The sequence below is a fragment of the Magnolia sinica genome, chromosome 5, assembly GCF_029962835.1.
Source record: "Magnolia sinica isolate HGM2019 chromosome 5, MsV1, whole genome shotgun sequence".
NCBI classification, from domain to species: domain Eukaryota; kingdom Viridiplantae; phylum Streptophyta; class Magnoliopsida; order Magnoliales; family Magnoliaceae; genus Magnolia; species Magnolia sinica.
In genome coordinates this window covers 72,785,726-72,929,904 of record NC_080577.1, presented here as the reverse complement: position 1 = coordinate 72,929,904, position 144,179 = coordinate 72,785,726, and the positions used below count along the sequence as shown (strand labels likewise).

At 41.7% G+C, this 144,179-nt stretch overlaps 1 non-coding gene across 1 annotated transcript; it reads left to right on the top strand.

Annotated features, from left to right (window-relative positions):
- Nucleotides 1-63,156: 63,156 nt before the first annotated feature.
- On the top strand, nucleotides 63,157-63,262 carry LOC131247652 (small nucleolar RNA R71). Its single transcript, XR_009171928.1, has one exon. It is a non-coding gene; the product is annotated as a small nucleolar RNA R71 (small nucleolar RNA).
- The last annotated feature ends 80,917 nt before the right edge of the window (nucleotides 63,263-144,179 follow it).

Below are 144,179 nucleotides of genomic sequence, written 5' to 3'. Positions count from 1 at the left end.
ACAGTGCCAAATAAAACTTATAACAGCGGAATTTAAAAGAAAATGATAGCCAAAGTAAATTACAATGCAGGAAAGTAAAATAACCTCAAAATTCAGATCTTGAGAGGTTGATACAAATGTTATTCTAAGGACAACCTTACACCAAAAACCAGAGTTTATGGTAGGACAACCTTATTTCTAGAAAGGTCTTTGTATCAAATCTCAAATCGAAGAGGAATACAAAAATAAATACAAACTGAATTGAAATAACTTGTAATCACAAATGTATTATTCTAGGGACAGCCATACACCATAAAAATGGCAGGGCAACCTTGCTGGAACAACTTTTAAAAGAAATAGAATATCAAGCTGATAAAGGAATAACAGAAAATAAATTCTAAACTATTACAACATTCTCACAATGCTTGAATTAAATGATTACAACATTCACCACCATACATACACCCCACAAAAGAATAATTTAAAGATCAGAAAAATAAATCAATCAACCACAACACAAGGGTTTATAGTGGTTCGCCTGTGTGTTCACCAACTGTTAAACAACAGCCACACAAAAAGCTACTCCACTCCTAATATCCTCACACAGGGGATATTAGCGTTTACTAACAAAATAGGTTTTCCCAGGTTCACCCAAAACCTTCACAATTGTGTCTTTGTCTGTGGGCTTACACAATTAAAAAAACCCCCTTCTGAGTTTTCCTGGCTCTCCTCAGATAACCAATACAACAAGATTTTTCTGGCAAATCTTGAAAGAAACCAAAACAAAAAGGAATTTACAATTAAATGTAAAATACCTGATTATCTCCTTCGTTGTAGCAGCCCGGTAGAACCAAATCAGAGTAGATGATTGAATGTCCAAGTTCAATGTCCAGTACTCGATTACAATGGTTCTAATTCTAATAGATTTTAAATTAAACCAAATAGGGCTTGCCTTAATTGATTTTGATTCCAAAGAAAGGGAATAAAAATTCCTCTTATCAAATCAGATTGGAATAGCAGAAACAAAATCAATTAAATAAAGCTAAGGAAAGAGAATATTAAATAAGCACACTTAGCTTAGATGGAGCACAGAATTATCTCTCAGAAGTTCGACGAAGATTGGCTTGAATAGATTAATTAATTCGATGATTTCTTCTGAGATTCGTGCACTATTTATAGGTGAGAAGATCGGGTCTTCGACTGGTCTAGAGTGCTCTTCGACTAGTCGAAGCAATAACAGATATTTGAAAAATCCGGCGGGATATGCTTTGACCGTTCTACGACTGGTCGACGCTATCCTACGACTGGTCGTAGGTCCTGAAAAACTTCGCTGGAATTCGAGTCGAAGATTTTCGACTGGTCGTAGATGCAGTCGACACTGTTCCTACGACTGGTCGAACAGATTCCTGGACTAGTCGAAGCCTAACAGATTTCATCCGGAATTTGTAACAAACTCACGACTGATCGAGGAATTTCTTAGACTGGTCGAAGCAAGTCTAGGACTAGTTGAAGAAGACCTAGGACTAGTCGAAGAACAGACCAATCACATGTAAAATAAACATTCGGTTTATGTATCCGAAATGACCTACTTCTAAGGTCAACCTATGGTCAATCAAACCTCAATCATGAAGTATGGACATTGAAACATTAGGAACAAGTGACCTTGAAGTATCAGTCTTGAAGTCTTGATGTAGATCAACCTTGATGTAGCTTAATCTTGAAAGGGTCTTGAGATCTTTACCAACTGCTTTGTACTATTCTTGAAGTCTTGCAGCTTGAGTCAAAGGGTCTTGTGAGCTTGTTGTGAGCTTAGCTTGTTCATGAATGTTGATCCTTGAGAGAGCTTCACTTATGCAAGTTATATATAACATAACAGTGATTTTGGCACCACAAATTTGACAACAGACAGGGATAAAAACTATAACACTTACAGATTTGGACCACCATTGTTGGGGCCCTTGCCCAGAACATGAATGTGGTTCCGCCTGCACCACCTGTGCACCCTGCTAGGAACCTGAATGCTAGCGGCTTATTTGAACGATTCCAGCGCTTCCAACCTCCCACTTTTGTGGGTACTCACAAACCCGAGGAGGCCGAATATTAGTTTGACTGCATCTCTAAGATACTAAAGCCGCTGCACTGCACTGAGGCAGAGCAGGTTGAGTTGGTCACATATATGTTTGAGAAGGAACTAGTCTCTAGTGGGACAGCATCCTACGGACAGTGGCTACTGAGTATGTATGGACATGGGAATATTTTGAGACCCGTTTTCATGAGAAGTACTTTCCCCTCACCTACCATAATGAGAAGGAGAGTGACTTCCTTCGCCTCCGTAAGGGAGGAATGACTGTGGTCGAGTATGAAAATAGGTTCACGGATCTGACCAGATATGCTTCCTTGATATTAGCAGATGAGCCGATGCAAATGCGGTGATTTTCTGAGGGTCTACGACCTAAGATACGTATGAAGATGTGTTGCGCTAGCATTCTTAACTATGCTGAGCTAGTGAACATGTCTCTGCGAGCTGAGCAGGACGGAGACAGACTATCCCATTCATGCGTACCTGTGGGTCAGAGGCCTCGACCAAATTTTTCGAGCAGACCGTTCCTCAGTAAGAGGCCACGCACAGATTCACCTCCTAGACTTACGGCTCTACCGACTCAGTTGAGGCGAGCAGACTTGTGGTGCACTTACTGCTTCACCAAGATGAGGGACAATGGCTTTGTACCTCCTCAGAAGATTAACTGTTAGTTACCTCAGGCCCTCTCAACTCCACCTCTACGTTCAGCACCACCCGCACCTCGACTTAGGCCACCTCAATGGCCTATGGCACCGCAGCCAAACCATTCTCAATATTGTGAGTACATGCACTTGCAGCTGAAGCGTCTGAGTTAGCAGCTATAGTACCTTTAGCCTTCGAGGTCACTACCCACATCCAAGGTACACCCGTATTTCTGTTAGTGGACACTAGGTCCACTATTTTGATGATATCATGTTCTACAGTCAAGCGCTTAGGGCTAAATACGACCCCTATGGTTGGGGTGAGAGTTATCGCAGCAGCAGGAACTTTTATAGATGCCACTAATTTATGTGAGGGTTGTTTAATAGATTAGGGAGCAGAACAATATTCATTGGGCTGATTGTCACCACGATATACCATTACGACGTCATCGTTAGCATGGATTAGCTTAATGAAATGAGGGCCGAGATCGACTGTGAGACCCGACTGGTGACGGCATATGGACCTAAAAATACGACCTTTACATTCCTCGTTCAAGTCAGTTGCCCCTTCCGGGTTCTTTGTTATTCTACCTTATTGAAAGATCATAATGGTTTGACACTTGGAAACATGCCCGTGGTCCAGGACTTCTGGGAAGTGTTTAAGATGATACTTGGATTACCTTCCCGGCGTGAGATCGACTTTACTATCGACCTTGTGCTTGGTGCGACACCCATTTCCTTGCCTCCATGTAAAATGGAGGAATTGAGGAGATAGATTGATGACCTGTTGGACTCAGGTTTCATTCAACCTAGCGTGTCTCCTTGGGGAGCACCCGTGCTGTCACGCCCCAAACTCAGAAAGCGGGCTCACAAAATTTTCGATCGCCGAATCCGGCGTGACAGCCTCCGTAGTGCCCCATTCTCAGATTCCGGCACTCACATGCCAGATTCCGATCCTGGGATCCTATAAGGAGAATTTTTAGTATGATTTTTTTTTGTAATGGAGCATAACCACAAGCATAACCAAGTCACAAAACAACATCACCACATATCCACTATATCAAAAACTTTAAGTACAGTGCGGAAAGGGAAATACAAGATGATTAAAAGGCTCCAAAATAAACTGATGCGCACTCCTACCTTAGCGCTGCTGCTGTCCAACGTTACCTGCACGTAACTGTCGTGTATAAGCTTACAAAAGCTTAGAGGGTGGTGTAAGTGTGTGCGCAAGACAAGTGCTAAGTATATAATATCAGAGTAATGTAGAAAGATGCGGTAAGTCTATGAATGCTATTAGGTGTACCAAGCTATATGATGCAAGGCATGAATGCTATTGGCCATACCAAGGCCATGCGATGCGAGGCCTATGTAGCAAAATATCATATGCGAGATGCAAATCAAGCATGTCAGTCCTCATCAAGTACACATATCAATACAGTTCCCCTCTGGATATCATCGTGGTCTAGTACACTCACACTGACAGCCTCCTCCCTAGCTGCACAGCCAAGCAAGTGGTAGAGACCACACTATCCACCTGACCAGTAGTCTGCCAATACTTACCCGGCTCGTCGATAGTGGACTCATTTGTGAGCTAGTTAAACTCAACCTAGCTTATAGCCCCCTTCACTCGGGCGGATAAGGCTACACCTCCTTCCAACCAACCACGAAACAGTGGGAGAAGTGGCCTACTGGTATTCGGCACTCGGGCGCTCGTGTATCCACTTGGTCTAGACGTTGGAGCATCTCCTAGTATCAAAAAGGTTTTGAGATTTTCACCCAAGGACATCCTAAGTGCCCACAATGCTAGAACCAATATTTTTGGTATCCGATACGACCATCCACGATGTGTCTATGGAGGTCACGAGCCTGATGTCGCTAGGGCGTGCAGTGATCAAGTCACACATATGCGAGATGCATGAGTCACACTATACAATCATGCAGCAATCCTGCACGTACCACATGATCATGTGGGGCAATCCGTCTCATAAGGAGTCCCGTAGATGTTTCAGCCCAACGGCTTATGCTATGATTAAACATTCCTTATATCAAGCATATATATGATACGTATGGGCATGAATCATGGAGCTATACTAAGCATGTTATAAAGTGATGAATTATCAACAAGTATGGGCCTATCAATGGGCCTTAAGGAGAGTTACAATGCGGACATTTAACCAACATTGCACTTATAATGTGGACATCAAACCATCATTGTTCCCTAGGCACGGCCCACCATAAATATCATTACATAACCATGGGGGAATCACCCATTGCAATGGACCTTAAGGACATCCTGTTGGGCCTCGACCCATGGGCCTTAGATACATCAAATGGGCCACATCATATGGGTCTTATAAAAATTAAGTGTGCCACATCAATGGGCCTTTTATAAATCAAGTGGGCCACATCAATGGGCCTTATGTACATTACAATGGGCCATAACCCTTGGGCCTTGAAATACATCATGATGGGCCTTGTAACATGGGCCTCATATATATATCAAAGTGGGCCTCAACAACGGGCCACAAATACATCGAATTGGCCTATTCACATGGGCCTTATGTATATCAGGTGGGTCACACCAATTGGGCCCATATATATCCAACGGGCCACACCCAAATACAAATGGTGATGATGACTTCCACCATTAAAATTTTCAAGGCCCACCATAGCATTTATTTCCTGTCTAATCTATTCATAAGGTCACCAGGACCTGGATTTAGAGGAACAACAAATATCTTATTTGCCAAACCTTGTAATCCAAAGGTTTTAATGGTGGACATTCAATCCAACATTGTTTCTATAGTGTGTCCACGTGATCCTAGACATGTCTTATTTTTGAACTTAGGCCTTTAAAATGAGCTAGCCAAAAGGTTGGACGGTTTGGATGCAACACATGCATCATGGTGGGTTCCATGAAGGCTCACTAATTAAATGGATGGTTTGGATGCAGCACTGCATCATGGTGGGTCCCACCGTCTAGGTGTGGATGGTGTGGATAAAACACATAAATCATGGTGGGGTTCACCATCCACTGCCGTGGACGGTGTGGAGAGAACACATACACCAGGTGGGTTCCACCGTCCCGTACTGGGGACGGTGTGAATAAAACACATACATCACTGTGGGTCCCACGTGGGGCCCACCATAATGTTTATGAGCTATCCAATCCGTTCACAAGGTCATGCAGACCTGTAGGAAGAGTAAAAATAAATTTCATATTGATTCAAAACTTTTGCAACCCAAAAAAGGGTTTCAAGGGTAGAAGTTCAATCCCACTGTTTCCTTTGATGTGGGCCACCTGAGCTTTGGATGTGGCTGGTTTTTTGAGGGGGCCCACTTCAAGCAGGGGCCCACCTAATGAACGGTTTGGATGACATGCACACATCATGGTGGGGCTCACGGCTGGGACCATGGGTCCCTGCTTGTCCGCCCGTTAGCGGCAGGGGCCGTCTGCACCACTGACAGCAGCAGCAGCAATGCTACTGTTGTACATATATATATATATATATATATATATATATAAATCTCATTTTTTTGAGGTTTTTCGTACATGGGGCCCACATCGGAAGAATCCACCCCACTCACTGGTTCTACAGCCCATATCAAATCCCTCAAGCCCAATATTGGGCATCTTTCAGCGTATAGAAAATTTTGAGTGAATTTAAACAGTGAAAATCACTGTTTGCTAAGGTACGACCCACCAGTTAGTCGGATCAGTTTCATGTTTCAGGTCAACGCCTAATACGGGCTGAGGAATGGAATAAACAGCGTGAATTGAATACATACATCAAGGTGGGGCCTGCATGAGTGGCCCACCCAAAACACTTTACATCAAGCTAATATTTGTGTTTTCCATTCAACGTCCAGTGTCCAGGGACGCTGGATGGTTTGCATTTCAAGTGGGCTGCCCACGTGGGCCACCAAATGATGGGTGGTGTGGATACAACACTTATGAAGTGAGCCCCACCTATAGATGACTTGGATAAAATACATGCCTTATGGTGGGGTCCATACGGGTGGGCCACACGACCACATCATCACATACAATACTAAAAAAAATTGAAAGAGAGAGGGGGAGAGAGAGAGAGAGAGAGAGAGAGAGAGAGAGAGAGAGAGAGAGAGAGACACGCGGTGATGGAGGGACCCCGACACTATGGGCCCTCCTTTTTAAGCATTCAATCATACATCAAGTGGGTCCCATTACATGTGGGCGCACCAAATCAAAGATCAACGGTGGAGATCCTTTCTCCACTAAAATACAAGGTCTAGATGACCCTATTTATGCAAGAAAAATAAACATCATGACGGGGTTCGTGGAGAATGGCCCCATCATGGAATGATGTTAATAATCAAGGTGGGCCATTGGCTACATCAAGGGTCCAAAGTGAGATCCATACCATTAATCGGTAGGCCTCACTTGGCCCATCATCAAAACATGAAAAATCTTTCCTAATAAGCACCCACTGTTTAATCTTCTCGATCCGTTGGAATGCCAATCTCCTTGTGCTTCACTTTAATGGAGAGGATGAGAAATGAAGGGCTAGGAAGATGGATTTTTGGGATGGAAAGTGGGCCATACACAAACTCACTTTTCTCTCTCACATGAAATGGTTGGACGTGTGTTTTTTTTGGTTACTTGGAATGGCTTGGAAAATGTGGAGAGAAAGAGAGAGAAGTGGGATGGTTGAAAGAAAGGTGATAGATGTGAGTGATGGGTGAGGTGATGGTGTACTTAACATGTATGAGTGTGTAAGAGAGAGGGTGAGAGAGAGTTGACTTGGTGGTTGCTTAACTTATGGAGAAAGAAAATATGGGTGTGTGTACTTGACATGAGATGATGAATTGATTGATTGATTGATGAGACATGTTGTAGAGATTCTCTTGGGATCGTAAAAATATGGTGTTTCCTCGAAATAAATGTCAGCTCATACCGTCTGACCTGGGTATCGGATCGGTGCGCGAGATACGCGTTGGAACCGCGATGACGGTGCGGTCGCAATAGTACAAGTGTCGGATTAAGCCAACTTAATTCTACAGGATACGACTTAGGGTCGTGCCCAAACGTCGATTATAGGTCACGGATTGCTGAAATTTGTCAGGAAGGATCGCGGGAGTTGACGGAATAGTATGGGCTAGGATACGGGTCTTAAATGTGCTATTTGTGAAAAAGAAAGATGGATTGCTGCGATTGTGTATTGACTATCGCAGATTGAACTAAGTGACAGTGAAGAATAAGTATCCTTTGCCTAGGATAGATGATCTGTTTGATTAGTTGAAAGGGGCACAGTATTTTTCAAAGATCAACTTACAGTCAGGGTATCATCAGTTGCGCATTAGGGATGAAGACATGTAAAAGACAGTGTTTAGAACTAGCTTTGGGCACTACGAGTTCCTTGTGATGTCATCTAGACTCACAAATGTACCTGCGTGTTCATGGACCTAATGAACTGGGTGTTTCAGCCGTATCTATACCGATTTATCATCATATTTATACATGACATCCTGATATACTTTAAGAGTCGGAAGGATCATAAGGAGCACCTACGAGCAGTCTTTGAGACTCTCAGGAAGAACCAACTATTTGCTCAGTACAAGAAGTGCGACTTTTGGAAAGAAGAGGTCAAGTTCCTGGGATATGTGGTGTCCAAGGAAGGAATGGCTTTGGACCTTGCTAAGGTGGCCGCAGTTCAGGACTGGGAGCAGTCTGGTTCGGTTACTGAAGTGAGGAGTTTCCTTGGCCTGGTAGGTTACTATTGTCGATTCATTAGGGACTTTTCCAAGATAGCCAGACCGTTGTCTCAGCTCACACGGAAAGATCTCAAGTTTTCTTGGAATGAGAAGGCATAAGAAGCCTTTCAGGAACTAAAGGACATGTTAACATCCGCACCTATGCTAGTGTTGTCAGAGCAGGGGTTCAAATATACCATTTACACCGACGCCTCTCGTGTTGGTTTGGGTTGTGTTCTTATGCAGAAGGACAGGGTAATTACTTATGCCTCGCAATAGTTGAAGAAGCACGAGGAAAACTACCCTACATACGATCTAGAGTTAGCGGCCGTCATCTTTGCATTAAAGCTCTAGATACACTACCTCTACAGAGAGGAGTTCGAGCTCTTTTGCGACCACAAGAGCCTTAGATACATATTCACACAGAGAGACCTAAATATGAGGCAACGATGATGGATGGAAACCTTGAAAGACTTCAAGTTTGTGGTCTCCTACCATCCTGGTGAGGCCAACCTTATGGCAGATGCATTGAGCCGCAGGAAAATGATAGAATTTGTAGCTCTGTTGATGATAGAGGAATGGAACATGGTCGAATTTATGCGAGATTTTGAGCAGAAGCTTACGGTAGAGGAGCCATTCGAGAGCGTTGCACATATTCGTATATGACTACTTATCAATGACCGAATCATAGTGGCTCAGGGGGAAGATAAATGGTCAGTAGAGTTGAGAAAGCGAGCTAATGACAATGGAAACTTTGAATGGAGAGTTGGTACGGATGGGGGTTTACGTTATCATGGTCGCCTATGCGTCCCAAATCTTCATGACTTGAGAAGGGAAGTTCTCGAAGCTGCTCACAATTTGAAGATGGTGATGCATCTGGTAGTACGAAGATGTATCGAGATATGAAGCATTCATACTGGTGGGACAACATGACGACCCACATTGTAAACTATGTATCCCATTGTCTCACGTGCTAGCAGGTCAAGGCTGAACATCGTCGACCTCCTAGTTTACCTCAACCCATGCCTATAGCTGAATGGAAATAGGATTTCATCTCTATGGATTTCATTTCAAGGTTATCAAAGACGAGGAAGGGACATGACCCCATTTGGGTGATTGTGGACCGGTTGACGAAATCGGCTCATTTTCTCCCGATTAGAGTCTCAAAGTCGGCAGACGATTTGCCCAGGCTATACATTAAGGAGATAGTACGTCTACATGGAGTTCCTATGGAGATCGTGTCGAACTGAGACGCGCGATTCACATCTATCTTCTGGACTCGTATCTAGGAAGCAATGGGTGTGAAATTGAAGTTCAGTACCGTGTTCCACCCACAGATTGACGGGCAGACGGAACGGGTAAATCAGGTATTGGAAGACATGTTACAAGTATGTGTGCTCGATTTCAAAGATAGTTGGGATGATTGTCTTCCCTACTTTGAGTTCGCTTATAATAACAGCTTCCAAGCGAGCATTGGCATGGCCCCCTACGAAGCATTGTATAGGCGCCCATGTAAAGTACCACATTGTCGGGCAGAGGTTGGCGAGAAGAGTTTAATTGGCCTAGAGTTAGTACAGGCGACCTCAGAGAAGATCGACATTATCAGGCGTCAACTTCTGGCAGAGCAGAGCAGACAGAAGAGCTACGCCGATACGAGACGGTGACCGCTAGAGTTTGAGGTTAGGGACCATGTATTCCTGAAGGTTTTTCCAATGAAGGGAGTCCTCCAGTTTGGAAAGAAAGGGAAACTCACGTCGAGATTCATTGGCCCATTCCATATACTAAATCGAGTGGGTGAGGTAGTGTACCGTCTTGCTCTGCCCACACCACTCACCGGCGTGCACAACGTATTTAATGTATCGATGCTGAAGAAATACGTTCCTGAACCTTCCCACATTATCAAATGGGAGCAGGTATGGTTGAGTGAGGATGCTACTTATGTATTGCGATCGACACGTATTCTAGACAGGAAGGAACAGGTACTGCGCAATAAAGTTATTCTGCTTGTGAAGGTACTGTGGGCACATCACATTGAGGAGGAGGCTACTTGGGAAATAGAAGCCGAGGTCTATAAGAACTACCCTCAGGTTCTTGAGGAGTACGAAAAGGTACTAATTTTGAGGATAAAATTTTTCTTTAAGGGGGGTCGATTGTAACGTCTCAAAAAAATCCGTACGAAGACCCGAGTATCACCTCAGGCAGAAATCGCTAAGGATCAAATTATGTAGAAATTAGATGAAAATTAATTAAGTACTAAACTTAATTAATTAGTAGATTAGCTTAAACCGCTTTCTTTATGAACTACAAGACCTAAAACTAGTAGAATCACTAACTCTACATTACCTAGAAACTTAAGAGAAATCTTAAAACCCAGTTGCTCTCGGGAGCACACTGAAACTCCATATCTAACCTGGACCGCGCGTCGAAAGTCCGATTATCGTGAAACTATACGATTATGACCACCTTACTGGGCTTGAAAACTATCTCGGGAATTAAGTCCAAATAGTATCCAGAAATGCACAACTTGAGCTTGGAGCGAAGTGTGTGAGAAACGTGAATATCTTTAGCAAATAAACTCAAACTTAAGTGAATTAAGCTGTTCGTTTATAGGCCAAATTTAAAGTTTCAGACCGTCAGATTCTGACCCAACTACACCCTTGGATCAGGGAAATTTTTCAATATATGTCAGTGTACTTGTAGCTCTGATCAAGTGACAATGGCCATTGAACTGAAACTAGTCCTCTACGGTCGATCCATAAATCTAATTGGATCAAAATCTTAACCTAACATAGATCCACTGTCTGGGAACTTTCTCCAGACCGTATGCGAGGTATGGACCTCTAGATGAGTTTCATTGGCCCGAAACAGACGAATTTTAGCTATAACCTAAGTATACCATGGCCCTAGGGCCATTGGCATCAGTTCTGGGCCTATATAAGGGCCTTAAACCACCCCTCTCTCATTCCATACGAATTTTCTAAACCCTAAGAGAGAGAAGAGAGAAAAGAGGAGGAAAGAGTAGGAAGAAGAGAGAGAGAGAGAGTTAGAGATAGTTGCTGGGATTCGTTCCCACCTCTCCACGTGCTGAATCCTCTCTCTCGTGTCACTACGTTGTCAAATCCAAATCTATTTTTGGGTAAGAAATCCTAACCCTAATCTATTTTAGGAATCCGAGTAAGAGCAATGGTGAAATAGCTAACCTATTTCATGATTTAGGTAGCGATTGTGATGTAGATAAAGGTGTAGTGTACGAAGCAAGTTCGTAATCGGCGTATCGGTGAAAGGTGCGGACTATAAATGCTTAGGTTATGATTTTCAAGGCTTTCAATATCAGTTAATGATTTATGACCAACTTGATTACTGTCACATGTACTTAGAAGCGGTGTTTTCCTTTTAATACACATATATGTGAACTATGTTATATATAATGCATTCCATGTGTTTGATTGAATTGTTTTAATGAATATGGAATTATGATTGGTGCTTGCCATGATTATTGGTTGGGAATACATGATTGTTGTATATGTGACAACTCCCTTGTGAAAGGATTTGCTATAGTATAGTTATAACTAATTTATTATATGTATGTTGACATGTGTAGTCTAAGTATTTAATAAAATGTCTGAATGAGAAGTTACTTGTTGAGATGTATTTAATGAGGGTGTTGAGATAGGATTCTCAATTACTTTATCTATAGTTATGGTTTCCTTCATGTAACCTATATTGTTATGACATGCTTTATGGATGAAATGCCTATGTATGACAACATGTGCACTATGTGTTTGTTAAAATGCTTAAATGAGATTTATATCTGAATTAGTTGTCACATGCTGTATTGACTATCACATATGGATGCCTATTGTGTTTGAATATGATTGGGACTAATACGTAGTCCAGGCAATCGGTAACGGTTTACGATCCGTGGCTGAACTAGTTTTGCCACAACGGATACGTTCGATGAATCCAAGTCGTACGGTGATTGTCGATAGTGGTTAGGCTAAGAGGAGTGCGTATGCACTCCATGTCAATTAATTTAATGTACGCTCATACCAATCGAGCTTGTCAAGTAACCCGATTGGCCTAATGTATGTTCGCCATGTATGGATGCTACTGCTTGAATCTAAGGTACCACTTACCAGAGAAAAACTCGTTTAACCTTGGTACCATGATCCGCTAAGACTCATGAGTCAGGCATAGTGGTATGGGACATCGTGGTTGAGCTGTCGGCCTATGCTAGGATGACGAGCCTCCATGTAGTGTCCATTGAGCAACCCAAACTCGTGATCCGAATACGGTGGTATGAGACACTATATTCGAGCTGTCGGCCTATGCTAAGGTGACGAGTCTTTTCGTAGTGACCTTGAGTATAAAATGGGCCTACACTGAGGTGACGAGCCTCCCGTAGCGACCTGAACTTTCCTATCCACTACTTTTCAATAGGGGTGATGTTGCCCTACAACTTGCCTATCGTATGTGATTAACTAGATTGACGACCCTAGATGGATCATCGTTTGGGTAAATGATATAAAGGGAGGTACCTTAGCTTCCTGAATCTGCTATATGAATAAACCTAATTAAACATTGGATAACACGACCATGCACCGCATTACATGTGCTTTGGTGAGGAAGTGTACGTGTCCGGAGTGGTGCATGCACGATCGTGAGATGATGTCGCTGAGGGAGTGTAGGGGAAGGGCATACATCATTATCACATACCATTTTTGCATTAACAAGAGTACTTAGGATATGATTGTTGTATTGCTTTATCATTACTCCTTGACTGAATTGATAACATGTTAACCTTTGCCTTATAGCTCCACTGAGTCAATCACTCACTCCCACTCTGAGACGGTGTTTTAAAACACCAACTAGACTCTCTTGTAGCTACAGGTGATGGCGATGCTTATGAAGCAGAGCCTGACTTTTATGGCAACGAAGAGGAGTTCTCCTACATGCAACTCTCCGGCGGGTCTATGTAGACCTAGACTTGTGTTGATGGGGTTATAGGGATACGGATTAGATATCATTACATTGTATCATTTTGTAAATTTTGGAACTATACATGTAATTATTTAACCTGGTGACATGTTCATACTCTAGAAACTTATGGCCACTTATATGCTTTATTTATTTATCACAGTCTTCTGCCTGCGAAATCTAATTGTCTCTGGAGTATGATATGCTGATTTAGTCTAATCCCATTCATGTTTAATGCACTAATACGGATAACATTTAATCATCATTATCTATGTTGCATAAGTTATGCGTTGGAACTCGGAAGCTGATCTTCTGCTTGACCCTCGATTTTCAGGGCATTACATAAGGTGTGCCTGCCCACTCTTGTCTTGACCTAGATTATGAAGGTGTCACAATCTATTCGGGAGGATCAGTCCTTCCCATTCGACTGACTGATTTGCAAAATTGCCTATAATTTTGGGTTCAGACTGCACATGAATGATCTCACCCCTATCCGCTCCATAAACAAAACACCCTCAACAATATGAAGATGGGCCCCAAGCAGCATATGGCCCAACTGGAGGAGCCGGGGGACGAGATAGAGGAAGAGACTGAAGAGGAATAAAAAAGTAAGGATGAAGAACAAGAAGAAGAAGTGGAAGCTTGGGACTTCGATTGGGAGCCTCCTGCCACTCGTAGCGAGTGGGAAACCCTGGCTAAGGTAGTGGAGAACCAGGAATATTTGAAGAAGAAATTCAAGAAGATGTCTCGCACTTTGAAAGCTCTCCTGTGCTGTATGTAGGATAAAGGAGCACCTCCACCTTCGCCAGAGTCTAAGGATAAGGAGGGTGGTATGTGTTTATTTTCTCTTTTTTTAATAGCCTTAGATAGGCTTAGTTTGGTTGTTTGGGTTGTGAATGTTGGGGTTTTTCTGTTTGGTTAGTAATCATGCATCCCATGTCATTGTACATACAATGGCATAACATATGTAACAGTGACAAATTTTGTTTAATGAAATGCATGAAACTACTTTAATTAAGTAATGTGTGGAATGTTTGGAGAACTAATGATGCCTAAATAATATTGCTCTAACTCCATAAATACTGTACAATATGCCCGCGGATGTTTGGTGCTTAAGCGTTAAGAAACTGTCTTTCAGGACAATGAGGCCCTAAGGTGATAGCCATCTTGTTTATCTAGCCTTGGGCGGGAGAGACGACCATGAGCGACTTGGCCCAAATGAACTGCCTCCTAGTCAGGGCGGAGCCAGTCAACTTGATATGGATGATGAGATGCCAAACCAACTTCCTAGAGCGCCACTATGCTAAGGCGAGACCTCTACTCACCGGATTGCCCCAGTTGGGGGAACTATGGAGTAGATGTTGCACCTGATGCAACAACAACAACAATCATTGCATACCTTGGTGGGAGGAATGGCCCATCATATGAATGCACCATCGTCAGGCCAAGTTGGAACGTCAGCCACGCCATACAACCTTTTCAAGCACTTCCAAAGGTTAAGGTCACCTACTTTTGCTGGCACTCACAGACTTGAGGAAGCCGAGAGTTGGTTAAACTGGGTTACAAAAGTAATTTGGCCTCTTTATTGCTTGGAAGCCAAGCAGGTGGAGTTGTGTAAGTGCTATAGTTTATATCCCTATCTGTTATGAAATTTGTGGTGACAAAATCACTGTTATATATAACTTGCATAAGTGAAGTTCTCTCTAGGATCATCATTCATGAACAAGCAACGCTCACAAGTACAAGGATCAATCTTGAATGCAAGAACTGGTCACAAGACAAGACTCAAGCTGCAAGACTTCAAGAAGAGTACAAGGCAGTTTGTAAAGAACTCAAGACCCTTTCAAGATTGAGCTACATCAAGATTTCAAGATTGATCTACATCAAGACTTCAAGGCTCATACTTCAAGGTCACTAGTTCCTAATGTTTCAATGTCCTTACTTCATGGTTGAGGTTTGACTGACCATAGGTTGACCTTAGAAGTAGGTCATTTCGGATACATAAATCGAATGTTTATTTTACATGAGTTTGGTCTGTTCTTCGACTAGTCCTAGGCCTTCTTCGACTAGTCCTAGAGTTGCTTCGACCAGTCTAAGAAATTTCTCGATCAGTCGTGAGTTTGTTACAAATTTCGGATAAAATCTGTTAGGCTTCGACTAGTCCAGGAATCTATTCGACCAGTCGTAGGAACAGTGTCGACTGCATCTTCGACCAGTCGAAAATCTTTGACTCAAAATCCAGCGATATGTTTCAGGTTCTTTGACCAGTCGAAGGAGACCTTCGACCAGTCGTAGAACGGTCAAAGCTTATCCCGCCGGATCTTTCAAATATCTGTTATTGCTTCGACTAGTCAAAGAGCTCCCTAGATCAGTTGAAGACGCGATCTGCTCACCTATAAATAGTGCACGAATCTCAGAAGAAATTATCGAATTAATTAATCCATTCAAGCCAATCTTCGTCGAACTTCTGAGAGATAATTCTGTGCTCCATCTAAGCTAAGTGTGCTTATTTAATATTCTCTTTCCTTAGCTTTATTTAATTGATTTTGTTTCTATTATTCCAATCTGATTTGATAAGAGGAATTGTTATTTCCTTTCTTTGGAATCAAAATCAATTAAGGCAAGCCCTATTTGGTTTAATTTAAAATCTATTAGAATTAGAACCATTGTAATTGAGTACTGGACATTGAACTTGGACATTCAATCATCTACTTTGATTTGGTTCTACCGGGCTGTTACAACGAAGGAGATAATTAGGTATTTTACATTTAATTGTAAATTCCTTTCTGTTTTGGTTTCTTTCAAGATTTGCCAGAAAAATCTTGTTGTATTGGTTATCTGAGGAGAGCCAGGAAAACTCAGAAGTGGGGTTTTTTAATTGTGTAAGCCCACAGACAAAGACACAATTGTAAAGGTTTTGGGTGAACCTGGGAAAACCTATTTTGTTAGTGAACGCTAATATCCCCTGTGTGAGGATTTAGGAGTAGAGTAGCATTTTGTGTGGCTATTGTTTAACAGTTGGTGAACACACAGGCGAACCACTATAATCCCTTGTGTTGTGGTTGAATGATTTATACTTCTAATCTTTAATTATTCTTTTGTGGGATGTATGTATGGTGGTGAATGTTGTAATCATTTAATTTAAGCATTGTGAGAATTTTGTAATAGTTTAGAATTTATTTTCTGCTATTCCTTTATCAGCTTGATTTTCAATTTCCTTTAAAAGTTGTTCCAGCAAGGTTGCCCTGCCATTTTTATGGTGTATGGCTGTCCCTAGAACAATACATTTGTGATTACAATTTATTTCAATTCAGTTTGTATTTATTTCTGTATTCCTCTTCGGTTTGAGATTTGATACAAAGATCTTTCTAGAAATAAGGTTGTCCTACCATAAACTCTGGTTTTTGGTGTAAGGTTGTCCTTAGAACAACATTTGTATCAACCTCTCAAGATCTGAATTTTGAGGCTATTTTACTTTCATGCTTTGTGATTTACTTTGGCTATCATATTCATATTAATTCCGCTGTTATAAGTTTTATTTGGCATTGTCCTATTCACCCCCCCCTCTAGGACATATAGCTAAGCCTTTTCAAGTGGTATCAAAGCCTAATAGCTCTTTTTTATTCTTGGATTTAATTCCTGAGCTAGCGATTTAAGCTATTTAAGATGTCAAATTTTGATAGCCTTTCAGTCACAAGGCATCCACCCTTTGAGGGCTCCAACTATGCCTATTGGAAAGCCAGAATGAGGATCTTCCTCAAATCAATGGATGAAAATGTGTGGCAAGCCACAGTGACTGAATGGAAACCTCCTATCATGGAAATTACTGGGGTTGATGGTTCAAAATCTATGAAAGACACACCATATTACCAATGGACCACTCTTCAGAAAAGTGAGAGTAGTGCAAATGCTAAAGCACTAAATGTAATTACTTGCGCACTATCACCGGATGAGTTCAAAAGATTCATTTCCTGTGATACTGCAAAGCAAGCTTGGGATATATTAGAAATGACACACGAAGGTACTACAATTGTCAAAAAATCTAAAGTCCAACTCCTCACAACCAGATTTGAAGAAATTCATATGGAGGAAAATGAAATGTTTATGGACTTTTACACTAGATTAAATGACATTGTAAACTCAATGTGGGGTCTTGGCGATAAAATCCCAGAAAGTAAAGTGTGTGCAAAAATATTACGCTCACTTCCTGAACGGTTCAATTCTAAAGTAACCGCGATCTAGGAACTTCGTGATACGGATAATATGAGGGTAGAAGAACTAGTTGGTTCTCTACAAACCTACGAGTTAAACTTTAAAGCTCCTAAAGGTAAATCTATCGCACTAAAATCTTCTAAATGTAATTCAGAAGAAAATTCTGATTCAGAAGATGATATGACTCTTTTAGCTAAGAAATTTTACAAGATTTTCAAAAGCAAGAAAAGGGTTGATTTTTAAAAATCAAATGATAAAAAGAAGTTTAGACCCAAATCTCAAAAATCTTTGAAAGATAGTCAATGTTACAACTGTCAAGAATATGGGCACTTAGCAAATAGATGTCCTAAAAGGGACAAACCCAAGAAGAAGGGTATGTTGGCTATATGGGATGAATCATCTGATTCTGAAGGTTCTTCTGAATCAGAAGATTCTGAAACTGAGTCGGGCAATGAGGTTAAAGCTCTTATGACTCTAGCCAAATTCACATTTTCAGATAATGACTCAACAAGTGAAGAAAATCTGAGTAGTGAATGTGAAAATGAAGATGATCTTCAAGACGCTTACAATGCCCTATATAAGGAAAGTTGTAAAATTGCTGTGCAACTTAACTTCAAAAAGAAAAGTTTTCTAAACTCAAAAATTATTTTGAATCACTTGTCTTAGAAAAATCACAAATTTCAGATTGTTTTGAAAAATCAAAATGCAATTTGGAATTCAAAAACTCCCTAATTATTGATTTAAAATCTGAAATTGAGAAACTTAAAACTGAAGTATCTTCTCTTTTGAGCCTAAAGGACACATGAAAATATGCCCAAGGTGATCCAAAGTTAGAAAAATTGTTATCCGGATCAAGAAAATGTTGCGATCGATCCGGGTTGGGCTATGATAAAAATCTACCTCCTAAACAAAAGCATACTCCTCCTATGTTTGTTAAAGGAGAGTCCTCAAACTCAAAAGGGAAAAGTACTTATCAATATTTTTCTAGAAATTCAAAAACTTTTCAAAAACCTAGAAGCAGCCATGTTAACTTTAATCAGAAACGAAATCCACTAGCTGAAAAGATAGTTGATTTACTTAAGGAGCTCTTAAAATCTAACTCTATAGGTCATTCCTACAAATATACACAAAAGAAGACCAACTATGTTCCTAACCCAAAATAGTTATGAAATGGGTTCCTAAAGTTACCTGCTTGGTTGCTCACACTGCTTTCAAAGCAACAAGTCATTCAAAGTGGTACCTAGACAGTGGATGCTCCAGGCATATGACAGGTGACAAAGTTTTATTCACGGATCTAAAAGATATAACTGATGGTTCAGTCACATTTGGTGATGGTAGCAACTGCAAGATTATAGGCCAAGGTACGGTTCAACTTTTTAATCTTCCTGTGTTTAAAAATGTTTTATATGTTGAAGGCTTAAAACATAACTTGCTTAGTATATCTCAAATATGTGATAATAACCATAATGTTCGGTTTTCTAATTAAAGCTGTGAGATACTAAATAATAAGGGTTCTGTAATATTAACTGGACGTAGAACGTCTGAAAATTGCTATATTATTAGCGAATCCAGCTCATCTAATCAAACATGTTACATGGTCCTTACAGACGAGACTGATTTATGGCACAAACGTCTTGGACATGTACATTATCGAAATTTATATAGATTGAGCAAACGAGAACTTGTAAGAGGTTTACCCAAACTTCAGAAATTAGATAAAATATGTGGTGAGTGCCAGATAGGCAAACAAACAAAGAACTCACACAAAAAAGTGAATTCAAATACCACATCAAGACCACTCGAACTTCTCCACATGGATCTGATAGGACCTACTAGAACAGAAAGTCGTGGTGGGAAAAAGTATATCCTGGTAATAGTTGATGACTTTACCAGATTCACTTGGGTAGTCTTCTTAAGGGATAAATCTGAAACCTTTGAAGAAGTAAGAAAAGTTTTCAAAAGGATTCAAACTGAAAAATCTTCTCAAATCAGTAAAATTCGTAGTGATCATGGATCTGAATTTGAGAATAGCAATTTTGAGAAGTTCTGTACTGACCAAGGAATATTACTTGAATTCTCTGCTCCCAAAAATCCACAACAAAATGGAATTATAGAAAGAAAGAATAGGGTGCTTCAAGAAATGGCTAATGTCATGTTGAATAGCATGAAGCTCTCTAAAAATCTTTGGGCTGAAGCAGTCAACACAGCTTGCTATATTACTAACCAAGTCTACACTAGCAAAGATAATAATAAAATGGCTTACGAATTGTGGTTCAATAAAAAGCCTACTGTTAAATACTTTCGAGTTTTTGGCAGTAAGTGCTATATTTTACGTGATCGTGAAAATTTGGGAAAATTCGATACGAAGAGTGATGAAGGTATTTTTCTAGGATATTCTTTAAACAGTCGAGCTTATAGGGTTCTGAACAAAAGGACTGGTGTGATTCAAGAATCCATTAATGTTGTCATTGATGATCACTTAAACATGCCAATTTCTAATTCAGATAATCATGAAGTACTAATCATTGATAAACCTGATACTTCATCAAATCAGACTGATTCTGAGTTGAGGACTATTAAAGATCATCCAACCACACAAATTCTTGGAAACCCTCTCACCGGTGTTCGCACCCGTAGACAACTTGAGGATATATGTAATTATGTATGTTTTACATCCCAAATAGAACCATCTAACGTAAAAGAAGCTCTTGCTGATGAGAACTGGATTGTTGCAATGCAAGAAGAACTCAACCAATTCGTAAGAAATGATGTTTGGTATCTCGTACCAAGACCTAAAGATAAACACATCATTGGAACAAAATGGATTTTTAAAAATAAGTCCGACGAGTGTGGAAATATAATTAGAAACAAGGCTAGACTAGTGGTACAAGGTTATACTCAAATTGAAGGGATTGATTTCGATGAAACTTTTGCACCAGTAGCACGTCTTGAATCTATCAGACTATTTATATCCATTGCATGTTTTAGAAAGATAAAGATCTATCAGATGGATGTGAAAAGTGCTTTTCTAAATGGAGATTTACATGAAGAAGTCTATGTTGAACAGCCAATGGGTTTTGAAGATTCCAAAAATACTGATTATGTATATCGGCTTAAAAAGGCTCTTTATGGATTAAAACAAGCACCTAGGGCATGGTATGAGAAACTAACGAAATTTCTTTTAAGTCATAATTTTCAAATGGGATCTGTTGATAAAACTCTGTTTGTTAAAAAACATAATGATCATATCTTAATGGTGCAGATTTATGTTGATGATATCATTTATGGATCAACTTGTACTGACTTGACTACTGAGTTTGCAGATTTGATGAAATCACAGTTCGAAATGAGCATGGTTGGGGAATTGACTTATTTCCTTGGATTGCAAGTAAAGCAACAACCTGAAGGAATATTCATTTCTCAATCTAAGTATGCTTTGAATCTAATAAAGAGATTTGGATTTGAGAACGGTAAGAATTTCGATACTCCTATGAGTACTACCCTGAAAATCTCAAAAGACTCTAATGGTAAAAATGTTGACTCAAAACTTTATCGGAGTATGATTGGTAGTTTGTTATATTTAACTGCTAGTAGACCTGATATTTCTCTAAGTGTTGGTATTTACGCAAGATATCAATCTGATCCAAAAGAATCTCACTTGATTGCTGTCAAGCAAATTATTAGATATGTCGCAAGTACTGTAAATCTCGGTCTCTGGTATCGTCATGAAACCAATGTTCAATTAGCTGGGTACTCGGACTGGGCCGGTAATCTAGATGATAGAAAATCAACCGGTGGTGGTTGTTTTTACATTGAAAATTGTCTAGTTTCCTGGTTTAGTAAGAAACAAAATTCTATATCACTTTCAACAACTGGAGTTGAGTCGCAGCTGGTAATGCATGTACACAGCTTGTTTGGATGCAACGAATGCTAAGTGATTATGGAATTAAACAGGATTCTATGTTATTACATTGTGATAATTCCAGTGCAATAAATATTTCAAAAAATCCTATTCAGCATTCTCGTACTAAGCACATTGACATTATATTTCATTATATAAGGGAATTAGTAGAAGAAAAAGTTATATCTCTAGAATATATTCCTACCGTAGATCAACGAGCTGACATTTTCACAAAACCTCTCGATAAAAGCAGGTTCAAAAAGATGAAATTTGATCTTGGCATGTGCATTTTAAAATGATTATTTATGCTTACTTGTATTATAGTGTATATATTTGCTAGATTGAATTCCAATTTTTGTATAATTTGCAAGAAATATGAATTTTTGGGCTTTCTTCGACCTGTCGTGAGTATACTCGACCTGTCGACCTACGACCGGTTGTAGATACCCATGACCAGTCGTAGAACTCGGGATTCACTTAAAATTGGAGATTTTTACTTTCTTCCTCATTTCATTTTTCTTCTCCTTGGAGCCGTGTGTCGACTTGTCGAACCCATCTTTCATGTTCTTCAAGGTTAGTGTTCCAAATCCCGTTTTTCTTGCAGATTTGTGTCTAGATTGTTTTCTTTTCAAGCTTTAAGCTTTCTATTTTGAATTTCATTGAGATTTGGGGTTTGGATTTTGAAAATTTTGTTTTGAGTAAACCCACTTCTCAATCCTTTGCAACTTCTTAAATCCTTGATATCCTTGTTGCAAATGGCTTCTAGAGGTAGAAAAACTATTTCCCGTGGTCCTTCTTCTTCCTCCAGATCGACCGTTATCTCTAAACGTCATCTTCTTGTTCCCAATGATGATCCATCATATGTTAGGGACATTAGATTACGTAATGTTATTGTTGAACATCCTGTTGATGTTAATCATATTGCACCTTTTGACATCCTTCCTATGCTTAAAGCTGTAGGTTGGGTTAACTTATTACATTGGGGTGGGCCTGCATACCGGTCCATTGCCCAATTCATGTTTACATGTATTAGTGCTTTCTCACAGGATAATTTAACTTTTAAAATATCTACTAGAGAAGGGCTTTTTGACGTTGATCATCATTTAATTTCATCCCTTATGGACATTCCTGTGAATGATGAGGGTATTCCTATCCATAATTTAACTGATAAACCCTCAATGTCTGAAAAACGCATGCTCACTAGAGACTTGTGCAACATGATGTTCAATGGACACAAAAAGGGAATGCCCTTCCCACAAGATATTTGTTACCCAAATACAGAATTCTCCACAAAATCTTTGTGTCTAATCTGTATCCTCGTTCGGGTAATAAATCTGACTTGACTTCGTTTATGGTTCGTGTTATCCATGCTATTTCCAATGGTACTCAGATTTGTTTACCATCCTTAATCTGTCATTTCATTCTTCGGTTTAGACTCCATCTTGGTCATAGTGACAATCCTTTTGCCTATTTAATGACTGTATTGGCTACACATATGTTAGTCGATATGCCGGTTGATGAGGCACCAATCCATCATCTGATCTTCAACAATACTAATATCAATAAGATGATGTTGGATCTACTTCCTGAACAAGGTGGTGGTGGTGGTGGTGGTCATGAAGAAGCTGGTGATGACATTAATATGGATGACATTTTTGAGGAACTGAATTCTGACTCAACAAATGATCCAGATTTTGTACCATCTGATGTTGATGCTCGTCTGAGTGCATTAGAGGAGAAATTTGAGAATATAAATGTAAAGATGGAAAACATGTCTGTTGCTCATGATTTACAATTCAAGTACATGCGCAAATATCTTAGGCGATTGAACAAAGGCATGCACCAACTTGATCCCTCTATTCCTTCTCCGTCATCAAGTTCTGGTTCTGACTAGTTTATATGAGACTTCTGGTCTGTAATAACTTTATAACTTAGCACTTGGTTGACCGATTTTGAGTTGGATACTATCTATGTTTTATGCTGGATATTTATTCTATGTGAAGCTATGCTGAGTATCTCTTTCACTGTTTTGCTATACTCTCATAACTCCTCATGTTTACTCTCATATATCCCTTTATTTAGTTCTTCTTTATTGTTGTTTCCTTTGTCATATTGTGACAAAAAGGGGGAGAATAGTTTGTTCTTAACGATGTGATTGTGAGAGGAGTAGCATTGATTATGTTACTCAAGGGGAGTGGGGGAGTATGTTTGAATTAGTTGAATGAAACTGGTTTAATGTTGAATATTGAATATTGATTTGCAGGTAAGCCAGTTGATATGACCTGGTTCATAACTCTTTAACCAGTTGTTTTACTTTATGTTTATCTTGGTTATGTGTTTTGTCACTAATTTGACAAAGGGGGAGATTGTAAGTGCTATAGTTTATATCCCTGTCTGTTGTGAAATTTGTGGTGACAAAATCACTGTTATATATAACTTGCATAAGTGAAGTTCTCTCTAGGATCATCATTCATGAACAAGCAAAGCTCACAAGTACAAGGATCAATCTTGAACACAAGAACTGTTCACAAGACAAGACTCAAGCTGCAAGACTTCAAGAAGAGTACAAGGCAGTTTGCAAAGAACTCAAGACCCTTTCAAGATTGAGCTACATCAAGATTTCAAGATTGATCTACATCAAGACTTCAAGGCTCATACTTCAAGGTCACTAGTTCCTAATGTTTCAATGTCCTTACTTCATGGTTGAGGTTTGACTGACCATAGGTTGACCTTAGAAGTAGGTCATTTCGGATACATAAATCGAATGTTTATTTTACATGAGTTTGGTCTGTTCTTCGACTAGTCCTAGGCCTTCTTCGACTAGTCTTAGAGTTGCTTCGACCAGTCTAAGAAATTCCTCGATCAGTCGTGAGTTTGTTAGAAATTTCGGATAAAATCTGTTAAGCTTCGACTAGTCCAGGAATCTGTTCGACCAGTCATAGGAACAGTGTCGACTGCATCTTCGACCAGTCGAAAATCTTTGACTCAAAATCCAGCGATATGTTTTAGGTTCTTTGACCAGTCGAAGGAGACCTTCGACCAGTCGTAGAACGGTTAAAGCTTATCCCGCCGGATCTTTCAAATATCTGTTATTGCTTCGACTAGTCAAAGAGCTCCCTAGACCAGTCGAAGACGCGATCTGCTCACCTATAAATAGTGCACGAATCTCAGAAGAAATTATCGAATTAATTAATCTATTCAAGCCAATCTTCGTCGAACTTCTGAGAGATAATTCTGTGCTCCATCTAAGCTAAGTGTGCTTATTTAATATTCTCTTTCCTTAGCTTTATTTAATTGATTTTGTTTCTGCTATTCCAATTTGATTTGATAAGAGGAATTGTTATTCCCTTTCTTTGGAATCAAAATCAATTAAGGCAAGCCCTATTTGGTTTAATTTAAAATCTATTAGAATTAGAACCATTGTAATTGAGTACTGGACATTGAACTTGGACATTCAATCATCTACTCTGATTTGGTTCTACCGGGCTGCTACAACGAAGGAGATAATCAGGTATTTTACATTTAATTGTAAATTCCTTTCTATTTTGGTTTCTTTCAAGATTTGCCAGAAAAATCTTGTTGTATTGGTTATCTGAGGAGAGCCAGGAAAACTCAGAAGTGGGGTTTTTTAATTGTGTAAGCCCACAGACAAAGACACAATTGTAAAGGTTTTGGGTGAACCTGGGAAAACCTATTTTGTTAGTGAACGCTAATATCCCCTGTGTGAGGATATTAGGAGTGGAGTAGCATTCTGTGTGGCTGTTGTTTAACAGTTGGTGAACACACAGGCGAACCACTATAATCCCTTGTGTTGCGGTTGAATGATTTATACTTCTAATCTTTAATTATTCTTTTGTGGGATGTATGTATGGTGGTGAATGTTGTAATCATTTAATTCAAGCATTGTGAGAATTTTGTAATAGTTTAGAATTTATTTTCTCCTATTCCTTTATCAGTTTGATTTTCAATTTCCTTTAAAAGTTGTTCCAGCAAGGTTGCCCTGCCATTTTTATGGTGTATGGCTGTCCCTAGAACAATACATTTGTGATTACAATTTATTTCAATTCAGTTTGTATTTATTTCTATATTCCTCTTCGGTTTGAGATTTGATACAAAGATCTTTCTAGAAATAAGGTTGTCCTACCATAAACTCTGGTTTTTGGTGTAAGGTTGTCCTTAGAACAACATTTGTATCAACCTCTCAAGATCTGAATTTTGAGGCTGTTTTACTTTCCTGCTTTGTGATTTACTTTGGCTATCATATTCCTATTAATTCCGCTGTTATAAGTTTTATTTGGCATTATCCTATTCACCCCCCCTCTAGGACATATAGCTAGGCCTTTTCAAGTTAATATCCCACCTGTTCGAGAAAGAAGCTGACGTTTGGTGGGACAGCGTATTGAGAACGATCCCCGAGAATTTTGTATAGACTTGGGAGGACTTCGAGACGTAGTTCTTCCAAAAATACTTCCTATGAACCTACCTTATAGAAAAGGAGAATGAATTCTCATGCCTCCAACAAGGAGGTATGTCGATGGCCGAATATGAAAATCGGTTCATCGAATTATCTCGTTATGCTCCGAAGATTGTGGCCGACGAAGAGACAGGCATGAGGCGTTTTGCTGAGGGTTTGAGAGCCATGATTCACATGAAAATGTGCTGTGCAAACGTTAGGACTTATGCAAAATAGGTGGAAATGTCCCTGTGGTTAGAGCAGGATGGCGAAAGAATTCCTCGAGCACGTATACAAGCCGAGTCCAGAGGAAGAACTGGAGGACAATCCTCTTCCTCATTAGGAAGAAGAGTGCCACCTAATCCACCTCCCCAACACATGCCTCTACCACCACGTACGCTTGTCCCGACTGTGTGTGCCGGCATTGTTGGAAGGTGAGCCATTCAAAAGCCTACTGTTTTTCAAGGATGAGAGATCACGGGTATGTACCCCCTCAGCGCATGAGCCGTCTGCCGCAACTAGCATCACCGGTACCTCCTCAACGTGCCGCAGGCCCATCTCAGCAACCACGTAGGCAGTTGGCCCCTTAGATTAGGCTATCGCCTCGACCTATGCACCAACCCAACTGACCACAGTAAGCTCGAGTTCACGCTTTGATAGCTAAGGGCATTGATGCAGCCGCGACTACTCCTACAACATTTGAGGCTACGACCCATGTACAAGGTACTCCCGTATTTCTTCTTGTGGACACTAGGTCCACAACTTCACTTATATCATCTACAACTGTCAAGAGTCTAGGACTACCAACTGCTCCATGTCGAGAGTAAGAATTATAGCAGCAGCTGGAACATTCACCAAAGCTACATCTGTCTATCGAGGTTGTCTCGTAGGCTTTGGGAGAAACAAGATTCACATGGATCTCATAGTCACGAAAGTCTTCCACTATGACATAATCTTGGGAATGAATTGGCTCTCCGCAATGAGAGCCGAGATTAATTGCGAGGACCGAACGGTGACTGTATGTGAAGATGGTAGCTCTCCCTTCCTGTTCATAATATAGGTTAGTTACCCACAACGAGTCCTCTGTTATGCTTTGCTAGAAGAAGGTCGAAAAGATATTTCGTGAACTTGCACCCCCATAGTGAGCGACTTCGTTGATGTATTCAAGAACATTCTGGGACTTCCTCCCTAGCGGGTGATCGACTTCACCATTGATTTGGTGCCGGGCACTGCGCCCATTTCTCTCCCAACTTATCAGATGCCTCCGCATGAAATGGAGGAGTCTTGACTTCAAATTGATGGGTTGTTGGAAGCAGGTTTTATCCGACCCAGTGTGTCTCCATGGGGAACCCTAGATGTATTCATGAGAAAGAAAGATGGCTCCCTGCGTTTGTGTATTGACTACCGAAGGTTGAATCAGGTCACCATAAAGAACAAATACCCCTGCCTCGAATTGATGATCTATTCGACCAATTAAGAGGTGCTCAATACTTCTCAAAGATCGATTTACAATCCAGATACCATCAACTATAAATTAGACCTGAAGATGTGCCAAAGACGGCGTTCAGGACCAGCTTTGGACACTATGATTACTTGGTTATGCCTTTTGGACTCACAAATGCGCCGGCTGTGTTCATAGACCTAATGAATAGAGTCTTCAGGCCATTCTTGTATTATTTTATCATCGTGTTCATAGATGACATTTTAATTTATTCCAAGAGTCGAGCGATCCTAGAAATGCTCAAGCGGAACAAGTTTTACACCCAGTTTCAAAAATGCGACTTCTGGAAAGAAGAAGTGAAATTTTTGGGCCATATGGTGTTTAAAGAAGGCATCTCTGTGGATTTAGCCAAAGTGGCAGCAATACAGGACTGGAAGCAGACGAGCTCAGTTACAGAAGTTAGAAGCTTCTTGGGATTGGCGGGATACAACCGCCGATTCATTAAAGAATTTTCAAAAATTGCCCGACCGTTATCCCAGCTTACCCGAAAGGACCTCAAGTTTGCTTGGAATGAAAAGGCGGAAGCTACCTTCAATGAATTAAAGGAAAGGTTAACTTCGTCCCCAGTCCTCGTTTTGCCTAAACAAGGGGTTTTACTTGGAATGAAAAGGCGAAAGCTGCCTTCAAGGAGTTGAAGGAAAGGTTAACTTCAACCCCAGTCTTCGTTCTGCCTGAACAAGTGGTTAAGTACACCATTTTTACTGATGCATCTCGTGTGGGTCTAAGCTGTGTCCTTATGTAGAAGGACAGAGTTATTGCTTATACTACTCGGCAATTGAGGAAGCATAAAAAAAAATTACCCCACTCATGACCTTGAACTAGCCGCGGTTATATTTGCTTTGAAGATATGGAGACACTATCTGTATGGGGAAAAAATTGAACTCTTTTATGACCACAAGAGCCTCAAGTACATCTTCACCTAGAGAGATTTAAATATGAGGCAACGACGATGGATAGAGACCTTAAAAGACTTCAAATTCGAGGTTTCCTACTATCTTGGTAAAGCCAATCTATTAGCAGATGCCTTGTGCCGAAAGAAGACTGTCGAATTCGTGGCCCCACTTATGGTAGAAGAGTGGAATATGGTAGAATTTGTATGAGACTTCGAGCTGAAATTAAGAATAGAAGAACCATATGAAGTCATTGCACATGTTCACGCCTAACCTATGATTGACAGTCAAATCATTGAGGCCCAAAGGGGTGATGAATTGTTATTAAAAATGAGAGAACTTACAGCTGTTCGAAGTGATTCTGAATGGATCATTAGCATTGATGGAGGCATAGGCTTTCAAGGCCGTCTCTGTGTCCTAGATCATCCTAAGCTGAAGGAAATGTTGCTAGCTAAGGCCCATAACTCCAAGCTAGCCATGCACCCCGAAAGCACCAAGATGTACCAAGACCTCAAGCACAATTACTGGTGGGACAACATGAAGAGAGAGATAGCTAGCTTTGTATCTCGGTGCCTTACATGTCAACAAGTCAAGGCAGAACATAGTCGATCGCCAAGTCTTCTACAGCCCATGCCACTTGCTGAATGGAAATGAGACTACATTTCCATGGATTTCATTTCGGGTTTGCCCAGAACGAAGAAAGGGCATGATTCAATTTGGGTGATTATGGACCGGTTGACTAAATCGGGTCACTTCCTCCCCATTCAGACTTCGTACTCTGCAGATGACTTAGCTAGATTATATATCAAAGAGATAGTTCAACTTTATGGTGTTCCTTTGGAAATTGTGTCAAATCAAGACACACGATTCACTTTAATGCTCTGGACCCTAATGCAAGACGCCATGGGAGTCAAGTTGAAGTTCAGCACCGCTTTGCACTCTTAGACTGATGGACAGATAGAACGAGGGAATCAAATACTAGAGATATGTTGAGGGCGTATACAATGGATTTCTTGGATAGTTGGGATGAGTGTCTCCCTTATGCCAAGATCGTCTACAACAATAGTTTCCAAGCTAGCATCGGCATGGCACCCTACGAAGCCTTATACGGGCACCCATGTCGAGCTTCACAATGTTGGGCTGAAGTTGGAGAGAAAAGTTTGTTGGGACCTGAAATAGTATAGAGGACTACTGAAAAGATAGATTATCAGATGACGAATATCGATAGCCCAGAGCAGGCAAAAAGGTTATGCGGATACAAGGTGAAGAGATTTGGAGTTCAAAGCAAGAGACCTTGTATTTCTGAAGATCTCGCTAATGAAGGGAGTCCTACGTTTTGGTAAGAAGGGGAAACTTACCCCATGAAATATCAGCCCTTTTCAGATCTTGGATCGGATAAGACCGGTTGTGTATCGTCTAGCTTTGCCTACTCCCCTCGCTAGCGTGCTTAATGTATTTCATGTCTCCATGCTCAAGAAGTATGTTCCGGATCCTTCACATATTATTTGGTGGGAACATGTAGAACTCAAGGACAATCTCACATGTCCTTAAGCCCACTAGGATTTTGGATAAGGAGCAAGTTTTGCGAAACAAGGTGATTCTGCTAGTGAAGGTATTATGGACGCACCACGGAGAAGAAAAAGCTACTTGGGAAACAGAAGCTGAAGTTTGCAAACACTACCCCAACCTTCTTAAGCAATATGAGCAGGTACAAATTTTAAGGACAAATTTTTTTATAAGGGGGATAGATTGTAACGGCCCATCCAAAAAGGGAACAGTGTCCTAAGGCGCACGTGCGAACCAACGCAGGATCGAATAATTCAGTTGCACGTGTGGGCCTACTATGGACTAATTAATGTCAAACTTAACCACTAATGAGATTAAATCAAATCGTGCTCGGGCCGAGCATGTGCCGTAGAGCCAGATAGCCCCTTTATATTTGGCGACTGTCCAACGGGCCGTGTATCGCCCGATGAAGATCTAAAAATTCTGAAACTTTGTCAGACCGTTGGGTGCTACTCTTATTGTCCCATGTAGACGCTAGGCCCCGAAAATACCCAGAAACTACCAATCAGCACTTCCTTGCTGGCACTTGCAAACTGCAAGTCGTCTGGCCAAAAGTGACAAAATTCTGAAATTTACCCTAATAACCCTGCTACTTGAGTATGCACATCTGTGCATTCCAGCCGTCGGATCTCTTCTAAATTCACACCAACTGTCAGAAATAAGATCAGCCCTGCACCCACAAAATCTGGTAGTTGATCATGGAATGGTGACTGTTGATCACGAATCAGGCTGCTACGACAAAACTCCGCATCCGTTTGTGATCAAACTTCGCCCGACCCTTCATTGAGTCATGGGACACCTATCTCATGTATCAGATGGGCCATGGGCCATCAGGACAACCCTAACTGCCAGATTTGGGTCCAATAGGGCTATAGGAAGCATTTCTTGAAACTTGGGGTCAATATACATAATTCTGGGCATATATAAAGTTGCCCTCTCTCTCTCTCAAACCCCATTTCTAGCAACAGAGAGAGAGAGAGAAGAGGAGAAATTTTGGGGGCACCTCACTTGCATGTGACCCATGTGGCTGAAATTCGTAAATTTCGACGTCCTCTCCCCTCCTCCGGCAGAAATCCTAATTGTTCTCTACCATTGGAAGAGAAATTCCAACCCATCTAAGGTAATATAGGGATTCTCACACTATTTACATAATTTCTGCAACATGCATGTCATCCTTGTCCATCCAATGCAATGCAAGGCCGCGACACCTCGAGCTTACGGACCCGACGTCACTAGGATCATCTCAGCAATCTCCAGCTAAGTTTAAGTGAGGATCATTACCTTTAGGTAGTCGATTATCGCGCCTAGTATAGGTTTAGTGAATGTGTGTGGTGCATTGTTAGTGCATGTTACTGAATTTTTATTTAGGCTTCATAATTAGAACAATGGACTAGAAATTGCTGAAATTATGGATGGGGATTAGAACCTAATACCCCAAATCTATGACTTCTACATTTGCATGCTCATGTAGGGTACAAATATCTAACTTTCCCTAAATCTATGATAGTTGGTTGTTAATTTCCTGATTTGGTGCTAACTATACTTTAACAATGATATGCATTGCTATAAATTCTTGATTGTCAGTTGATTTGTTTCTACATGTCAATTGTGCGAGGAGTAAAGGCGTAGAATGTTGTCACATTTCTGACTTGTTGAACTACTTGCTTAATTTCCTCGATTTATAGCTGAATTATGTGACTTATGTTAACTCATGGAAGACTAGTTGTTGTATATTGATGCATGGCTGCCCTTATGGTTGTATATGTTGGAACATGGTGAACATGACCCATATGGATTAGCGGAACTTGATATATTATTGTCCATGTACTTAAATTGTTGATTTATGCCTACCATGAGTGTACTATCTCTGAATTTGACAATGCATGTTGTGTAGTATTACATAAACTGTCACGCCTCAACCTAAAAATCGGAGTCATAGGAACCCCGATCGTCGAATCTGGTGCCGACAGCCTCCGTAGTACCCCATTCTCGACTCCCAGCACCCATATGCCAGGTTCCGATTCTGGGATCCTACAAAGAGGATTTTCCAACGTACATTTATCTCATAAGAGGCATAACCACAAGTTTACCCAAATCACAAAAGTAACATCATCATCATATATCCACTAATATAAACTTTGAATACATTGCAAAAAGGGAACTACATATGTCAAAAAAATCAAGGCTCTAGAAGACCACTGCATGCTCCAAGCTCAATACAGCTACAACCTAACATCACCTGCACGCATTTATCATGCATAAGCTTATAGAAAGCTTAGAGGGTGGTGTAAGTGTGCGCACAAAGTAAGTGCCAAGTATTTAAAATAATGCCGTAATTATACAATATCGGAAATATTGGCATGAATCATATGATATCAGAGTAAGCAGAAATACTATAAGTCCATAAAAATATCATTAACCTCATCTAGGATATGTGATAAAAAGACATAGCAAGCTAATGTCATATACAGAGGAAATAATGTAAATTGGCTTTGTAATGCGGAAACATAATGAACCAAATATCAGATATCGAGGATGCAATACAATATGCAATTCGAAAGAGCTACTAAAACCACCAGCCTTATTAAGGTCATATAAATACAGAAAAATAGCAACCTAAAATGCCATATGTCGTGGATGTAATGCAATAAGCGGTGCGAATGGAATGACCATGCTGGAGTGTGAAGTCAGGATGATAGTACATAGTATCGCAGGCTATGGGATCCATCACAAGGGACTTCTATCCAAACTAGTCCCATACCTAATTTGGATAGTCAGACTCAATGTGGTAAACTCCTGATCTCAGGTTAGTCGTGTGCCCCAACTGAAATCCTGGCCATTGTGAAGATACACGTAATAAATAGTTGCGCACTACCAACCCGAGTGGATAGTGAATGAATGAATGAATGAGTATGCAACTCTTGCTCAATAAGTCCACATATCAGTACAGTTCCTCTCTGGGATCATCACCGGGGTTTAGTACACTCCAAATGGCACTGCCTCTCTCCCAGTAACACAGTCCAAGTGAGCGTAAGAAACCTCACTATTCCCTTGACCAATAATCTGTCAATACCTATCCGGCACGTCGATAGCGGACCCATTTACGAGCTGGTCAAACTTAGCCTAGCTATGCCCCCTACCCTTGGGTGAGTAAGGCCACACCCCCTCCCAACCAACCATGACACAGTGGGAGATGTGGCCTCCTGGTATTCGGCACTCGGGCACTCATATATCCACTCAATCTCCACATTGGGGCGTCCTCTGGTACCAAGAGGGTTTAGGGATTTTCACCAAGGGCCATCTATGGAAGCCCGATGCTAAAATAAATTTTTAGTGTCTCGTTTGGCCATCCACGATATGCCTATAGAGGCTACGGCCCTGATATCTCTAGGGCGTACAGTAATCAAAACACATAATGCAAGATGTATGAGTCATACAATCCAGACATGCATCAATCCTGCGCATATCGTGCGCTCATGTGAGACAGTCTTCGCCTATCAGGGAGTCTCATAACAACCTGCCCAATGGCATATGCAATGGTCAACCACATCTCATAACAAACATGCAGATGATGCGTATGGGCATATATCATGATGTTATGTTGTCATGTACTCATAATCGGTATCAATAACCAGCATCGACAATCGACCTTGATAATGTGGACATTTAACCAACATTACCCCCCAAGGAATAACCCACATAGAGCTAACATATAGTGGACCCATTGCCTCACACAAGGGCCAAATATACAACATCATGGGCCTCACTCAAGAGCTTAATACACATCATGATGGGCCTCTCACATGGGCCTCATACAAGGGTTACATATACATTATGACAGGCCTTGCCATACGGGCCACAAATACATCACAATGGGCTTTATCAACTGGGCCACAAATACATCACTATGGGCCTTATCAACTGGGCCACAAATATATCATTATGGGCTGTTCACATGGACCTAATATACATTTCACAGGTGGGCCCTGCACATGGGCCTCATTCACATCAAGTGGGCTGCATCGATGGGCCACACTAATATATCTAAGTGGGCCATAAAAACATCATATTGGGCCTTGACAAAGGCCACAAATACATAATAGGTGGGCCCTGCTCATGGGTCCTCAAATACACCGTATGGGCCATATAAGCATCAAGTGGGCCGCATTACATGGGCCTCATATACAACACGTCAGGCCTTATGGATGGGCTACAAATTTATCGAGGTGGACCTCATGGATGGGCCATAAATAAATCAAGGTGGGCCTCGTCGCATAGACTTCATATTTATCACATTAGGCCTTAAACATGTGCTAAATAAACATCACAATAGGCCTCAAATACGGGTCGCATATATATCACATTAGGCCTCAAACACGAGCCACTTATACATCACACAGGTCGAATACATATCATAATGGGCCTCAACTACGGGCCTCATATACATCATATGGGTCTCGACAATCGGCCTCGACAACTGAAATCGACCTCGACAATCGGAATCGGCCTATATAATCGGCCTCGACAAATCAGAATCGGCCTCGACAAATCAGAATCGACCTCGATACTCGGCCTCGACAATCGAAATCGGCCTATACAATCGGCCTCGACAAATCGGAATTGGCCTCGATACTTGGCCTCGACAATCGAAATCGATCGATAATCAGAATCGGCAATCGGCCACAACAATTGGAATCGATCAATACTCAGTCTCAATGATCAGAATCGGGAATCGGCATCGATGAGAATGGCCTAACAAGGCCAACGGGGATGTCACAATGTGGACATTTACCCATCATTACCTATAATGTGGCCATTTAACCAACATCGTTCCCAAGCAGTGGCCCATATAGAGTTAAACCTAAATTGGGCCCACGGCCTCATACAAAGGCCTGATATACAACACAATGGGCCTTACTCAAGGGCCATATATACACAAAGGTGGGCCCTGCACATGGGCCTCAGATAATCATACGGGCCACAACCCATGGGCCTTAAATACGACAAGTGGGCCACATCAATGAGCCACACCAATGGGCCTCATATACACAATAGGTGGGCCCCAAGCCATCAAAATGGGTAGATAACGCGGATATGAAATACATACATTGGGGTGAGCCCCACCATCCAGTGTAGATATACCATACATTCATCATGGTGGGGCCACGTCAATCATGTGATGGACGATGTGAATATACAACACGTCTTCAAAGTGGGCCCTACCCAACGAATGGACAGTGGGCATGGATGAAAGGCATACATCATGGAGTGGCTCATGCAACACATATATCAAGGAGGGCCCCACCCAGCAAAATGTCCAGATGGATGGCTGGGTGGAATACATACATCAGATGGCCCACGGAACTTGTGGACATCACTACAGGTGGGACCTACGCATCAAGATGGCATGGATGAAATACATATATTAAAGGTGGGTCCAAACATTGCCACGCCAATCGGTGTGGGTAAAACACATGAATTATGGTGGGATTTGCATCCCCTTACTGGATGGACGGAGTGGATAAAACATCATAGTGGGCTCACACCACAAATGGACAGATGGTGTGAATATAGTACATACATCACGGTGGAATCCATAATCTGGACAGCCCATCAAGGCAGGCCTGACACGGCACATACAATATGGGGGTTCCACACGTGTGTGGGGCCACGCTGTAGGGCAGCACGAATGAAACACAAATATCATGGTGGCGTCCCACACCACCTATCCAGATGGACAGTGTGAATACAACACATTATCAAGGTAGGGCCCACCATAACATTATTTTCCACCCAATCTGATCATAAGGTTACAAATACCTGAATTAAGTGGAAAACAAATATCATATTGACCCGAAGCTTCTGTGTGCCCAAGAGAGTTTCAAGGGTAACCGTTCAACCCCCACTGTTTACGATAGTGTGGTCCACCTGATACCAGGATCTGCCTCATTTTTAGTCTCAACCCTTAAGATGGGCTTTCGAAATGGTTAGACGGTTCGGATGCAAGACATGCATCATGGTGGGCCCCACCATCCAAATAGTGGACGGTGGTACGGATAGAGCACATTCATCATTGGTGGTTCCCACCAAATGGATGACGATGTGGGTATACATACATACATCAGTGGGTCCCATGTGGGGCCCACCATAACGTTTATCTACCATCCTAACCGTTGATAAGGTCACACAGACCCAGATGAAGAGGGAAAACATATTTCATAATGATTCAAAACTCCTGTGACAACCAAAAGGGGTTTTAATGGCAGGCATTCAATCAAACTGTTTCTTATTGTGTGGGCCACTTAAGTCCCAAATACAGTTGATTTTTGGGGGGCCCATTGTCCCAAAGGGGACCCAACAATTACATGGTGTTGATGAATAACACGCATCATGGTGGGACCCATGGCTGGGACCCACGGTCCTTACCCGCCCAGCATCCTGTGTTCTCCTCATGAATTTATGTTTTTTCTTAAAATTATGTTTTTCTAAGGAATCTCCTAGGTGGGGCCTGCATCAGGTGAATCCACTCCGTCCACTCACTCCTGTGGCTCAAGACAAGCCAAACAAGCCCAATATCTGAGGTATTTTAGTGTATAGGAATATCAGGTGAATTTTAACGATAAAAACTACCATTTTCCAAGATACGACCCACCTGATACTCGGATTAACTTCATTTTTTGGCTCAACTCCTAAAATGAGTAGGGGAATGGGATGGACGGTGTGGATTTAATTCATACATCAACGTGGGGCCTGAGGTGGGGCCCACTGACCTTGTGCCAATCTGTGCTGCAAACGCTGCCTGCTGCAGCGTCCTCTGGATGCTGACAGGAGCAGCGTCTGCTTAATCAGTATTTTTATTTTTGAAGATTTTGATAAGTGGGGCCCACATCAAGGGAATCCAGTCCATCAGCTGGGTTCCTTAGCTCAAGACAGGTCTAACAAGCCTAATATTGGGTAGGTTTCGGTGTGTAGAAAGGTTAGAGTGGATTTTTAACGATGAAACCCATTGTTTTCTATGCTATGGCCCGACAAGGGATCAGATTGGCTTCATTTTTTAGTTCAACGCCTAAAATGAGCTAGGGAATGAAATGGATAGCGTGGATTATCTCCATACGTCAAGGTGGGCTTTGTATGAGTGGCCCTCCCAAAAGCCAAAAAAAAAAAAAAATTTCAACGTGAGTACACCTCACTGTCCGCTCACTCTTCTCAAAACATGTCCAGCGTCCTTGTACGCTGGAAGGTTGGAATGTTCTTCAAGGTGGGTCCCACATGGACGTGGCCCACTTAATCAATTGATATTTATGTTTTCCCATCACCGTTAAGTAGGGCCCATATGGCTTGGACGGCCATGGGGTCCATTTGATGGACGGCTTAGACATCACATACATCAAGGTGGGTACATCCGGGTGGGCCATAGTGCAACATCATCACACCAAAATATTGAAAGAGAGAGGGGGAGAGGAGAAAGAAGCACCCACAGTTAGATCTTCCCTTCCTTCTTCTGCCAATGTATATTAGAATCCCAATGGACGGACTTCAACGGATGAGATCGATCATGGAGGGTGGGATAGGATGGTAGAAAGGTGGCCCACACCAAGCTTTCTCTCATGGAGGGGTTGAGACGTTAGAGTTGCTTGGAGAAATGAGAGATAGAGATGAGAGTGAGAGAGGTGTAAGAGAGAGAGAGAGAGATGGTTGTGATGGGTGTGAGTGAGTGATGTGTACTTGTGTAAGAGAGAGTTGGCTTTAGGGGAGGGTGGTTGTACTTGGGGATGGGTGAGTGATGGAGTGTGATGTGTACTTTGATTGATGGGATTGATGTGATGCACTCTTTAAATTTGCAACGTGCGGCATTTTTTCTTGAATTAAAAGTGGGCCCACATCTCCTGGCCCGGGTATCACCTTGGCATGTAATACACGGTGTCAGAACAGAACGCGGGTCACAAGGGTATAAGTTTTGAGTTGAGCCGACTCTGGTATATGGGACATGATTCATGATCGCTCGTAAATGCTAATAACAGAACGTGGGTCACCAGAATTCGACCAGGAGGACCGCGGAAGCCTACGGAATGGTACGGGCTAGGATACGGGTCTTACATAAACCCTTATGAATGGGCCTATTACCTAGAACTGCATGGGCTGCCCCTTTTGTTCGATCTGCCCATGAGTAATCTGGCCAGAATAGTTGAACTATACATTGTTGACCATAGTTGGACTACACAAGACTTCATTCTCAGGTTGATTAGTTATGGTTTAGCCCATTGGGGCACATTGACTAATTGTTGACCATCCTTATACGTTAACCTTGTTTGATCACGCCTATATGAACCCGAAGTACCCTAAGACCATTGCGCCCATTGTTAACTATGATTTACGGCCCACGAAGTCTCATGAATCGGAGATGGTGGTATATGACACTATGTCCATGCTGTCGACCTACGCTGGGGTGATGAGCCTCCCCGTAGTGTCCATTAAGCACTTGGACTCATGAGCTGGGAACGGTGGTATGTGACACTATACCCGTGCTGTTAGCCTGTGTTGGGGTGACGACCTCCCTACAGTGACCGCTAGTAGGACATTTTAAGTCCCAATCTGTTTCATTTATGTTTATACTATTTTTCGAGATTGACGACCCCAAGATAGGATTAAAGGTCGCGAGAGCCATATGGGTACGACCCTTGAGCTGCATGATCGGGTTAGGGCAATAACTCCACTTAGGGTATTCTGGTTTCCCCAACCTGCTGGATGAATGAACTTAATTAATTAACCAGGCTAACATATTTCATGACATTGCATTATATTTATGGCGATTATACAGTCAAGGTTGCTTTTGAGAGAGTGTTATTTCATTACGAACGTCGAATGTCGTCACTTGAGGGAGTGCTGGTTTTTGGTGAGAAGCATGCATCATATCATAATCATGCATTTGCATTAATAATAGTGTTTATGATTCTATACTGTTTGCTGTTCATTAAATGTATCCTATGGATGATAATTCGATGCCTATTGTTAATGGTACCACTGAGTTGATCACTCACTCCCACTCTAGGACGGTGTTCTAAAACACCAACTAGAACTCGATATATATGCAGGTACCCTAAAGCAACACGCATTGGACATTGTTGGTGTTGAGACAATGAGGAGCAAGCATACTATCAGGAGTTTGGCGGGGCATATTAGCGAGATGGATGTCAGTGGGACTAGGCCAAAGCCTAGGTCATTTTGGAGATTGATAAGTGTTGAGAGTAAAACTATGTATAACTGTTAAACTAATTTTATTAAGACAATGTGGTGGATACGAACCTTTTATGATACTCTATTAGTTAGTGGCATTTGAATTTTAAACTATCTAATTAGAAGTTGAATATGCTTAGATTAATTCATCATTGTTTATTAACACCTGTTAACTATATGCATTAATGACTCATCATTACACATGTGGCACTCGAGAATTCGGGAGCCGAGTGGCTACTCGGTCCCTGAATTTCAGGGCGCTATAAAAAGCTCCCATCACTCATCCATGTTTTCATCCCAGTCAGAATTTAAGTACTCGGCAATCGTAGTTAAGGTATTAAATGGGTACCCGAGGCCAAAATTCGTGGTCCTAGCCACATATCTAATAATTCTCTTCACAACAGTTATATGCGATTCTTTTGGGTTGACCTGAAATCGAGCACATGCTCCTACACTAAAGGCTATATCAGGCCAACTCACTATGAGATAGAGTAGACTCCCGATTACACTATGATACAAGTGTTGAGCCACACTTTTTCTAGATATGTCTTTAGATAACTTCAGCGTGGTGCTTAAAGGCATGTGATGTTTATGATAGGACTCAAGACGGAACCATTTTACTAATTCTTTCGCATATTTTGTTTAGCTTATAAAAATGCCATTTTTAAGCTGTTTGACTTGTAATCTTAGAAAGAAATTTAGTTCTCCCACCATGTTCATTTCAAATTTGGATTGCATCAAGTGGGTAAACTGATGAGTCATTTCCTCACATGTGGAACCAAACACTATGTCATCCACATAAATCTATGCAATAAGTAAGGAATCTCGGGTCTTTTGAACAAATATTGTTTTATCTACACTCCACCTAGTGAACTTGTGGCCAATCAAAAATTATGTTAACCATTCATACCATGCATGTGTGGCTTGTTAAAGACTGTAAGTACTTTCCTCAATTTGTACACTTGATGAGGATATCTGGGATCAAGAAATCCCTTCGATTGTTCTACGTATACTTCTTCCTCACGTACACCATTTAAGAAGGTACTCTTTACATCCATTTGGAACAATTTAAAATTTAAGGCATAGGCTATGGACATAAGGATTCGAATAAACTCTAGTTATACTATAAGGGTAAATGTTTCATCAAAATCAATCCCCTTAATCTGAGAGTAGCCCTATGCAACCAGTCTAGCTTTGTTTCTTACCACATTGTTGTTCACAACTGTAAGACCTGTATCTTAGACCGTACCATTCTATAGGCTTCCGCAGTCCTCCTGGTCGAATTCCGGTAACCCTCGACCTGTATCCGATGTTTGGGTATAATCCTAAGCCGAGTCCTACATACCGAAGTCGTCTCGACCCGAAACTTCTACCTTAGCGACCACTCCATCGCCGTGGTTCCAACGTCGTGACTCGTGCACTGATCCGTACCCAAGCCAAAAGATGTGGGTCCGCGTTCATTCCGAAGAAACGCCGCATGTTGCAAATTCTAAGAGAATCTCTACAACACTTCACATCAAATCAAGTCAAGTACACCACCCATATCCCATGCCACCTAACCCTGTCACGCCCTAAACTCGGAAACCGGGCTCATATAATTCCCGATCGCCGAATTCGGTGCTGACAGCCTCCGTAGTACCCCATTCTCGGCTCCCAGTGTATATACACCAAATTCCGATCCTGGGATCCTACAAGGAGGATTTTTTAACGTACATTTATCTCGTAATGAGCATAACCACAAGATTACCCAAATCATAAAGGCAACATCATCATCACATATCCACTAATATAATCGTTTGAGTACAATACTGAAAGGGAAATACATATATAAAATAAATTAAAGCTCCAGACGACTATTGCATGCTCCAGGCTCAATGCTGCTGCAACCTAACATCACCTGCACGCATCTATCGTGCACAAGCTTATAGAAAGCTTAGTGGGTGGTGAAAGTGTATACATAAGGTAAGTGCCAAGTAAGCAATATCGGAGTAATCAGAGTAAGCGAAAATACTGATAAACCCATAATCATACAATATCAGAAACACAAGCAAGATCATAAATCATACGAAATCAGAGTAATACGAAAACATACTGATGAAGCAATGTAGATCAACTATGCAATGCGGAGACAACAAGTCAAATATCAGATGCGCTGATGCAATGCAATATACAAATCCTGATGAGTCCACAAATGCCGTCAGTTGTATTTAGGTCATATAAATGCATAAACATAGTAACCCGAAATGCCATACGCGGTGGATGTAATGCGATATGTGGTGCGATGGAATGACCATGCTGGAGTGTGAAGTCAGGATGATAGTACGTAGTATCATAGGTCACAAGGTCCATCACAAGGGACTTCTATCCAAACCAGTCCCATACCTAAATTTGGATAGTCAGACTCAATGTGGTAAACTCCTGATCTTAGGTTAGTCGCGTGCCCAACCGAAATTCTAGTATACGAATGTACACATAATAAATAGTTACGCACCACCAGCCCGAGTGGATAGTGAATGAATGAATGAATGAGTATACAACGCCTGCTCAATAAGTCCACATATCAATACGGTTCCTCTCTGAGAAATCACCGGGGTTTATTACACTCCAAACTAGATTGCTGCTCCATCGCGCGCAACAAGGTGAGTGGAAGAGACCTCACTATCCGCCTGCCAATATCGGGCCCGGCTCGTTGATAGCGGACCTAATCCTAGAGCTGGTTAAACTCAGCCTAGCTTTACTCCCTCCTCTCGGGCAGGTAAGGCCGTACCCCCTTTCAACCGACCACAACACAGTGGGAGACACTGCCTAACGGTATACGGCCCTCATGCGCTCACGCATTCACTCGATCTAGACGTTGGAGCAACCTCTGGAACCAAGAGAGTTTAGGGACTTTCACCCAGGGATATCTATAGCACCCCATGTAGAACAGATTTTTGGTGTCCCATCTGGCCATCCACAATATGCCTGTGGAGGCTACGACCCTTATGTTGCTAGGGCGTACAGTAATCATAATGCAAGATGCATGAGTCATACAATCCAGTCATGCATCAATCTAACGCATATCGTGCGCTCATGTGAGGTAACCTCTGCCTATCAGGGTGTCTCATAACTACATGTTCAATGACATATGTAGTGATCAACCTCATTTCATAACAAACATGCAGATGATGCGTATGGGCATGTATCATGATGCTATGCTGTCACATACTTATAATCGGCATCAATAATCGATCTCAACAATGTGGACATTTAACCAGCATTGCCCTCGAGGAATGACCCATATAAATCCTAATATATAGTAGACTCATGGCCTCTTAAAATGACCTAATACACAACACCATGAGCCTTACTCAAGGGCCACATATATACAATAGGTGAGCCCTGCTAATGGGCTTCAAATACATGACATGTGGGCCCTACACATGGGTCATGAATACATCAAACGCGTCATACATCATGGGACTAATATATATCACAATGGCCTTGCCCGTAGGCCACGAATACACAACAATGGGCCTTGCCCATGGGCCATGAATACATCATAGTAGACCTCAACTATAGTTCGCATATACATCATATAGGTCTCGACAATTGGAATCGACACTCAGAATCGACATCAACAATCGGGGTCGTCCTATACAATTGACCTCGACAATCAGAATCGGCTTCGATACTCGGCCTTGTCAATCGGGATTGATCGATAATCAGAATCAGTAAATCAGTCACGATAATCAACCTCGATCGTTAATCAGAATCGGCAAATTGGTCACGACAATCGAATCGATCGATAATCAGAATCGGTAAATCGGTCACGACAATCGGGATCGATCAATAATTAGGGTTAGCAAATCGGTCATGACAATTGGATCGATCGATAATCAGAATCGTCAAATCGATCACGACAATCGAATCGATCAATAATCAGAATCGATAAATCTGTCACGACAATCGGGTCGATCGATAATCAGAATCGGCAAATCGGTCACGACAATCGGATCGATCGATAATCAGAATCGGCAAATCGTCACGACAATCGGATCGATTGATAATCAGAATCGGCAAATCGGTCACGACAATTGAATCGATCGATAATCAGAATCGACAAATCGATCACGACAATTGAATCGATCGATAACCAAAATTGGTAAATCGGTCATGACAATCGAATCGATCGATAATCAGAATCGGCAAATTGGTCACGACAATCGGATCGATCAATAATCAGAATTGGCAAATCGGTCACGACAATTGGATCGATCAATAATCAGAATCGGCAAATCGGTCACGACAATCGAATCGATCGATAATCAGAATCGACAAATCGGTCACGACAATCGGATCGATCGATAATTAGAATCGGCAAATCGGTCATGACAATCGGATCGATCGATAATCAGAATTGGTAAATCAGTCACGACAATAGAATCGATCGATAATCAGAATCAGCAAATTGGTCACGACAATCGGGATTGATCGATGATCAGAGTCTGCAAATCGATCACGATAATCGGATCGATCGATAATCAGAATCGACAAATCGGTCACGACAATCAAATCGATCGATAATCAGAATCGATAAATCAGTCATGACAATCGGGATCGATTGATAATCAGAGTCGGCAAATCGGTCACGACAATCGGATCGATCAATAATCAGAATTGGCAAATCGGTCATGACAATCAAAATCGATCGATAATCAAAGTTGGCATCAATGGGCCTAATAAGGCCTAAGGGAAGGTCACAATGAGGACTCCTAACCATCATTGCCCATCAATGGGGATGTCTAACCGTCATTGCTCCCAAGGAGTGACCTATATAAGAGATTCATACACAACGTAACGGCCACACATACATCACATTGGGCCCTATTCATGGGCCTCTCATAAGTCGTGTTGGGCTTCATACAAGGGCCTCAAACGAATCACAATGGGCCACGCCCATGGGCCTCGAATACATCACAGCGGGCCTCGCCTATGAGCCTCGAATACATCGCAATGGGCCATATCAAATGGGCCGCAATGACTACACCATTCATCCATCTATAGAGATTATTTTAGAGTATTATCCAACAATGAATCATATCAAAAGATCATCTGGACCATACCACAAATAATAATGGTGATAATAAATTTTCATAGTTAAATTTCTAGTGGGCCCTCTATAGTATTTATTTTCCATCCATGCTGTTCATAAGGTCACAAAGACCTGAACAGGGAGGGAAAACAACTATTATATTGAATCAAAACTTTTGTAACCCAAAGGGGTTTCAAGGGTGGGCGTTGAACACCACTATTTTATGTAGGGTGGTCCACTTGATATTAGATCTGCCTTATTTTTTAGTCTCAAGCCCAAGGACGAGCTCACCAAATGTATAGACGGTTTGGATAAAACACATGCGGCATGGTGGGCCCACGTCCAATCTGATGGACGGCTTGGATATAGAATATATAAATCAAAAGGGGGCCCACCATCCCACCATATGGACGGTGTGGATACAACACACGCATCACGGTGGGGCCGCATACAAATCAAATGGATAGACGACAACAATACATCACTGTGGGCTCCACCCGTAAGATGGATGGATGGCTTGGACATCATGGCTGCTGCACCGTCCAGCAAATGGATGGTGCAGATACAACATACATCATGGTACGGTCCACGTAGTGGCCCACCTTAACATATATAATATAATATAATATAATATATTACATTATATTATAATCTAACATGACACAGAGAAAGCCACCGTCCAGAGAGTCTGATGATCTAGACGGTGCAGATCTGATGCATATGAGGTGGTGGGTCCACACGTGTGGCCCACCAATATGATATTATTAATATATTATATATTATATACATTATATATATATATAAACACGTGTGTGTGAGAGAAAGTGCAAGGGCCAGCGTTGAATGCAAAATATGCATCACATTGGAATCATCCAGATGAAATGAATGAGCGGTTTGGATGAAATACATCCATCAGTGGTGGCCCCATTTGCCATCGTCCAGATGGACAGATGAAGTGGATTTTACATACATCACGGTGACCCCTAACTCCTGTTGTACGTGCAGCAGCTACAGGCCCACGGTCCATTAGACGGACGGTGGGCATCAAAAGTACATATATCGTGGTGGGTCCCATTTAAATGGAAGGACGTCGTAGGGTGGGCTGGCCCATCATCCAAATGATGAACGGTGTAGATCGAACAGATGCATCATGGTGGTCCCTGCACGACAACACAACAGATGGACGGTTGGGATGTACATCACAGACATCAATGGTCGCTACAGAACTTGCTGACGTTCAACTGCAGCAGTAGCTATGGACGGCCAGCAACAAATACATACCTTAAGGTGGGCCCACCTGCCCACACGTGCAGCACGTGTGGGTGGGCCCCACCCGCTGCCAAGTGTATGGGCAGTTGGGATATAATGCATACCTCTATGATCAGGCCCACAAGCTTGCTGCACGTCAAAGCAGCAACTACATGCTGCATGGGAACCCATCGTCCCATGATGTACGGGCGGTTGGATGGAACACATATCATGGTGGGTCCCGCTGCACGGATGGTGCAGATAAAATCCATACAACATGGTGGCCTCCATGACCTCACCACGTCCATACCACTAGACAATCTGGACGAAATAGATGGACAATGGTGATAAAACATATACATCAGTGTGGTCCACACACCGTCCAAACAGTTCCAGTACTGTCCAGATATCCTGGATGGTGTGGATATTCAACACATAAGGTGGGCCACAAAAGGGAAGAGAGAGAGAGGGGGTGGTGGAGATGGGAGGGACCCTGCCACTATGGGTCCCTCAAAATACAACGCATACATCAAATGGGTCCCACATATGTGGGCCCACAAATCACAAAATCAATTATTAAAATCACCCACCTTAGATCTCTTCTTCCTTCTTCCGCCAATGCATGCTAGAGCTCCAAATGAACAATTTCAATGGTTGGGATCAAACTTGGATGGTGGAGATGGGAGATAGAAGTGGGCCACACAAAGCTTCTCCCATGGAGAGCCATGGACGTGGGTTTCTTGGGATGAAAAATGAGAGAGAGAGGGAGATGGGTGTGATGGGTGAAAAGGTGAGTAATGGGTGTACTTTGTGTAAGAGAGTGTTGACTTTAGGGGTTGCTTGGGGATGGGGTGATGTGTACTTGACATGAGGTGTGATTGATGGGATTGATGGGACATGATTTGAAATCTTTCTTGGGTTTACAAATGCGCGATGTTTTCTCGAACTAAACGCGGGCCCACATCTCCTGGCCTGGGTATCGCCTCGACGCGCGAGACGCGGCATTGGAACCGCGGCGACGGCACGGTCGCTAGGGTACAAGTCTCAGGTCAAGCCGACTCAAATCTACGGGATACAATTCAGGGTCATGCGCAACTACCGATAACAGATCGTGGGTCGCCGAAATTCAACCAAGAGGACCGCGGAGAGCTACAGAACGATATGGTTTAGGATACAGGTCTTACAAAACCTATCCCAAGTACAAACACCCACTCCCTCTTTTCCACAAGTCAACTCTCCCTCTCACTACCCATCCCTCTTTTACCAAAATTTCGACCAAACCCATATCTCTCCATCATCTTCCTTACAACACCCATTCCACCTATCCCATATCAATCCATCACCTCTCTTTCTCTTCATTTTCCAAGCAACCTCCCAACTCCCATGAGAGCTTCCAACGTCCAAGCTCTCTCTCCAAAAACATGTGTATCTCACTTTCCCACCCTCTCATCTCAACCATTAAAACTTCATCATCTTCCGTTAAGATCAAAGCTAAGGTGACTACCTTTCCAAGGAGCTAAAGAAGGAGGCCACAAGTGGGTGATCGACCATTAAAACTTGTTCTAGGGCCCACTTGCCGTGGGACCCACTTAATGTATGCATTGTATCGGGAGGGCCCATTAGTGGCGGGGTCCCTCCCCTTTCATGTTGCTCTCTCTCTCTCTCTTCCTCCCTCAGAATGAAGTGGGCCCCACTGATATGTGTTAAATCTACTCCATCCATTAGACGGTGTGGCCCACCACATTTCAGGAGAGATCTACACCGTCCACTATTGGGACGGTGGGAAGTCCCACACGCTGGACCAAATACACACCCCCCTTTTTTGTATTATATATATATATAATATAATATAATATAATATAATATAATATATATATATATGTTAATAAATATCTGGTGAGCCACCACGTGGTCCCACCTTGATAGTCAGGGGATTAACATCCAAACCGTCCAGCATCCCTACTGTTGGACACTGGGGTTAGATGATATATTATATAATATTATATATATATATATATATAACTAATATTATATTAATATATATATATATATATATATATATATATATATAATATGGTAGGCCCTACGTGGGACCCACCGTGATATATGTATTTTATCTAATGCATCAGCAGCCGTGAGACCCACTCACCATCAACCATTGGATGGCTGTGGCATGAGGTGAAATCCACGCCGTTCATCTATTTGGTGGGACCCACCATTATTGTATGTGTTTCATCTGGCTACCTACGTGGGACCCACTTACATGAAGTATGGCAGGTGCATCTCACAACAGCTATTAAGCTGTTGTTTGACGTCACCAGTTCTGTGGACCCCACCGTATTTGTATTTCATTCCACACTGTCCAGTAATTTGGACGGGTGGGACCACACTCTGCTTTGTGTGCATCTAAACCGTCCATCCCTTTTTACTTGATGGGCCACATATGTGGTTCCCACTAATATATGTGAACCGTCCATTCATCTGGCGAGCTTGTCTCAATGCTTGAGACTGAAAATAAGATAGATCCAGTTATCAGGTGGACCACACTACAGAAAATAGTGGATTAAACACCCACCATTGAAACCCCTTTTGGGTTACAGAAGTTTTGAACCAATATGATATTTGCTTTTCCTCACTATTCAGGTCTTTGTGACCTTATGAACAGTCTGGATGGGAAATAAATGCTATGGTGGGCCCTCTAAATTTTTAATAGTGTGAATCATTATCACCATTGCCATTTGTGGTATGGTCCAGTTGATCCTTTGGATATGATTCATATGTTTTTTCTTTAATGATTTCTAATAATGGGTGAATGGTTTTGGAACCGGCCCAACTGATTCGGCCCATTGATTCGGCCTATTTGATTCGGCTCATTTGAATTGGCGCGTTTGATTCGGCCCATTGATTCTGCCCATTTGAATCGGCCCATTTGGATCAGCCCATTGATTCGGCCCATTTGATTCGGCTCATTGATTCGGCCCATTTGATTTAGCCCATTGACTCGACCCAATTGATTCGGCTTATTTGATTCAACCCATTTGATATGGCCCGGTGTTATATATTGGCTAATGAATGAGGCCCAATGTGATGCGTATATGCCCCATAAGCGAGGCCCATGATGATGTATATTAGACCCTTGTATGAGGTCGTGGGCCCATTATATAATTGGCCCTATGAGTGTCATTCCTTGGGAGCAATGTTGGTTAAAGGTCCACATCGTGACTTTCCCTTAAGCCTTGTTAGGCCCTTCCTCATCATTCTCTCGTGGGTTAGCCCAAAAGCTTGGGCCCCATTGATTTTAATTGGTTCATCATCAGTCATCCATCTATGGACCTCACCTTACGTCAAGGTTGATTATCAATGCCGATTGCCGACACCAACTACCGTTGCCGATTATGAGTTTGTGACAGCATAGCATTGTGATACATGCCCATATGCATCATCTGTATGTTTTTTATGAGATGTGATTGGCCATTGCATATATCATAGTATAGGTGGTTTATGGGACTCCCTGATAGGCAGAGTTACCCCACATGAGTGCACGGTATGCATAGGATTGATGCTTGATTGGACTGCTTGATTGGGTGAAATTTTCTAGCATCGAGGCGCCATAGATGTCCCTGAGTGAAAATTTCTAAACCCGATGGTACCAGAGGATGACTGCAACATCGAGATTGAGTGGATACATGAGCGCACGAGGGCCAAATACCAGGAGGCCGCGTCTCCCACTGTGTCATGGTCGGTTTGAAAGGGGTGTGGCCTTACCCGCTTGAGCGTAGGGGGCATTAATAGGCTGAGTTTGACTAGCTCGTGAATAGGTCTGCTATCGACGTGCCGGATAGGTATTGATAGACATTGGCCAGGCGAATAGTGAGGTTTCTTACGCTCACTTGGGTTGCACGCCTGGGAAAGGGGCAGTGCCATTTGGAGTGTACTAAACCCCGATGATTATCCAGAATGAGAACTGTACTGATATTTGGTGCTTTAGTGATGAGTTGCATTGATATGTGGATTTCAATGAGGATTGGCATGCTTGAGTTGCATCTCGCATCGCATGGTCTTGATATGGCCGATAGCATTCATATCTTGCACTGCATAGCCTTGGTACGGCTGATTGCATTCATGTACACATCAACATGATTCCGCATTACTCTGACATTGCATTATGAGCACGTTCTCATTACACACACACTTACACCATCCTCTAAGCTTTCTATAAGCTTATACACGATTGATGGGTGAAGGTGACGTTAGGACGCAGCTGTAACCTCACTGCAGTAGGAGCGTGCAGTCGAGCTTCAGGAGTTTCCATTATTATTATCCTGTATTTTTCTTTATACACATTGTACCTTAAAGTTTTTTATCATAGTGGATTGTGTGAAGGTGTTCTTGTAGTTATTATTCATGGGTTATGCTTATGGTTATGCTTATACTAAATCAAAATCATGTTTGAAATCCTCCTTGTAGGATCCCAGGATCGGAAGTTGATGATGGGTGTCGGGAGCTAAGAATGGGGTACTATGGAGGCTGTCAGTGCTGGATTCGACGATCAAAAATTTTGTGAGCCCGGTTTCAGCATTTGAGGCATGACAACAACCCGAAATGTAGGGTCGTGATGTAGTAATAATCTCGATGAGACTAAGGTCGAATCCATAGGGACTAATCTCGTGTGTATTCTTAAAGTAACTAGAACTAGAACTAGAACTAGAAGAAGATGTGAATCTAAATCTGAATTAATTGAGAGAGTAATTGTGATTAAAGTGATTAAAACTAATAAATTCAAAGGTGGTAACTAAGGTTTCTAGGGATCCACTTGTAGGTTCTCAGGATGCTACTTGGCTTGATTCAAGGACACAATTGGAATCAGAGTCCTATCTTATCCTATTAGTAAGAAGAGATTTATCATATCTCTGAACTTCTCATGGATCTAATCGTCAATAGATGAGAGTTGTGAGGATTTGGAAGTGATTCCATCACCTAACCATGCCTGAGAGACAAAGCAAACAATAGGATGTACTAATCCCACAACCAATCATAAGAGAATTGTAAAGGTTAGGAAGGATTCCATCATCCTACCATGCCTAAGGGACGATGGTGAACAATAGGACTTACTAATTTCACAATCTCAAATCAAAAAAAGAATATATTCAAAGCTATTGCAGATTTATTGTAATTTGTCACAATAAACCATTAAAAACTAAAAATATTCCTTATAATCAAACTAGAATCCAAGAGAGTTCAACATAACATGAATCAAAACAAAGCAAACATCTCAATCATGCTACAAGCTTCAACTCTTAGCCTTAGCTAAGAGGTTTAGCCAACCATAAACATAATTGAACTAATATCTCTTAAGAAAAACATCAAAACGACTAAGGAAGATGAAGAAAAACTCTTGGTGATGGCTTCACCATGCTTTTGCTCCACTCAAAACCCTAGAAGACACCTAGGAATGTCCTAGGGACTCCTATTTATAGTTTTGCAGCACCTTCTTTCGCACTGACTTGGAAATATCCAAAAATTGCCTCAAATTTACGCAGTTCGTACAAAATCTACGTAACCTTAGACTGGCCGAGGGCAACTTTTGACTGGTCGAGGGCACCTTTGACTGGTCAAGGACAACCTTTGACCAGTCGAGGGTTTCCTTTCAATGGTCGAGGATGACGGGAATTTAGAAGATTTTTTCACTGGAGTTTAAGTCGAGGAATCTTCGACTAGTCGAAGGAGGCAGATTTTTAGGGTTCCTTTTCTTCACTTCAAGTCTTCAATGTTCTTCATTCCTCACTTAGTTTTCTTGGATCTTTGGCATGTCAATTCTTCATTCTTAGTCTCATAAGATCCATCCTTGGCTTTGGTGATTCTTGAGCGTTAAATTCATGCTTTTAGCATCCTTTTCAATCCAAGCTCTTAAATTCACCTTGCAACACAAACATGATTAAAATAGAACATTAAGCATTATCATGTTCATAAAACCAAGTAATAAATGGGGGATAATATGAAATATTTGACCCTCAAGACAATCCCTAACCAGCATTTTGCTAGTCCTGAGCAAAGTATGCGAAAAATGAACTTTAATGTACAATGTTCAAACCTTTTTCAGAAAACAATCTTTTGTGCAATCAAGTATGAATAAGTAGACTCAAGATGAGAAAGTGAGATTTTAGAAACCTAGAGTCGAATCATATGAGCAATCAATCAAATAAGTCCACTATCCATTAAGTCAGAGCATAGTTTGTATATCAAGTTTTTCAACGTGCTCAATAAAAATCAACTTACTTCTTATAAAAATACCATCTTTTCATAATGTTAGCCATGCTCGTCACTTTAAGATTGGTTGAAAACTCAAGTACTGATTTCGAACTTATCCCATTTTCCTTCTTCTTCCAGTTTTTAATTTTATATCGACGGTCGGATCTTATTCATTCTTTTTATTTTTGCATTCTTTTCTAGATTTTTCATTCTTTTCATTCTTTTTCATGACCTCTCTATCAATCTTCTGTATTTTAACTAGTTCTTTTCTTCTTTTGAGGTGGATAAAATTCTCCAGACCTGATTCTCGCCATCTATGAATGATTCACATACTAACAATCAGAACTTCTAGTATATCTTACAATAGACAAATTGAATGTTTTTTGTGATTTAACATGATTTTTAAACTTCCTCTTAATCAATTGAGTGCAAGTAATTAGGTGATAAATTACTTAGATGACTACACTTCAATAATTCAAAATTCAATCTCTATCCTATCATACTCAAAGCATTCTTAAGTACATAATTCATCGCTTCTCAAATAGATTTCAGCTTGAAGCATTGAAAATTTTTAAAAAAAATTGATCAAAACTGAGAAAACACTGGTTAGGTTACCTAATCCCCCATCCCCAACCGAAAACTCTACATTGTCCTCAATGTAAAAGAAATAAGCATATAATGCAAAAGAGGCAATGAAAAGAAAAAGGGAAGTGATGGAAAGATAATACTTGAAGAAGAAATTTTGAGGCTTTTCCAATGATCTTAGTGCGAAAATAGGTTAGTAAAAACAAAACTCAATAGAGTATAAGTAAACTACCCTAGTCTTATGAAAGTGATAAATCTACCTATACCTCCATCAAACTAGGAGATTTATCCTGGTACACAGGATCAATCAGAGGTGTGGACATGTCCTCTGAATCAAAACTCTCAACAAATGGCTTTAATCAATGTCCATTTACTTTGAATTCATTGTCATTGTTTGGATTCTTTATCTCAACAGCCCTATGAGGATAAACATTAGTAATAGTGAAAGGGCCGATCTAATGAGATTGGAGCTTACCCAGACAAAGATGTAACTGAGAATTATACAAAATGACTTTTTGACCAACTAAGAATGATTTCCAAAGGATGTTCCTATCATGGAACACCTTCATCCTATCCTTGCAAATTCTCGAGTTCTCGTATGCGTCATTCCGGATCTCCTCTAGTTCATTCAATTGTAGTTTGCATAACGAGCTAGCTTTGTCTAAATTGAAGTTCAGATTTCTAGTCGCCTAGTAAACTCTATGTTCCAACTCCACATGTAAGTGGCAAGCCTTCCCATAGACAAGTCTAAAGGGAGACATTCCAATAAGGGTTTTAAATACAATATGATAAGCCCATAAAGCATCGATCAATCAGATTGACCAATCTTTTCGATCAGGGTTAACCATTTTATCCAAAATGTGTTTGATCTCCTTATTGGAAATCTCAGCTTGCCCACTTGTTTGTGAGTGGTATGGAGTGCTTATGAAAGATGCCATATTTTTTTATTAAGTTCGCGAATGCCTATTAAAAAAATGTGAGCCTCCATCACTAATGATGGCTCGAGGCGTTCCGAACTGGGAAAGGATGTTCTCTTTTAAGAATTTAATGACCATTTGATGGTCATTGTTCTGGCACAGAATCGCTTCGACCCATTTAGTGCCATAGTCTACGGCGAGCAAAATATATAAATTTTTGAAAGATTGGGGGAATGGTCTCATAAAATCAATGCCTCAACATTCAAATGCTTCAATGATCAGAATGGGGTTCAAAGGTATCATGTTTTGACAAGACAATGCTCCCAATTTCTGACAATGCTCACAAGCTTTGTAAAACTCATGAGTGTCCTTGAATATAGTGGGCCAGTAAAAGCCACACTTCAGAATTTTGGCCGTGGTCTTTTTGACAGAAAAGTGACCACCATAGGCCTGAGAATGACAGAAGGAGATAACACTTCGGTATTCATTGTCTGGCACACATCTCCTTAAGATTTGGTCTGGGCAATATTTAAATAAATATGGATCATCCAAGAAGAATTTGCATACCTCGGTGAAGAATTTTTTTTCTTATCTTGTGCAGTCTAATATGTTGGTGTGAAACTTATAACAAGATAATTAGCAATATCCACAAACCAAGGTGAATGAGAGACTTTGAACAATTGTTCGTCAGGGAAAATGTCATTTATATATATCATCTCAAGGGAATCAGAGAGATCAAGGCAGAAAAGATGGTCAGCCACTACATTCTCTACTCCCTTTTTATCTTTTATTTCCAAATCAAATTCTTAGAGTAAGAGGATTCATCTTATTAGGCAAGGCTTAGCATCATTCTTAAAAAGAAGATACTTGAGCATTCCATGATCTGTGTAGATGACGATCTTGGATCTGATCAAGTAGGACCTAAATTTGTCCAAAGCAAACACTACGGGTAAGAGTTCCTTTTCTGTAGTAGAGTAGTTCACTTGGGTAGGATTTAGAGTTCTACTTGCATAATGAATAACATAGGGCTTCTTTTCTTTTCTCTGGCCTAAAACCGCCCCAAAAGCATAGTCAAACCATCGCATATAAGTTCAAAAGAAATACTCCAGATGGGTGGCTACATGATAGGTGCAGTGGTTAACATGCCCTTGAGCTTAGTAAAAGTTTCTTGGCATTGCTCAGTCCACTCGTATGGTGTATCCTTTTGAAGTAGATTACATAGAGGATGAGAGAGATGACTAAAGTCTTTTATAAATCTCCTATATAAACCCGCATGTCCTAAGAAGGACCGCACGTCTCGTATGTTCTTAGGTGGAGGTAAGTTAGAGATAGACCAATCTTAGCCTTATCTACCTCAATTCTCTTGGACGAAATGATATGTCTAAGGATAATTCCCTTACGAACCATGAAATGACACTTCTCCCAATTTAGTACTAAATTCTTTTCCTAACATCGCTTCAGCACATTTTTCAAATTATCCAAGCATTCGCTGAAGGATGGACTAAAAACCGAGAAAAAAATCCATGAAGACCTCTACATATTGCCCCACTATATCAAAAAAATACTCAACATACATCGCTGAAAGGTGGAAGGGGCATTACACAGTCCAAATGGCATCCTTTAGTAAGTAAAGGTGCTAAAAGGACATATGAACATGGTCTTTTCTTAGTCTTCAAGGGCTATCTCAATCTAATTGTAGCCTGAATATCCATCAAGGAAACAGTAATAGGAATGACCAGCTAGCCTTTCCAGAATTTGATCAATAAAGGGTAAAGGAAAGTGGTCCTTCCTTGTGACGGTATTCAACTTCTTATAGTCAATACACATTCTCCAACTAGTAGTAACTCTAGTTGGCACGAATTCATTGTTGGCATTGGCTAGTATGGTGATTCTGAACTTCTTAGGAACCACCTTAGTCAGACTCACCCATTGACTATGGATATAGGGTATATGATACCCACATCCAATAGCTTAAGAACCTCAGCCTTAACCACTTCCTTCATGTTCGAATTTAATTTTTGTTGTGGTTGTCAGGAGGTCTTTGCATTATCCTCTAGATAAATGCGGTAAGTACAAATCAAAGGATTAATTCCCTTGAGATCCGTAATCGACCATCCAATGACTCCTTTATGCTCAATGAGAGTAGAGATAAACATACTCTCTTATTCTTACTTAAGATGGGAAGAAATCAATATCGGGTATGTCTCATCTTGACCTAAATAGACATATTTCAAATCAGAGGGCAAAGGTTTTAGGTCAAGCTTCAGTACCTTAAGGTTAGACGGTAGATGCACTACATCAGTTTGGGGTAATTCTTCAAATTATGGCCTCCACCTGTTAACTTCAAGTACCGACACAGTATCAAACATAACACCCGTCTCTCTAATCATATCATCATCTAAATCATGGGAGTGGGCCAAGCACATCTCTAGAGGGTCAGAGGACAAGGTCATCAGAGTTCTATCCTCTACAAAAGAATCAATCAAGTTAACATCGTAAGCATCATTATCATCCTCTACCTGTTTCCCCGTATTAAAAAAGATATTCAACTACAATATCATATTTCCAAAAAATAAACTCATGACTCTATTTCTTCAATTAATGATTGCATTTGATGTGGCAAGGAATGGGCAACCAAGAATGACAGGAATTTGAGTGCTCATGTCCACGATGGGTTGAGTATTTAGGACAATAAAATCTACCAGGTAGTAGAATTTGTCAACTTGGACTAACACATCCTCAATTTTCCCTCTTGGTACACAAACTAAGCAATCGATAAATTGTAATGTGGTCCAACTGGGTTTTAATTCACCCAAACCTAGTTTCTCGTAGACTAAGTAAGGAATCAGATTTACGCTCGCTCCTAAGTCAAGAAGTGTGTGCTCAATTCGGTAGTTCCCAATTACACCAGTGATGGTTGGGCTACCGGGATCTTTGTATTTCTGTGGCACATTTTGCTTTAGGATGACACTCACTTTTTCAGTTAAAAAGATTTTCTTTTGAATATTTTGCCGTGTTTTGGTCTTACATAAGTTTTTCAAAATTTTGACATATGAAGGTATTTGTTTTACGGCATTTAGTAAGGGAATATTGACCTTCACTTGTTTCGACACCTCTAGAATGTTCTAAGAGTTAGAGAGAGGTTTTAGTGTAATCAATCGTTAGGACCCATTTTGATGTATGTGTTGTAAACCGAGAGGAGCTCATAGTGGCAAAGCTCCTCCCTTCACCACTCTCTCTCTCTCTCTCTCTCTCTCTCTCTCTCCCCTGTATGATGGCTCACCTATGATGTATGTATTTTTATCCATCCCGTCCACTAAGTGGGACGCACCTGCTGTCCAACCGGGACCCACCTTTCTGTCCACCTGCAGCCTATTTTGGGCAGACCCTATTACAGGGAAAACACAAATATTAACTTTATTTAAAGTAAGTGGGCCACACATGTGGACCCATCCATGATGCATGTATTTCATCCACTCCATCCACCGTCCAGCCTGCTGAACAGTGGGGCCTGCTGGATGCATGGACCATCCACATAGTCTAGCCAGGTGGATGATGGACCCACCTTGAATATATGTGTTATATATAAGCATGTTGCCCATCCTTTTTCTATACTGTGGGACCCACCCACACGTGCTACACATGTGGGGTGGGGCCCTACCTTGATGTATGTATTCCTTACCCACACCATCCATCTCTGAACGGTGTTGTGGGGCCAGCCGTGATGTATGGGTCTTATCCACACCGTTCATAGGCTAGGACGGGTGGGGGCCCACCTTCATGTATATATTCTATATCCAAACCGTCCATCTGCATGGACGTCAGCAAGTTCTGTGGGTTTGATCAGAGGTATGTGTTATATCCAAACCATCTATCTGCATGGACATCAGCAGGTTATGTGGTCTGATTAGGAGGTATGTGTTATATCCAAACCGTCCATCTGTGTGGACATTACCAAATTCTATGGGTCCCACCGCTGTATGACATCAGCATGCTCTGTGGGTCCCACCAGCTATCTAGCTGCTGTGTTGATGTTAACTAGTTGTGTGGGTCTGATCATGAGGTATGTATATCCACACCGTCCAAATTACTGGACGATAGGACCCACCGTTGATGTATTTGTTTTATATTCAAACTGTCCCTTGATGGCACATGTGGCCCACTGGACGTGGAACCATCGTGGTGCATGTGATTCATCCACACCGTCCACTACTTAGGACGGTGGGAATCCCACCTTGATGTATGTGTTTTAGCCATGCCGTCCAGTCTGCTGGACGTGCGGCCCACCTTGATGTATGTGTTGTACATCCATGTTGTTCATCTGGTGGGCCCATTTGGAAGGTGCAGGCCCACCTGCTGGTTGTACAGGGCCCACCTGTTGTGTGACTCAATGTGATGTATTTGAGGCCCAAATGGTGAGGCTTAATGTGATGTATATGAGGCCCATGAGTGAGGCCCATTGTGATGTATTTGAGGCCCATGGGACATAGCCCATTGTGATGTTTTTGAGGCCCATGGGTGAGGCCCAATGTAATGTGTATGAGGCCCATGAGTGAGGCCCTTGTATGAGGCCCATTGTGATGTATGTGAGGACTTTGTGTGAGGCACAATGTGATGTATGTGAGTCCTTTGTGTGAGGCACGATGTGATGTATATGAGGCTCATTGTGATGTGTGATTCCACCATGATATATGCAATGATGTTTATGATGCCCATTAATCTGCCTAATTGGTTCTAAATGGGTCATGTCTTGGGAGCAATGATGGTTTAATGTCCACATTGTAAGAGTAATAATGGTTAACTGTCCACATTGTAACCCTTCCTAAGGCCCATTGTTAGGCCCATTCTCATCTTCCCTTTGTGGGCTAACCCAAACGTTGGGCCCCCATAATCGTTAAGCCCATTCTTGAAATGAGAAGGTCGTCTAGGCCCATCTTTGATATGAGGAGAGTATATCATCATCATATAACATGCTCAGTATGACTTCATGATACATGCCCATAAGCATCATATGTATGCTTGATACGAGGAGTGACTGATCATATCATATTGTAACGCCCTGAAATTCGGGGGTCGAGCATAACTTAGCTCCCGAGTTTCAAAACATCACTTATGCAACATATTGAATGATGGATGTATGTTGTCTATATGAGTGCATAAAACATGGAATAGATTAAGCCAAATTGCAAATATAATTCAAGGATAAGTGAAGAACGCAAGCGGAAGACTTAAAGAAATATATGTGTACATGTGCAAATCCCTGAAATACATATACATACCAGGTCGTATAACGAGTGTTGCTATTAAAATTACAAGTATCAAATTACATCATTTAATCCCAAAAGAAATCCCAGAATCCCGCGCATCAGAACAAGGCTCACTAGAAGCCGCCTGAAAATTGCATGAAAGAAAATGTAACCTCATCATCCTCAATCTCCTGCTCTGCCTCAGAGGTCTCATCAACATCTGCAACTAAGACAGAGTCTAGTGGGTGTTTAACACCACCCCAGAACATGGGAGTGAGTGATCAACTCAATGAAACAATATAGCAAAGGTTAATATGTTATCAGTTCAATCAAGCAGTAATGATAAAGCATAATAATCAAACATGTCCTAAGTACTCTTGTTAATGCAAGGATGTATGAAGAATGATGCGTGCCCTCGCACGTACACCCTCAGCGTCTTCATCTTACGTTACGCATGACATCGCCTCAAAGTGCGCCACCTCTTCCAGGCACATGCAAATGCGGTGTATGAACATGATTACCAAGTTGTTATTAGTCATTTTCATACAGCAGGATTGGGAAGCTAAGGTACCTTCCTCATATCACCATCTAAACAGTGATCCATTCTAGGGTCGTTAGTCCTAGACATCTCATACAATGATATGGTTTTAGGTCATTACAAAGGGCTCATCACCAATCAATGCATGCCTATCATACCTTCGTTACCACAATAAGGCTCGTCACCTCAATGTGGTATCCAGGCATACTCGAGGTCACTACAAAGGGCTCGTCACCAATCAATGTAGGCCGACAGCATAAATATAGTGTCCCATACCACCATAATCGGCTCACGAGTTTGGTTGCTCACTGGTCACTACGGGGAGGCTCGTCACCCCAGCGTAGGCCGACAGCTCGACTACGGTATCCCATACCACCATGTTCGGCTCATGAGTCTTAGCGGATCAAGGTACAACAGTTAACAGGATTTCATTGGTAAGTTTGGTACCCCAAATTCATACAATAGCATCCATACATGGCGAACATACATCGGACAATCGGTTTACTTGACGAACTCGACTAACATGAGCGCACGTTGGGTTGAACGACATAGAGTGCGCAAACACTCTATGTGGCCAAACCACTGCCGACAACTCTAATACGACTCGGGTTCGTCTAATCACATCCTTCGTGGCGAAAGCAACCTCAGCCACAAACTTAAGGCCGATTACTGATTTCCTGGACTATTCATAGTCCCAAACATATTCTACTTCAACAGATATTGATATCAGCAATTTAGAATAGTAATGGAACAACAACTCAAATCATGTGGTATGTAAGCATTTGAAAAGTATCAACTTAACATGGATTCAAGCATAAGTAAGACTTGAATTTAAACAACAAGGAATATGACTTGCATGTAGGAAATTATACACATCAATAGGAGTGTTGAGAATCACTTCTCAACGCCCTCAATTTGTATAATATATTACACTTTAGATCATTTAAGCATTTCTACAAACATTTAGAACACATAATACAACATACATGACGTATGTTGAGATACACGCATTTGGACAATTCCTTTTGCCAAGGAGTTGACACACATACATCTAGCATAAATACATGATAAATAATCATGGCAATCACATGTTCATATTTTATACGTATACGGTACTTCCTACATATACATAGAATACACAAATCTCCATGTAACACATGCATATCAGGAACGCAAAATAAACATAACATTTGGCATGTGAAATCTCATCCATAGCAAGAATAAACCATTCGCTGGCATTGAAAGCCTTGAAAACCATAACCTATACGATTAAAGTCCACACCTTAGACCAGAAATAGAACACCGAACTGATTCAGACGATAAGTCTTCGTCAACGGTGACAGGATAACCTAAGGCAAGAATAGAAATGAGCTACAACACACATAGACTCTTCTAAGCTCTAAAATAGATTAGGGTTAGGTTAACTTACTTAAAGAAGGAACTTAGAATCGTCGGAATAACGATTCAAAAGTGAAGGTTTAAGGATGAAGAAGAACAGGAAAGAATGTAAGATGATTCACCAACTTCTCTCTCACTTTCTCTCTCTTTTCCTCTCTCTTTCTTAGCTAGGGTTAGGAAATTCGTATGGAAAAGAGAGTTAGGGTTTTAAGGTCTATATATAGGCCTAACATTGATGAAAATAACCCCAGGGCTAAGGTATACTTAGGTTATAACCAAAACAGGCTTCTCTCAATCCAACGGAGCACTTTCGGTGGGCCTTTTTTTCACGAGAAGTCGGACTTAAGCTCACTGACCATGGATCTAGGTCAAGCTGCGCTTTCGTACCAATCGGATCTTCAGATCAGCCATGGCGGACCACACTCAATTCAACGGTCACCGAAACTCGATCAGGACCACAAGCACAAGGATATGCTTGGGCCATCTTTCCTGATCAGAGGGTGAAATTGGGTCAGAATTCAATGGTCAGATTACTTAAATTTATCACGCAAGCGACACGACTCAGATTTCATAAAATCACATTAATTTCTCACCGTTCTCACACTCTTCACTCCGGACTCAATCAAATCGACCCAGAACATCATTTGGACTTGATTTTTGAGGTGATGGCCAAGTCCAACCTGGTGACCACAACTGCCTAAGATCATCGCTATCGGACTTTCGACGGGCGGTCCAGGTCCGATCCAAAGCTTCCAAAAATTCCCAAGACCAACTGGATTTAGCGATGAATCCCAGATTTCAGAGTAACATAGCGCTAACTATTCTATAGGTTTTGAGTCATGTAGATCAAATTTAAAGTGATTGATGCAAATTTCACAAGCAATTGAGTTTAGCGCTAATTACCCCAATAAGCTTCTAAGGAAAAATAGAGGTAGTACTCGGGTCTTGGCACAAAATTTTCTGGATCATTACACATATGCCCTTAGGCAGATTATTTATGGGACCCCCTGATAGGTGAAGTTGTCCCACATGAGCATGTGGTACGCACAGGATTATTACATGAATGATAGTGTGATTCATGCATCTCGCATTTGTATGACATGATTACTGTACGTCTCATCGATCAGGGCCGTAGCCTCCATAGGCATATGTGGATGGCAGGATTGAACACTGAAAATCTCTTTCTCTAAATGAGGTGCGATAGATGTCCCTGGGTGAAATTTTCAAAACCCTTATGGTACCTGGAGGTTGTTCCAACATCTAGACCGAGTGGATGCATGAGCGCCAAGTGTCAAATATAAAGAGGCCGCACTTCCGACTATGTCGTGGTCGGTTGGAAGAGGGTAAGGCCTTACTCGCCTGAGAGGAGGGGGCAAAGCTAGGTTGAGTTTGACCAGCTCGAGGAATGGGTCTGTTATCGATAAGTTGGGCCCGATATTGGCAGGCAGATAGTGAAGTCTCTTCCACTCACCTTGTTGCATGCGATGGGGTGGCAATCTGGTTTAGAGTTTACTAGACCCCGGTGATATCCTAGAGATGATCTATATTGATATGTGGATTCAGATGAGGACTGGCATGCTTGCATTACATCTCGCATATAACATTTGGCTATGTAGGTCACGCATCGCATGGCCTCGGTATGGCCGATAACATTCATGCCTTACATCGCATAGCCTTGGTACGGCTGATAGCATTCGTGAACTTACTAGCAGTTTCCGTATTACTATAATATTGCACATTTGGCACTTACCTTGTGCACACACTTACACCACCCTCTAAGCTTTCTATAAGATTATGCATGACTGTTGCGTGCAGGTGACGTTGGATCGCAGCAGCACTGAGGCAGGAACGTGTGGCAGATCATCTTAGAGCTTTTGTCTATCTTTATCCTTTTGGCATTGTACTCAAAGTTTTTGTTATAGTGGATATGTAGTGATGTTGTTTTATGACTTGGTTATGCTTATGGTGATGCTTCATTATATAAAAAAATCATATTAAAAATCCTCCTTATAGGGTCCCATGATCAGAATCTGGCATATGGGTGCTGGGAGCCGAGAATGGGTCATTACGGAGGTTGTCGACACCGGATTCGTCGATCAGGAATTCTGCGAGCCTAGTTTCTAAGTTTGGGGCGTGACATAAGCTCCTGAGTTTGTGTGAAATTTTGAATCGGTTCCTCTTGGGGTTTTCCTTGATTTGGAATTTGATTAGGGAATCCTTGAGGAGTAGCAGATTGTCCATTCCTCCAACTAAAATTTGGATGATTTCTCTAACTAGGATTATATGTATTGGAGATGGGTCCATTGAAAGGCCTTTGGTAATTATTCACGGCATTGGATTGCTTATTCAGTACCTCTTAAAAAGTAGGTATTGTTGGACAATTTTCAGTTGTGTGAATGTTGCAAGCACAAATACCGCAGACAGTTTCCTGAGCCTTATCTTTCTTTAGTTCCATGGCTTCGAATTTCCTCATGAGATTAGCTACTTTAGCATGATATCATCATCCTCTTTCAGAAGGTATATTCCGCCCCTCTCCTTTGATTGAGTTGGCCTAGAGGTGGTGCTCGATTTTGGGGTGACGTCCCATGATTATGCATTTTCAGCAAGTTTGTCTAAATAATCCTACGCATCATCAACATTTTTATTCATGAATTCCCCATTGCACATTGTCTCGACCAATTGGCACATGGAAGATGTTAGTCCATCATAGAAAAAATGTGTAATGTGCTACGTTTTAAAACCATATTGTGGGCATGAACTGACAAGATCCTTGAATCACTCCCAACATTGAAAGAATGTTTCATCTTCCTTTGGGTGAAGTTCATGATTAACTTTCTGGGGGTGTTCGTTTTATAGTGTGGAAAAATTTTCTTTATGAGATCCTTTGTCATATCATTCCATCTACCAATAGATCGAGGACGTAATGAATGCAACCACGTCTTAGCTTTCTCTTTCAAAGAAAAGGGAAAGAGTTTCAGCCTAACCGTGTCATCAGACACATTAGGAAAATAAAAGGTGCCAATGATCTCATCAAACTCTTTCAAGTGTAAATATGGGTTTTCAGATTCAAGCCCATGGAATTTTGGAAGGAGTTGGATCACCCCTAGCTTGATGTACATGTCCTATGTTTTTTGGAAAAACCATGCATGTGGGCATGCTCACCTCCACCGGTTGTAAATAATCTTGTAAGGTATGAGGTAGGGGTGCTTGATGCACCACATTCTCATCCTAGACTTCCTTAACCCTAGGTTGAGGTGGGTTTGGAGGTTGATTGGCAGCCATAACTTCAATTAACTCTATGGATCTCGAGTGGTGTCTAATCCTGTAATGGGTAGATAACCCCTCAACCAATCCTCCTTCACTTAAGAGACGTCAAGTGTTGTCACGGACCCACTTGGGCATGAAACACTCTTAGGCTTCAATTTCAGAATCTAACCTAAACCTTAAAAAAAAGGAGGAAACAAAAATCTAGAATTAGAAAGAGAGAGAGAATTTAAAAGAAGTTACCAACTTAAAAGGTTCTATGTTAGGATCCTACAAAAGAAAAAAAAAAGGAAAGTGAATTAGTTTCTAAAAAAGAAATAAGAAAGCAACCTAGTTTCTAAAAAGCAAAAAAAAAAAGTTTCTAAAACCAGAAAATAGAAAGTTTCTAACATAGAATTAGAAAGTAGATCTAAGAAAAACAGAAAAGGAAAGTTTCTAAAAAGGTTAGTTTCTAAAAACAAATTAGGAAAGTTTCTAAACCTAGAAATAGAAAGCTAAGTTAGTTTCTAAAATAATTTAGAAAAAACCCTAATCTAAAAATAGAAAGTAGAAAAATCCTTATCTTAACCTAATTTCAAAACTAGTCAATCCCAAAAAAACTCAACCGTTAATCCCCGGCAACGGCGCCAAAAACTTGTTCACAACCCCAAGTGTAGGGTCACGATGTAGTAATAATCTCAGTGAGACCGAGGTCGAATCCACAGGGTCGAATCCACGGGGATTAATCTCTTGTGTATTCTGAAAGTAATTAGAATTAGAACTAGAAGAAGATATGAATCTAAATCTGAATTAATTGAGAGAGTAATTGTGATTAAAGTGATTAAAACTAACAAATTCAAAGGTGGTAACTAGGGTTTCCAAGGATCCACTTGTGGGTTCTCAGGATGCTACCTTGCTTGATTCAAGGACACAATTGGAATCAGAGTCCAATCTTTTCCAATTGATAAGAAGAGATTTGTCATATCTCTGAACTTCTCATGGATCTAATTGTCAATAGATGAGAATTGTGAGGATTTGGAAGTTATTCCATCACCTAACCATGCCCAGGAGACAAAGTGTAACACCCCGACTTTTCAGGACCCGAGTACACGACCCGTTTCCCAAAAACTCGAGTGTTAACCTTAAAGGATGGTTAAATTCGAGTACATATATTTTTTTCTTTCATCAGAGTAAGCAAATGAGCGTAGTGTGGACAAATCGACATAAAGAAAAATTTCATTATCATTCAAATATGCCCATAATGACTTATACAAACCAATGTCTCCAAAATTTACAAATACAAGAATTACATGATCTAATATATGAGAAATAATAGAAAGCATATAAATATAAGCCGCAAGATCACATAACTCCTCCAAGCATACAGTCATGCATTCCTGGTGATCGTACCCTGCTCCTTATCAAGTCTGAACATGCAAATCACTTAAGCCACCTGTACTACCTGTATGGTTTTATATTTGATGGATGAGTGGCCAACTCAGTGTGAATTCCCCTCAAGATTACACACCGCCGCATTAGGTAAGAAATAGTATAAAACATACAGACAACCAAAACAGAGTAAATGCAGTCTTGTTAGATGCATGGATGCATAAATGTAATGATCGACCCGGGTAAAACATCCAGACGGTCTGTGCCCCGGGTAAAACATCCTGACGGGCAATATCCCAGGAAAAACATCCGGATGGACATTGGGGTCGTCACCCAGGGATAAGACTGGTCATCAGCGCAACATTCAGCGTAATCGCAGGGCATGATAATCCGAGTCAATATCGTCATCGAATGACTGGTCATAAGCGCAACATTCAGCGTAATCGCAGGGCAGAGTGATCCAAGTCATCGAAATATGCCATGTATGCATGATTAGCCAAGTCATTATTAGTCCATTTACAACCAGCCAATTTAGGTAAGCTCAAAGGTCACTACGGGGAGCACATGGCCTAGCGTAGGCCGACAGCTCGGGCATAGTATCCCATGCTACCATCCCCGGCCCATGAGGCTGCCACTTTAGGATGTTTAATGGAACCCCGTCGACTAGTGGCCAATCATATTACAATATATGGGGCTTACCATTGCATGGTTGCACAGAATAAAATATCGAACCCATATAGAGAAAATATTAGAACAAAGCCACATAAGGCGATATCAAAGTAGGCCACATAGGGCGAGTATCAGAACTGTGCGATAAAAGACCATCCTTGAAAGCCATTGGACACAACAACTCTGGATGGTAGGCCCACATCAATGATCCATCTAGACCATCACTCAATAACCACCAAGTCGAAGGTCCATTATGATCACAACTTGTCAAGTTACATCCCAAGTATGGGTGTACATTCATATGTGGGATTTCCCACTAATGTACCAGTTTAAGTTCCATAAGCAATCCACAAGCATGAATAGTTATACAGGATAATCATAAAGCATATAATACAACAATTCAATTTCCACTAGCTAACACAAGTGATTATAAAGAGAGATATCAATTATGAATTTAAATAACAACTATAACTTAAGCTAATGAGAAGATGGAAAGCTCAAAGGGAAGAATCATCACCAGACAAGTTGTAGGGTGTCCTTTGGTGTGAACCCTCTCGAGAAGCTAGCGTCTCTGCGTCACTTGAACAGATTCCTAGAGAAATCCCTTGCATTAGCTGATAAGTTCTAAGATTCTAGGACGTCATGGTTGGTCGAAAGGCCCAAATCGTGATGGTTTGGTGCTTATTGAGAGGAGTACAGGCCCGACAATAGTTGTCCCAATAAGTGGGCACAATATACAGTTACCTGGTTGGTGGGGTCCATTTCAAGATGGGCAGATAAGCATTTATATCATGGAGGGGCCCCCATATGTGGCCCACCGCCATATAGATGAGCTTGCCCACTATATACATCCCATAGTATATCTGTGTATACATTATGTACAATATATTTGCATCATACAGTATACATGTATACATTATGTACAATATGGGTGCGTCACAAAGTATATCTATGTACAAAGCATGCATATTATATTTGTACCATATGGTATGTATGTATATATTATATACATATTAGATATATCACATAGTATATCTATGTTTACAATATGTATATTATATGGTACGTATATAAATATCGAGTGTCCTGGTGCATCACGTCCAGCCCCTGGATAGTTTATATCCAGAGCACAAAAGTGGGTTCCACACGTGCAGGACTCACCCTGCATGAATATATGAGGCATGCCCACATATGCACTTAGGCACATGTGCACCTTCACACATGTGACATGGGTGTCGAATCCGAACGGTTCATAAGATGAGGAATCCCAACAAACCTTAAGGGGTAAATTTTCATCCTGATCTAAGATTCTGGTGTGCCATAGCAAAGATAAATGCACTTTCAAGGGAAGAAACTGTTTGCATTAATCATGGCCCACCCAAGTTTTGGTTCAACGTAAAAATGGGAGCCAGGGGGTTTTATGAGGTTCTGCTCCAAGTGGACCATTCAGATTTTCCAGATTCATCAGCCATGGGGAGATCTCAAAATTTTACAGTGGCTTACGTGAACTGACATATTATGTCTTCACTCCCTAGTGCATGCATGCACTGCCAATTTACTTCACGTGTGGGTCCTGCGTAAACATGGGTGTCAAATTCGAACAGTCCATAAGATATAGAATACCAAGAAACCTCAGGGCATGAGTTTTCACCATGATCCAAGATTCTGGTGGGCCATAGCAAGAATAATTTCAATTTTAAAGGAAGAAACTGTTTGCATTCCATGTGGCCCACCGAAGTTTCGGTTTAAAGTAAAATTTGAAACCAAGGGGTTTTATGAGGTGCTGCTTCATGTGGACCATTCGGATTTTCCAGACTCATCATAGCTGATGAGATCTCAACTTTTTGCAATCAGTTTACGTGAACTGATTAGCAGAGGAGCGTTCGGCATCCTCTGCTTCAACGTTCTGGTTCACTTCATAGGTGGGTCCCATGTGGGGCCCACCACGTATCTATGTATACTATCAGATATATATTCATATACGTATGTATATATATACATATAAATATATAAAATAAAGAAACAAACAAATAAAAGAAATTGCCCAGTACTGGACATCCGGCCTAGGGCCCACATTTGGACCATCGTCCCTGATGGACGGTTCATACATAAATGGCCCATGGTGGCCAAGCACTAGAGCAATCCACCGGCATTTGGTGGGGCCCACGGCCAATGCAGGGCTCACATTCAGGGTCGGCCCACTGACGTTGGGCGAGGCCCACCTGCATTTTGCAGGGCCCAGACCGTCAGTCAGCCCACCAACCCTCACGTAACGTGCGTCGACTCTATTGCCAACAGAGGTTCCGTTTCTTCGTTGTAGGCCACCATCATGGAGTAAATGGTGGATCTGAACCGTTCATCAGGTAGAGGGAGGAAAGCCATTCAAAACCACGTTGATCTTTCTAGGCCACTCACATTCACGAGGTCTCTACGGCGGTCGAAAGAAGACCATTCGGCTGCTTTTGAGGCTTGATTACCTAGGTGGGCCACATCATCAGATGATCAAAGCTAGCCCTTCATAGTCAAAATTTCAAGAGGAAGATGGTGGACAGTGTGGATATGCAGCAAGGTGGCCCAGGGTATTCGTATAAGGCCCACCAGCCTTTTAATGTGATTCGGTCCCGAACAGGGTCCCTGCCTTTTATTCGAGTTTGGCCTGAAAACTAGTCATTGTTTGGCATAGTTTGGCCTGGAATATTGTTACCACTGCCCTAGATTTTGCATCCTAGCAAGGCTTCAGTTGAAACAGCCCTTAGCTCTGAACAGAGCTTTAGTTGAGTCAGTTTTTCAGCCCGGAACAGGGCCATGGATTGGCTCAGTTCTAGTCCGAACAGGACCCAACGACAGTCTCAACAGTCCGCCTATTACCACTGATTGGCTTGCCCTCCGAGCTAGTTTCGAAACTCTACAGGGAGCTTAAAACAGACTCGCCATGAGGCCTGTAATGTGGTCTGAAACGGCCATTGTTTGGCTCGTCCCGACGTTACTGTGGCTGGACCGAACCCAACCATTTGCTTGGCATGGTTCCGGTTCAGAGACATATGACATGAAGCTACAAGGAAGAAGAAGAAGAATAGAAAAAATGAAAGAGAAGACGATTCTCCAGGGGCAGTTGCTGCCCGACTTACTTATGTTTAAAACAGGGGGGTGGGTTTCCTCTCCGCACTCTCTCCTTCTCACTTGGTGCGAATTCAAGGGCTACACTGACCTCATTTTATAGTCAGCGAGAGAGAGATGGACGGCTGTGATCGTCCTTACCATGGACGGCCGAGCTTAGCCCTTCCCAAAGGGGAAGTCGGTTTCTCTCTCTCTCTCCACACCGTAGGTTCTCGGTCGGGCGATTTTTAGGCTAAGATGGACGGTGGCGTTCAATCTCCCTCCTCCACTTACGAATGGTCGAACGGCTATACCGTTTTGTTCCTGTGGGTCTCATGAAGGATTTGAATGGTTTACAATGCTCGGAAAGCGATCGTGGTGGCCCACTTATAGGGTTGAAGTAGGTCGGTTTAAAACAGAGAGAGAAAGGCGGGAGATATTTCTTTTTTGCGAAAAGGCTTGGTCCCAGTGTGGCTTGTGTACCAACGTCCTTAGTGGACATGCACCATGTAGGGGCCCGCTAAGATGTCAGTATAATAATCCATACCGTCCATTCGCATTGGGAACCCTTCATAGGGACCCTGGCCTATTTCAGGTCGATGGTGAGACCTAGGTGGGCCATGCCAACCAGATCTTGACCCTTAACGGATGATTATAATTGTTCTGGTGGTCAGATTTACCCCATATCAATCGTCAACGGTTAAAGTGGCCTATGGGTTGTCTACCCCTTCAAGACTTGTTACTGCTCATATAATACTCATAATTTTATTTTATTTCATTTATTTTGTTATGTGTATACATGTATTTATATCATTTTTTGTATTTATTATTATTATTATTGTCTACACACTATATATATAATTCATTATGTGGGCCACACTGTAGGTCATTAGGAGTTAGGACCATTATAAACCAATCCAACGATTGGATTGCCTAGTATTTCATTATTGATAACCCTAGGGGTCCTAATGAATGTTTTAGGTGAGATTTGGGAGTTGAATAGAAAGGATCTTTCTACGGGGCGTTGTAAACTGATGAATGGTGGATCTTGTGATTTTGATCCCTACATTGGTTTCATACAGATCGATTGTACTAAATAGGTGTATGATGAGATGTCATCACACTTAAGATTATACAAATAAGATTTTCATTTATTTAAATACAGTTTAACTTGTGATAGTCAAATGGACAGATTGATTCCAAATCTTATTATGATGTTGTGAGTTGTCATAGTCTAAAATCTAAGGGTTTAAGATGGATATATAGATTAAGAGTTGTTGGATAGTGATGTGTAAGGTAAATTATGTGGGTAATTGCATATATGTAAGCTAATTTGGATCTACGTGGTGACACCCGAGTACTGAAAGTATGGGTTGTTATATAAAGCAAACAACAGGATTTACCAATCCAACAACTAATCATAAGAGAATTATGAAGGTTAGGAAGGATTCCATCATCCTACCATGCCCAAGGGATGATGGTGAACAATGGGACTTACAAATTTCACAATCTCGAATCAGAAAAAGAAGATATTCAAAGCTATCGTAGATCTATTGTAATTTTTCACAACAAACAATTAAAAACTAAAAATATTCCTTATAATCAAACTAGAATCCAAGAGAGTTCAACAAAATATGAATCAAAACAAAGAAAACATCCCAATCATGCTACAAGCTTCACCTCTTAGCCTTAGTTAAGAGGTTTAGCCAACCATAGACATGATTGAACTAAAATCTCTTAAGAAAAGCATAAAAATGACTAAGGAAAAGGAAGAAAAACTCTTGGTGACGGCTTCTCCACACTTTTGCTCCACTCCTCAAACCCTAGAAGATACCTAGGAACATCCTAGGGATTCCTATTTATAGTTTTGCAGCACCAACTCGGAAAATTCCAGAAATCACCTTAAATTTACGCAGTTCGCACAAAATCTACATAACCTTAGACTGGTCGAGGATTAGCTTCAACTGGTTGAGGGCACCTTCGATTAATCGAGGATGACAGGAATTTAGAGGATTTTGTCACTGGAGTTCGAGTCAAGGAATCTTCAACTAGTCGAAGGAGGCAGATTTTTAGGGTTCCTTTTCTTCGCTTCTAGTCTTCAATGCTCTTCATTCTTCATTTGGTTTTCTTATATCTTTGGTATATGAATTCTTCATTCTTGGTCTCATAAGATCCATCCTTGGCTTTGGTGATTCTTGAGCATTAAATCCATGCTTTTAGCTTCCTTTTCAATCCAAGCTCTTAAATTCACCTTGCAACACAAACATAATTAAAATAGAACATTAAGCATTATCATGTTCATAAAACCAAGTAATAAATGAGGGATAATATGCAATATTTGACCCTCAACAATTGCCATATTCATCAGATTTGTTCTTGTATATCCATTTGGTTTCTAAGATATCGATGTTTTGGGGCCTACGAATAATTTGCCACAACTCATTTCTCTCAAATTGTTGTAGTTCTTCTTGCATAGTTGTTATCCAATATTCATCTTGTAGAGCTTCTATAATATCTTTCTGTTCAATTTTAAAAATGAAGCATGAAAGTGCCCTAGTTTGTCAATTAGCATGTTCGTTGAGTTAGCCAGACAGAGGAGCCCCATAGGAAGATTGATCAAGCATTTGCCTAAACTGGATGTGTACCCGAACTCGCCATAGGTAAATCTTAGCCTCACATCCTGTCCCAAAACACCAGGTAATTAAAAACCATAAAAATTGAATAGAACACCCTAAGATTTTTTGCTAGAAATTTTTTTTCAAAAACAGAAAAATCTTTAAGTTTTCTACCTTGATTTATCGACAAGTGGTTCAATGAAATCAAACCCTGTTCTCGATGTCCTCGAAGCTTACTCGATATTATCGAAATGAGGACATAAGATGTCCAGCAGCCACAAAAGATCTCTGGACGAAATTATCGATGTATCGATAGACGGCTCGATATCATCAAAATTTGAATGTCGAGTCCATCAAGTAGACTCGATAAAATCGACATCAGGTCTATTGTCCAAAGTTCTGCTAAAGAAAATCATGTAATCCTCGATATATCGAAGAGCTCCTCGATATCCTCAGAATTTAAATCTCGATGATATCAAAAGTCCTTCGATGATATCGGATTGGGACACATTTCTATCCAGTAAGTTTTTCAGTTTTTTTTCTCGGATCGAGGGTCACTCGATAAAATTGATATTCGAACTTGAGGATCTAACCATTCTAAATTCTCAACAATCATAAAGTGAAAGGGAAGCTATCAACAGATATGTGATGTTATCTTCAGGTATTCCCAAGTTATGCTCTGTACCAACTTCTGTCATGCCCCAAACCCGGAAATCGGATTCACAGGAATCTCGATCACCGAACCTGGTGCCGACAGCCTCTGTAGTACCCCATTCTCGGCCCCCAGCATACATATACCAGGTTCCGATCCTGGGATCCTACAAGGAGGATTTTTCAATGTACATTTGTCTCATAAGAAGTATAACCACAAGTATACCTAAATCATAAAGGCAACATCATTATCACATATCCACTAATATAATCATTTGAATACAATACTGAAAGGGAAATACATATATCAAAATCAAAGCTCCAGAGGATAACTGCACACTCCAAACTCAACGCTGCTACAACCTAACGCCACCTGCACACATCTATCGTGCATAAGCTTACAAAAGCTTAAAGGGTGGTGAAAGTGTGTGCACAAGATAAGTGCCAAGTATACCATAAAGCCCATAAATTATACATCATCGAAATAAGTGAAAATACTGATAAGATCATGAATCATACGATATTAGAGTAAGCAAAAATATACTGGTAAGTCCATGAGTGCTATTAGTCGTACCAAGGCTATGCAATGCAAAACATAATAAGACAATAACAAATGTTAAGGATGCAATGCAATATGCAAATCCTAACGAGCCACGAATACCATCAACCTCATCTAGGCCATATAAGTGCAAAAACATAATAACCCAAATTGCTAAGTACTGCGGATGTAATGTAATATGCGGTGCGAATGAAATGACCATGATGGAATGTGAAGTCAGGATGATAGTACGTAGTATCGCAGGCTATAAGGTCCCCCACAAAGGGACTTCTATCCAAACCAGTCTCATACCTAAATTTGGATAGTCCGACTCAATGTGGTAAACTCCTGATCTCAAGTTAGTCGCGTGCCCAACCGAAATCCTGGTCATGCGAAGGTCCACATAACAAATAATTATGCACAACCAGCCCGAGTGGATAGTGAATGAATGAATGAATATGTAATTCCTACTCAATAAGTCCACATATCAGTACGGTTGCTCTCTGGAAAAATCACCAAGGTCTATTACATTCCACACTAACTGCCTCCTCCCTAGCTGCACAGCCCAGTGAGTGGAAGAGACCTCACTATCCGCCTAGCCAGTAGTCTGCCAATACTTACTCGGCTCGTCAATAGTAGACCCATTTACAAGCTGGTCATACTCAGCTTAGCTTATAGCCCCCTGACTCGGGCGGATAAGGCCACACCCCCTCCCAACCGACCACGACACGGTGGGAGATGCAACCTACTGGTATTCGGCACTCGAGAGCTCATGTTCCACACGGTCTAGATGTTGGGGCACCTCCTGGCCTCAGAGATTCTACGATTTTCACCCAAGGACATTCTAAGTGCCCACGGTGTTAGAACCAAGTATTTTTGATGTCCCATTTAGCTATCCACGATGTGCTTGTGGAGGCCACGACCCTGATGTCACTAAGGCGTACAATGATCAAGTCACATATATGCGAGATTCATGATTCACACTATCCAGTCATGTAGCAATCCTGCGTGTACGGTGCGATAATGTGGGCACTCCGTCTCATAAGGAGTCCTGTAAATAGTCTGCTCAAAGGCATATGCTATGGTCAAACATTCCTCATATTAGGCATACATATGATACATATGGGTATGAATCATGTAGTTATACTGAGCATTTTATATGGTGATGCACTATCCTCAGAACGAAGATGGGCCTTGATGGCCTACACACAACAAGTATGGGCCTATCAATGAGCCCTAAGGAGAGTTATAATACGGACATTTTACCAATATTATTCTTACAATGTGGACGTCAAACCAACATTGCTCCCAAGGCATGGCCCGCCATAAATATCATTACACAAACCATGGTGGAATCGCACATTGCAATGAACCTTAAGTACATCTCATTGGGCCTCGACCCATGGGCCTTAGATACATTAAATGGGCCTCATAATAAGGGCCTTACATTCATATCAAGGTGGCCTCAACGGATAGGCCATAACTACATCAAGATGGGCCTAATTATATGGGCCTCATATATACACCAAGGTGGGCTTCAATGGACAGCTAAAAACAATCAAGATGGGCCTCATGACATGGGCCTTACATTCATATCAAGGTGGCCTCAACAACGGCTTCATAGACATCAAGGTGGGCCTCAACCAACGGGCCATAATATGACAAGTGGGCCACCTCGCATGGGCCATATGTATATCAAATGGGCCACACTAATTGGGCCCATGTATATCAAATGGGCCATACCCAAAGATAAGTGGTGATAATGATTTCCACCATTATAATTCCCAAGGCCCACGATAACATTCATTTCCCATTCAATTTGATCATAAGGTCACACTGACTTGAAAGGGGTTTTAATGGTGGCCTGTCAAACCCATTGTTTTCTATAGTGTGGTCCACCTAATCCTAGATCTGTCTTAATTTTTAGTCTCAAGCCTATAAGGCAAGCTTGCTAAATGGTTGGATAGTTTGGATGCAACACATGCATCATGGTGCGGGTCCACACACATGGCCCACCAATTAAATGGACGGTTTGGATATAACATAGACATCAAGGGTGGGGCCTACTGGCCATCCAACAAATGCCTGGACAGCATTTATAAAACACATACATGGTGGGTTCCACCATCCACAAAATAAAACACATACATCATTGTGGGTCCCACGTGGGGCCCACTTTAACATTTTTCTGCCATCCAATAAGGTCACATGAACTGGACTATAGAGGAAAAATAAATTTCAAATTGATCCAAAGCTTTTGTGACACCCCAAAGGGTTCCAACGGTGGACATTTAATCAACACTGTTCCCTGCCATGTGGGCCACCTAAGCTGTATACGGCTGATTTCTTGGGGGGCCCACTGTCCCAAAGGGGACCCAGCAAATGCAAGTTGTTGATGTTCAACGCACATCATGGTGTGGCCCACGGCTGGGACCGTGGGTCCCAGCCAACATCCAGCGTCATACGCAGCAGGAGGACGCTACTGCGTCCTCTAGTGTCAGTGGCGGTAGCAGGCACTGCTGCCTTTTTGCTAATTTAAAAAAAAAAAATTCTTGGGGTTTTTCCCATGTGGGGCCCGCATCGTGAGGATCCACCCCACCCATTGGATTTCATGGCCCGATACCGTCCAAAAGAGCACAATATCCAGTATGTTTTGGTGTACCGAAACGTCAGGGTGGGTTTTAACGGTAAAAACCACCATTTGTTATGTCATGGCCTGCTAGAAAATCGGATTGACTTCATTTTTCGGCTCAACGCTTAAAACGGGCTGGGTAATGGAATGGACGGCGTGGATTGAATACATACATCAAGGTGGGGCCTACATGAACGGCCCACCCAAGTTTGTAAATAAAAAAAGATATCAATGTATGTATTACACTACACTGTCAGTTCATACTTCAAGGCAGCCACGTCCAGCGTCCCTAGACACTGGACGGTTGCATATAACACATTTAAGGTGGGCCCCACCTTTAGACGTACTGTCCAGGTGGGCCACCATATGCATGGACGGTGTGGATAAAACATACACCAAGGTGGGGTCCATCCGAGTGGGCCACATAGCCACATCATCACATAAAAAATGAAAGAGAGAGGGAGAGAGAGATACACGTGTGATGGAGGGACCCCGACACTATAGGTCCTCCTTTGCATGATTTACAACATACATCAAGTGGGTCTTAATACATGTGGGCCCACCAAATCAAATCAATGGTGGAGATTCCTTCTCCACTAAAATGGAAGGTCTAGATGACCTCTAGCCATGCAAAGAAAATAAACATCATGATGGGCTCCATGGGGAATGGTCCCATCATGGAATGATTATAAGAATCAAGGTGGACCATCAGCCACACCCAGGGTCTAAAGTGAGATCCATACCATCAATCGGTAGGCCTCACTTGGCCCTTCATCAAAACAAGAAATCTAGCCTATGGTAACACCCACCATTTGATCTTCTTGGTCCAATGGAAAGCCGAGCTCCTCGTGTGTCACTTTGATGGTGGAAAATGAGAAATGAATGGCTAGGATGAAAGTTCTTGGGATGGAAAGTGGGCCACATAAAACCACTTTCTCTCATTAGAATGCATGGACGTCCACCCTCTCCTCTTGCTTGGAATATGTGAAATGAGAGAGAGAGAGAAGTGGTTGTAAGGGAGAGGTGATGGATGTGAGGTGAGTGATGGGTGAGGTGAGAGACTTGTTGACTTTTGAGGTTTGCTTGACTTATGGAGAAAGAAAGCATGGGTGTGTGTACTTGACATGAGGTGATTGATTGATTGATTAGGTGATGGGACATGTTGTAGAGATTCTCTTGGGATTGCAAATGCATGGTGTTTTCTTCAAAATAAACGCTGGCCCACATCTCCCTACTAGGGTATCGGATCAGTATGCAAGATGCAACGTTGGAACCGCAACGACGGTGCGGTCGCAATGGTACAAGTCTCGGATTAGGCCAACTTAAATCAATGGGATACGACTTAGGGTCATTTGTAAACGTCGATTATAGGTCACAAGTCACCGAAATTCGTCGAGAAGGATTGTGGGAGTCGATGGAATAATATGGACTAGGATATGGGTCTTACAGTGTCATCAAGTGGCTAGTCGATGCTATCAAGAGTATACGCTCGACGATATCGATCCTGCTCGATGATATCAAACTCTGTCACAAATGTGAGCATTTTATATCTATTGGAACCTTTTGCCTATTTAATGAGAGGTTGCCCTTGGTTGTTGGATAGAGAAAATAGAGAGTGCTTTTGAGTGTTTAACCCTAAATAATATACCCTAAGCCTTTTCTCTTATGGAAGTTCATCCTCCAATCCACCCTCATCAATGACATTCAATAGAGTGGATTGGGGAATGAACTTCCACATTCAAGGATCCTACAGCTACCACCTTAATGGCAGATCATTAAGTTGGGATGCCATGAATGCATAGATGATTGGAATCGCTCTCTCTCCTCTATAGAAAAATATTTAATAGAGTAGGATTCCATCATAACCTTGACCCAATCTATCACCTTGTATTAGTACATCTTCTGAGTTGCGGTTCAAGGGAGCTGAAGATTCTTCGTCATCAAAGTAGGAGATCTTCATCAACATGCTGAATGGGGCTCATCTACTTATCTGTAAGTCATTAGAGTCCAGAGGACCCTTGTGATCATTCCTTTTGTAGGATTGGGTCTAAGGTGTTTCACACCCCTTGTAAGTCCTCATAGGAGGCCTCCAACGGGAGTGTACATGGGGATGTTTTGAGTTGACCCTTGCTCTGTAGAGAGCATAAACTCTTAGGTCCTTGTGTAGGTCCTTGGCCTATGTGGCGTAAAAGTCAGGTGCAGTGTGTTGACCCTTGCTCATGGGAGTATAAAGTGTGTTGTGTAGACACGTTGTGTTAGCCTAAGTGTAGGTCGTACTAGTTAGAGGTGAACCTAATTTACAACCTCCAGTTTGAGGTGAACCTGTTGTGAAACCTCCTTTAGTGAGATCCGATACACTAAAGGATTGAGTGCATCCACCGGAAGTAGAGTAGACAAATAGTCGAACCACTATAAAAATGATTGTATTTGAGATTGCTACTGTCTTCTATTATTTGTGTGATTTCCTTAAATTCTTTCATACTTGACTATCTGAGATCACACATCACACACAAAGTCACATCCATCATGAACTACTTTGCATCTTGTTTATCTCTCAAATAATTTTATGATTGGATCATCTATTAAGCTTGGAAGCCATTAGAGTTACTCTGAAGAAATCCTGATGCATGCATATTTTCTTAGGATAAGAATGATAGGTTTTTAAATTATCATAAAATATTAAAAAATCATATTCACTCCCCTCTAGGACATATTGACATATTCCTACTTCAACTAAAGCAGTCATCACTGAAATTTCAATTGGTATCAAAGCCAAGTCTCTCTAAAAGGCTTCATCACTGAGAGAGTGATCTTGACTGAAGTTGGTAATATGGACAAAGGAGAGGGCTCATCGATCATTAGACCTCCAGTATTTAATGGATCAAATTATGCATACTGGAAGGCTAGAATGCATTACTTTCTGAGATCTTTAGATCATGATGTTTGAGACATTGTTGAAAGAGGATATGTGCCACCAACCGAACAAATAGTACTTGAAAATGGCACAACTATCACCAAAACAAAATCCAAAGAAATGTGGACAGCATTCGATAAAGAAAAATAAATATCTGAAGCTAAAGCTATGAATGCTATATACTGTACTTTGTCCCAAGAAGTTTTCAATCAAATCAGTATGTGTGGGATAGCCAAAGAAGCATGGGACTTGTTGGAAACAACCCATGAAGGAACGAGCACTGTGAAGAGATCCAAACTGCAACTCTTAACATCATAGTTTGAAAGTCTCAAAATGGAAGAGCAGGAGACCCTCATGGAGTTTTTCACAAAATTGAACATCATTTACAACTCCATGGATGGATTAGGTGAAAAAGTTCCAGTCCCAAAAATTTGTAGGAAAATGTTAAGATCATTACCGGAACGATTTAATCCTAAAGTAACAACCATTGAAGAACTAGTAGGTTCCCTACAAATATTTAAACTACACTTCAAAAAAACTCCCAAATCCAAAACTACCATCCTCAAAACTTCAAAGAATACAACAAATGAGGACATTGAAAGTGAAAGAGAAAATGAAGATGAGGAAGTAGCCTTATTTGCACAACGATTCAGAAAGTTCTTTCAGAAAAATCGTGGTCATCCATTTAAAGGAAGACAGGTGGACAAAAAACATTTCATAGGTAAATCTACTAAAAAGTTCAAGGAACCTCAATGTTATACTTGTCAAAAGTTTGGACACCTGTCTACTGAATGCCCAAATAGAAAAACCAAAGGAAAGGCAATGGCAACCACATGGGATGACACAGAAGAGTCAAACTCAAAATGTAGTAACTCAGAGAGCGATAGAGACCATAAATCTCTGAAAATTCTTATGGTCCCCACTGCCTCAACTACTCCCATCGAAACTGACAACGATGAAGAACTGCAAGCCACTGAATCATTTCCATCAGATAATGAGGAAACTGAGAAGGAAGAAGAAGAAGAACAGAATAAACTACAGGATGCTTATAATCAACTCTACGTTCATAGCATCAACATCCTTACAAGACTTGGAATAACTGAAAACAAAAAGGAAGTGCTGCAAAAAGATCTAGATAAAACATTGGAAATCAATACACACCTAATTGATGATTTACAGCAATATCACTCAGATAATGATAGACTAGAAAGAATTAATATCTTCCTTAAATTCGAGTCTGAAAAACTAAACAAATAGGTTGAGTTATTAAAAGATAAAAACATGCTCCTTCAAAATAAAAATCACACACTCCTGTTTAATTTAAAAGAATCCAGAAAATCCACTGAGATAAACTATAAGTTTTCCCAGAGTGGTGAGAAATTAAAAAAAATCTTAGGTATGGGAAAACTTGGAAAAGACAAGAGTGGCTTAGGATATGATAAATTTAAAATTGCAAATGCAGCAGCAATAGCTGAAAAATCTACTGCTTCAGGAAGTAAAACAAGAACTACTGTTTGCCATTTATGTGGTGATTCTAGTCATTATAAGTTTGAATGCATGTCACCTGGGAGGACTCAACATAACTCTGGTCAAAATCATACTGGTAAACACAAACCAACCAGAAGAATCAGGAGTTCACCTAGGAATATGGATAGAAGAAATACACATCCATCACCACCCAGAATGACTAAAAGAATGAAGGAGTTATTGAATCAAGTGGCTGAATTAAACAAGAAAAATAATGAATTTATAAGACAAGGAAACTTGCCCAACTTGATTAAAGAAACTAAAACTCCGACAGTTAAAAATCTTGTCACAAAATGGGTAGTGAAAGAAAAGAAAATTTGCCTTGTTACTCATTCAAATCACATAACAGAGAATGATACTAAGTGGTACCTAGATAGTGGATGCTCAAGACATGTCACAGGTGACAAATCCCTTCTTTCAAACTATTCAGATCTTAATGATGGGATAGTCACCTATGGAGATGGAAGCACTGTTAAGGTAATTGGACAGGGAATTATCAAAGGAATAAATACACTCAAAATGGAGAATGCTTTTTGCATAAAAGGATTGATGCATGATCTTCTAAGCATTTCTCAAATATGTTACAATAAGCATGTAGTTACATTCAATAAACAGGAATGCGAAATCCTAAACCTATTGGGTAAATCAGTAATGAAGCGTTGTCGCACAAATAACCAATGTTATGTCATTAAAGGCAAAGGAAGAACTGATCCATATGCCTAGAAATATTAAGCATGGAAAAACAAATCTAGGTTGTGCATTTAGATCTGGATAGTTGCTGAAAAGATGCAATTTTTGTTGAACTCTTAATGATACATCTGAGTTCCCTCACCTAAATCCTTTTGTATATAAACATCTTGATGTTTATAATTTTGGATTGTATAAGGCTTGTACAAATTTTTCATGCTATGTATACTATTTGATTCGAAAATATACTATAATATACATGAAAGTTTGTCGAATTGTTGAAATGAAAAATATACACCTTCGATATGTCAATCGATGAATCATGTGGACTCTCGATTAAATCGACTGGTAATCGATATCATTGACACCTCTTTGGAATGGGAAAAGTCACATGATCGAAAGTGTTATCGAAGACAGCCTCGATAACATTGAATTGAGTCCATCGATATCATCGAAACAATGTTCGATGATATCGAAGTGTGCCACCCGATAAAAGATGGTCGAGCAGGAAAAATCACATTTTTCTTCTAAAAATCATTTTTCCTTCTCCCAGCTTGTCCCCTTCAGCCGGTTCACACGAAGCTTCATCAGTGAGTCCTCGACGTTCTTCAAATTCGGTAATACTCTTTCCATTCTCCCTTTTCATCAAGATTTCATCTTGTATTTGTTGGGTATTTCCAAATTTTTAAGAGAAGCTCTATCCATTTATCCCCAAAATTCCTCAAATCTCTCCCTGTGAGTATCAGAAAATGGGAAAGGACAAAGGGAAGATGTCCAGTCTTGGAGAATCTTCGAGATCCTCCAGGAAAAAGGTTCTTGCCCCAAGGGAAAGGGCAAGGGATCCTGAACATGGAACTCCTACTCGCCAGTGCACAAGGCAGACATCCCATAACGGGTCCCAATCTGAAGCACCAGCTCCTCCCCCGGCTAGGGTCAATTCGGCGTTGGCCAAATATACTGGAAGGAAATTAGTTCTTGAATGGAGGGTAGATAGGAAATGTCTAAAACCCTATAATATGGAACCCCTGTTAGCCAAAATTGGCTGGCTACCTCTCCTCGATTTTGGAGGTCCATGTCACTATGAACGGACCTACAACTTTTTTGCTTCCAGTCATTCGCCGGTGGCCGATCCTCCGTCCATCATGGTTTCTGTTGATGGTGATGATGTAGAAATAACCATGCCGCCATTGCAAACATCATTGAGCTTTCTCTATCATCAATCGGTCTTCCTGACATGGACCTTGAGAATATTGAAACCCGGTCCATGGTTACAAAATTTCTCTGTCATGGTCATGATATTCCCTAGTACGAAGGCAATGCGCTTAAAGCTAAATTCATGGAACCACGGTATCGTGTTCTACATGGCATCTTCGCCTCCAACATCTATCCTCGTGGTACCAATCATGCCAACCTCACTGGATTTATGAGCATGATAGTCTATTCTGTAGCCACAAGGATCAAAATCTACCTTCCTACCCTGATTGTTCATCAGCTAGTATATGTGATTCATACTTCTTGGGATGTGCATTTGCCCTATCCTTGGATCATTCACACTGTGTGCAATGTGATTGGTCTTTCAACAACAAACGATCCGGAACTTCCCCTTCAACACTTCAACAAGAACAATATTAGAAGGATGGACTTGAAGTTTCATAAATTTCCAGCAGACCAACCCGAGGAAGGGATTCAATAAGAAGGAGAAGGTGGTGATGGTGATGCTCCAGCTGAAGGCGCTGGAATGGCTGAGGGTGACCCTCTTGAACCCCAACAAGCTCCATCCTCATTTGAACCCGAGCATGCAAAAAGGTTCAAGCTCCATCCTCATTTGAACCCGGGCATGCAAAAAGGTTCAAGCTCCATCAGGATAGGATTGGTGCAACGATGCGGGAAGTCACCTAGCTAAAGGAGATCGTGAATGCCAAGTTCACTGTCCTGGAACATCTAGTGAATGGGGTGCAGCATTCCGTGCAGCAATTGGTCGATCTGCTCACCTATCATCGTGATGACACGGCACCATCTTCCTCCACTCCTCTGCCTTAGTGCTGACATCTGGGAGCTATCACATACACCCTAACCTCATCTCTGCGTATGGGCATTGGTATCTTTTTTGAATGCCCTACACTCACATAAGTGTATCTGATGGATTACTAACCCGCATAGTCTGACAAGTTTTTTTAAGGATATGTATATGCCCATGGATGGGCTAGATACTTGTTTGTTTTATGCCCATGAATGGGCTTGTTTTTTTTTTGGATGTTATACTACTGCCAACCTTGGGCAATATCTATTTTGGATGTTTTGGGTTATGGCTATTTATATCTCATATATCCTTACTGCCATTTGAATTTGGTCTACTTTAGATGCTGTTATCATCTCCTATTTTATCTGGTTTATATCAACTATGGTATGTGATGCCAGTGATGCATGATTTTTATCTCCATATTATCTGCTTACTACACTGCTCTTCATTTCCCTAATATGCATATATGTTTTCTATAACGAGCGGTCCTTTTACATCTATCTATTATGCTTATGCTCTCTGAATTTTGGTTCTCCCATATACTTCAACTTCAGTCAATTTCTATTATTACATTATCCTTTACCAATGACTAACAAAAAGGGGGGAGAACAAATTCACACCCCAAAGGAAAATTGTGTGTATATCTGTGTTAGGGGAAACAGCTGCAAGAAGACAGGGGGAGATTGCTATTAGGGGGAGCAACTACTGAATGATAGTGTCATCTATGTGTATGGACTAGATAGCTTTGTAAAATTCTGTAAAGTTCATGTACACAAAAGTTAGGGTGATCGTACTGGACGTTGTTCTAGGGTGTTTTGGTGTTTTGTCATGTAATTGACAAAGGGGGAGATTGAAAGTGCCATGGTTTATCAATTAGCGTGTTCGTTGAGTCAGCCAGACAGAGGAGCCCCATAGGAAGATTGATCAAGTGTCTGCCTCAACTGGATGTATGCTCAAACTCGCCACAGGTAAATCTTAGCCTTACATCCCATGTCCTAAAACACCAAGTAATTAAAAACCATAAAAACTGAATAGAACACCCTAAGGTTTTTGGCTAGAAAACTTTTTTCAAAAACAGGAAAATCTTTAAGTTTTCAACCTTTGTCGATTTATCGACAAGTGGTTCGATGAAATCGAACCCTGTTATCGATGTCCTCGAAGCTCACTCGATATTATCGAAATGAGGACATAAGATGTCGAGCAACCACAAAAGATCTCTAGACGGAATTATCGATGTATCGATAGACGGCTCGATATCATCGAAATTTAAATCTCAAGTCCAACGAGTAGACTCAATAAAATCGACATCAGGTCTATTGTGTCCAAAGTTCTACTAAGGCAAATCATGTAATCCTCGATATATCAAAGAGCTCCTCAATATCCTCAGAATTCAAATCTCGATGATATCAGAAGCCCTTCGATGATATTAAATTAGGACACATTTCTATCCAGTAAGTTTTTTATGTTGTTTTATCTCAAATCGAGGGTCACTCGATAAAATCGATATTCAAATATCGATCGTATCAAGGCATGGTCGATGTCATCGAATATGGACACAAACTGTCCAACAAGCTTATAGGAAAATTCCTTAGAATTATCAATGAATCGACACTGCCCTCGATATCATCGATATTCAAATTCTGATGATATTTAGTGATGCTCGATCATATCATTTACCTAAAATATTTCAAAGGAAAATGCTCTCACATTTTCAAATGTTGAGGAATCGAACCTCGTATCGATGAAATCGGAGTTCGAAATCCGATGACATCGATGCCCGTTTGATTTCCTTGACCAGTTGGCAAAAGGTTTTCAAAAGCATTTGACAGTTGAGTTCGTGTCATTGAGCGGCCATTCGATGCTATCGAGAGTATATGCTCGATGATATCGACCCTGCTCGATGATATCAAACTCTATAAAAAATGTGACTATTTTATATTCGTTGGAACCTTTTGCCTATTTAATGAGAGATTGCCCTTGGTTGTTGGATAGAGAAAATAGAGAGTGCTTTTGAGTGTTTAACCCTAGATCATATACCCTAAGCCTTTTCTCTCATGGAAGTTCATCCTCCAATCCACCCTCATCATTGACATTCAATAGAGTGGATTGGGGAATGAACTTCCACATTCAAGGATCCTACAGCTACCACCTTAATGGCAGATCATTAAGCTGGGATGCCATGAATGCATAGATAATTGGAATTGCTCTATTTCCTCTATAGGAAAACATTTAATAGAGTAGGATTCCATCATAACCTTGACCCAACCCGTCGCCTTGTATTGGTACATCTTCTGAATTACGGTTCAAGGGAGCTAAAGATTCTTCGTCATCAAAGGAGGAGATCTTCATCAATGTGCTGAATGGGGCTCATCTACTTATCTGTAAGTCATTAGAGTCCAGAGGACCCTTATGATCATTCCTTTTGTAGGACTGGGTCTAAGGTGTTTCTCACCCCTTGCAAGTCCTCATAGGAGGCCTCTGGTGGGAGTGTACGTGGGGGAGCTTTATGTTGACCCTTGCTCTATGGAGAGCATAAACTCTTAGGTCCTTGTGTAGGTCTTTGGCCTATGTAGCCTAAAAGTCGGGTACTGTGTGTTGACCCTTGCTCATGGGAGCATAAAGTGTGTCGTGTAGATACATTGTGTCAGCCTAAGTGTAGGTTGTACTGGTTAGAGGTGAACCTGATTTTAAACATCCAGTTTGAGGTGAACCTGTTGTGAAACCTCCTTTAGTGAGATCCGGTACACTCAAGGGTTGAGTGCGTCCACCGGAAGTGGAGTAGACAAGTAGTCGAACCACTATAAAAATGACTGTGTTTGAGATTGCTAATGTCTTCTATTATTTGTGTGATTTCTTTAAATGCTTCATACTTGACTATCTGAGATCACACATCACACATACAGTCACGTCTATCATGAACTGATTTCCATCTTGTTTATCTCTCAAATAGTTTTATGATTGGATCCTCTATTAGGCTTGGAAGCCATTAGAGTTACTCTGAAGAAATCACAATGCATGCATATTTTCTTAGGATAAGAATGATAGGTTTTTAAATTATCATAAAATATTAAAAAGTCCTATTCACCCCCCTTTAGGACATATTGGCATATTCCTACTTCAATTAAAGTAGTCATCACCAAAATTTCAAAGCAGAGTTGACTATTTATGGTCTTAAGTTACCGTCAGGTTTTCACACCGGTACTCGGATCTCCAATTATCTGATTGAGAGGATGACCCTTGATAACTAAAAGGTCACCCAAGGGTTGAGACACACGTGGAGAAGCGATTCTATCATCAGATTGACCTATTATGCTTGGACCCATATCTTCATCCACATCTATCTCAAGATGTAACGTCCCAAATTTTTGCCAACTTGGAGTTAGACGTCCTTGGCAATTGGTCTGTCATAACACCTTATCGACTTAGGAGGGAGCGATCGAACTTAGCGATGTTAAAAGATCTTAGGATCAAGCCATTCAGCTAATCTAAACACTGAAGTCTTAGCCTAGGTTTTAGCTATAGAAGCGACCCCTCTTTACTCTCATGAATCACATAGAAGCCCCAAAGGCTTCACCTAGGGCCCTTTCTACTTCACTTACACCCCATTTTCAGTCCATTATACCCTTTTCACTCTCAATTCATCACCCCATTATCTTCCCAAGCTCTCAAAACTCAATCCCAAAGGCTTATATTCCCCTTTCAACCCATCTCCTTCGAAAATTTCACCTTTCACCACCCTATTCTTCAAATCTTTCTAGGTACTTTCATATTAGACACAAATCCTAAAGTTTAAATGATGAAGAATAATAATTAAACTAAAATTTACTATAAATAATAAATATATAAATAAAATGGGTTTTTCTACCATTAACCTTTTGGAATATAACAAAAGAAGTAGGTTATTTGGATAGCTTAGCTTCTCTTACCCCAAAATCATATATTGCATGTCGAATAACTCATTCTAGTTTGCAAGATACACTCGTTTCAAAAACCAAGTGGCAAAACCACCACCAAGACCACCAAACGGCCGCGGCGGCACCGCCTGGTTGGTGGCACATCGCTGGTGCACCGAATTTCGATGGACCCTCGCTGAAATTTTCTGCGTTTTCAAGCCAACTTCAAAAAGTCATATCTCCCTCAATATAACTCTGATTTAGGTGATTCAAAAGCAAAATTGAAGCTTGATAAGTCTAATTTCATATAAAAATAAAAATTTTAATATAGTTAAATCTAGGATAATGTGACAACTGTTCAAGAACTATTAGTTCGGATAGCTGCTACTTTCAGAATTTTTAGAATTTTTCTAGAATACGAAATTTAATGAAATTTGGTGGAGATAAAGTAAACTTGATGATGAACTACTAAAAAAATAATTAAAATAATATACTAACTAAAAGTGTCAAAAATATATAGAACTACCCGAGGACCGTATCCTGTAGTATAATTTAGGAGAAATTTAGTTAAGTACTAAACTGAATAATCGGTGGATTTAGCTTGGACCACCATCTTCACAAATGGCAAGACCTAAACCCATTAATACTACTAATGCAATGTCCCTTAAAGACCTAGGAGAAATCCCAAGAGCCTGTCGCTCTCAGGAATACATTGAAACTCCGTATCGGACCTAGACCGCACGTCGAGAATCTGATGACCGCGAAACTTTAGGATTATATCCGTCCTACTGGGCTTGACAACCGTCATGGGAATCAAGCCTAGATAGTATCTAGAAATACACAACTTGAGCCCTGAGGGAATTGTGTGAGAAACACGAATATCTTTAGAAAATGTATTAAAACTTAAGTGAATTGGGCCATTCGCTCACGTACAAAATTATGGATTTCAGACCGTCAGTTACTAACCTAACTTTATCCATAGAAAAAGGATATTTCCTTGCACATAACCATATACTTGTGGCCCCGATCAAGCAAGTTCGACCGTTGATCTGACATGGGTTTTCCATGGTCAATCGGCCTATCCAATCGCACCGAAATCACATCCTGGCATAGATCCATCATCAGGGAACTTACCCTACGATGTATGTGAGTAGTGGGCCTCCCTATGAGCCCTGTTTGTCAAAAATAGTCACCCTTTAGATAGAAACCAAGTATACAACGGCCCTGGAGCATTTGCATCACAACTGGGCCTACATATAGCCCTTAAACCACCCCACCCCTCTCTCATACAAATTTCTCTAACCCTAGGAGAGAGAAGATAGAAAGAAAATAAAAGAGTAAGGAGAGGAGAGAAAGTTTGGGAGATTGCTACAGTGGTTCTCTCCCACTGCTCCACGTACTGATTCACCTCCCCACTTCGCTACACAGTCATTTTTTGCTACGATTTGGGTAAGAAAATCTAACCCTAATCTTGATTTAGAGATCCAAATAGAGTAATCAATGAAATAGCTAACCTATTACATTGCTTAGGTGCCCGACGTTCTGTTTTCGGGAAAGTAGAATTCAAACCGAGTCTGAATCGAGTATTCCGACGAAAGGTGCGGACTATAAACATTTAGGTTATGATTTTCAATACTTTCAATGTCAGCTAATGATTTATGTCTAACTTGATTGCTACCATATTGTCTTAGATATGCCGCTTTCGATACAATATACATGTGTGAACTATGTTGAACAAAATATGCATCTCATGTGTTTGTTGAAATGTTTGAATGAACATGAAATTATGATTTCTGCTTGCCATGACTATTAATTTAGGATTCATGTTTATCATATGCATGATGATCTCTTTATGTAAGGAATTGTCATAATATATATCGTAACTAATCTAGTCTATGTATTTGGTGAAGTGTAACTTAAGTGTTTGATAAAATGTCTGAATGAGAAAATGTTGATGATTTGTATTGATTAAGTGTATTAAGATAGAATTCTCAATTACCTTAATCATATGTATAGTTTTTTTCATGTAATCATATTTGCCACTACGAAATTTATGGATAAAATGCAAGTGCTTGGTGACATGTTGAATGTGTTGATGAAATGCCTAAATGAGGGACTCATTTGGATTGTTTGTTAAATGGTGATATGATTATCACATGTGTCTACCTATTTCATCTGAGTAAGATTGGGGCTACAACGTGGCCCAGGCAATCGGTAACAATCCTTGTACAGGTGACTGAATTAGTCTCGCCACATTGGGTAACTCGATGAATCTGTGTCACGCGACGATTATCGATAGTGGTTAGGCCACAAAGGGTGCTTATGCACTCCATGTCAATTAAGTCAACGTGTGCTCGTACTAATCGAACTTACCAAATAAACTGATTGGCCTCTTGTGTGTTTACCATCTATGGACATCACTGCTTGAATCTAAGGTACTCCTTACCAATGTAAAGGCCCACTTTAACTATGGTACCACGATCCGCTAAGACTCATGAGTCGGGCATGGTGGTATGGGACACCGTGTTCGAGCTATCGGCCTACGCCGAGGTGATAAGCCACCTTGAAGTGACTAGTGAGCAAACTTAGACTCGTGAGCCTGGCATGGTGGTATAGGACACCGTGTTCGAGCTGTCGACCTACGCTGAGGTGATTAGACATGTGAGGCCCGTATCCTAGCCCATACTATTCCGTAGGCTTCCACGGTCCTCCTGGTCGAATTCTGGCAACCCATGATCTGTTATCTGTAGTTGCGTGCAACCTTGAGTCGTGTCCCGTATTCCAAAGTTGGATCAACCTGAGACTTGTACCCTAGCGACCGTGCCGTCGCGGCGGTTCCGATGCCCGTCTCGTGCACCGAGGTGATACTCGAGCCAGGAGATGTGGGCCCGCGTTCAATTTGAGGAAAACACTGCACGTTGCAAATCCCAAGAAAATACATCACATCAAATGTCAAGTACACTCCCATCACTCACCATCACTCACACCCATCCCCAAGTACAACCACCCTCCCCAAAAGTCAACCTTTTCTTACAACAAAGTACCTACTTACATCACTCACCATCCCTCTCTCCTATCACTTCTCTCCCATCACCTCTCTCTCTCTCTCTCATTCTCTCTCTCACTCTCCCAAGCAATCCAAGCCCTAACGTCCAAGCTTCTTAAGCTTTCATGGAGAAGCTAGTGTGGCCCACCTTCCTATCTCCTAATCCCACCCTCTAAGCCTCATCTCAACCGTTGGATCACATTCTTTGGAGCTATAGAATATGTTGATGGAAGAATGAATAAGAGATCTTGAGGTAGGTGCTTTATAGGTTAGATTTTTATGTTTTGATGAAAGGTCAAGTCAGGCCTACCGATTGATGGTATGGATCTCACTTTGGACCCTAAGTGTGGCCGATGGTCCACCTTGATTCTCATGTTCATTCCATGATTGGGCCATTCTCCATGGACCCCATCATGATATTTATTTTCTTTGCATGGATAGAGGTCATCTAGACCTTTCATTTTGGTGGAGAAGGAATCTCCACCATTGATCCTTGATTTGGTGAGCCCACGTGTATTGGGACCCACTTAATGTATGATTGAATGCAAGGGAGGGCCCATAGTGTCGGGGTCCCTCCATCACACGAGTGTGTCTATCTCTCTCTCTCTCTCTCTCTCTCTCTCTCTCTCTCTCTCTCTCTCTCTCACTTTTATGGTGTGTGATGATATAGTTGTGTGGTCCATCCGGATGGACCCCACCATGAAGCATGTATTTGATCCAAGCCATTTGTAGGTGAGGCTCACTTTATATATGTGTATGTTCCACACCACCCAGCCATGTGGTGGCCCACCTAAGCAGGGCCCACCTTAATGATTTATTTGCACGCCCAAAAAGAGTCCAGCGTCTAGACGTGAGCTTGGAAACACAAATATTAGCTTTGGTTAGAAGCTTTTGGGAAGGGTTGTTCATGCAGGCCTCACCTTGATGCAAGGATCAAATCCATTCTTTCCATCCCATTTCCCAACTCATTTTAGGCGTTGACCCGAAAAATGAAGCTGATCTGACTAACTGGTGGGCCATACCTTTGAAAATAGTGATTTTCACCATTTAAATTCACCTTGAATTTTTCTACATGCCGAAGCACGTTGAATTTTGGACTCGTTGATCTGTCTTGAGTCGTAAAGTGCAATGGTTGGAGCGGATTCACCAGATGTGGGCCCCGCTCATGAAAAACTATAAAAAAACAGATTTCAAATATATATATGTATGCAGCAGACGCTGCTACTGCCAGAGGCGCCCAGGCAGTGCCTGCTACGTGTAAGCGGGTGGACAGAGGACCCACGATCTAGCCGTGGGCCCCACCATGATGTGTGATATTTATTCACACCGTTCATTGGGTGAGCCCCTTCTTGAAGTGGGCCCCCTCCAAAAATTGGCCCTATCTAGAGCTCAGGTGGCCCACATCATAGGAAATAATGGTGATTGAATGGCTGCCATTGAAACCCTTTTGGGTATCATAGAAGTTTTGGATTAGTTATGAAATTTGTTTTTCCTTTCATCCAGGTTAGCGTGACCTTATCAACAGATTGGACGGATATAAACATTATGGTGGGCCCCATGTGGAACCACAATGACGTATGTGTTTATTCGCACCGTCCATAGCAGTGGACGGTGGAACCCATCATGATTTATGTGTTTTATCCACACCGTCCACACCTGGACGATGGGACCCACCATGATGCATGTGTTGCATCCAAACTATTCAACCATTTGGCCAGCTTGTCTTACAGGCTTGAGACTAAAAATTAGATAGATCTAGGATCAAGTGGACCACATAGCAAATAGTAGTGGGGAGTGAGTGTCTGCCATTGAAACCTTTTGTTTCACGTAAGTTTTGGATCATTAGGAAATTTCTTTCCTCTTAATCCAAGTCTGTGTGACCTTATGGCCAAATTGGATAGAAAATAAATGATACAGTGGGCCTTGAGAATTTTTAATGGTGGAAATCATTATTGCCACTTATATTTAGAATGCGGTCCAGATAACCTTTCAATATAATTTATTTTCTTTATGCTCTAAATTGATCTTAAGCATATAGGTGAATGGTGTGGTTAGTGAGGCTCATTGGTGCGGCCCATTTGATATATACATGAGGCCCATGTGATTAGGCCCACCTTGATGTGTATGAGGCCCGTTGTTGAGGCTTACCTTGATATATACATGAGGCCCATGTGATTAGGCCTACCTTGATGTATTTGTGGCCCGTTGTTAAGGCCCACCTTGATATTTATAAGGTCCATTTGAGGAGGCCCATCTTAATGTAGTTATGGCCCATCCATTGAGGCCCACCTTGATATACATAAAGCCCATGTTGTGAGGCCCATTCGATGTATTGGAGGCCCATGGGTCGAGGCCTAATGGGATGTACATAAGGCTCATTAAATGTGATTTCACCCTAGTTTATGTGTTGACCTTTGTGGCAGGCTATACCTTGGGAGCAATGATGGTTTGACATCCACATTGTAAGAATAATGTTGGTTAAATGTCCATAGTATAACTCTCCCTAGGGCCCATTGATAGGCCCATACTTGTTGGGTGTAGGCCACCTAGGCCCATCTTCGTTGTGAGGATAGTTCATCACCTTACTTTGTGTAACTCCATGATTCATGCCCATACACATCATATGTATGCTTGATATGAGTAGTGACTGCTCATAGCATATGTCATTAGGTAGACTATTCATGGGACTCATTGATAGGAGTTACCCACATGAGTTATGTGTTACATCTAAACTGTACATCGAAGGGCCCTACCAGCTATATTACTGTTATAGATGACGTCAGCAAATTTCGTGAGGACCACCAGATATATGTGTTGTATACCCACACCATTCATCCAGTTTTGTGGAATCCACCATGAGGTATGTGTTCATCTAGGTCGTTCAGCCATGTACCCCACCGTGATATATGTGTTTCATCAACGCCGTCCATCTACCTTCTGTGGTGTGGGGCGTATTGAGATGTACGCGTCTATATTCACACCGTCCATTTAGACGGTGCTGATTGGAGCCGACCTTGATGTATGTGGCCTTCCATGATGCCTGTGCTATATTCACACTGTCTATCCATTTGGATGGACGTGTGGTCCACTTTGATTTATTTATTTAATATCCACATCGTTCAGATAGTGCTAGACAATGTTTGGACCGTGATGATTTATATAGGCAATGTTTGGGTGATGCTGATTTACTAGGGAAATGTTTGGACAGTGCTGATCACATTAGTGAACCGTGTACCCCTATAATAGTGTACAGTGATATACATGATACACCTACAACTATTGAAATGAATTTTGGTGTAATCCAAGCCCATTGAAGCCCAATGGCGCGGCCTATCCATGAGGCCCATCATGATGTATTATTGGCCCATGTGCGGGGCCCACCTGTTTGTATTTTGGCCCATGTGACAGGGCCCACTTGCCTTGTATTTTGAGGCCCATGTGATAGGGCCTATCTACCTTGTATTTAAGGCCCATATGATGGGGCCCACCTGCTGAATCTGAGGCCCATGGGTAAGGCCCATTGTGATGTATTCGTGGCCTAAGGGCAAGGCCCATTGTGATATGTATTAGGCCTATGATGTGTGGCCCACTTGATGTATTCGAGACCCAGGTACATGGCCCATTTGATGTATTTGAGGACCATGTGCAAGGCCTACCTGTGGTGTATATTAGACCCGTGAGATGTGACCCGATGTATATGTGGCTCATGAGTGAGGCCCATCGTGATGTGTATTAAGTTCTTGAGTGAGGCCCATGGTGTTGTATAATTGGCCCTTGTGTGGGGCCATGGGTCCATCGTATGTTAGGCTCTATGAGGGCCATGCCATAAGGGCAATGTTGGTTAAATGTCTACATTGTCAAGGTCGATTGTCAATGTCGGTTATTGATACCGATTATAAGTATGTGACTCAATAGCATCATGATACATGCACATACGCATCATCTGCATGTTTGTTATGAGATGTGGTTGGCCATTACATATGTCATTGGGCAGATTGTTATAAGACTCCCTGATAGGCGGAGGATATCTCACATGAGTGTATAGTATGCGCAGGATTGATGCATGACTGAATTGTGTGACTCATGCATCTTGCATTGTGTGCCCTAGCGACATCAGGGCCATAGCCTCCACAGGCATATCGTGGATGGCCAGACGAGACACCAAAAATTTGTTCTAGCATTAGGCTGCCATAGATGGCCCTAGGTGAAAATTCCTAAACCCTCTTGTACCAGAGGACGCTCCAACGTCAAGACCGAGTGGATATATATGAGCGCATGAGGGCCGTATACCAGTAGGCCGCGTCTCCCACTATGTCGTGGTCAGTTGGGAGGGGTTGTGACCTTACCCGCCTGAGTGAGGGGGCAATATCTAGGTTGAGTTTGACTAGCTTGAAGAATGGGTCCACTATCGATGAGCCGGGCCCGATATTGGCAGACAGATAGTGAGGTCTCTTCCACTTCCCCAGTTGTGCGCTCAGATAAGGGCGACAAGCTGGCATAGAGTGTAATAGACCCCGGTGATGATCCCAGAGATGAACAGTACTGATATGTGGACTTATTGAGCAGGAGTTGCATACTCATTCATTCATTCATTCACTATCCACTCGGGCTGGTAGTGCACAAATATTTGTTACGTGTACCTCCGTAATGGCTAGGATTTCGATTGGGGCGCGCGACTAACCTGAGATCAGGAGTTTACTACATTGAGTTTGATTATCCAAATTTAAGTATGGGACTAGTTTTGATAGAAGTCCCTTGTGATGGACCCCATAGCCTGCGATACTACGTACTATCATCCCAACTTCACACTCCAGCATGATCATTCATACCGATATTGCATTACATCCGTAGCATATGGTATTTGGGGTTGCTGTGTTTATGCATTAATACGGCCTAGATACGATTGACGGTATTCATGGACTCATCAGGATTTGCATATTACATTGCATCATCGGCATCTGATATTTGGCTTGCTGTATCCGCATTGCATAGCTGATCTACATTGCTTCATCAGTATATGATATTATTTTTATTGTATTTCTGCATCGTATAGCCTGGATAAGGCTGATGGTATTTATGGGTCTTTCAGTATGTTTTCGCATTACTCTAATATTGTATGATTTATAAACTTGCCAGTATTTCTGATATTGTATGAATTATGAGTTTGTCAGTATTTCTGCTTACTCTGATTTCTCTTATATTGCTTACTTAGCACTTACCTTATGCACACACTTACACCACCCTCTAAGCTTTCTATAAGCTTATGCACGATAGATGCGTGCAGTTGGCGTTAGTTTGCAGTGGCGTTAAGTATGGAGCATATAGTTGACTTCTGGAGTTTTGATTTTTAACATATGTATTTCACTTTCAGCATTGTATTCAAATGTTTATATTAGTGGATATGTGATTTTGATGTTACCTTTGTAATTTCGGTAAACTTGTAGTTATGCTTATTACGAGACAAATGTACGTTGGAAAATCCTCCTTGTAGTATCCTAGGATCGGAATCTAGCATATGAACGCTGGGAGTCGAGAATGGGGTACTACAGAGGCTGTCGGCACCGGATTCGGAGATCAAAAATTTTGTGAGCCCAATTTTCGAGTTTGGGGTGTGACAAGCCACCCCGTAGTGACCGCAAATATAAACTTTTGAATTTGCCTATCGACTGCTTTTCATTGGGAGTGATGACCCTATAACTTGCCTATCGTATGTGCTTGACTAGGAGTGATGAACCTAGATGGATCATTCGGTTCGGGTTGATGATATAAAGGGTGATACCCTAGCTTCCCAAACCCAGATGGATCCTTATCTCCTTTTGTGGATTCAAGCTGCATGTGCCCTACCCAACTTCCTATAAGGAGAAGTTATATGGGTCTTGGAATAATGTTAGTGACAAATCCAACTTGTTTATTAATATTATCATATTGTGTTAGAACATGACTTTAAAAATGAGATAAATCCAAATCTTAAACAATATATGTTATAAGAGATAGTGGAGACGGAAATAGATGCATTGTGATGCTTGAGTTCGAGTATGCTTGCCGACAAAGCAAGATTTTCTAGTTTGTTACCATGTGATTGGGCTACATTATTACATCAATCGGGTTCGGGTTCGGGATCGGGTTTAGGTTTGGGTTTTCATGTTTAGGTTTAGGTTTAGGTTAGGGAGTTGAAATTAGGATTAGGTGTAGGTTTAGGTTTAGGGATTTGAGAATACATTTAGGTTTTAGGTTTAGGTTTAGGTTATAGGTTTAGGTTTAGGTTTGAGGTTTTGGTTTATGTTAGGTTATAAGTTATAAGTTTAGGTTATAGGTTATAGGTTAAGGTTTAGGTTATAGGTTTAGGTTTTGGTTAAGGTTTAGGTTTAGGTTATAGGTTTAGGTTAAGGTTTAGGTTTAGGTTATAGGTTATATGTTATAGGTTATAGCTTTAGGGAATTAAGATTAGGTTAAGGTTTAGGTTTAGGAAATTGGGTTCAGGTTCTGGATCGGATTTAGGTTTAGGTTTCAAGCTTAGGTTTAGGTTTAGGTTAGGGAATTGAGATTAGGATTAGGTGTAGGTTTAGGTTTAGGGATTTTAGAATACATTTAGGTTTTAGGTTTTAGGTTTAGGTTTTAGGCTTAGGTTATAAGTGTAGGTTTTAGGTTTAGGTTTAGGTTAGGTTATAGGTTAAGGTTTTGGGAATTGAGTTTAGGCTATAGTTTATAGGTTTAGGTTATAGGTTATACGTTATAGGTTACGGTTTAGGTTATAGGTTAAGGTTGAGGTTTAGGTTTAGGTTATAGGTTTTGGGATTTGAGAATAGGTTTAGGTTATAAGTATAGGTTTAGGTTAATCTTGTAGGTTATAAGTTTAAGTTAATGTTGTAGGTTATAGGTTTTGGTTTAGGTTTAGGTTTAGGGATTTGAGAATACATTTACGTTTTAGGTTTAGGTTTAGGTTTTACGTTTAGGTTAAGGTTACAGGTTTAGGTTTAGGTTATAAGTGTAGGTTATAGGTTTAGGTTTAGGTTAGGTTATAGGTTAAGGTTTAGAGAATTGAGTTTAGATAATAGGTTATAGGTTTAGGTTATAGGTTATAGGTTATAGGTTAAGGTTTAGGTTATAGGTTAAGGTTTAGGTTTAGGTTATAGGTTTAGGTTTAGGTTATAGGTTTTGGGATTTAAGAATAGGTTTAGGTTATAAGTATAGGTTTAGGTTAATGTTGTAGGTTATAGGTTTAGGTTATAAGTATATGTTAATGTTGTAGGTTATAGGTTTAGGTTTAGGTTTAAGTTTAGGTTTAGGGATTTGAGAATACATTTAGGTTTTAGGTTTAGGTTTAGGTTTTACGTTTAGGTTAAGGTTATAGGTTTAGGTTTAGGTTATAAGTGTAGGTTATAAGTTTAGGTTTAAGTTAGGTTATAGGTTAAGGTTTAGGGAATTGAGAATAGGTTAAGGTTTAGGTTTAGGAAATCAAGTTCGGGTTCGGGTTTATGTTTGGATTTGCAAGTTTAAGTTTAGGTTAAGGAGTTGAGATTAGGATTAGGTGTAGGTTTACGTGTAGGGATTTGAGAATACATTTAGGTTTTAGGTTTATGTTTAGGTTTTAGGTTAAGGTTAAGGTTTAGGTTTAGGAAATCGGGTTCGGGTTCGGGATCGGGTTTAGGTTTGGGTTTTCAAGTTTAGGTTTAAGTTTAGGTTAGGGAGTTGAGATTAGGACTAGGTGTAGGTTTAGGTTTAGGGATTTGAGAATGCATTTAGGTTTTAGGTTTAGGTTTAGGTTTTATGTTATAGGTTAAGGTTTAGGTTTTAGGTTTAGGTGAAGGTTAAGGTTAGGTTATAGGTTATAAGTTTAGGTTATAGGTTAAGGTTTATGTCATGCCCCAAACTCAGAAAACAGGCTCATAAAATTCCTAATCGCCGAATCTAGCGCCGACAGCCTCTGTAGTGCCCCATTCTCAGATCTCAACACTCACGTGCCCGATTCTGATACTGGGGTCCTATAAGAAGGATTTTCAGTATGAATTTTTTTGTAATGGAGCATAACCACAAGTAAAACCAAGTCATAAAGGCAACATCATCATCACATATCCACTAATATAATCATTTAAGTACAATGCTGAAAGGGAAATACATAAATCAAAAATCAAGCTCCAGAAGACCGTTGCACGCTCCAAGCTCAACACTACTATAGCCTAACATCACCTGCACGCATCTATTGTGCATAAGTTTATAGAAAGCTTAAAGGATGGTGTAAGTGTGTGCATAAGATAAGTGTCAAGTATACCATAAAGCCCATAAATCATACATAATCGAAATAAGCGAAAATACTGACAAGATCACGAATCATACGATATCAGAGTAAGCGGAAATATACTGGTAAGTCCATGAGTGCTATCAGCCGTACCAAGGCTATGTGATGCAAAACATAATAAGACAATAACAGATGTTGAGGATGCAAATGCAATATGCAAATCTTGACGAGCCACGAATACTATCAACCTCATCTAGGCCATATAAGTGAAAAAAACATAGTAACCCAAAATGCTAAGACTGCGAATGCAATGTAATATGCGCTGTGAATGAAATGACCATGCTAGAATGTGAAGTCGGGATGATAGTACGTAGTATCGCAGGCTAAGGGGTCCATCACAAGGGACTTCTATCCAAACTAGTCCCATACCTAAATTTGGATAGTTAGACACAATATGGTAAACTCCTGATCTCAGGTTAGTCGCGCGCCCAACCGAAATCCTTACCATTATGAAAGTACACAATAATTAGTAGCGCACCACCAGCCTGAGTGGATAGTGAATGAATGAAAATGCAACTCCTACTCAATAAGTCCACATATTAGTATGGTTACTCTCTGGAGAATCACTGGGGTCTATTACACTCCAAGCCAGATTGCTGCCCCATCGGGCGCAAAAAGGTGGGTGGAAGAGACCTCACTATCCGCCGGCCAATATCTGGCCCAGCTCGTCGATAGCGGACCCATTCCTCGAGCTGGTCAGACTCAGCCTAGCATCGTCCCCTCCTCTAGGGAAGGTAAGGCCGTATCCCCTTCCAACCAACCAAGACACAGTGGGTGACACGGCCTACGGTATACGGCCCTCATGCGCTCATGCATCCACTCAGTCTAGACGTTAGAGCAACCTTTGGAACCAAGAGGGTTCTGGGACTTTCACCTAAGGATATCTATAACACCCCATGTAGAACAGATTTCTGGTGTCCCATCTGGCCATCCACGATATACCTGTGGAGGCTATGACCCTAATGTTGCTAGGGCGTACGGTGGTCATATCACAAAATATGAGATGCATGAGTCATACCATCCAGTCATGCATCAAACATGCACGGACCGCGCGCTCATGTGGGGCAACTCCGCCTATCAGGGAGTCCCATAAATAATTGGCACTATGACATATGCAATGGTCAATCATATCTCATAACAAACATGCAGATGATGCGTATGGGCATGTATCATGATGCTATGCTGTCACATACTCATAATCGGTATCAATAACCGACATCAACAATTGGCCTTGACAATGTGGACATTTAACCAACATTGCCCCCAAGGGATGGCCCACATAGGGCCTAACATATAATGGACCCAAGGCCTCACACAAGGACCTAATATACAACATCATGGGCCTTACTTAAGAGCTTAACACATCACGATGGGCCTTTCACATGGGCCTAACATACATCACAATGGACTACATCGCCTGACCCTCAAATGTATCACAATGGGCCTCATCACATAGGCCTTATATATATCACATTGTGCCTTAAACACGGCTGAATATGCATCACAACGGGCCTCAAATACAGGCCGCATATACATTACATTGGGCCTCAAACACGGTTGAATACACAACACAATGGGCCTCAAATTCGGGCCGCATATACATCACATTGGGCCTTGTCAATCGACCTTGATCTCTAATCAGCAATTAGCCACGACAATCAAAATTGATCGATAATCAGAATCGGTAAATCGATCATGTCAATCGAAAACAGAATCGGCCTCAACAATCGGCCTTGACAATCAGAATTGGCCTCGATAATTGAAATCGGTAATCGGCCTAACAAATGGCCTAAGGGAAGGTCACAATGTGGACATTAAGCCATCATTGCCCATCAATGTGAACGTTTAACCAATATTAATCCCAAGGAGTGGCCTACCTAGAGCCAAACGTATCGTGGGCCCACAGTCTCACGCAAGGGCCTAATATACATCACTATGGGTCTCACTCATGGGCCAAATACTCATCATAGTGGGCCTCGGCACATGGGCCATGATTACATCACATCGGGCCTCGTCATATGGGCCTCACATACATCACAATGGGCTGCAATATATGGACCTCATATACATCAAATGAGACGCACTATATGGGCCTCATATACATCAAATGGACTGCATCACATGGTCCGCACCAATGGGCCAATATACATCAAGTGGGCCGCATCAATGGGCTGCACTAACGGGTCTCATACACAACAAGTGGGCCGCATCAATGGGCCGCACTAATGGGCCAAATCAAATGGGTCGAATCATATGGGCTAAATCAAATGGGCCAAGCCAAATGGGCCCAAACCAATGGACAGTGTAGATACACAATACATGCATCAATGGTAGGCCCTTGGACGATGTGAATATAGAATACGTACACCAAGGTGGGTTCCATCACATGGGCCTAATATATATAACAGGTGGGCCCCGCATACGCAACAAATGGGGAATGAACGGCATAGATAAGACATAAAAAAATCAAGGTGGAGGCCACATGTGGACGGTGAGGATCACAAATACATCACTGTGCGCCCCACATAGCCGTTACATGGACGACATAGAATAACATACCCATCATCAGGGCCCACCGTCCCTGGACGGTGAGAAATACAAAACATACATCAAAGTGGGTCCATACAGCACCGTCTAGAGATGGATAGTGCAGGTACAGAATACATGTATCAAAGTGGACCCCACTCCTCACACATACAACACGTGTGGGAGTGGGTCCCATGGCCAGTCCGAAACAGGTGAACGGCATGGAAGTACAGATATATCACGGTGGTTTGTAAGCAGCATCAGATGGATGGTGCAGACAACACATTCATCAAGCTGGGCCTGCACAGCACCGTCCAGATGGACGGTGCAGATAACACATAGATCACAGAGGGGCCCACGTGGTAATAGTCCACACGTCCCAAAAAAATGGACAGTATGGATAAAAACTATACATCATGGTGAGACAGGTCCCACCGTCCCAGATAGTAGACGGTGAGGATGAATGCATATAATATGGTGGGTCCCACGTGGGGCCCATCAGATGTAATATACAATTTATATTATATAATATTATATATATATATATATATTATATTATATACACATCACATATATTATATTATATATATAATACAACATCCAGGGGAGCTTGGATGTCCGTTTATCGGACGGTCTAGATAAAACTTATATGTCAGGTGGTCCACACGATCTGGACGGACCAGATCAACACACACCTCACGATTAGGGCCCACAAAATTTGATGACGCCAGTACAGCAACCATTTGCTGATGTAAGATGGATGGATGGTGTGGAGAGAATACATACATCACTGGGGTCCCCACTGTCCAGTACAGGGGACTGTGTGGACAAAACACATACACCTTGGTGGGTTCCATCGTCCACGTCACATACATCATTGTGGGTCCCACGTGGAGCCCACTCTAACGCTTATTTGCCATCCATTGTTGACGTGGTCACACAGACCCGGATGAAGAGTAAAAATAAATTTCATATTGATTCAAAACCTCTAAAACCCAAAAAGGTTTTTAATGGCAGACGTTCAAACCCCCACTATTTCCTGCTGTGTGGGCCACCTGAGTCTTATATATGGCTGATATTAGGGGTAGCCCACTGCCCCATAGGGGCCTAACAGATGCACGGTGTGGATATTCAACACACCTCACAGTGGGGCCCACGGCTGGGACCGTGGGTCCCTACTGTCTGTCCGCCAAATGCAGTAGCGTTCTCTGCTGCGTCCGCAGCAGTAGGCACTGCTGTTATTTATTTTTTTTAAAAAAATTGTGTTTTATCATGGTTTTTCATATGTGGGGCCCGCATCGAAAGAATCCACCCCGTCCACTGGTTCCCATTGCTCAAGACAAGCCATACAAGCCCAATATTTAGGATGTTTTGGCGTATAGAAACATTAGCTGATTTTTCAATGGTAAAAGTCACAGTTTTCTAAGCTATGGCCCGTCAGATAATCTGATCGGCTTCATTTTTTGGCTCAACGCCTAAAATGAGCTAGGGAAAAGGATGGATGGCTTGGATTAAAACCATACCTCAAGGTGGGGCCTGTATGAGTCGCTCACCCATTTGCTTAAGAATCAAGCTAATATTTCTGTTTTCCCAGTTCACGTCCAGAAGGCGGGCCCTGCTTAGGTGGGCCACCACATGGCTGGGTGGTGTGGAACAACATATATACAAAGTGGGCCCCACCTACAAATGACTTGGATCAAATACATGTTCATGGTGGGGTCCATCTGGGTGGGCCACATGGACATATCATCACATAAAAAGAAAAAGAGAGAGAGAGAGAGAGAAAGAGAGAGATCGAGTGATGGAGGGAACCCCGGCACTATGGGCCCTCCCTTCCATGATCTACAACGTACATTTAGTGGGTCCCAATACATGTGGGCCCACCAAATCAAAGATCAATGGTGGGGGTTCCTTCTCCACCCAAAATGGACGGTCTAAATGACATCAATCCATGCAAGGAAAATAAACATCATGATGGGGTCCATGGAGAATGGCCCCATCATGGAATGATCATGAGGATCAAGGTGGGCTATCGGCCACACCTAGGGTCCAAAATGAGATCCATACCATCAATCGGTAGGCTTGACTTGGCCCTTCATCAAAAAAAGAAATCTAGGCCTAATAGAGCACCCACCAATCGATCTTCTTGGTCCATTGGAAAGCCGATCTCCTTGTGCTTCTCTTTGATGGAGGGTGATGAGGTTTGAATAGATAGGATGAAGGATTTTTGGAATAGGGAGTGCGCCACTTACATCATACTTTTATCTCACTTGGGAAAGCCATGGACGTCCACTCTTTTGCTTTCTTTGTTGCTTAGAAATTATGTTGGAGAAATGAGAGAGAGAGAGAGAGGGTTGTTGTAATAGAAGTGATGGTTGATGGATTTGAGGTGATGGTGTACTTGACTAGCATGGGTGTGTAAGAGAGAAGGTGAGAAAGAGTTTGCTTTGGGGTTGCTTGACTTAAGGAGAAAGAAAGCATTGATTGATTGATTGATTGATTTGAGTGATTGATTGATGGGACATTTTGTAGAGATTCTCTTGGGATTGCAAACGCACAGCATTTTTCTTTGAAATAAATGCCGGCCCATATCTCCCTACCAGGGTATCGGATCGGTATGCAAGATGTGGCGTTGGAACCACGGCAACGGTGCCATCGCAATGGTACGAGTCTCATATTAAGCTGACTCAAATCTATGGGATTCAACTTACGATCGCTTGCAAATGTCGATTATAGGTCGCTGGTTGTCGGAATTCGACGGGAAAGATCGCGGGAGTCGATGGAACAGTACAGACTAGGATACGGGTCTTACAGTTTAGGTCATAGGTTTTGGTTTAGGTTAAGGTTATAGGTTTAGGTTTAGGTTAAGGTTTAGGTTTAGGTTTAGGTTATAGGTTTAGGTTATAGGTTTAGGTTAGGTTAAGATTTAGGTTATAGGTTATACGTTATAGCTTTAGGGAATTGAGAATAGGTTAAGGTTTAGGTTTAGGAAATCGGGTTCGGGTTCAGGATCGGGTTTAGGTTTAGGTTTTCAAGTTTAGGTTTAGGTTTAGGTTAGGGAGTTGAGATTAGGATTAGGTGTAGGTTTAGGTTTAGGGATTTGAGAATACATTTAGGTTATAGGTTATAGGTTTAGATTTAGGTTTTGGGATTTGAGAATAGGTTTAGGTTTAGGTTTAGGTTTAGGTTTTGGGGTAGATCAAAAGCTCAAGTGGACCTTGAAATGAATTGGGGCCACAAAAGTTTTCGATCAAGCTGATATTTGTGTTATTCCTTCTTCAGGTCTAGGTTTGTGTGAACTTACCAACAGGTTGGATCTTAAATAACCACCATGGTGGCTCCCAGGAAGGAATCAACTGTCAGGGACACTATCCAGATTGAAGGCTCAAGTGAACCACATGGTAGGAAACATGAAGATTAAATCACATGTGCTTCCTATGGTGTGGTCCACTTAGGCATTCAATCTATTTTAATTTTGAGATAAAGAACTAGAAACATTTATGAAAATTTATGAACAAAATGGATAAACCAAATACATCATGGTGGGCCCCACGGAGCCCTTGACAGGACCGTCCATGGTTCGTCTTAATTGGACTACAAAGTAGGGCCTAAACGTCCACCATTAAAAATAACATTCATAGAAGTTTTGGATCAAGCTACTATTTGTGTTTTCTCTTCATTTATATCTTTTTGATATTATGAACATGTTGGATGTCAAATAAGCATTATTGTGGGCCCAAGGAAGGTATCAACAGTGGAAATCATTATTCCACACTATTTCGCATGGCATGGTACACTTGAGTTTTGGATTTATTTGGGATCAACCCACACCGTTCATCCATTTTTCGAGATAATTTTAGAGAATTATCCAAAAAATGAATCATATCCAAAGATTAAATGGACCACACCACAAATAAGGGGAATAGATTGGCTACTCCCCCTGACACCATCCAATGGCTAGTGGTTGGTGTCTGTGAGCCCTACCATGATGTATGTGTTTAATCCATCTTGTCTATCTATTTTTAAAGATCATCTTACGGTATGAGACCAAAAATGAGATATATCCAAATCTTAAGTGGACCACATTCCAGGAAACAGTGTTGAATGAGTGTTAACCATTAAAAAACATTTTGAGGCCATAAAAGTTTTGAATCAAACTGATTTTTGTTTTTCCTCTTCATCTGGCCTTGTATGACCTAATCAACATATTGGATGTCAAATAAATAGTACAATGGGCCTTAAGAGGATTTTAATGATGGATATATAAAAAATTTATAATTTATTTTATATATGTGTGTGTGTGTGTGCGCGCGTGCGTGTGTGTTGGGAAAAGGTTTCATACTATCGAGCTCATGGGAACTTCTCATATGGTCGAGCTGTGTGGGCCTCACCGTGATGGGTGTTGAACATCTACCCCATCAGTCAAATGCACCATTTCATGGTGGGCCTGGGGCTTAAAAATTAAGTCAATCCGTGACTTTTTTGGGCCACACCACATACAAAAGTTGAGAGGGGTTACCCTCCATTAAAATATTCATAATCATTTGTTGGGCCCACCGAGATGTGGTTCACAAATCCAGCTCATCCATTATGTGTGTCCCACTTGGATGAGGAGTCAGACCTAGTTTCATATGCATCAAAATTTCAGGTGGGCCCCACCAAGTACTTTTATATGTTTTAGGCATTTCTTCACATGATTTTAGATGGTATGGCCCACCTAAGTTCTATATACGTTGATTTTTGGGATATCCCATAATTTAAAGGGGGCCCATCAAATGCACAGTGTTGATGGTCGACATGCATCACAATGGGGCCCATTTATATTTGATATCATTTAAACCGTTCATACAACTCGGAGCTCGAGAAGCGTCAGCGCTCTCTTAACCCTCTCTCTCTCTAATCCTCTCCATCCGCTCTCTCTCTCTCTCTCTCATGCCCTAATCCTCTCCATCCTCTCTCTCTCTCTTTCTTTAATCCTCTCTATCCCCTCTCTCTTGCGTGTCCGTCAGGCGCCCCTCCCAAAATGAAACGCGCCCTCCCAAATCAAAATTAGTCCGCCCTTTTCTCTCGCGTGCAACAAACCTCCCAAAACTCATCTCTTAATCTCTCTCTCCATCTCCCTCTCACACTCAGCCTCTCCATCTCCCTCACCCTCTCTCTATCTCCCGCTCTCCCTCATGCGCTCAGCCTCTCCATCTAAGCCCACCCTTTTCTCTCACGCGCAGCAGACCTCCCAAAACCCATCTCTCAATTTTCAAAACTCACTGTTGCCGCAAGAAGGAGAATAAAAAGGAGAAGGAGAAGAAGATCTTTGTATAGGTAGAGCCATTTCTCACGGCCGTGGCAATCATCGAACACAATGGAAGCATATGGGCTCAGAGCAGGACTTTCCCTCATGTTTATTTTCCTTGTTTCTGTTTGTATTCTTTGACTGAAATTTGAGATGGGTTTTCTTTTAATTGCTTATGTGGATTATATAAGATGTTACCAGTCCAATCGGGTCTGGTTCCAATGCTTTGATGAGATTTTCGATTGGGTGTTTGCTTGTTTATTTAAATAGCTCATGAGATTTGGTGATTGATTGGATCTCTTGTTTGATCTGTAAGAAAAATCAACCAGGTGTTGCTGATTTTGTTATATTTGGTGTGGAATTGCTCAGTTTTGATCTTCGGATTTGATGTGGGTTTTTAGTTTTTTATCATGTTAGATGATTTTTGGGATCGGTTTGAGGGGGAAACATTCATACATTTGATTTAGGTTTGTCATTTTAATCTAGGTTTGAGAAGATATCGAATGTGGGTTTTGTTTATTTTCGAGATCGGATTTAAGGTTGTAGAGGTGATGTGTTTGTATCTCTTATTTTTCTATATTGATTAATGGATTTGCATTTCAAGGATAGTGACCTATTAGAGTATGATTTGTTTGGATAATATTGGGATTTTATAGAAATTCGCTAGCTGACTTATGTAGGCACACCGAAAAAGTTGCTTGCATTGCCGAAGAGCTGTTGTGTATAGTATGTGGCAAACCTTTATGAGATCCAAACTCTCATCAGGTAGGCTGGCCCTACCTTAGATGGTTCATATCCCAAAATTCAGACTGATTGGATAATTCCAACCCTTGGCTTGGAAAAATTGAAATGGTCAAATTAACTTTTTTTGACACTTCTTATAACCATATAATTTCTTTCCATAGAAGTTCTATAATAGAATGGATAGGATTATTAAATCAGTGTGATATATATTTGGGTTATGGCCCATTCAACCTATAGGCTACCTTATGATTGGTTTGGATCTCATAAAGATGGTGAGAAACACCACAGTATAGCATATTTTACATGTAATCACAACAAAAAACCTAGTTAAGGGTGTCTAAAGTCAGATGCATGCACCCACAAGCTAATCATCCTGACTGCTTCTAAATGGGGTGTGGGCCACACTATCTACAACAAATCAGGTTCAAAAATCAATATGAACTGCCTATAAAGTCCAGATGACATTTTTATGGGCTCAAAAATCACATTGATAAGATGATCCAACCTATTTGTGATTTATCCCTATTCTTGTAGCCATCCTTTCCCCGAGCAATGGATGGATAGTTATGATTGTCCAACAAAAGTGACTTTTTCGAATCATAAGCAATCTATGTTGAGTTTTGACATATCTCATTTTAATGCTTTTGCTAGTGGCATTCGGTAGTAGCTACAAAGAAGGGATACAGAAATTCCAACTGCAAACAGAACAAGCCGAGCTTCTCATCCAGTCCATTCATATACTATACATCCTGGCTATAGGTGCATTTTTTGTTCATCTTCATTCTCAATGCATGTGTTAAAAACCTATAAAAAAAATATACTAGTAGAGCAATTACATTGGAGAGCAACCAACATAGTACAATTTCTGCTCTAGTACTGCTGATATGGATATCCAGCAAATTCTGTACTATGGATCTTAGGCCATGTTTGGATGTGTTAAATTGCAAGAATGATCAATTTCCCCAATATAAGATACAATGTGAGCATTGTCTCACAAAGGGGGTGTTTGGATGGTAAGTTAAGATAAGCTACTTTATAGAATCTGTATTCCCTCATTTGATACCATATTTTAATTGTTGTTTCTGTATCTCTTAATTACTTCTACTCATTCATTCTAGATTCTAAGGTTAGTGGGCAGTCTTACATCTTTGTAATGTGCATTTTAGGTATATGTAAAATCCATTGTTTCATGTGCAACTGGTTTAGATGCTATAAGTTTTAGAAGGCTGGTTTAGATACTATTGGATGGCTGTCATGTTTTTAGAATTAATGGATGCCAAGAAAAAATGAAATATTTTTGTACAGTTTTGATTTGCTAGAATCTTTTGACAGGATAATCATTAGATGTGGTTTTTTACTGAAAATTTTGGATGGTATAGTCTGTGTTTAAAAAAAAAAAACAAAACAAAACAAAACAAAAACAAACCACATCTTAGTTGTTATCCATATTAGTTGCTTTTAAAATTGAGTTTTGCTGTCATGGAGTCTTCATTGTTGTTATCTACTTTATGCGCCTCATGTCACTTTATGCAACCATTGGTGGTTTCCAATAGCTAAAAGCCTTTATTTAGGGTTTAGTTGGAAGCCATTCATCAACTGGGTTACCATGGATGGCCATGGTCCAAAACCACTTTTATGATTCTGGTATACCTATTATGTTGTAAGCCTTACCACCCTCATTAGTCCTGGTGCTGTGATGTGATTAGTCGTCCATGCCATATGTAGTAGGTCGAAAACCTTTTAAATAAAGGTACCCACCCATCTCTGACAGTATAGCCCTCCATCAATCACATTTCCACCACACTCCATTGAAGGTAGTGTCGGCCTAACTACCTAATCCGTACGAGTTATATGTGAAGGATTTCTTTGGCTTAAGTTAAAGGCTCTAATGAAAATCCAAAGGATATGGGTGGAGGTCTAATGAAAATCCGCACCAGTTATATGTGAAGGATTTTCAGTATTTTATTAGAAAAGAATGAGCTCCTTTGTATTGACATGAGTATTGTTTCATCGTTTCTGAAAACTCTTCAAAAAGTAGAGCCAAACTCATCCTCATAAAACCAGGTTTAATGCAACCAAATCTTTAGGGATCGTTTTAGTTTCTATTGGAGAAGTTCTAGCCATATGGAGAATGAAGAAGTTCCAGCCATATGGAACCATTAATCATGCAAACAGTATCATAATTAGTTGTGTTTTCCCTTCATTCATGTCTGTGTGAGCTTATGAATGGATCTAAGCTGATAGTTGTGTTTTCCCTTCATTCTTGTCTATGTGAGCTTATGAACAAGTTAGATAAGAGATGACATTAGCACACAATATTCTTCTTCATGCATTATGATACATTTCAAGTGATTTCTTCTTCTTCTTTGAATTTTGTATTCTAAGTTGTAATTTTTTATTTTATAGATGTTGAATTCCTGTAGAATGGGGATTGTTTCTTATGTGGATGGCCTGATGAATACTTTGGAAGATTGGATCTCATTTGTTGATCAATAGCTGTATAGATGGAATATTCCATTGTAAGGACTGCCTGATGAATAGTCTAGAAGATTGGTTCTCATACACAAAAAAATAGAAGCCTAGCTTGTTTTTAAATGTATTAGATCGAAATTGATGGAGCAACCCGAATGTGTGTCGGAGCTATCCGAATGTTGAGCGAGGGTCCCTGGAAGGTGGAAACCACTGTTAAGACCATGATGAAGCTATCCATTTCCTATGAATAGCATTGGAGTGGCCTGGCCATTTGGACAGGCCGTGTTTATGTATTTACTCGAAATTGATGGAGCAGACCCGAATGTGCGTTGGAGCTATCCGGATGTTGAGTGGGGGTCCTTGGAAGGTGGGAACCACCGTTATGACCATGATGAAGCTATCCATTACCTATGGACAGCATTAGATTGGTCTGACATTAACATGCCTAAACCTAAACCTATAACCTATAACATTAACATAAACTTATAGCCTACAACATTAACCTAAACTGTAACACCCTGAAATTCGGAGGTTGAGCATAACTCAGCTCCCGAGTTCCAAAACATTACTTATGCAACATATTAATAATGGATGTATGTTGTCTCTATTAGTGCATAAAACATGGAATAGATTAAGCCAAAGTGCAGATATAGTTCAGGGATAAGTGCAGAAAGCAAGCGGAAGATTTAAAGAAATATATGTGTACAAGTGCAAATCCCCGAAGTACATACACATACCAGGTCGTTCTGACAAGGGTTATTATCAAAATTACAAATATTAGATTACATCATTTAGTTCCCAAAAGAAGTCCCAGCATCCCGCGCATCAGAACAAGGCTCACTAGAACCCGTCTGAAAACTGCATAAAGGAGAAAGCAGCCTCATCATCATCCATCTCCCGCTCTGCCTCAGAAGTCGCATCAACATCTGCAACATCAGAACCTAAGACAGAGTCTGGTGGGTGTTTAACACCACCCCAGAACGTGGGAGTGAGTGATCAACTCAGTGGAACAATAAGGCAAAGGTTAACATGCTATCAGTTCAATCAAGCAGTAATGATAAAGCGGAACAATTAAACATGTCCTAAATACTCTTGTTAATGCAAGGATGTATGCGGAATGATGTGTGCCCTTGTGCGTACACCCTCAGCGTCTTCATCTTACGTTACGCATGACACCACCTCAAAGTGTGCCACGTCTATAAAGTACATGCAAATGCGGTGCATGAACATGATTTTCAAGTTGTTATTAGTCCTTTTCATACAGCAGGATTGGGAAGCTAAGGTACCTTCCTCATATCACCATCCAAACAGTGATCCATTCTAGGGTCGTCAATCTTAGACATCTCATACGATCATATGCGTTCAGGTCGTTGCAAAGGGCTCGTCACCAATCAATGCACACCTATCACACCTTTATTACCACAATTCGGCTCGTCACCTCAATGCGGTAGCCAAGTATGCTCGAGGTCACTACAAAGGGCTCGTCACCAATCAATGTAGGCCGACAGCATGAATATAGTGTCCCATGCCACCATAATCGGCTCACGAGTTCGGTTGCTCACTGGTCACTACGGGGAGGCTCGTCACCCCAGCGTAGGCCGACAGCTCGACCATGGTGTCCCATACCACCATGTCCGGCTCATGAGTCTTAGCGGATCAAGGTACCATGGTTATCAGGATTTCATCGGTAAGTTCGGTACCCTAGATTCAAACAGTAGCGTCCATACATGGTGAACATACATCGGACAATCGGGTTACTTGACGAACTCGACTAGCACGAGCGCACGTTGGGTTGAACGACATAGAGTGCGCAAACACTCCGCGTGGCCAAACCACTGCCGACAACTCTAATACGGCTCGGATTCGTCTAATTACGTCCATTGTGGCGAAAGCAATCTCAGCCACAACCTTAAGGCAGATTACCGATTTCCTGGACTATACATAGTCCCAAACACATTACGCTACAACAGATATTCGTATTAAATGTAGAACAGTAATGGAACAACAACTTCAATCATGTGGTACTCCAGCATTTGAAGAACATCAACTTAACATAAATGTAAGCATAAGTAATGCTTGAACTTAAACAACAAGGAATGTACCCAGCAAGAAGGAAATCATACACACTAGTGGGAGAGTTGAGAATCGATCCTCAACGCCCATACTAGGTTCAAATATCACACTTTAGATCATTCAGACATTTCTACAAACACTTAGAATACATAAAACAACATATATGACGTATGTTGAAAATACACACACTTGGACAATTCCCTTTACCAAGGGGTTATCATACATACATCTAGCATACATACATGACAAATAATCATGGCAAACACAAGTTCATATTTTATACGCATACGGTACTTTATACATACACATAGAATACACAAATCTCAATATAACACATGCATATCAGGAACGCAAAGTAAACATAACATTTGGCATGTGAAATCTCATCCATAACAAGAATAAATCATTAACTGGCATTGAAAGCCTTGAAAACCATAACCTATACACTTAAAGTCCACACCTTAAGCCAGAAAAGAACACCGAACTGATTTCAGACGAGTTGTCTTCGTCAACGGCGATAGAATACCCTAAAGCAAGAATAGAAATGAGATACAACAACACCAAGACTATTCTAAGCTCTAACACAGATTAGGGTTAGGTTAACTCACCCAAAGATGAACTCAGAATCGCCGGAATAACGATTCAAAGTGAAGGTTCAAGGATGAAGAAGAACAAGAAAGAATCTAGGATGATTCACCAACTTCTCTCTCACTTTCTCTCTCTTTCCAAGCTAGGGTTAGAGAAAATTCGTATGGAAAGGAGAGCTAGGGTTTGAAGGTTTATAAATAGGCCTAACATTGATGAAAATAACCCCAGGGCTAAGGTATACTTAGGGTATAACCAAAACTGGCCTCTTGCGATCCAACGAAGCACTTCTGGTGGGCCTATTACCACGAAAGGTCGGACTTAAGCTCATTGACCATGGATCTAGGTCAAGTTGAGTTTTCATACCAACCAGATCTTCAGATCAACCGTGGCGGACCACACTCAATTCAACGGTCACAGAATCTCGATCAGGTCCACAAGCACAAGGACAAGCCTGGGCCACCTTCCCTGATCAGAGGGTGAAATTGGGTCAAAATCCAATGGTTAGATGGCTTAAAATCGTCGCGCACGCGACACAACTCAGATTTCATAAAAGCTTATTAAATTTCCAACCGTTCTCACACTCTTCACTCCAGACTCAATCAAATCGACCCAGAACATCACATGGATTTGATTTTCGAGGTGATGGTCAAGCCCAACATGGTGACCACAACAGCTTAAGATCATCGCTATTGGACTTTCGACGCGTGGTCCAGGTCCGATCCAGATCTTCCAAAAAATCCCAAGAGCAACTGGATTTAGCTATGGATCCTAGATTTCAGAGTAACATAGCGCTAACTATTCTATAGGTTTTGAGTCATGCAGATACAATTTAAAGTGATTGATGCAAATTTCACAAGCAGTCGAGTATAGTGCTAATTACCCCAAAAACAACTACTTAAGGAAAAATTAGCACAAAATTTCCAGGGTCATTACAATCTACCCCCCTTAAAGAAAATTTCGTCCTCGAAATTCATACCTTCTCATATTCCTCAAGGATCTGAGGGTAGCTTTTCCTGACCTCAGCTTCAGATTCCCAAGTAGCCTCTTCCTCACTATGATGTGTCCATAGCACCTTCACAAGAGGGATAACCTTGCTACGCAATACCTGCTCCTTCCTGTCGAGAATACGCGTCGGTCGCAGTACATAAGTGGCATCCTCACTCAACTGCACCTGCTCCCAACTGATAATATGCGAAGGATCAGGAACATACTTCTTCAGCATAGAAATATGAAATACGTTATGCACGCCCGCAAGAGGTGTGGGCAAAGCATGGCGGTATGCTATAGCTCCCACTCGATCCAGGACTTGAAATGGACCAATAAATCTCGGCGTTAGCTTTCCCTTCTTACCGAATTGCAGAGCTCCCTTCATAGGAGAGACCTTCAGAAAAACATGGTCTCCAACCTCAAACTCAAGCGGTCGACGCCTCACATCAGCATAACTCTTCTGCTACTCTGGGCTGTCAGAAGTCGACGTCGAATGATGTCAACTTTCTCTGAAGTCACCTGCACCAATTTCGGGCCAAGCAAACTACGCTCGCCAATTTATGCCCAGCAATGCGGTGCTCTGCACGGGCGACGCCTCATAGGGAGCCATGCCGATACTCGCCTGGAAACTATTATTATACGCGAACTCTGCATACTGAAGACAATCATCCCAACTGTCCTTGAAATCCAAAACATAAGCTCGCAACATGTCTTCCAGGACCTGATTCACATGCTCCGTCTGCCCATCTGTTTGCGGATGAAACGCGATGCTGAACTTCAGTTTCACACCCATCGCTTCCTGAATACGAGTCCAGAAGATAGATGTGAAACGCGTGTCTCTATTAGACACAATCTCCAGGGGAACTCCATGCAGACGTACTATCTCCTTGATATACAACCTAGCCAACTCGTCTGCAGAGTTTGTGACTCTGATCGGTAAGAAATGAGCCGACTTCGTTAATCGGTCGACTATCACCCAAATAGAGTCATATCCCTTCCTCGTCCTCGGCAACCCAGAAATAAAATCCATAGAGATGAAGTCCCACTTCCATTCAGCTATGGGCATGGGCAGCAACAACCCAGGAGGTCGGCGATGCTCTGCCTTGACCTGCTGGCACGTGAGACAACGAGAAACAAATTCAGCAATCTGAACCTTCATTTTATCCCACCAATAAGATCTCCTCATATCCTGATACATCTTCGTGCTACCTGGATGCATCGCAAGCTTAGAACTATGGGCTAACTCGAGAACCTCCCGTCTTAAGTCAGGGATGTCAGGAACACATAACTGGCCACGGAATCGTAGGCCCCCATCAGAACTAATACTCCAGTCGGAGTTCTCATCTGTACCAACCCGCTTCCTCATCTTCACTAAAAGCTCATCATCTGCCTGAGCTGCAACGATCTTCTCGTCGATAAGGGGCTGTACACGAATGTGTGCGATAACATCATACGGCTCAACCACCGTAAGCTTCTGCTCAAAATCTCGCACGAACTCCAACATATCCCACTCTGCTATCATTAGCGGAGCTGCAAACTCAATAGCCTTCTTGCTACTCAATGCATCTGCCACAAGGTTCGCCTTGCCCGGATGGTAAGAAACATCGAACTTAAAGTCCTTCAATGTTTCCATCCATCGGCGCTACCTCATATTCAAATCACGTTGCGTGAAAATATACTTAAGGCTCTTGTGGTCGCAAAAGAGCTCGAACTCCTCACCATAGAGGTAATGTCTCCAGAGCTTTAATGCGAAAATGACAGCTGCCAACTCCAAGTCGTGCGTAGGGCAATTCTCTTCGTGTTTCCTCAACTGACGCGAAGCATAAACAATCACCCTGTCCTTCTGCATAAGGACACAACCCAGACCAACGCGAGAGGCATCAGTATATATAATATACTTAACCCCTTGCTCTGGCAATACTAGCACAGGGGCGGACGTCAACTTGTCCTTCAGCTCCTGAAAAGCTAACTCCGCCTTCTCATTCCAAGCAAACTTCAAATCCTTCCGTGTCAGCTGCGACAACGGTCTGGCAATCTTCGAGAAGTCTTAAATGAAGCGTCGATAATAGCCTGCAAGACCCAGAAAACTCCTTACCTCAATAACTGAACCAAGCTGCTTCCAGTCTTGCACTGCAGCTACCTTGGCAAGATCGACAGCTATTCCTTCCTTAGACACCACATGTCCCAGGAACTTGACTTTCTCTTTCCAGAAATCACACTTCTTGAACTACGCGAAAAGCTGATTCTTCTAAGAGTATCCAAAACCTCTCGTAAGTGCTCCTCGTGCTCATCCTGGCTCGCCGAATAAATCAAGATGTCATCGATAAAGACAATGACGAATCGGAACAAGAATGGCCGAAACACCCTGTTCATCAGATCCATGAATACGACCGGTGCGTTCGTAAGACTGAACGACATTACAAGGAACTCATAATGACCAAAGCTAGTCCTGAAAGCGGTCTTCTGCACGTCCCCATCCTTAACGCGCAACTGATGATACCCAGACTGCAGATCAACCTTCGAAAAGTACCGTGTCCCCTTCAATTGATCAAACAGATCATCAATACTGGGCAAAGGGTACTTATTCTTCACAGTTACCAAATTCAACCTGCGATAATCAATACACAATCGCAAGGAACCATCCTTCTTCTTCATAAACAAAATAGGTGCACCTCAAGGAGACACACAAGGCCGAATAAAACCTAAATCCAGCAAACCATTTATCTGCTTCCTCAACTCCTCTATTTCACTCGGAGGCATACGATACGTGGGTAATGAAATGGGCGCCGCACCAGGCATGAGGTCGATAGCAAAATCAATCTCACGCTGAGGAGGTAATTCAGGAATCGACTCAAACACATCTTCAAACTCCCGAACTACCGGCGTGCTAACTAACACCAATTCAGCCATACTCTGCAACAGATAAGAATAATAATCAATACGTAGAGGGTAACTGACCTGAACTAGGAAAGTAACAGTCTCGCCCTCAGGTCCATGGATCGTCACTGATCTAACTTCACAATCAATCTCAGCTCTCATCCTCGTGAGCCAATCCATACCCATAATAACATCGTAATGATAAAGAGGTGCGACAAAGAAATCAACACGGATCGATCCACTCCCTAAATCGACCAAACAATCCATACAATGCTTGCCCAAAGTAGAGGAAATTTTCATAGCGGTAATAAGCATCACTCCTTGCATAGGAACAGATCTCAAACTCAAACGCCTAACTGCCGCATAAGATATAAGAGAAGTAGTGGACCCTGTATCCACCAACATAGAAACGGGAATACCTTCAATGTGCGCTATCACCTCAAAGGATCTCGGCACCAAGTCAGACATAGGCGCTCCAACTGAAAGCGTATGAACTCGAGCCTGCTGCTGACGATTCGGTGGAGGAACCATGGGCCGCTGAGGTGGCCTGAAGCTAGAAACTGCAGGTCTGAAAGATGGATGAGCTGGCGCTGAACGAAGAGGTGGAGGAGAAATAACTTGAGGCATCGGACGGCTAATCCTCTTCGGTGGAGTAAAACCATTGGCCCGCATACGCGAAAAGCAAAAATGGTCCAAATGCCCCGTCTTCCCACAATATGAACAGCGAAGATCAGCTCTCAACTGCTGAGCGGGCGGCGCTGAACGCCTAGGAGGAGAATCTGCTCGCGGCCTCTTGCCGAGGAAAGGTGCACCCTGAAAGTCCGGTCGCGGCCTAGGAACCATCGGTGCTCGCATGCGGGACGACCTATTCCCGTCATGCTCTGCTCGCAAGGACATGCTCACCAGCTCCACATAAGAAGAAATGCTGGCACAGCAAATCTTCGATCGGATCTCAGGTCTCAATCCCTCAGAAAAATGCCGCATCCTCATCGGCTGATCACCTAGAATTAAAGGCACATACCGACCCAGCTCAGTGAACCGGTTCTCATACTCCGTCACCGACAGCCCTCCCTGGCGGAGGCGAAGGAACTCACTCTCCTTCTCATGTCGGTACGTAACCAGAAAATACTTCTCGTGGAAGCGTGCCTCAAACGCCTACCATAACCAAACAAAACCTTCCTCGACAGTGCGAAGAACACTGTCCCACCAAAGACTGGCCTCCTTCTCAAACATGAAGGAGGCAAGCTCAACCTACTCAACCTCTGAACAATGCAGTGGTCTCAGCATCTTAGAGATGCGGTCGATCCAATACTCGGCCTCCTCGGGTCTATGAGAACCCGCAAAAGTAGGAGGTCGTAAGCGCTGGAATCGCTCAAAAGTGTCGCTCGCACTGGCGCTCCCAGATGGAGGCATAGGTGAAGCAGGTGGAGTCGCCCCCACTGACTGAGCAAAGATGTCAGCCATGGAAGAGAGGAACTCCTACTGCTACTGCTGCTGCTGCTGCATCAACAGCATCATCTGTTCAAACCTATCAGACGGTGGAGCAGACAAAGGTGCACGACTCGGCTCAGGAACCGAGGGCGTGACTGGAGGAGCCATAGGTGTCGGCCCAACATCGGCATGAGACGGGCCCACCTGCGAATCTGTCTGGCTATCGCTCAAGGGAGGACCCCCAGCAAGCGACTTAACCAAAGAGAGACGAGCCGAAGTCTTCGAACCCTTAGGAGGCATCCCTACATTCAACAGAGGATGCAACCTGTCAGATTCTACATCCACATAATCCATCCACACAACATTCACAGCACAACTCCAAAGATAAACAACATGCATTCCATTAATCAAAATTATCGCAATAAAGTAGTGCAGCATTACATGAATCACGACTAGGAAAGCATGTGAACTACAACATCTAACACTTCAAGCAACAACAAACAACTACAAACAACTCCAACTACAAAGGCCAACAACGGCTACACATAGAAAGAAAACAACAAACAAAGCAAAGGATGGCCACAACGATAACTACTCGTCGGAATCAGGAGATGGAGGTGGGGCACCCTTATCCTGCAAGCAACACAGGATAGACTTCAGAGTCGAGTCACCTTCTTAAACTTATGCTTCACAAGGCCTCGAAGATCCATAATATCCAGGTGTAGAACAGCCTGCCCTTCTTCAAGCCAAGCAATACAGGCATCTCTAGCAGTCTGCTCTGCGCTCTGCTCTGGCGCCACAGGAGGAGCTATCACTCGTATCCTGTGCCTCATCCTCGTCCTTGTCCTACTCTGCTTCTTCCTCAATCTCAGCACCACCTTCAGCATAACTCTCTTCATCATCGCTCTCTGACTCATCCTCACTCTCTGAGGCATGACGACCATAACCAATCTCCATCTGCTTAAGGGTCGTCATGCCAATCTGACGAACAGGAACCGGCTTCTCTGCTCCAAGCCTACAGCCAAACTCATGTGCAAGCTTACAAATGAGGCGGCCAAAAGGAAGCAATTCGGTCCTCCTAGTCGAACGAGCGATGAGAATAATCTGGCGCAAGATGTACATCAGCACACATAACTTCACTTCTTGCCCCACCTGATATAGGAAATCTACCATCAGGCGCGTACACTCGCTGCGATTGCTCCACCTTGGATATACATTGAACGTACATATGTGGTGAAGCAAACGGAAGTCGTCCGTCATGTTGGTAGCCAGAAGACTCCTATTCGGCTGCCATTCGACCAGACGACCACACAAGGATCGGGTGCGACGATCCCTCTCGCGCATACTATTCAAATTCTTCTCGCTGGCATGTACCTCACCAAGTGGCACATTCAAGAGTCGGGATATCAAAGCGACGTCGACCGTAGCTTCCCGACCACTACCACAAGGAATCTTGAACTGCAAAGGCTCCAGCAAAGGATCACGAATATTGGCATAAAAAGCTCAAACAGTACTAGCATTCGCGCGATACTCACCCTCAAACAAGGGACTCCAACCAGCCCCTTTCAGGTGCTTCAACAACAAAAACTCACCAAACAGCCGCGGGTCAACATGAGCCTCAAAAAGGACTCTACGGCCTTCATAAACTCCATGCGATAGCTCCGCCAACAAAGTTCTACCAATGGGAGCTCGAGGATCAAGGTCCCACTTGGTCTGGAATTCACGAATGACGGACGTGCTCGCGGCGGCACCTCTCGGCCTCCGTGCACGGGTTGGGCGGCTAGGCCCAGCTTCATCCACGAGTGCTCTCTTCTTCCCCATCAAAGAAAGAAGGGAGAAAATGGAAAAGATGGCCGTGATAAACTCAAAGAGGGCCATGAGAAATGAGAGAAAGAGAGAAATAGGAAGATGGTGAAGCTTTCACACACTTGAGAGCCCAAAAGAGAATGTGAGAGCTCAAATGAGCAGGAAAGAAAAGATAAACAGCAATGGGGGTGAGGGTTTTGAGATGGGGTGATGGGGTTTGCACGAAATTGGAGGAAGAAGAAGATTTGGAAGAAATTTGGAGAAATTTGGAGAGAAACTTGGAAGAAAAGAGAGCTTGGGAGGGAGAGTTATGAAGGAACTAGGTCTTAGGAGGGGTTTAAACCACCGAACCATGGAGGGGTGGGCCACACAAGGCCAAACATGCGTCGGCCCGAGCCTGCCCGCCCGGCCTGGCCCGCTGATTGGCGAGGCCTCGCCTGTCTCTAGACTGTCCAGCGATGCCTCGCCATTTAGGCGAGGTCCTCCTGGTCCTCCAGCTCTCAAATGATGTGGGTCCCCCCTCCCCTTTGCTTGGTTCGACGCCTATCGGGCCATTCGGTTAGAAATCTGATTCAAATAAAGATTTCTTAAAAATTTAAGGGTTAAGATGGGATGATAGACCATCTAAACTCATTAACAGATCATCTAGGAAAGGTTTCGGATCGCTGTGTGTGATCAAGAGAGAGCACAGACTCGATCTCGGTGAACGTTTTCAGGAAACTTTCGCTGATAAAAGCTACGGAGAGCAAACACACAATCTACGATAGATGCACACCCAAATACACTAAAGTGATGACAGCGTGCGGTGTGTGACCATAACCCAGGTCCGGTTTAATCCAGATCATGCTCTGATACCAACTTATAACGCCCTGAAATTCGGGGGTCGAGCATAACTCAGCTCCTGAGTTCCAAAACATTACTTATACAACATATTAATAATGGATGTATGCTGTCTGTATTAGTGTATAAAACATGGAATAGATTAAGCCAAAGTGCAGATATAGTTCAGTTATAAGTGCAGAAAGTAAGCGGAAGACTTAAAGAAATATATGTGTATAAGTGCAAATCCCAAAACTACATACACATACCAGGTTGTTTTGACAAGTGTTATTATCAAAATTACAAATATTAGATTACATCATTTAGTTCCCAAAAGAAGTCCCAGCATCCCGCGCATCAGAACAAGGCTCACTAGAACCCGTCTGAAAACTACATAAAGGAGAAAGCTGCCTCATCATCATCCATCTCCCGCTCTGCCTCAGAAGTCGCATCAACATCTGCAACATCAGAACCTAAGACAGAGTCTGGTGGGTGTTTAACACTGCCCCAGAACGTGGGAGTGAGTGATCAACTCAGTGGAACAATAAGGCAAAGGTTAACATGCTATCAGTTCAATCAAGTAGTAATGATAAAGCGGAACAATTAAACATGTCCTAAATACTCTTGTTAATGCAAGGATGTATGCGGAATGATGTGTGCCCTCGTGTGTACACCCTCAGCGTCTTCATCTTACGTTACGCATGACACCACCTCAAAGTGCGCCACGTCTACAAAGCACATGCAAATGCGGTGCATGAACATGATTTCCAAGTTGTTATTAGTCCTTTTCATACAGCAGGATTGGGAAGCTAAGGTACCCTCCTCATATCACCATCCAAACAGTGATCCATTCTAGGGTCGTCAGTCCTAGACATCTCATACGATCATATGCGTTCAGGTCGTTGCAAAGGGCTCGTCACCAATCAATGCACGCCTATCACACCTTTATTACCACAATTCGGCTCGTCACCTCAATGTGGTAGTCAGGTATGCTCGAGGTCACTACAAGGGGCTCGTCACCAATCAATGTAGGCCGACAGCACGAATATAGTGTCCCATACCACCATAATCGGCTCACGAGTTCGGTTGCTCACTGGTCACTACGGGGAGGCTCGTCACCCCAGCGTAGGCCGACAGCTCGACCATGGTGTCCCATACCACCATGTCCGGCTCATGAGTCTTAGCGGATCAAGGTACCATGGTTATCAGGATTTCATCGGTAAGTTCGGTACCCTAGATTCAAACAGTAGCGTCCATACATGGTGAACATACATCGGACAATCAGATTACTTGACGAACTCGACTAACACGAGCGCACGTTGGGTTGAGCGACATAGAGTGCGCAAACACTCCGCGTGGCCAAACCACTGCCGACAACTCTAATACGGCTTGGATTCGTCTAATTACGTCCATTGTGGCGAAAGCAATCTCAGCCACAACCTTAAGGCAGATTACCGATTTCCTGGACTATACATAGTCCCAAACACATTACGCTACAACAGATATTCGTATTAAATGTAGAACAGTAATGGAACAACAACTTCAATCATGTGGTACTCCAGCATTTGAAGAACATCAACTTAACATAAATGTAAGCATAAGTAATGCTTGAACTTAAACAACAAGGAATGTACCCAGCAAGAAGGAAATCATACACGCTAGTGGGAGAGTTGAGAATCGCTCCTCAACGCCCATACTAGGTTCAAATATCACACTTTAGATCATTCAGACATTTCTACAAACACTTAGAATACATAAAACAACATATATGACGTATGTTGAAAATACACACACTTGGACAATTCCCTTTACCAAGGGGTTATCATACATACATCTAGCATACATACATGACAAATAATCATGGCAAACACAAGTTCATATTTTATACGCATACGGTACTTTATACATACACATAGAATACACAAATCTCAATATAACACATGCATATCAGGAACGCAAAGTAAACATAACATTTGGCATGTGAAATCTCATCCATAACAAGAATAAATCATTAACTGGCATTGAAAGCCTTGAAAACCATAACCTATATACTTAAAGTCCGCACCTTAAGCCAGAAAAGAACACCGAACTTATTTCAGAGGAGTTGTCTTCGTCAACGGTGATAGAATACCCTAAAGTAAGAATAGAAATGAGATACAACAACACCAAGACTATTCTAAGCTCTAACATAGATTAAGGTTAGGTTAACTTACCCAAAGATGAACTCAGAATCGCCAGAATAACGATTCAAAGTGAAGGTTCAAGGATGAAGAAGAACAAGAAAGAATCTAGGATGATTCACCAACTTCTCTCTCACTTTCTCTCTCTTTCCAAGCTAGGGTTAGAGAAAATTCGTATAGAAAGGAGAGTTAGGGTTTGAAGGTCTATAAATAGGCCTAACATTGATAAAAATAACCCTAGGGCCAAGGTATACTTAGGGTATAACCAAAACTGGCCTCTCGCGATCCAATGAAGCACTTCTAGTGGGCCTATTACCATGAAAGGTTGGACTTAAGCTCATTGACCATGGATCTAGGTCAAGCTGAGTTTTTGTACCAACCAGATCTTTAGATCAGCCGTGACGGACCACACTCAATTCAACGGTCACAGAATCTCGATCAGGTCCACAAGCACAAGGACATGCCTGGGCCACCTTCCCTAATCAGAGGGTGAAATTGGGTCAGAATCCAACGGTCAGATAGCTTAAAATCGTCGCGCAAGCGACATGACTCAGATTTCATAAAAGCTTATTAAATTTCCAGCCGTTCTCACACTCTTCACTCCAGACTCAATCAAATCGACCCAGAACATCACGTGGACTTGATTTTCGAGGTGATGGTCAAGCCTAACATGGTGACCGCAACAGCCTAAGATCATCGCTATTGGACTTTCGACGCGTGGTCCAGGTCCGATCCAGGTCTTCCAAAAAATTCCAAGAGCAACTGGATTTAGCGATGGATCCCAAATTTCAGAGTAACATAGCGCTAACTATTCTACAGGTTTTGAGTCATGCAGATACAATTTAAAGTAATTGATGCAAATTTCACAAGCAATCGAGTATAGCGCTAATTACCCCAAAAACAACTACTTAAGGAAAAATTAGCGCAAAATTTCCAGGGTCATTACATAAACCTATTCTCAAATCCCAAAACCTATAACCTTAACCTAAACCTAAAACTTAACCTAAACCTAAACTTATAACCTAAACCTAAATGTTAACCTATAACCTAAACCTTAACCTATAACGTATAACCTCTAGCCTATAACCTAAACTCAATTCCCTAAACCTTGACTTATAACCTAACCTAAACCTAAACCTATAACCTACACTTATATCCTAAACCTAAACCTATAACCTAAACCTAAAACCTAAACCCTAAAACCTAAATGTATTATCAAATCCTTAAACCTAAACCTACACCTAATCCTAATCTCAACTCCTTAACCTAAACCTAAACTTGAAAACCCGAACCTGAACCTGATCCCAAACCTGAACCCGATTTCCTAAACCTAAACCTTAACCTATTCTCAATTCCCTAAAGCTATAACCTATAACCTAAACCTAAACCTATAACCTTAACCTATAACCTTAACCTAAACCTAAAACCTAAACCTAAACCTAAAACCTAAATGTATTCTCGAATCCCTAAACCTAAACCTTCACCTAATCCTAATCTCAACTCCTTAACCTAAACCTAAACTTGAAAACCCAAACCTAAACCTGAACCCGAACCCGAATTCCTAAACCTAAACCTTAACCTATTCTCTATTCCCTAAACCTTAACCTATAACCTAACCTAAACCTAAACCTATAACCTACACTTATAACCTAAACCTAAACCTATAACCTAAACCTGTAACCTTAACCTAAACGTAAAACATAAACCTAAACCTATAACCTAAATGTATTCTCAAATCCCTAAACCTAAACCTAAACCTAAACCTATAACCTACAACATTAACATAAACTTATAACCTAAACCTGTAACCTACAACATTAACCTAAACCTATACTTATAACCTAAACCTATTCTCAAATCCCAAAACCTATAACCTAACCCTAAACCTTAACCTAAACCTAAACCTATAACCTAAACCTTAACCTATAACCTATAACCTATAACCTATAACCTAAACCAATAACCTATAACCTAAACTCAGTTCCCTAAACCTTTAACCTATAACCTGTAAGACCCCGTTTATTCTGTACGACTTTCTATGCTTATGTACACAATGATCGACGCCCTTAGCTAGACCTGAATTGGCCGTTCATAGTACACACGCAACTGACCGGAACCTCAAGACCCCGAAACCTATTTCATATTGACCGCCCCGTCGCCACGATCGTGGAGGTACAACACGTGCATCTGTACGATACTCTATTAGTGAAATACGTCGTGAAGAATCATTAGTGTATCATGTGCACAAGGCGCCATGTACTCCATTCCACACATGTGCACAACACATGTCATACACACATGCACATGCCACACATGGGTGAGAGAATCTCTACCCATGTGTGTGATGTCACACACCCATACCTCCCATCTCTCATGTGCTCCCCAAAGTCAACACCTCTCCATTCCATACCCTATGTATGACATCATCACACCATGCCATCCCATGCTCCTTCAATCCACCATTAATTACAAATCATGAATTAATTATCATAATCTTAGTCTAAGCTAATTATGATCACATTAATTGAATTTAACTACATTTTAACAATTTCTCTATATATATCCCTTCATTCCTTAACATTTCACCATTTTTCTACATAAAGAGAGAGAGAGAGGAGTGAACTTAGTGGGCCATCAACTCCATCAATCCCATCCCTTCCATCCATCTAATCCATCAAGGTGAGTACACCCCCTACAGTCTTATGGTTTGTTCCCTTTTTGATTTTTTTGGATGATTAATAGTGTTGATGATTTGATGATAATGATGTGATCAATGGTGCGGATGTATAGGAGAATATATATAAAAAGATTATTTAATAGTTGTGATGATATGATGATAATGATATGATTAATGGTGTATGGTTTATATATATATATATATATATATCAAATTATTCTAGACTTCTTGTGGGACCCATTAATAGTGAGCCCCACCAAAATATTTGTACGTCATCCAAACTGTCCAAGAATGGCTCTTTTGGGCTGGCCAAACTCTCTCTCTCTGTCTCTCACACACACCCATGCACACATGTGCACACATCATGTAAAATAATAAAAAAATATATATATACAAAAAATAATAATACACAAGGGGTGGACGCTGTTGCTGCCAGCGTACAGGGGATGCTACAGCCAACAACGTCCCTGCTGCTGCTGCTTGAAAGAGGAAAGGGGTTGAGTGGAAAAATGAAGCTAATACAAATCTCTATCATATATTTAATCCACACCGTCCATCCAATTTCCCAGCTCATTTTAGGCGTTGAGCGGAAAAATAAAGCTAATACAAATCTCTGATAGGCCACACCATCAAAAGGATTATTTTAATAATGATAGATTGTTAGGGCCCACTATGATGTTTCTGTGCGTCAAAACATATTGAATATTGGGCTTGTTACATCTGTCCCGGGCTATAATGACCTGAAAAATTTTGTGCCAAGACCCGAGTACTACCTCTATTTTCCTTAGTAGTTGTTTTTGGGGTAATTAGCGTTATACTCGATTGTTTGTGAAATTTGCATCAATCACTTTAAATTAGATCTGCATGACTCAAAACCTGTAGAATGGTTAGCGCTATGTTACTCTGAAATCTGGGATCCATCGCTAAATCTAGTTGTTCTTGAGAATTTTTGGAAGTTCTGGATCGGATTTGGACCGCGCATCGTAAGTCCGATAACGATGATCTTAGGCTGTGTTGGTCACCATGTTGGACTTGGTCATCACCTCAAAAATCAAGTCCAGATGATGGTCTGGGTCGATTTGATTGAGTCCGGAGTGAAGAGTGTGGGAACGGTTGGAAATTTAATAAGATTTTATGAAATCTGAGTCGTGTCGCTTGCGCAATGATTTTAAGCAATCTGACCGTTGGATTATGACCCAATTTCACCCTCTGATCAGGGAAGGTGGCCCAGGCATGTTCTTGTACTTGTGGACCTGATCAAGTTTCGGTGACCATTGATTTGAGTGTGGTCCGCCACGACTGATCTGAAGATCCGATCGGTACGAAAACTTAGCTTGACCTAGATCTATGGTCAGTGAGCTTAAGTCCAACCTTTTGTGGTAATAGGCCCATCAAAAGTGCTCCGTTGGATCGAGAGAGGCTTGTTTTGGTTATACCCTAAGTATACCTTGGCCCTGGGGTTATTTTCATCAATGTTATGCCTATTTATAGACCTTAAAACCCTAGCTCTCTTTTCCATACGAATTTTCTAACCCTAGCTAAGAAAGAGAGAGGAAAAGAGAGAGAAAGTGAGAGAGAAGTTGGTGAATCATCTTAGATTCTTTCCTGTTCCTTTTCATCCTTAAACCTTCACTTTTGAATCGTTATTCCGGCGATTCTGAGTTCATCTTTGGGTAAGTTAACCTAACCCTAATCTATTTTGGAGCTTAGAATAGTCCTTATGTTGTTGTAGCTCATTTCTATTCTTGCCTTAGGTTATCATGTCGCCGTTGACGAAGACATATCGTCTAAATCAGTTCGGTGTTCTATTCCTAGTTTAAGGTGCGGATTTTAATCGTATAGGTTATGGTTTTCAAGGCTTTCAATGCCAGGGAATGATTTATTCTTGTTATGGATGAGATTTCACATGCCAAATGTTATGTTTATTTTGTATTCCTGATATACATATGTTATATTGAGATTTGTGTATTCTATGTATATGTAAGAAGTACCGTATATGTATAAAATATGAACCTGTGTTTGCCATGATTATTTGTCGTGTATTTATGCTAGATGTATGTGTGACAACTCCTTGGTAAAAGGAATTGTCCAAATGCGTGTATTTCAACATACGTCATGTATGTTGTATTATGTATTCTAAGTGTTTATAGAAATGTCTGAATGATCTAAAGTGTGATATATCAACCTAGTATGGGCGTTGAGAAGCAATTCTCAACTCTCCCACTAGTGTGTATGATTTCCTTCATGCAAGCTACATTCCTTGTTGTTTAAGTTCAAGCATTACTTATGCTTACATTCATGTTAAGTTGATATTCTTCAAGTACTCATATGCTACATGACTTGAGTTGTTGTTCCATTACTATTCTAAATTGTAGATATGAATACCTATTGTAGGGTAATGTGTTTGAGACTATGAATAGTCCAAGAAATCGGTAATCGGCCTTAAGTTCGTGGCTGAGATTACTTTCGCTACATAGGACGTGATTAGACGAACTTGAGTCGTATTAGAGTTGTCGGCAGTGGTTTGGCCACGCGGAGTATTTGCGCACTCTATGTCATTCAATTCAACATGCGCTCGTGCTAGTTGAGTTCGTCAAGTAACCCGATTGTCCGATGTATGTTCACCATGTATGGACGCCATTGTTTGAATCTAGGGTACCGAACTTACCAATGAAATTCTGTTAACCATGGTACCTTGATCCGCTAAGACTCATGAGTTGGATATGGTGGTATGGGACACCGTGGTCGAGCTGTCGGCCTATGCTGGGGTGACAAGCCTCCCAGTAGTGACCAGTGAGCAACCAAACTCGTGAGCCGATTATGGTGGTATGGGACACTATATTCATGCTGTCGGCCTACATTGATTGGTGACGAGCCCTTTGTAGTGACCTCGAGCATGCCTAGATACTGCATTGAGGTGACGAGCCTTAGTGTGGTAATGAAGGCATGATAGGCGTGTATTGATTGGTGACGAGCCCTTTGTAACGACCTAAAACCATATGATCGTATGAGATGCCTAGGACTGACGACCCTAGTATGGATCACTGTTTGGATGGTGATATGAGGAAGGTACCTTAGCTTCCCAATCCTGCTGTATGGAAAGGTCTAATAACAACTTGGTAATCATGTTCATGCACCGCATTTGCATGTGCTTTGTAGACGTGGCGCACTTTGAGGCGATGTCATGCGTAACGTAAGATGAAGACGCTGAGGATGTACACGTGAGGGCACGCATCATTTTGCATACATCTTTGCATTAACAAGAGTACTTAGGACCAGTTTAATTGTTCTGCCTTATCATTACTGCTTGATTGAACTGATAACATGTTAACCTTTGCTTTATTGTTCCACTGAGTTGATCACTCACTCCCACGTTCTGGGGTGGTGTTAAACACCCACCAGACTCTGCCTTAGTTGCAGATGTCGATGCAACCTTTGAGGCAGAGCCGGAGATTGAGGATGATGAGGTTGCTTTCTCTTTCATGCAGTTTTCAGACGAGTTCTAGTGAGCCTTGTTCTGATGCGCCGGATTCTGGGATTTCTTTTGGGAATTAAATGATGTAATTTTGGTACTTGTAATTTTGGTAGCAACACTTACATTACGACCTAGTATGTGTATGTATTTCAGGGATTTGCACATGTACACACATATATTTCTTTAAGTCTTTCGCTTGCTTTCTTCACTTGTCCTTGAATTATATTTGCTATTTGGCTTAAACTATTCTATGTTTTATGCACTAATATAGACAACATACATCCATCAGTAAATATGTTGCATAAGTGATGTTTTGGAACTCGGGAGCTGAGTTATGCTCGACCTCCGAATTTCAGGGCGTTACAAGTTGGTATCAAAGCATGATTTGGATTAAACCGGACCTGGATTATGGTCACACACCGCACACTGTCACCACTTTAGTGTATTTGGGTGCGAGTCCATCGTAGTTGTGTGTTTGTGTTCCGTTGCTTCTATTGGCAATAGTTTACTGAAAACGATTGCTGAGATCGAGTCTATGCTCTCTCCTGATCACACACAGTGACCTAAAATCTTTCCTAGACCGTCTATTAATGAGTCTAGATGGTCTATCATCCCATCTTAACCCTTAAATCTTTAAGAAATCTCTGTTTGTATCAGATTTCTATCTGAATGGCCCGATAGGTGTCAAATCAAGCAAAGGGGCCGATCGGGGCATTTCCAGTGGGGCCCAGGGGGGACCCACATCGCCCAAATGGCGAGCCATCGTCGGTTGGTCCAGAGACCAGCAATGTCATCGCTGGCTCGGCGAGGTCTCGCCGATCAGTGGGCCGGCTCAGGCTGACATGATTTTGGCCTAGTGTGGCCCATCCCTCCATGGTTTGTTGATTAAAACCTCTTCTAAGACCTACTTTCTTCACAATCCTCCCTCCCAAGCTCTCCTTTCCTTCAAGTTCTTCTCCAAACTCCTCCAAATCTTCTCTAATCTTCTTCTTCTTCCATTTTCGTGTAAACCCTACCAACCCATCTCAAAACCCTCACCCCCATTGCTGTTTACACTTCCTTTTCTTCTCATTTGGGCTCCCAAATCCATCTTTAGGATCTCAAGTGTGTGGAAGCTTCACCATCCTTCCTATTTCTCTCTTTCTCTCATTTCTCATGGCCCTCTTTGAGTTTATCACGGCCGTCTTTTCCATTTCCTCCCTTCTTTCTTTGATGGGGAAGAAGAGAGCGCCCGTGGATGAAGCCGGGCCTAGCCGCCCAACCCGTGCACGGAGGCCGAGAGGTGCCACCGCGAGCACGACCGCCGCTCATGAATTCCAGACCAAGCGAGACCTTGATCCTCAAGCTCCCATTGGAAGGACCTTGTTAGCAGAGTTATCACATGGAGTCTATGAAGGCCATAGAGTCCTTTTTGAGGCTCATATTGATCCGTGGCTATTTGACGAGTTCCTGTTGTTGGAGCGTCTAGAAGGGGCTGGTTGGTGTCCCTTATTTGAGGGTGAGTATTGCGCGAATGCAAGTATTGTTCGAGCTTTTTATGCCAATATTTATGATCCTTCGCTGGAGCCTCTGCTGTTCAAGATTCTTGTGGTAGCGGTTGGGAGGCTACGGTCAACGTCGCTTTAATATCCCGACTCCTGATTGTGCCACTTGGTGAGATGCATGCCAGCAAGAAGAATTTGAACAGTATGCGCGAGAGAGACCGTCGCACCCTGTTCCTGTGTGGTCGTCTTGTCGAATGGCAGCCTAATAGGAGTCTCCTGGCTACCAACATGACGGACGACTTTCGCTTGCTTCACCACATGTGTACGTTCAATGTATATCCAAGGTAGAGCAACTGCAATGAGTGTACGCACCTGATGGTAGATTTTCTATATCAGGTGGGGCAAGGAACGAAGCTGTGTGTGCTGACGTACATCTTGCGTCAGATTATCCTTATCGCTCATTCGACTAGGAGGACCGAATCGCTTCCTTTTGGCCGGCTCATTTGTAAGCTTGCTCATGAGTTTAGCTATAGGCTTGGAGCAGAGAAGCCGGTTCCTATTCGTCATCTTAATCTAACGACCCTTAAGCAGATGGAGATTGGTCCTCATCGATAGGCCTCAGAGAGTGAGGATGAGTCAGAGAGTGATGAGGATGAGAGTTATGCTGAAGGTGGTGCTGAGATTGAGAAAAAAACAGAGCAGGACGAGGAAGAGGTAGATGTACAGTATACGAGTGAGAGCTCTCCTCCTGTGGCACCAGAGCAGAGCGCAAATCAGGCTGCTAGGGATGCCCGTATTGCTCGCCTTGAAGAAGGGCAGGTTGTTCTACTCCAGGATATTATAGATCTTCGAGGCCTTATGAAGCATAATTTTAAGAAGGTGACTCGAACTCTGAAGTCTATCCTGTGTTGCTTGTAGGATAAGGGTGCCCCGCCTCCATCTAATGATTCCGATGAGTAGTTGTCGTTGTAGTCATCCTTTACTTTGTTAGTTGTTTCTTTTTGTGTGTAACCGTTGTTGGCTTTGTAGTTGAAAGTTGTTTGTTGTTGTTTGAAGTTTTAGAAATTGTAGTTCACATGCTTTCCTTGTCGTGATTCATGTAATGCTGCACTACTTGTATTGTGACGAATTTTGTTTAATGGAATGCATGTTGTTTATCTTTGGAGTTGTGCTATGAATGCTGTGTGGATGGATTATGTGGACGTATAATCTTACAGGTTGCATCCTCTGTTGAATGTAGGGTATGCCTCCTAGGGGTTTGAAGACTTCGGCCCGTCTCCTTGGTTGAGTCGCTTGTCAGGGTTCCTCCCCTGAGCGATAGCCAGACGGATCCACAGACGGGCCCGTCTCATGCCGGTGTTGGGCCGACACCTATGGCTCCTCCAGTCATGCCTTCAGTTCCTGAGCCGAGCCGTGCATCTTCGTCTGCTCCGCCTACTGATATGTTTGAGCAGATGATGCTGTTAATGCAGCAACAGTACCACCAGTACTAGCAACAGTTCTCTCTTCCATGGCTGGCATCTTTGCTCAGTCAGTGGGGGCGAATCCTGCTTCACCTATGCCTCCATTTGGGAGTGCCAGTGCCAGCAGCACTTTTGAGCGATTCCAGCGCTTACGACCTCCTACATTTGCGGGTTCTCATAGACCTAAGGAGGCCAAGTATTGGATCGATCGCATCTCTAAGATGCTAAGACCACTGCACTGCTCTGAGGTTGAGCAGGTTGAGCTTGCCTCCTTCATGTTTGAGAAGGAGGTCAGTCTATGGTGGGACAGTGTTCTTCGCATTGTCGAGGAAGGATTTGAGTGGTCGTGGCAGGCGTTTGAGGCACGCTTTCATGAGAAGTATTTTTCGGTTACGTACCGACATGAGAAGGAGAGTGAGTTCCTTCACCTCCGCCAGGGAGGGCTGTCGGTGACGGAGTATGAGAACCGGTTCACTGAGCTAGGTCAGTATGTTCCTTTGATTCTGGGCGATCAGCCGATGAGGATGCAGCATTTTTCTGAGGGTTTGAAGCCTAAGATCTGATCGAAGATTTGCTGTGCTAGCATTTCTTCTTATGCAGAGTTGGTGAGCATGTCCTTGCGAGCAGAGTAAGACGGGGACAGTTCGTCCCGTATGCGAGCACCAATGGTTCTTAGGCCGCGACCTGATTTTCAGGGTGCACCTTTTCTCGGCAAGAGGCCGCGAGCAGATTCTCCTCCTACGCGTTCAGCGTCGCCCGCTCGGTAGATGCGAGATGAACTTCGTTGTTCGTATTGTGGGAAGATGGGGCATTTGGATCGTTTTTGCTTTTCGCGTATGCGAGCCAGTGGTTTTACTCCACTGCAGAGGATTAGCCGTCCGATGCCTCAGGTTATTTCTCCTCCACCTCTTCGTTCAGCGCCAGCTCATCCATCCTTCAGACCTGCAGTACCTAGCTTCAGGCCACCTCAGTGGCCCATGGTTCCTCCGTCGAATCGTCAGCAGCAGGCTCGAGTTCATGTGCTCTCAGCTGAAGCGCCTATGTCTGACTTGGTGTCGAGATCCTTTGAGGTTACAGCACACATTGAAGGTATTCCCATTTCTATGTTGGTGGATACAGGGTCCACTACCTCTCTTGTATCATATGCGGCAGTTAGGCATTTGGGTTTGAGAACTGTTTCTATGCAAGGAGTGACGCTTACTACCACTACGGGGATTTCCTCTGCTATGAGCAAGCGTGTATGGATTGTTTGGTCGATCTAGGAAGTGGATCGATTCGTGTTGATTTCTTTGTTGTACCTCTTAATCATTACGATGTTATTATGGGTATGGATTGACTCACGAAGATGCGAGCAGAGATTGATTGTGAAGCATGGTCGGTGACAATCCATGGACCTGAGGGCGAGGCAGTTAATTTCCCAGTTCAGGTCAGTTACCCTTTTCATCTTGATTATTATACTTCTCTGTTGGAGAATATGGCTGAATCGGCATTAGTTAGCACGTCGGTAGTTCGGGAGTTTGAAGATGTGTTTGAGTCGATTCCTGGATTACCTCCTCAGCGCGAGATTGATTTTGCTATTGATCTCATGCCTGGTGCGGCGCCCATTTCTTTACCCACCTATCGTATGCCTCCGAGTGAAATGGAGGAGTTGAGGAAGCAGATAGATGGTTTGCTGAATTTGGGTTTTATTCGGCCTAGTGTGTCTCCTTGGGGAGCACCTGTCTTGTTTGTGAAGAAGAAGGATGGTTCCTTGCGATTATGTATTGATTATCGCAGGTTGAATTTGGTAACTGTGAAGAATAAGTACCCTTTGCCTAGGATTGATGATCTGTTTGATCAATTGAAGGGAGCACGGTACTTTTCGAAGGTTGATCTGCACTCAGGGTATCATCAGTTGCGCGTCAAGGATAAGGACGTGCAGAAGACTGCTTTCAGGACTAGCTTCGGTCACTATGAGTTCCTTGTGATGTCGTTCGGTCTTACGAACGCACCGGCCATGTTCATGGATCTGATGAACAGGGTGTTTCGGTCATTCTTGTTCCGATTCATCATTGTTTTTATCGATAACATCTTGATATATTCGGCGAGTCGGGAAGAACACGAGAAACACTTAAGAGCGATTTTGGATACTCTTAGGAAGAATCAGCTTTTTGCATAGTTTAAGAAGTGTGATTTCTGGAAAGAGAAAGTCAAGTTCCTAGGACATGTGGAGTCCAAGGAAGGAATAGCCGTCGATCTTGCTAAGGTAGCTGCAGTGCAGGACTGGAAGCAGCCTGGTTCAGTTACTGAGGTAAGGAGCTTTCTGGGTCTTGTAAGCTATTATCAGCGCTTCATTCAAGACTTCTCGAAGATTGTCAGACCGTTGTCACAGTTAACACGGAAGGATTTGAAGTTTGCTTGGAATGAGAGGGCGGAGGAAGCTTTTCAAGAGCTAAAGGATAAGTTGACGTCTGCCCCTGTGCTAGTATTACCAGAGCAAGGGGTTAAGTATATTATATATACTGACGCCTCTCGCGTTGGTCTGGGTTGTGTCTTATGCAGAAAGATAGGGTGATTGCTAATGCTTCGCGGCAGTTGAGGAAGCACGAAGAGAATTACCCTACGCACAACCTAGAGTTAGCAGCTGTCATTTTTGCATTAAAGCTCTAGAGACATTATCTCTACGGAGAGGAGTTCGAGCTCTTCTGCGACCATAAGAGCCTTAAGTATATTTTCACGCAGCGTGATTTGAATATGAGGCAACGCCGATGGATGGAAACATTGAAGGACTTTAAGTTCGATGCTTCTTACCATCCGGGCAAGGCGAACCTTGTGGCAGATGCGTTGAGTCGCAAGAAGGCTATTGAGTTTGCGGCTCCGCTGATGATAGCAGAGTGGGATATGTTGGAGTTTGTGCGAGACTTTGAGCAGAAGCTTACGGTGAAAGAGCCGTATGAGGTTATCGCACACATTCATGTACAACCCCTTATCGACGAGAAGATCGTTGCAGCTCAGGCAGATGATTAGCTTTTGGTGAAGATGAGGAAGCGGGTTGGTACAGATGAGAACTCCGACTGGAGTGTTAGTTCTGATGGGGGCTTACGATTTCGTGGCCGGTTATGTGTTCCTAACATCCCTGACTTGAGACGGGAGGTTCTCAAGTTAGCCCATAGTTCTAAGCTTGCGATGCATCCAAGTAGCACGAAGATGTATCAGGATATGAGAAGATCTTATTGGTGGGACAATATAAAGGTCCATATTGCTGAGTTTGTTTCTCGTTGTCTCACGTGCCAGCAGGTCAAGGCAGAGCATCGCCGACCTCCTGGGTTGCTTCAGCCTATGCCCATAGCAGAATGGAAGTGGGACTTCATCTCTATGGATTTTATTTCTAGGTTGTCAAGAACAAGAAAGGGATATGACTCTATTTGGGTGATCGTCGACCGATTGACGAAGTCGGCTCACTTCTTACTGATCAGAGTCACAAACTTTGCAGACGAGTTGGCTAGGTTGTATATCAAGGAGATTGTACATCTGCATGGAGTTCCCTTGGAGATTGTGTCTAATAGAGACACGCGTTTCACATCTATCTTCTGAACTCGTATTCAGGAAGCGATGGGTATGAAATTGAAGTTCAGCACCGCGTTTCACCCGCAGACAGATGGGCAGACGGAACGCGTGAATCAGGTCCTGGAAGACATGTTGTGAGCTTGTGTTTTGGATTTCAAGGACAGTTAAGATGATTGTTTCCAGTATCCAGAGTTCGCGTATAATAACAGTTCCAAGGCAAGTATCGGCATGGCTCCCTATGAGGCGTTGTATGATCGCCTGTGCAGAGCACCGCATTGCTGGGCAGAAGTTGGCAAGCGTAGTTTGGTTGGCCCGGAGTTGGTGCAGGCGACTTCAGAGAAAGTTGACATCATTCGACGTCGACTTCTGACAGCCCAGAGTAGGCAGAAGAGTTACGCTGATACGAGGCGGCAACCGCTTGAGTTTGAGGTTGGAGACCATGTATTTCTTAAGGTCTCTCTTATGAAGGGAGTTCTGCGGTTTGGTAAAAAGAAAAAGCTCTCGCCGAGATTTATTGGTCCATTTCAAGTTCTGGATCGAGTGGGAGTGGTAGCATACCGCCTTGCTTTGCCCACACCTCTTGCGGGCGTGCATAACGTATTTCATGTTTCTATGCTGAAGAAGTACGTTCCTGATCCTTCGCATATTATCAGTTGGGAGCAGGTGCAGTTGAGTGAGGATGCCACTTATGTACTGCGACCAACGCGTATTCTCGACAGGAAGGAGCAGGTATTGCGTAGCAAGGTCATCCCTCTTGTGAAGGTGCTATGGACGCATCATGGTGAGGAAGAGGCTACTTAGGAATCGGAAGTTGAGGTCAGAAAGAGCTACCCTCAGATCCTTGAGAAATATGAGAAGGTATGAATTTCGAGGACGAAATTTTCTTTAAGGGGGGTAGATTGTAATGACCCAAAAAAATTTGTGCCAAGACCCGAGTACTACCTCTATTTTCCTTAATAGTTGTTTTTGGGGTAATTAGCGCTATACTCGATTGTTTGTGAAATTTGCATCAATCACTTTAAATTGGATCTGCATGACTCAAAACCTATAAAACGGTTAGCGTTATGTTAGTCTGAAATCTGGGATCCATCGCTAAATCCAGTTGTTCTTGGAAATTTTTGGAAGTTCTGGATCGGACCTAGACCGCGCGTCGTAAGTCCAATAGCGATGATCTTAGGCTGTGTTGGTCACCATGTTGGACTTGGTCATCACCTCAAAAATCAAGTCCAGATGATGGTCTGGGTCAATTTGATTGAGTCCAGAGTGAAGAATGTGGGAACGGTTGGAAATTTAATAAGATTTTATGAAATCTGAGTCGTATCGCTTGCGCGATGATTTTAAGCAATCTGACCATTAGATTCTGACCCAATTTCACCCTCTGATCAGGGAAGGTGGCCTAGGCATGTTCTTGTGCTTGTGGACCTGATCAAGTTTCGGTGACCGTTGATTTGAGTGTGGTCCGCCACGGCTGATCTGAAGATCCGATTGGTACGAAAACTCAGCTTGATCTAGATCCATGGTCAGTGAGCTTAAGTCCGACCTTTCGTGGTAATAGGCCCATCGGAAGTGCTCCGTTGGATCGAGAGAGGCTTGTTTTAGTTATACCCTAAGTATACCTTGGCCCTGGGGTTATTTTCATCAATGTTAGGCCTATTTATAGACGTTAAAACCCTAGCTCTCTTTTCCATACGAATTTCCGAACCCTAACTAAGAAAGAGAGAGGAAAAGAGAGAGAAAGTGAGAGAGAAGTTGGTGAATCATCTTAGATTCTTTCTTGTTCTTCTTCATCCTTAAACCTTCACTTTTGAATCGTTATTCCGGCGATTCTGAGTTCATCTTTGGGTAAGTTAACCTAACCCTAATCTGTTTTAGAGCTTAGAAAAGTCTTTGTGTTGTTGTAGCTCATTTCTATTCTTGTCTTAGGTTATCCTGTCGCCGTTGACGAAGACATATCGTCTGAATCAGTTCGGTGTTCTATTCCTGGTTTAAGGTGCAGACTTTAATCGTATAGGTTATGGTTTTCAAGGCTTTCAATGCCAGAGAATGATTTATTCTTGTTATGGATTAGATTTCACATGCCAAATGTTATGTTTATTTTGTGTTCCGGATATACATGTGTTATATTGAGATTTGTGTATTCTATGTATATGTAGGAAGTACCGTATACGTATAAAATATGAACCTGTGTTTGCCATGATTATTTTTCATGTATTTATGCTAGATGTATGTGTGACAACTCCTTGGCAAAAGGAATTGTCCAAATGCATGTATTTCAACATACGTCATGTATGTTGTATTATGTATTCTAAGTGTTTGTAGAAATGTCTGAATGATCTAAAGTGTGATATATCAACCTAGTATGGGCGTTGAGAAGCGATTCTCAACTCGCTTCTCAACTCTCCCACTAGTGTGTATGATTTCCTTCATGCAAGCTACATTCCTTGTTATTTAAGTTCAAGCATTACTTATGCTTACATTCATGTTAAGTTGATATTCTTCAAGTACTCATATGCTACATGACTTGAGTTGTTGTTCCATTACTATTCTAAATTGTAGATATGAATACCTGTTGTAGGGTAATGTGTTTGGGACTATGAATAGTCTAGGAAATTGGTAATCGGCCTTAAGTTCGTGGCCGAGATTGCTTTCGCCACGCAGGACGTGATTAGACAAACTCGAGTCGTATTAGAGTTGTCGGCAGTGGTTTGGCCACGCGGAGTGTTTGCGCACTCTATATCGTTCAATGCAACGTGCGCTCGTGCTAGTACAGTTCATCAAGTAACCCGATTGTTCGATGTATATTCACCATGTATGGACGCCATTGTTTGAATCTAGGGTACCGAACTTACCAATGAAATCTTATTAACCATGGTACCTTGATCCGCTAAGACTCATGAGCCGGACATGGTGGTATGGGACACCGTGGTCGAGCTATCGACCTACGCTGGGGTGACGAGCCTCCCCGTAGTGACCAGTGAGCAACCAAACTCGTGAGCCATTATGGTGGTATGGGACATTATATTCGTGCTGTCGGCCTACATTGATTGGTGATGAGCCCTTTGTAGTGACCTCGAGCATGCCTAGATACCGCATTGAGGTGACGAGCCTTAGTGTGGTAATGAAGGTATAATAGGCGTGCATTGATTGGTGACAAGCCCTTTGCAACAACCTAAAACCATATGATCGTACGAGATGCCTAGGACTGATGACCCTAGTATGGATCACTGTTTGGATGGTGATATGAGGAAGGTACCTTAGCTTCTCAATCCTGCTGTATGGAAAAGTCTAATAACAACTTGGTAATCATGTTCATGCACCGCATTTACATGTGCTTTGTAGACGTGGCGCACTTTGAGGTGATGTTATGCGTAACGTAAGATGAAGACGCTAAGGGTATACGCGCGAGAGCACGCATCATTCTGCATACATCTTTGCATTAACAAGAGTACTTAGGACCTGTTTAATTGTTCTGCCTTATCATTACTGCTTGATTGAACTGATAACATGTTAACCTTTGTTTTATTGTTCCACTGAGTTGATCACTCACTCCCACGTTCTGGGGCGGTGTTAAACACCCACAAGACTCTGTCTTAGTTGCAGATGTTGATGCAACCTTTGAGGCAGAGCTGGAGATTGAGGATGATGAGGCTGTTTTCTCTTTCATGCAGTTTTCAAACGGATTCTAGTGAGCCTTGTTCTGATGCGCCGGATTCTGGGATTTCTTTTGGGAATTAAATGATGTAATTTTGGTACTTGTAATTTTGGTAGCAACACTTACATTACGACCTGGTATGTGTATGTATTTCAGGGATTTGCACATATACACACATATATTTCTTTAAGTCTTCCGCTTGCTTTCTTCACTTATCCCTAAATTATATTTGCTATTTGGCTTAATCTATTCCATGTTTTATGCACTAATACAGACAACATACATCCATCATTAAATATGTTGCATAAGTGATGTTTTGGAACTCGGGAGCTGAGTTATGCTCAACCCCCGAATTTCAGGGCGTTACATGGGCCATAAAACCTAGCAGATGGACTGGATTGTCCTGTTGTGGGCCCCATATTTGAAAAACCACCAAAAAAATATACAAAAACAACAGCATTGGACGTTGTTGTTGTCAGTGCGTCTGACGCTGCAACAAGCAGCGTCCTACTGCTGGCGCTGGAGGGAAGTGGGCCCCACCACAGGCCTCACCTTGATGCATGTCGAGCATCTAGACCGTGCATTTGATGGGTCACCCCCAAAAATCAGCCGTACACGGAACTCAGGTGGCCCACACCATAAATAAATGAATGAATAAAAATTAAATAAAATAACGGGAAGCTAGACTAATCTGATCATGAGGTATGTGTTATATCCAAACCGTCCATCCATTTGGCGAGCTTATCTTAAGGCTTGAGAAGAAAAATAAGATAGATCTAACTATCAAGTGGGCCACACTACAAAAGCAGCAGGGATTGAACATCTACCATTGGAACCCTTTTTGGGTCAGAAGTTTTGGACCAATATGAAATTTGTTTTTCCCCTTAATTCAGGTCTTTGTGACCTTATGAACAGATTGGATGGAAAATAAACATTAAGGTGGGCCCTGTAAATTGTTTAACGGTGAAATCATTATCTCCACTACTGTTTGTGGTGAGGTTCAGATAATCTTTGGATATGATTCATTTTTTGATAATGTTATAAAATGATCTCTAAAATAAATAAATAAATAAACAAAAATAGATGAACTCTGTATATGTAATAAATACATCACTTTGGGACCCATGTAACTTTATCTCCTTGAACCGTTCATACAACTCAAAGCTCAAGTATATAAAAGAACTTGTGGGTTCTACCTGAAATTTTAATGCATCTGAAACTTGGTTTGACCCCTTAACCAAGTGGGACACACATAATAGATGGGCTGGATTCATGGACCACATCTCCGTGGGCCCAACAAATTATTATGAATATTTAATGGAGGGTAACCCTCTCAACTTGTGTGTGGTATGGCCCACTTTGATGTAAGTGTTATGCCACTTAATCCACCATGGCTATGACATGATATATATTTATGATCCTCACTGTTTATCTATTTTATCAACCCTTTTGACGGTATGTTACCATGAATCAGGCCCATCCAATGATTAGATAGTCGTACATTATGAAATAATGTAAATTGAACTCTCATCACTAAAAATTTGTTATGAGCCATCCTGATGATGTATTAGATATTCAACCCATCTAGCCCATGTACCGGGTCCTCTTTAGGGCATTGTCCCAAAGATCAGTCAATCTAACCTCAATTGGACCATACAATACAAGGTTGTGGGAATAAGTACCTAACTATTGAATCCAACTTAAGACCACCATGGTGCATCTATTTAATCCATGTGGACCATCCACTTTCTCATATCATTTTAGGATTTGGACTAAAATCAAAGCAGACCTAAGTCTTAAGTAGGTCACACATAACTTAACCTCATGGGAAAGCCCCATGAGCTCCACCACATAGAACCCATTGTGAATTCCATTGATGTGTAGGCCCAAGAATGTTAAGGCCTATTTTGAGTGAATGCCATGTGGGCCCATTAGTGGTAGCCTTGTTTGGGTCAACCATTGGGCCTCTTCGGCAAAAGTTTGTAATCTCCATGTGTTGAATGTATGATGAACTGGTATTGTACTTTTTGAAGTAATGACAATGAATCTCTTAAATGGGCTTATTGTAGACAGCCCTTGACCACTTGACACTTTGGTTAGAGTGCGGTCCCAAGTAATAGGATCGTGTGACTTGTGTTTAAACCCTTAAAAATGTTCAATTATATAAAAAAAATATGTAGACTCTAGTGGTGTGAGGGTGTGATATACCTGTTTGGCCCATTAATCATGTGGGTATTTAATGTATGAATGACCAACTAATCATAGGCAATGGTGGAGTATATGTAGTCAGCTAACGGTATGAATTTGGGGCAATCGTCTGACTACTTGTCTAAGTAGATTTGTAATTGTTGTGGCCTTTAACCATATGATCACTAACAAGACAAATGGCAGGTAGATTTGGCGAAATGGTGTTGAATATATAGCTTATAAATCTCATGATCATGCGTGATGTGGATAGCCGTAAATCATGTGGGTATGTGGGGAATGTGTGGCCCAACTATATGATCAAGTGGTGCTTAGGTGACTGTTAAGCTATGTGAAATTGTGGTTCTGGCCGGCTGACTATGTGAAAGTTTGGTAAAGTGGTTGCCCCATTATGCGAGCTATGGTATAATAATAATAATAATAATAATAATAAGTAACCATCTCACCTTAAGTCTCTTATTATGACTAGTAGAGTGACATTTCTGTGGCCACTCAATCATACGGACTTCTAATAATGGAGTGGCCATAAGACCATGTGGGCATATGAGAATTGTGTGATTGCCCAGGCTCGGATTATGTTGATGGTGTTACCTATTCTGTACATGAACTTAGGGCATGTGTCAGATTCATTATGGACCCTACCTTGATGTGAGCATTGCATATTTCATCATTTATTCATTAGGCTAGCTAAATCTAGAATATGATTCCAAAATGACCTATATCCAATTCCTAAATAAGTCAAACGATATGAAATAGTGTTAATTGAATGTATAACTTTCAAACACTTGTGAACCCACTCAATGTATGTATTTTATCCACACTGTTCAATTGTTTTGCCAACCAAACAATTTGATGATGGAGCCCGTTGAAGTGTGCCTTGTGCATCTAAACTGTTCTTCCTTGTACTACCTTAATTTATGTGAGATACCTATACTATCGACTTGTTGGGACCCACCGTAATGTTTATGTGTAGACCTATCTGCTTACCATCTGGAAGTAAGACCCACTACGTCCTATAAGACAAACCCGCATTATCCAACCGTAACTAACTCTTATGTGTATATTATATACCAAGTCATTCAACTTAAGGCTCACTATATCTTATGAAGTTTACATGTGCCTTCCAAACCATTGTAGAACTACTACAATAATTATTTGTAAATCCAATCTACTAACAAGCCACGTGAAGATGAAGTTCACTACATTATATGAGTTTTGCCAACACCATTCATCAAGTGGCTCATTTACTATATGTTATGTCTAAGCCTTTCTTCTCATAACCACTTGGTGCATGTACTTTGCGTTACCACCACTCATTAACCATAAGGCCCGGTTACGGTATAACCATGTGGTCCCAATAGAAGAAAATCATATCGGGCCAAAGCCACTAATGGAATATCTATCTTGCGAAGGATATGGTGTAACTCTTATTACAATTAATGCTCATGATTATGATAGTTATGGATGATATTAGTGATGTCAGTAATTGTGGTTAATAGAAGCATGTGATTTAATACTTGATTAATGTTGTATCACTTCCTAGCATACTAAATTCATCTACTTAACCATGTTGATATTGATCATACTCATATACTATGGAATGATGGTATGTGCAAGTGTACTTCAATACATTTGTTCATGTGTAAGACATGTCCTCTTCAATTTAGTCACATGATCATGGATTGATATAGTTGATAGTGGCATATGATTATTATACATTATTTTTACCTTAAAGGTTAAGCAGACCCTAAACTCATGACGTTATATGTACACCACATACACTTGAACGTATGCCTTATCATGGTTGCTTGAATTCATGTATAATCATGACATACATGTTGATCGAAATACCATAGTCGTGCCATATAACATGAGTTGGATCTTGACGATGAAATGTACATCTATGATGATGACTTCGGTTATCCCTGAAAATGAACCGGACACCGAAAGTGTGTAAATAGTAGGGGATGATGTGCCCCTTGGGTTAAAAGTCCCTAAACCCCTATGCTAGCTAGGGTTGCCTCACCATCGGGCTGAGTGGATACATGGGTCATGGATTTGACTCCCACTGACGAGGTCAGGTTGAAAAGAGGTAGGTCCAACCTGCTTAAGGGTTGAGGTGCAAACAGGGACCGGTCTGACTCGTCGGCGAGGAGACGCGCGAATGAAGTCCGCTACTGGCATGCCGAGTGGAAGTCCACCGCAGGGCGGGTATGTGAGGTCAATTACTGATGTCTGGTGTATAGGTGTTGACCACGGTATTTCCCATGATATATAGTTGGTGGAAGTACACCACAGGGCGAGTATGCAAGGTCAATTACTAGTGTCTTGTGCATAGGTGTCGACCATGGTGCTTCCCAAGATATACAGTTATGATATGGCATGACAATATGATGATGATGATATGATTACGAATGTGTGTAATATGATTATGGTTGTGGTATAGGAGAAATGAAAATATGACTTGGTGATGCTGATAGCATTGATTCAGAGTATTACCATGATGCATATGCATTGCATTGACATTAGCATCATACCTTACGTACTACACGCCTTTCACCATACATGATTTCTCCATGGCATATTTATCTTGCTCGCATGTAGGACACACTGCACACATGAGTGTACTCACTGGACTTTTTGCCTAAGCTTCCTATTTTCTATTTTTCAGGACTAGAGTAGCTTGGAAGACTTAGCTTTCTCGATGCATTGCATCTATTTTTTGATTTGCTAATGTTGACGTTATGTAGCTTTTGAAGAGCATTATACTTGTAACCATTAAGATTTATAATGGAGAGTATTGCTTGGTATTTTGATTATGGATCTTCATGCTCAGGTATTATTATATGTATATACAATAAAAAAAATCAATAAAAAATCTTCCTTGTGGTGCGCCGAACTCAGGACTTGGTGTATGGAAGTCGAGTGCCGGATTCGGGGCATCACGGAAGCTGTCCATCCCCGAATTTGGGGCGTGACATAACCTAACCTAAACCTAAACCTATAACCTATACTTATAATCTAAACCTAAACCTGTAACCTTAACCTAAATGTAAAACCTAAACATAAACCTAAACTTAAAACATAAATGTATTCTCAAATCCCTAAACCTATAACTGACAACATTAACATAAACTTATAACCTACAACATTAACCTAAACCTATACTTATAACCTAAACCTATTCTCAAATCCCTAAACCTATAACCTAAACCTAAACCTTAACCTAAACCTAAACCTAAACCTATAACCTAAACCTTAACCTATAACCTAAACTCAATTCTCTAAACCTTAACCTATAACCTAACATAAACCTAAACCTATAACCTACACTTATAACCAAAACCTAAACCTAAACCTAAAACTTAAACGTATTCTCAAATCCCTAAACCAAAAACTACACCAAATCCTACTCTCAACTCCCTAACCTAAACTTAAACCTAAACTTGAAAACCCAAACCTAAACCCGATCCCGAACCCGAACCCAATTTTCTAAACCTAAACCTAAACCTATTCTCAATTCCCTAAAGCTATAATTTATAACCTATAACCTAAACCTAAATCTTAACCTAAACTTATAACCTAAACCTAAACCTTAACCTAAACCTAACCTATAACCTTAACCTAAACTAAAACCTATAACCTAAACCTTAACCTATAACCTATAACCTAAACTTATAACCTATAACCTAACCTTAACCTAAACCTAAAACCTAAACCTAAACCTAAACCTAAACATAAAACTTAAATGTATTCTCAAATCCCTAAACCTAAACCTACACCTAATCATAATCTCAACTCCCTAACCTAAACCTAAACCTAAACTTGAAAACCCAAACCTAAACCCAATCCCAAACCCGAACCCGATTGATGTAATAATGTAGCCCAATCACATGGCAACAAGCAAGAAAATCTTGCTTTGTTGGCAAGCATACTCGAACTCAAGCATCACAATGCATCTAGTTCCATCTCCACTATCTCTTATAGCATAGATTATTTGAGATTTAGATTTATCTCATTTTTAGAGTCATGTCCTAACACAATATGATAATATTAATAGACAAGGTGGATTTGTCACCAACATTATTCCAAAACCCATATAACTTCTCCTTATAGGAAGTTGGGTAGGACACATGCAGCTTGAATACATCAAAGGAGATAAGAATCACCTCTCATATGTTCTCTCTTTTCATTTGTTTTTTTCCATAGGATTGTTTATTTTGTGGTGTCTGCTCACATACAACATTTT